The following is a 114,949-nucleotide window of genomic DNA, read 5'->3' as shown; positions in this document are numbered from 1 at the left end:
GACCTGGGTTTGATCCCTGGCATACTACATCCTACAAGCACCGCCAGGAGTAATTCCTGAATGCAGAACTAGGAGTAACCCCTGAGCATCGCTGGGTGTGGCCCAGAAAGCAAAAAAAAAAAAAGAAAAGAAAAGAAAAAAGTGACCCCTGGTGGTTCCTGGCAGGACCGCATGTGGTGCTGGGAATTTAAACCAGTTTGGGCCCTGCCTTACCCCTATCCAACCCAAGTCATTAAGACTTGCTTGGCATTGGATATTAATTCTAGTTTGGGGAAGTACAAAGATACAGGAGGAATAGCCTCTCTTTAGAATTATTTATTTATGGGTTTTGGGACCAGACCCAGCTTACTCCCGGCTCTGCACTCAGGGATCACTGCTAGTGGGCTCAGGGGACCATATGGGGCTTGTCAACTGCAAGCAAGGCAGGCGTCTTACCCACCCTACTCTCTGTCTGGTTCATAACTGTCATCTTTGGTTTTTGGGTCACACCGGGAGATGCTCAGGAGTTGATCCTGGAACTGTACTTAGGAATTGCTCCTGGCATTGCTCAGGGGACCATAGGGGATGCCGTGGATCAAACCTGGTTACAAGCAAGTGCTCTATCTGTGTTACTAGCTCTCCAGCCCCCACATTATAATTCTTAGGTAATGGGCCAGAGCAACAGTACAGCGAGGAAGGTTCTTGCCTTGCATGCAGCCCACCCAGTTCGATTCCCAGCACCTCAATAGAGTCCCACTAGGAGTGCTCCTGAGTGCAGAGCTGAGAGTAAGTCCCAGTGTGGTATAAAGTAAACAGACAAACAAACACAAAAACCAACTTATGTAATGGGAAAGAAAACAACTGTTGTACTGTATACTGTACTGTATTGGAATTCGAACAAAGTATCAGAGAGTCATTGAGATACAGGACCTAAATGCTTGGAGAAGTCAGGGGAAATAGAGTTGGAGGATGATAAGGAATTTGTCCAGGGAAAAGCTGTATCCAAGGAAGTAGCAAGAACAGGAAGTTTAAAAAGCTGTTTGCTTTCAGAAACCAGGTTTGGCTATGTGTATAAGGTAAGGCCTGGGTGTGGTAGGAGATACTGTTAGAGACATAGGCCCAGAGCAGGTTTCAGGAAGCTTCATTGTGGGGCCAGAGTGATAGTACAGCAGAGAGGGTACCTGCCTTGCACACTGCCGACCAGGGTTTGATCCCTGAGCACCGCCAGGAGTAATTCCTGAGTGCAGAGCCAGGGCTAAATCCTGAGCATTGCTCAGTGTGGCCCCAAAATCAAAACAAAACCCCCCAAAAAAGCTTTATTGTGCTGAGAAATTAACAGGGTCTTTTAGTAGGATGCCTGAGATAGGAAAGAAATCAACCGTGGGTTTTTATTTGTTATTTTTGCACTCAGGAGTTACTCCTGGAGGTGCTCGGGGGACCATATAGGATGCCAGGAATCAAACTCAGTGGGGTTCATGGAAGGCAAACACCCAACCCAGTGTTCTATTGCTCTGGCTCCAAGAGATTAACCATCGGAGGATAACACACAGAAGAGAGGCAAGGGAAATGGATGCCAGTAGTTAAGAGGAAGGCAGGAGAAGGAATTCTTTGGTGCCACACCCAGCCACCCTGGGGGGCCTCTCCCACCTGTGTTGTGACCAGGCTCTGCAGGTGATCTGAACCCAGGGCTCCTGTTTGCAAAGCATGTGCTCCAGCCCTCTGTGCTCCCTGTCCTATCCAGGAAGAACTGTTTAAAGATAAAAATCTGTAGGACTTGATCTTGATCTAAATACCAGCAGGACTTGGTACCAGAGAAGATGTGGCCAGGAAGGAATGTAGGAGAAATCCCAGATGTTCAGCTTGTGCACGAGTGAAAGAGAACATGTGAGCGGGTCTGTGGAGGAAGTATGTGATCTGGATGCAGGCCTGGGTGGACTCCCATCACAGCACTCCCAGAAGTCCCCTGAGTGCAAGGGACTAGCCCCTGAGCACTGCTGGGTGTGGCTCCCTGGACAGTACAAAACAAAACAAGCCTATGTGAGCAATCTGGCGGAAGACGATTGAGCGGGGACAGATGACAAAGTGTGTATGAAGTTCAGGGCACACCAAAGGTGAAGGGCCCGTGGGGTTGAGCCAAGATGTCTGTTAGATATACTCTCTTGTTTGGATGAGTTTGTCACAGCGGTTTCTGAGTCAGGAACTGGTGGGCATTTAGGCAATAATAGATTCTTGGTTGTTAATTTGCTTAACGACATGAGGCCAGAGTGACAGCAGGGCGGGAGGGATGGTCGCCCTGCACATGGCCTTCCTCGGTTTCATCCCTGGCTCCCTCGATGGTCCCTGAGAGCAGAGCCAGGAACAAGCCTCAGCACTGCTGGGTGTGGCCCCAAAACAAAACAAACAAACAAAAAACCAACAAACAAAATTTGGGAAGGGTAGAGAAAGTAGCTCTAAGTGATAGTCACAATATCTACTCTGCACTCTATCTTTCTCTGTGCGTATATGTGTGTGTGTTCTGTTTTTGAGCCATGCCTGGAGATACTCTGGCTCTGTATTCAGTAATTATTCCTGGTGGGCTCAGGAATAGGATGCTGAGGGTTGAACCTGGGTCATGTATGTCCAAGTCAAGCCCCCTACCCATTGTACATATCTCTCTGTGCCCCCTCATCTGCTCTCCATTTTTTTGCATTTATTGCAGTTCCTCATATACAGTGGGGATAATGCAATCTATTTGTAAGAAAAATTATATCAGAGTGTGTGTGTATATATATATATATATGTGAACAGATTAGGGGGAGGGAGAGAGAGAGAGAGAGAGAGAGAAGAAAAGAATAAAAGTGCCTGCCACAGAGGCGGGGTGGGAGGGAACTAGGGACATTACGGTAGGAAATGTACACTGGTAAAGGGGTGAGTGTTGGAACATTATATGACTGAAACCCAATCATGAACAACTTTATAACTGTGTATGTCACTACCATTCAATAAAAAAATTAATAAGTGGTATCATATAGGTTACATATGACCGGTTTATGGCTGCTGAGGATTTTTTTAAATTTTGGGGCCACATTGATGGATTCTCCAGCTCTGCGCTTAAGGGGTAGCTCTCTCTGCACTTTGGATCGCATCTAGGTCCCACATATGGAAGGCTGTTCCAGCTTTATGCCATCTCCCCAGCCTCTGAAAAATACTTGGTAGCTTGTGAGAGACATGTATGTACATACATGGAGTGAGGGGGGGCTGTAGGGAGAGAGGGCCTGAGTCTTTTCTAGATGACTTAGTTTTAATGAGCACTTTCGTGTATTAACTTCATCCTCACGTCTAACAGAAATGAGAATTTCTATCATTAATAGAGAAAATTTGGTTTTTACTCATAATGATAGAAATTGGAGCCAGACTTGGGGCCAGAGAGATCATACATCAGGTAAGGCGCTTGCCTTGTATCCGGTTGACGTTCCCAGCAACATATATGGTCCCTGAGCCCACCAGGAACAATCCCTGAGGAATAAGTCCTGAGCACCACTGGGTGTGACCTAAAAACAAAAAATGAAAACAAACAAAAAAGTTCAGGCTTGAGCTGGACTGGCTTCCGCTAGTTTCAAATCTTCATTTTCCTACAGGTAAACTAAGTAGGTAGTAGGTATACTATCAGGGAGTTGAGTACTGAGTTGAGTGACACACCCAGCAATGCTCAGGGCCTACACCTGGGTCTGTGCTCAGGAATTGCTTTAGGGACCATATGGGCGGCATGAGATCGGACTCCAGTTGGCTGCACGAAAGGCAAAATCTACCTGCTGTTGTATTGCTCTGGCCCCCAAACGCAGACTTTTTTGGTTTCTTTTGGGGGAAGGGACTACACCCGACAATGCTCAGGGGTTACTCCTGTTTCTAATCTCCGGGATCACTCCTGTGGACTCCGGGATCACATGAGATGCTGAGGATTGAACCCAGGTTGTATGAGTGCAAGGCAAGCGCCTTCCCACTGCACTATCACTCAGGCCCCAATGCACACGCTTGAACTTTTTGAAGATTTGGATCTGTCTCTAGGCCGTCTCTTCTGGTGTCAAGTCTTTTGGGAAGGCACGTAAAGATAATACAGGTAGGGCACCTGCCTTGCACGCCTTGCACGCAGCCAAGGCGGGAATGGAACATAATCCCAGTAAGCCCTGGGCAAGGACGACGGGTGTGTGGCATTAAAACAAACCACCACCACCACCAAATCAGCCTTGTGACCGCGGGCAGGGGTCTCTGGATTTCTTAGTTTTCGACTTTTCCCCCGGGGCCCCTAGGGGAAGCGTCTGTCTGATCTTTGCAAAACACAAATGCACTCCCCCGAATTTCCTGGTTAGAATGTATCCAACCCGTTCCCAGGGACGTCCACGTGAACGCGACTTTCAAAGGCCTCCTGCTCCGCACCCTCCTTCCCACAGGGCGCGCGCCGCCCGCCTCGGCGCACCCGAACGCGCTCTCCCGCGGCCTCCCCCGCCCCGGGCCCCTCCTCGCCGCTCGGCCCGGCCCGCGGGAGCCCCCAGGAACGCGGGGAGGCGCCGCAGAGGGGGTCGGGGCGCCAGGCGCAAAGTTCGGGAGGGGACACGGGGGCGGGCCGCTGCGATCACGTGACGGGGCGGGGCCCGGCCCATGTGCGCGGCGCCGGCGCCGGCTCCGCCCCCCGCGCCGGTCACGTGGGGGCGCCGGCTGCGCCTGCGGAGAAGCGGTGGCCGCCGAGCGGGATCCGTGCGGGGAGCCGGAAATGGTTGTGGACTACGTCTGTGCGGCTGCGTGGGGCTCGGCCGCGCGGACTGAAGGAGACTGAAGGTAAAGCCGCCATGTCCGGGCCCGACCCGGCCCGCCCGCCCCCTCCCCCCGCATCCGCCGCCATCCGCGCCGGCCGCGGCCCCCGCGCGCCCGCCGCCCCGGCGCCCCGGCGCCCCGGCCCCGCGCCCGGGCGGCGGCCCCGCCAGGCCGCGATCGGCGGGCCCACGTGTGCGCGGCGCGGCGCGGCCGGGTGGGGGCGGGGAGCGCGGCGCGGGCCCGGGGCCGCCCGCCCGGCCGCCGGGAAGTGACACGTCGTGCTTTGGCACTGGCCGGCGCCGCGCAGGGAGGGCGCGGGGAGGGCGCGGGCGGCGGCGGGCAGGGAGGAGCCCCCGCCCCGCCCGGCCCGGCCCGGCCTCGCCCCCGGGGACCCCCGCCGCCCGCCCGCCCCGCGCCCAGGGCCCCGGCCCCGAACCCGGTGTCCCCGGGCTGGGGGTGGGGACGCGCCGGGCCCGAAAAGCCGCTCCGGCTCCGTGTGTGTGTGAGTGCGTGTGTGTGATCCGGGAGCCTGGTGCCAGCGAGACCTGGAATTTCCGGTCTGGTTGGTCTTGGGCCCCGCGGAGCCGGGTTGATACCCCCTCACCTCCCCAACCCCAGGCCCTCGGATGCCCAGAACCTGTAGGCCGCGCCGTGGACTTATTCTTAACCGAGGGGGTGAGTGAGGGGGCTGTGGCGGTGGTTGGCGGTGCTGCGGGTTTTTTTTTTTCTTCTTTTTTTTTTTTTTGACAAACGCCGTGGGGGGGGGTGGGGGGGTGGGGGACGGAGACAGAAGCGACATCGCTTCCTGCTGCCTTCAGTACCCCCCCACCTCCCTGCGTGCTGCGCCTGCTCCTCCTCCTCCTCCTCTTCCTCCTCCTCCACCTCCTCCTCCGGGATCAGGGCGGGGGGCTGCTCTCGTGGGACCCGGCCCCTTGCTTCGCCCCAAGCCGTATGCCCGTAGGTCCCGTCCCCTTGCCGAGCCCCCACTCTTTCCCAACAGGTGCTGGGGGGACCCTGATGTGGCACCAAATGAAATGAACAAACCTCCACAGCCCACAGGCCCCCCACCCGCCCCGTCCCCTGGACTCCCACAGGTAATTAGGGGGAGGAATCAGGAGAGACTGGGGTGGGGGTGGGGGCCACCAGGCAGCCAGTCAGGAAACAGGCTCCAACCTCTGGATTTTTCCCACCCCCATCTGTGTCAGGGCAAAGTGCAGCTTCCTGCTGCCAAATTGAGACAGGGCCCCTGGGCTGTTCCCAGGGGCTGTCCCGGGGAGGGGGCATGTGGACAGCGGAGGCAGGACCTGGCCAGAGATCTACGCCCCCTGCCTCACCGGCTTGGGTTTCTGCCCCACCCTGGTTTCTCTTGCTGAACTCTGGTCTCCCCCCCCCCCTTCAGCCAGCGTTTCCCCCGGGGCAGACAGCACCGGTGGTGTTCAGTACGCCACAAGCGACACAAATGAACACGCCTTCTCAGCCCCGCCAGGTGAGGGGCTGCGGGGAGGGGAGTAGGGGGCCTGGGTGGGAGCCATGGAAAGCCGAGGCCGCTTTGGCCCTTAGGATGGAAACCGTGGAGGCCCTGGTACCTGGCCCCCCATTGCCTGCTGTGGGTTACTTACTTCTGATGGCCCCGTGGGGCAGAATGTCCTCGATGGGGGTGGCTTGACTAGGGGTCCTGATGCTTGGAGATTTGGGAGCAGTGTTTTGGGGTCCTGCCAGCTCCTACTTTCTCCCGTTTTCTCCAGGAGCTCGCCGTTGCTCCGTTTCCCTTGCCGTCTTTTTTTTCTCCGGAATGTGGCAAGATCAACGCTCTCTAGCTGGTTCTTGCTTTTCTCTGTTCCCTCCATTCTTCCTCACTGAGTGGGAGGTTTCTTGCCCTACTTCCGTGCGTGCGTGTGCGTGCACGTGTGTCTGTGCGTGTGCGCGCGCTCGCGTGTGTATGTGCGTGTGCCCGTGTGTGTGTGTGTGTGTGTGTGCGCGCGTGTGTGCGTGCGTGCACATGTGCGTGTGTGTGCATGCGTGTGCCTGTCTGCATGGGGCCCCTCATCACCTTGGGGATAATTCTTTTCTCTCCTGTCCCATGTGCTCTCAGGGAGGATTCAGGTCTCTGCAGGTAATGCTCCTTCGCTCATCCTGGACCTTGTCCTGGTCTCACCCTGACCTTCCACCCTTGTCAGGTGCTAGGCGCAGGGACTGGGGGACTTCAGGGTGGGGACTTGCTTGTTGGCCAGGTCCTCAGTCTGAGGGTGACCGATGCATGAGAGGGCCTCAGCCTTCAAAGCCCTGCATAGGGGCCCCGGGAGATGGTTGCATGTTAGCGGTGAGCGCCTCGGGTTTTGCGGGTAGAGCAGTGCATGCTGGGGTGTGCAGTGCCCAGACTGGCTCTCCTCAGGCACCGTGCACCTGGCTGCTAGGAGGGCTCCGCAGAAGGATAGCTGGCGGAGCCCACACGAGGGTGCATGGTGGTGAGGGCACCAGCGTGTATACTGAGTGCCGAGGCTAGACTCGAGGACTTGGCAGGGCCCATGTGAGTCCAGCAGCCACTTAACCCATCAGCTGGCCGAATGGGTCTCGGAAGGACTGTCCTCGTGCTCCCAAGCAGCGGTTCTCAGGGCAGGAGACCCTGCGGAGTGGCCATTTTGCTCTCAACTTCCTCCCCTGCCAAGCCAACCGCCTTCCTCCCTCCCTGACAGCACTTCTACACTAGCCGGGCCCAGCCCCCGAGCAGTGCAGCCTCCCGAGTGCAGAGTGCAGCCCCCGCCCGCCCTGGCCCAGCTGCCCATGTCTACCCTGCCGGATCCCAAGTAATGATGATCCCCTCCCAGATCTCCTACCCAGGCTCCCAGGGGGCCTACTACATCCCTGGACAGGTGAGGCTGGAAACCTGGGGGCTGGAAGCCGCAGAAACTTGTCTCCCGACCCTTTCCTCCCTGGCCCTCACCTCTGCTCCTGAGTCTTCTTCCCAGAGGTCGGCCTTCCTCCTGGACATTGCCCAGCATTGGCTTGTCCTGTCTTGCCCTACATTCTCTTGGTGTCTGATAAAGCGCCTCTTAGCTCCCTCAACTCCGTGTCTCCCTTCGTCCTCTTCCCCAGGGGCGATCTACTTATGTTGTCCCGACACAGCAGTATCCCGTGCAGCCAGGAGCCCCAAGCTTTTACCCGGGTGCAAGCCCTACCGAGTTTGGGACTTACGGTAAGGCGGGAGAGAGTCGGGGGAGCATCTAAACTCACCTGTGAATTCCTAAGACCTTTCCCAGGCTTGTGTCGGTTAAAAAATGATAGGGTTCGTCAGTAGTAGGGATCAGTTGGTACTTACCCCGTGTCTGGTGTTGGCCTGGGGATGGGGGGGAGGAGATGGCATCCTCCTTGGAGTTGGAGTCCTCCCGGGCTGAGGAATCCAGGCGCAGGCACCCCCAGGTCAGGGCCTGTCAGTCAGCATTCCCTGTGACCCGCACTCCCTGCTTGGGGGGAACTCGGGTCACGTGGGTTTGAGAAGTCTCTGTAGCTGTGTTTTCATTTATATTCTAGGAAAGGATTAGTCTGTTCTTTATGGCAGTGGTTTCCAAAATTTTTTGATCATCAGGAAAAATTTTGAGTATGTACCCCCAACACCTGTATGTTTTTGTTTGTTTATCCATATCCATAACTTAGACAAATAAACGTAAGTTGCTAGTCGATATGTGGAGATTGAAGAAGGCATCCCATTTTGGAGACCATTGCTTTAAAGGAATTCATTTTCCTTCATCCTGGGTCTGGTGATACATAATGTTGCATTTTGTTGCCTTGCCCCTTGGCAGAGGGCTGGAGTTGGGAACCGGACTCGGTTGAGAGGAGCAGGGTTGGCAAATCAGTTTTTCTCATTCCCAGCCAAAGCCCTGATTCCGTTTCAGGTTAAGAAGTAGTTGCTGCTCGCCGGGAGTCTGTGCGCGGTTTGCAGGGAGTGGGCTGCTTGCATGCTCGCTTAGGTCACGGGGTAGAGGAGGAGCAGCCTGAGTGCTGGTAGCCGGTACCCTGTGGCTAAGGAGGGCTTTGCCTACAAGGCGTGTGTCAGGAATCCTTGTAAACGCAGTTCAGACTGGTTTCCCAGCTTTGATAGACACCTCATTCCTTTGGGGAGGAGGGTGGAGCGGGGCAAGGGGCCGGCTGAGGGTGATGAGAGGTTCTGGGGGTGGGAGGTTTGCAAGTAGGCATTTGTGTATGGTTGGGCCCTGACGCTGCCACCATTCTTCCCTTTCCCTGTGTCCGTCCTCCCCCCCCCCGCCCCCCTCCAAGCTGGCGCCTACTATCCAGCCCAGGGTGTGCAGCAGTTTCCCACCGGAGTGGCCCCCGCTCCGGTTTTGATGAACCAGCCCCCCCATATTGCTCCCAAGAGGGAGCGGAAGACGGTGAGTAGCAGCCAGGGGCTCTGGGACGCCTGGAAAGGGATCATCAAGGTCAGGCGCATGTGGGTCAGGGAGCAGGAAGTTGAGGAAGCAGATCTAAGGCTGAGTGGGCAGAGAACAGGGACTTGGGCAGTTCCCGGGCTCTCTGTGAGGGCCCGAGGTTGCAGGGCAGGAGTCAGGCCGCTCCAGGGAGGAGGGAGGCCGCGGGTAAGAGTTCTGGTGACCTGGCCTGGGGGTCCCTCAGATCTGCATTCGGTTTTCCGTGTCTGGTGGCTTGCCTTGCCTTGGAAATGGTTTGTTTTCTGTGCCCCCACCCCCCGCCTCCCTCCCCAGTCCTGGAAGCTCTGAGGCCTCCGCCTCTGCTCAGTCCTCGAGCCCTGGGCGTGGTGCCCGGAATAGGTGCCAGGGCTGGGGAAGCCGCTGAGTCACCCTGGCTCCACCCACTGCATCTGGGCCCTGCCCCCCGAGACCAGGCAGACTAGCCACAAGTGAGCCGGCGGGAGCTGGCCGGGGGTCCTGGGCCTGCAGGCCGGCGGGGAGGTGGGGGGAGCATTGTGATGCCCGGGACTGCTCTGTGAGGTCAGGACTCCCCTCGGGTGGCGGCTGGCGCAGGGCTCAGCAGCACGGCCGGATGGACTGACAGTAGAACTCATGGGGTTCCTGGCACCCACCCACCTGCTTCCCGGTGGGGGGTGGGAGTTTGGCCTAGAGTCTTAGGAGTGGGGCAGGGTGGAGAGGGGGCTCCTCCTGCTGTCCACTCACCCCCCAGCTTTCTCTCCCCAGATCCGGATTCGAGATCCAAACCAAGGAGGGAAGGATATCACAGAGGAGATCATGTCTGGGGCCCGCACTGCCTCCACCCCCACCCCTCCCCAGGTACGTGGGTTCCGGGGGGCTCCGAGAGAGAAGGGCTGTGGGGCTCTCCCGGGCGAACTCTGTAACCCTTTGTGTTCTGCAGACGGGAGGCGGTCTGGAGCCTCAGGCTAATGGGGAGACTCCCCAGGTTGCTGTCGTTGTCCGGCCAGGTAAGGCAACAGGTGGGGCAGAGGAGGGTGGCACCTGAACACACTGAGGAGGTGGCTTGGCATGAGCTGCATGCCAGAGAGGAACGACTGGGATGTTAAAAGGACAGATTGGATTGGGGGGGGCGGAGAGGAAAGAACTTAGGTTTGGAGGGGGGTGTGTCTGGGGTGGGGGCGCTGTGTTCCGGGTACCTTAACTGGGAGGGGAGGTGTACCGGGACTGAAGACTTGCTTTCAGTTACTCTTCCTTTCCTGGGCTGCAGATGACCGGTCGCAGGCAGCCATCATTGGGGGCCGGCCCGGGCTGCCGGGCCCGGAGCACAGTCCTTCTGAATCCCAGCCTTCATCACCTTCTCCGACCCCGTCACCACCCCCGATCCTGGAGCCAGGGTCTGAGCCGAATCTCACCGTCCTCTCTCTTCCCGGGGACACGATGACCACGGGGATGATCCAGATGTCTGTCGAAGAGTCCAGCCCTGTGACGCATGAGGCCGGGGAGCCGTATTGCCTCTCTCCAGAGCCCCCTCCCCTCGCTGAACCGATACTGGAAGTGGAAGTGACACTGAGCAAACCGGTCCCAGAGTCAGAGTTCTCTTCCAGTCCCCTCCAGGTGCCCGCTCCCCTGGCACCTCACCCAGTGGAAATTCTGCCTGAGCCTAACGGCATTGACGCACCGGAGGACCGGGAGCCGGAGGTGGACTCCGCCGCCGAGCTTGCTCCGCTCTCTCCTCCAGCTGCCCCGCCAGAGGCGCCCCTGCCCGGGGCCGCCACCGCCCAGCCAGAGGAGCTGCTCAATGGAGCCCCCTCGCCACCAGCTGCGGACTTCAGCCCCGTCAGTGAGCCCAAGGAGCTGGCCCAGGAGGCCCCAGCACCAGCGGCTCCGCCCGCCACCGCCCCCTCCACCCCGCCCGAGGCTGCCCCTGCTCGGGAGGAGGAAATGGAGGAAGAGGAGGAAGAGGAAGAAGAAGGAGACGCGGGAGAAGCGGAGAGTGAGAAGGGAGGGGAGGAAGTGCTCCCCCCAGAGAGTGCCCCAGCCCCAGTGCACCCGTCCCAGAATTTGGAGGCGGCCGCAGCTACCCAAGGTAAGGCATGGGGGGTGGGGGAGCGGCCGGGCACACGGCTCTCTCTGGGGCGCCACTTTCCCACCTGTGCCCAGCGGTGAGGGGGCGTGTCGGTCGGGTAGTTGGGTCACGGACTCTGGTGGAACCTGCGAGCTGGAGTTGTCCTTAGGAAGGTGCGATGCAGAGAAAGCTGTGCACCGGGGGATGCTTTTTCTCTTCCCTGGGAGTTCTCGGGTTAATCCCACACCTTTTCTCTCCCCCTAAACAGTGGCAGTATCTGTGCCAAAGAGGAGACGGAAAATGAAGGATCTCAATAAGAAGGAAGCTGTTGGAGACCTCCTTGATGCCTTTAAGGAGGTAAGGATCAGACGGGAGCCGAGGGCGAAGGCGGTTTTGGAGGTGAAGCTCCAACCCCAGCACCATGTCCTCTGGTCACAGGCGAACCCTGGAGTGCCAGAGGTGGAGAACCAGCCGCCACCCGTGGGCAGCAATCCCGGCCCAGAGCCCGAGGGCAGCGGCGCCCCGGCTCGGTCGGAGGAGACGGAGGAGACGTGGGACTCCAAGGAGGACAAAATCCAGAATGCCGAGAACATCCAGCCCGGGGAGCAGAAGTATGAGTATAAGTCAGGTACGCTGCTGAGGGGCTGGCCGGGGGACAGGCCGAGGGCGCCCCTGGGGTCCCTGGTGGGCGCTGGCTGAACACTCCCTTTGCTCTTCCGTGCAGACCAGTGGAAGCCTCTAAACCTTGAGGAGAAGAAGCGCTATGACCGTGACTTCCTGCTTGGCTTCCAGTTCATCTTTGCCAGCATGCAGAAGCCAGAGGGCCTGCCCCACATCAGCGACGTGGTGCTGGACAAGGTGGGTTGGCTGGCGTGGGTGTAGCTGAGCCAGGTAGCCTGTCCGTCCTGGCCCTCCCTGCCCGCTGTGCCAACGCCTTGTTCTCTTCCCAGGCCAATAAAACACCACTGCGGCCGCTGGATCCCACTCGACTCTCAGGCATCAATTGTGGCCCAGACTTTACTCCGTCCTTTGCCAACCTTGGCCGACCAACTGTCAGCACCCGTGGGCCCCCGAGGGGTGGGCCAGGTGGGGAGCTGCCCCGCGGGCCGGTGAGTGGCTGAGGGCCAGGCGGGGTGGGGGTGGCTCTCTGGGCACGGGGAGCAGTCAGCCCTTGACAGGTGTGGGGGCACTGGGGCTCACGGGTTGCTCTGACTCTTTCTGTTGCTTCTCTTGTCTTTGCTCCTTGCTTAGGCTGGTCTGGGACCCCGGCGCTCCCAGCCGGGCCCCCGAAAGGAACCACGCAAGATCATTGCCACAGTGTTAATGACTGAGGATATAAAGCTGAACAAAGCGGAGAAGGCCTGGAAACCCAGCAGCAAGAGGACGGCGGCTGACAAGGACCGCGGGGAGGAAGATGCTGACGGCAGCAAGACCCAGGTACGGGCCTGAGCCCTCTGCCTAGGGCCCACCCTTCTGGCCACCTTTGCCCTCTAGGTTTCTGTGTGTCCCTACCGGCGTCTGCTTAAGTCCCTGCCGACCCCACCCGCCATGTGGCCCTGTTGTTCTGAGGTCCCGCGTCTTCTCTTCCCGCCAGGACCTGTTCCGCAGGGTGCGCTCCATCCTGAATAAGCTCACGCCCCAGATGTTCCAGCAGCTGATGAAGCAGGTGACACAGCTGGCCATCGACACGGAGGAGCGCCTCAAAGGGGTCATCGATCTCATCTTTGAGAAGGCCATCTCAGAGCCCAACTTCTCTGTGGCCTACGCCAACATGTGCCGCTGCCTCATGGCGGTGAGTGGCCCCCGTTTGCCTCAGTTGGGGTCTGGCTGGGAAGGCGCCTGCGTCCATCCTGCTGGCAGGCTGTGTTGGCGAGGGCAGTGTCTGGGTCCAGTAGTGGGACTCGGCTGGCCCCACCTTTCCCTGGCCTGAGTGGACGTTTCTCTCTGACACACAGCTGAAAGTGCCCACTACAGAAAAGCCAACAGTGACTGTGAATTTCCGAAAACTGTTGTTGAATCGATGTCAGAAGGAGTTTGAAAAAGACAAAGATGACGACGAGGTGTTTGAGAAGAAGCAGAAGGAGATGGACGAAGCCGCTACGGTGAGAGGAAACCCACCAGAGCCACTGCCTGTCCTCTGGGCACCCCGATGCTGCCCACCCACTGCAGAATGTGGCTGGACGGGGGAGTGGCGTTTCTCTGCCTTGGGGCGTGAGTGCTTCCTGCCTGTTTGCACGCAGCTTGGACTCAGAAATAGTACAGCGTTAGGGCGGCTGTACTTGGTGGCCCTGGCATCCCATATATTCCCCTAAAGCACTGCCAGGAGTGGGTGCCCTAGAGGGCATGGGAGTGCCCCACCTTGCCGCCCCCCCAAATGGAAAGGACCATTGCAGGGGATGGAGAGGTACATGAGTAAGGCACTTGTCTTGCATACAGCTAACCTGGGCTTGATCCCTGGCACTCCTTAAGGTCCCCCAAGCACTGCCAGGAGTGACCCCTGAGTGCAGCGCCAGGACAGGAGTTAGCCCTGAGCATCCCCAGGCCGTACAGTCGTCTCTGAGCACTGCTGGGTGTGGTCTCAACCTCCCAGTAGACTCCCCAAAATATGCAGGTTGTAGGAGAGTGAGGTTTCTGCTGGGTGTCATTTTGTTGTGCTCCTGTTTCCCGGCGGCAGGCAGAGGAACGGGGACGGCTGAAGGAAGAGCTGGAAGAGGCTCGAGACATAGCCCGCCGGCGCTCATTAGGGAATATCAAGTTTATTGGGGAGCTGTTCAAGCTGAAGATGCTGACGGAAGCCATCATGCACGACTGCGTGGTTAAGCTCCTTAAGAACCATGACGAGGAGTCCCTCGAATGCCTTTGCCGTCTGCTCACCACCATTGGCAAAGACCTGGACTTTGAAAAAGCAAAGGTAGGGGGCTGGAGAGATAGCACAGCGGGTAGGGCGTTTGCCTTGCACACGGCCGACCCGGGTTCAAATCCCAGCATCCCATATGGTCCCCTAAGCACGGCCAGGGGTAATTCCTGAGTGCAGAGCCAGGAGTAACCCCTGTGCATTGCCAGGTGTGACCCAAAAAGCAAAAAAAAAAAAAAAAGAAAGAAAGAAAAAGTGAAGGTAGGGGGGCGTGTGGGGCGGCACAGGCTTGCTCTGTCGAGCTTTCACCAGGGCCTGCTGTTGGGGGGCACGAATTAGACAGGGCTGCCCTGGACTGACCAGATGACACAAGGGCTCCAGCCCCAGGTTTGGCCCCTGACCTCACACGGTCCCCTGAGCGCTGGCCTAGGGATTGCCTTCAAGCGCTGCTGAGGGTGACTCCAAAAACATTTCTGAGGGGCCAGAGATGCAGTGACGGGTAGGGCACTTGCCTTATGTGTGCCTGACCCAGGCTCAATCTCCAGCACCGCATATGGTCCCCGAGCATCACCAGGAGTAAGCCCTGAGCACTGGGGGGTGGGGGGGTGGGATGGGGAAATACCAAAGAGAAATGAATGACCTCATCCTGTTGCGTCTAGCCCCGGATGGATCAGTATTTCCAGCAGATGGAAAAAATCATCAAAGAGAAGAAGACTTCTTCCCGAATCCGCTTCATGCTGCAGGACGTGCTGGACCTGCGGCGGGTATGGGCCCTGCTCCCTGCTGCTGGCTGTTGTCCGACCAGCCCCAGCCCCAGCCCTGCGGTGTGGCCTGGCCCACTCTGGCGGATGTTCGCTGACTGACTGCCTGTCCCCACAGAGCAACTGGGTGCCGCGCCGAGGAGACCAGGGTCCTAAGACCATTGACCAGATCCACAAGGAGGCTGAGATGGAGGAGCACCGGGAGCACATCAAAGTACAGCAGCTCATGGCCAAGGGTGGCGACAAGCGCCGGGGAGGCCCCCCGGGCCCGCCTATCAGTGAGTCAGAGGCTGGGCTGGAGGCGCCACCCGAGGGGATCTCCTTTCCACTGATGACTTCTGTGTTAGTGCCACGTGTCTGGGCCACTGAGACCTCCTGATGGAACTGAGGATCTGAGGAAGGGAGACGTGGGGCTGTGCAGGGGGCCAGGGCGGGCTGACGGGGGCTGACCCTCGCTCTGTGCTCTCCTTTCCACCCCAGGCCGCGGGCTGCCTCTTGTGGATGATGGTGGCTGGAACACAGTCCCCATCAGTAAGGGCAGCCGTCCCATTGACACATCGCGACTCACCAAGATCACAAAGGTGAGAGTGCGGGGGGTGGCACATGCAGAGAGGGATTGGGCCCAGGCCTGCGTCTCCTGCTCTTGGGGACATACTTCATTTGGGCCATGGTCAGCAGATGCCACGCCAAGTCTCGCCCATTCCCTCTGGCTAAGAGTTTCGGCTCGGAAGTGCAGCATGGTGAAGTGCAGGATGAGTGTCTGAGCACCTACTTGGGCATAACCACACATGCCTTCGCACCTCTAGTGGTTCCCTTGCTGCTGTAGCAGAGTCAGGTTAAACTACTTACTCAGCTGTCAGGTGTGGCTGACAGCTCAAAAAGCCACCTTGTGGAGCTGGAGTGATAGCACAGCGGGTAGGGCCTTGCACTCGGCCAATCCGGGTTCAATTCCCAGCATCCCATATGGTTCCCCAAGCACTGCCAGGAGTAATTCCGCGTCCATGAGCCAGGAGTGACCCCAGTGCATTGCCAGGTGTGACGCAAAAAAAAAAAAAAAAAAAGGCGACACCTTCAGGGATTGTAAAAAATAAGGGGCGCTGTCTGTGGTTTTCTGTCTATTGATTTGGGGACCAGTCTGTTTGGAGGACCGGAGGTGCTGGCGATCAAATTGGGGTTTCTGCATATAGAATATGCTCACTAACCTTTAGCCATCCACTTGTCCTTGGGTCGTATTTGTTGTTCCTGTCCATGGACATAGGCTGCACTGACCACTGTCATCTTGGTGTTTGGGGGCTGCTCTCACAGCTGTCCAGGGTGTGGAACCTGGGCCTCTAGGTGCAAAGCTTGCACACAGGCCCTTGGAGCTTTTCCCGGTCCTTTGTAGAAATGTTTGCTCCACCCCAGGGTAGGGTCATTCAGATCCCGTGTGGCTGTGCGTGGTGGTGGGCTGGGGAGGCGGTCCCCTGACGCTGCACCCCTTTCTTCTCAGCCTGGTTCCATCGACTCCAACAACCAGCTCTTTGCCCCTGGAGGTCGGATGAGCTGGGGCAAGGGCAGCAGCGGAGGCTCCACAGCTAAGCCCTCGGATGCAGGTAGGGTGTCCGCAAGGCGGGGCTGAGTACAGTGGCTAGGTGAGGCGGGACGGCTGAGTGCACTTGGATCATTGCATCCGGCTTCTGGGCTGCGTTAGTACCAGAATGAGGGCCAGGTGTTGTGTATTTATTGGCAGGTGATGGGCTGTAGGAAAGGAGAAAGATGGGGGGGAGGGGTGTTGGGTCTCACCAGCGATGTTCAGGGAGGACTCCGGCTCTGCATTCAGGAATTACTCCTGGCAGGAGTGGACGTCAGATGGGATGCCGGGGACAAAATCTGGGTCTGTTGGGTTGGGCAAACAGCGCCCTACTCTCCGGCCCTGAAAGTAGAAAGTTAGTGACGTGCTTTATCTCCCAGCGTCAGAAGCTGCTCGACCAGCTACCAGTACCCTGAATCGCTTCTCGGCCCTTCAGCAAGCAGTGCCCACAGAGAGCACAGACACCAGGAGGGTGGTGCAGAGGTGAGCTCCCTCTTAGGGGCTGGCGGGCTGGGCAGTCCCACGAGAGGACACCTGCTGAGGGGACACGCCTGTCCATCTTCCAGGAGTAGCTTGAGCCGGGAACGGGGTGAGAAAGCTGGGGACCGAGGAGACCGCCTGGAGCGGAGCGAGCGAGGAGGTGACCGGGGGGACCGCCTCGATCGCGCACGGACGCCGGCCACCAAGCGGAGCTTCAGCAAGGAAGTGGAGGAGCGGAGTCGAGAGCGGCCCTCCCAGCCCGAGGGCCTGCGCAAAGCGGCCAGTCTCACGGAGGACCGGGACCGCGGGCGGGATGCTGGTACGGGCCGGGCTGGGCCGGGAGGGCTGGACCAGCTGGGCCCGGGATGTGCTCCTCGGTGCACTGACCTGAGCTGGGACTCCGGCTCCGTCTTCCCCTCAGTGAAGCGAGAAGCCGCCCTGCCCCCGGCCAGTCCCCCAAAGGCGGCGCTCTCCGAGGAGGAGCTGGAGAAGAAGTCCAAGGCCATCATCGAGGAGTATCTCCATCTCAACGACATGAAGGTAGGCCAGCGGAGGGTGGGAGGAGCGTGTGAGCTGCGGCGGTGGGGAGGCCGCAGTGACCGTCCTGCCCTTCGCCCTGCAGGAGGCAGTGCAGTGTGTGCAGGAGCTGGCCTCGCCCTCGCTGCTCTTCATCTTCGTGCGACACGGCGTCGAGTCCACGCTGGAGCGCAGTTCCGTGGCGCGGGAACACATGGGGCGGCTGCTGCACCAGCTCATCTGTGCCGGCCACCTCTCCACCGCTCAGTACTACCGAGGGTACGCGGGGCTCTCGGGGCCTGCCGCCTGCACTCCCTGCTGACCCCCCAGCCAGCACCCTGGTTTGATCCCCGGCACTGCCGGAAGTGATCCCAGATACCACTGGGCGGGGCCCAGGGTATAAAGGGTGTAGGTTTCTAAACTGCCACGTTACTGTACCAGGAGAGGGGAAAGTGGCTTTGTGGGCTAGAGCCACAGCGCAGCAGGTAGGGCATTTGCCTTGCACACACTCACCTGGCTTTAGCCTGTGGTACCACGTTCGTCTGATACCGCCAGGAGTGATTCTGCTGGGTATGGCCCAAAACAAACCCAGAGGAATCAAAGCAAGCGGCCTGAGCGCGAGGGCTAGGGTGCAGCTCGGTGGTTGAGTACCCACCTTACATGTGTCAGGTCCTGGCTTTCGTCCCCAGCGGCCGCAGGGTAGAAGCAGCTGTCCCGAGCGTGCGCTGCTGGTCTCACTGAATCCCCCTGGCAGGTTGTACGAGATCCTAGAACTGGCTGAAGACATGGAGATTGACATCCCTCACGTGTGGCTCTACCTGGCGGAGCTAGTGACCCCCGTCCTGCAGGAGGGTGGGGTGCCTATGGGCGAGCTGTTCAGGTAAGCGGCCGGGGCAGGGGTGGGCAGTGTGCGGGGCCTTCCCGGGCGGGGGCTCTGGACGCTTCTGGACTTGGCTTTTGTAGGGAGATCACCAAGCCGCTGCGACCCCTGGGCAAAGCTGCCCCGCTGCTGCTGGAGGTGCTGGGGCTGCTGTGCAAGAGCTCGGTGAGTGGCGGCACTGCGGCCGCTGGCTCCTTGGCTGGGGGGGGGGTGGCACCCTGCTTCGACCAGAATCAGAGCCCCAGGCCCGTGTGGCCGGCACCGAGAGGCCAGCTCATTCCTTCTTCAAGCTAGCGTTCCTTCTCCTTGCACGGGAGGGTCTCTGGGACTGTGCCGCCTGGCACCCGTTCCCCCAGCCCTTCTCCCCTCTGGGCCGTCTCTAGCCTCTTGTCGATTTCATTGGGTGGGGGGCACACCCCGGGCTGCGTAGGGCGTGTGGCTCTGTGCTTGGGATTCTGGGGGCCCAACCCTGGTCAGCCTCATACAAGGCCCTACCCACTGTATGTCCTCGCACTCTGGCCCTGCTATCTCTTAGCATTAAAAAAAAGCAAAACAACCCATTTGCCCCTTACTAGACACTGGGAATAAAGCACAGGAAACAGGTGGGGGGTGGGGCGGTGATGACAGCTTAATAAAAACAAGTGTGAAGTAAAGCGTGAAATAGTTGAAGTTGAGCGAGCGCCGAGAGTCCTGTGAGGCTGCAGACGTGTCTGCTGGTAACGTTCCACACGGGAAGCTTTTCTGGGAGGACCCTGGAGCTGTCTTGGGACGGTGGCTTGGACACTAGCTGGTTCATGGTGGGAAGTTGGGGAAAGGGAAGTTTGGGTTGTGGTGCTTAATGGTAGTGAGAGGCCCCGGAGTGCAGCTGTCTGAGTGGGAAAGAATTGTTTTCAGTGACGTAGATTCTTTCAGTAGGCATACTGGCGTGGTTTCGTTTCAGAACGCATTGAGGTGGGGAGAGCTCTTAGCCGTGCATGCAGCCAGTCCAGGTACAGTCCCCAGCAGCCCATATGTTCCTCCAACTTGCCAGGAGCAGGAGTAAGCCGTGAGCACCACCAGATGTGGTCCTCAAACCAAAAAATAAAAAAAAATAGAAAAGCTTTGAGCTACTCATATTTTCCTGCACCTACCAATTCTTACTTGTAGCACATGTTTAGGCATTTATGAGACGTGAGATCATAGCGATTTTGTTTCATTTCTGTTCTTGAGCCATACCCAAGGATGTTCAGGGGTTACTCCTAGTTCTGTACTTGGAATCATTCCTGGCAGCGCAAAGGCTCCATGCAGGATGCAAGGGATCAAACCCGGGTTGGCTGGGTGCAAGACAAGTGCCTTAGCCGCCATACTATGTTTCTAGTGCCAGCAGTCATATTTTTTAAAAAGCTGTCTATCAGTTGTGATATAAGGTGAGTTTGGCGGGGGGCAGGGGGTTTTGGTTTTTGGTGTTTTTGTTTGTTTTTGGGTCACACTTGGCGATGCATAGTGGTTACTCCTGGCTCATGCACTCAGGAATTACTTCTGGCGCTGCTCAGGGGACCATATGGGTGTGGGTTTTTTTTTTTTTTTTTTTTTCTTTTTGGGTCACACCTGGCGATGCACAGGGGTTACTCCTGGCTCTGCACTCAGGAATTACTCCTGGCGCTGCTCAGGGGACCATATGGGATGCTGGGAATCGAACCTGGGTCGGCCGCATGCAAGGCAAACGCCCTATCTGCTTTGCTATCACTCCAGCCCCAAGTTGTGAGATAACTTTTTAAAAAATGAGTTGTTCTTCGGCTATACCTATCAATGCTCTGGGATTATTCCTGGTTTTGCATTCAGGGATCACTCCTGGTGTGCTCTGGGGACATTAGGTGATGCGGGGATACTTGAGTCTACTGTGCAAGGACAGAACCTTCCCTGCTGTACTGTACTATTGATCTAGTTCCCCCAACAATTTATATTTTAATTAATTTGTTAAAATGTAAAACAAAATGGGGCTTTTTAAAAAATTTTTTTTGGGGGGGTCACACTGGCGATGCACAGGGGTTACTCCTGGCTTTGCACTTTTCCACTCAGAAATTACTCCTGGCAGTGCTCAGGGGACCGTATGGGATGCTGGGAATCGAACCTGGGTCAGTCGCGTGCAAGGCAAACACCCTACCTGCTCTAGCCCCAAAATGGGCCTTTTTAAAATGCGTAAACGGTTACGAATCATCTTGTTGGGTTGGTGTCAGCAGTGGCTGTTAGGAAGTGAAGTTGCAGGTCTCCAAGTGCAGATTGCTGTTCGTGTGTGGATTGGGCTTGTCGGGTGTGGCACGTACCTGCAGCTGTTAGGCTGAGTGCTGACTGCAGCGTGTACGCCCAAAAATGCTTGTTCCTTGGCACAGTGAAATGGAAGGAGAGAGCTGCAGACCAGTGTGGAAGGCTAGGGTGAGGGGCTTGGAGTCGGTCTACCTTTGAGAAACCCTCTGTGAAGCCTAATAAACGTCTTCCCTGAGGCGCACCGGCCTCCAGTCTATCCCTTGCCGTCTGCCCAGCTCCACAGCTGTGTGTGTAGACGAGTTGTTTGTTGGGTGTTGCTGATCTCTTCTGTGTTGGAGGACTGATTTGCTTGGTGTGTCTGTATCCTTAGCTCCTATTTGGTGCATCTCTAGCGTCCTTAGCTAGTAGTAGGTAGTTTGAGGTGTTTTCTATCAATGTAGTTTTACTCTTTTGTTTGTTTTATTTTGTGGTTGGGGGCTATATCTGGTAGTGCTTGGGGCTTGCTCCTGGCTCTGCTCAGGCATGACTTCTGGCGGGGTCCCGGGGTGAACCTGGGTTGGCTATGTGCAAGGCAGATGCCTTCACCCTTGTGCTTTCTCCCCAACCCTTGTAAACTTTTGGGTTTTTTTTGGGGGGGGGGAGTGACTCTTGTGGCACTGTTAGATTGTTGTGGGGGTAATGCTTAGTGGTCCTTGTGTGTCTTTCAGGGTCCCAAGAAGGTAGGGACGCTGTGGCGAGAGGCTGGCCTCAGTTGGAAGGAATTCCTGCCTGAAGGCCAGGATGTCGGTGCCTTCGTTGCTGAACAGGTGGGCGTTTAGCATGGGGTTGGGTAGTGGGCGGGTGCTGGCGGTCCCCTTCCTCACCTGGGCACTGGACTCCCATCTGGGCCTTTGTCCTGCAGAAGGTGGAGTACACCCTGGGGGAGGAGCCCGAAGCCCCTGGCCAGCGGGTGCTCCCATCCGAGGAGCTGAGCAGGCAGCTGGAGAAGCTGCTGAAGGAGGGCAGCAGTAACCAGAGGGTGTTCGAGTGGATCGAGGTATGGGGGGACCCCCGCAGCGAGCCTGCCCCTCGGGCCGCAGCCGAGAACTTAGGTGCTGACTGTTTCCCCCGACCAGGCCAACCTGAGCGAGCAGCAGGCTACATCCAACACGTTAGTCCGAGCCCTCATGACGACGGTCTGCTACTCTGCGATCCTCTGTAAGGGGGCCTGGCGCACGCCAGGGCAGGGAGGGAGGGTCTGGGGAGCTCCATGCTGGCCGAGGATGCACCCGCTGACCCTGTCTTCCCTCCCACAGTTGAGACGCCCCTCAAAATAGATGTCTCGGTGCTGAAGATGCGAGCGAAACTACTACAGAAATACCTGTGTGACGAGCAGAAGGAGCTGCAGGCGCTCTATGCCCTCCAGGCCCTTGTAGTGACCTTAGAGCAGCCTGCCAGTAAGAACAGGGCCGGGGGAGGGGCGGAGTCGCCGGTAGCTGGGCGCAGTCGTGGAAGGTGCCACCCACGAAGGAGGGTGGTCCCTGGAGAAGCACAGTGCCCACGTGGCTTCAGTCCGGCTCCCTGTTAGATGACTGGCTGGCTCTTTGCTGCCGGGAGCGCAGGGGCCTTAGAAACTGACTCTGTCCAGGTGTGCCTGCCCTGCTCGGGCCCACACGCTCTCCTTGCCTGGTGTCCTGGAGCCCGTTTTTGTATTCCTGCGGGTATCTGCCGTTGCCCCTTTCCCGCAATGGGCACTGAGACGTGGCTTACCTACTCCTGAAGATGCGCCGTTAGGGCACTGCGATAGATTTGGGAAAATGTCAGGCACTGATCCCCTCTGAGCATGGCGCAGGGGTGAAGGGGGAACATGGGCGACCTGGTGGGTGCTTTCCAGAGGGTCACGCACGGCGGGAATCCCGTGGCAGTGGAGTGGGAGGGGGGCATTGGAAACACCCTGCATCCAGGAGGGCCTGTGGCCTCACAGCTGAGAGAGGTGGGCCTGGCAGCAGAGTGGCATTTCAAGCAAGGAATCAAAAAATCGTACGTTGGGCTGGAGCGATAGCACAGCGAGTAGGGCGTTTGCCTTATACGCAGCCAACCCGGGTTCGAGTCCCAGCATCCCATATGGTCCCACAAGCACCACTAGGAGTAATCCCTGAGCAAAAAAAAAAAATCGTGTGTTTAGTTCATCCTGGCCTTTGCATGCACCGCATCAAGCAGGCCCTGGGAGTGAAAGAGTAGGTCCAGCTCCCTCCTTGTGAAGGGGATGTGTAGTAGTTCCTAAGTAACCTTACGGGGGGTGGGGGGGTGGTTGTTGTGGGGTGTTTTTTTTTTTTTTTTTGCTTTTTGGGTCACACCCAGCGGTGCACAGGGGTTACTCCTGGCTTTGCACTCAGGAATTACCCCTGGCAGTGCCCAGGGGACCATATGGGATGCTGGGAATTGAACCCGGGTTGGCTGCGTGCAAGGCAAACGCCCTAACCACTGTGCTATCGCTCCAGCCCCAGGGGTTTTGTTCTCTTGGATTTTGAATGTGTAGTTTGGGGATGGGTGAATGGGAATATGCAGGATCGGCAGATGAAGGTGGGGGTCGGGAATGGGAGCAGCTCTGCGGCTGGCACTGAAGATGGGAGAGGAGGCGGCGGATCACAGACGCCGGCCTGGGGGTGGGGGGCTGGGGGAGCAGAAGCCGTGGGTGTCTGGGACTAGCGTGCAGCAGACCGGGTGGCTGTGCAGTGCCATCTCCGGGCGGAAGCACACTGCGTTAAGCTGCAACGTGGGCATTTTGTGTTCGAAGCCCCCAGGCGGAGGCGACAGGTAATGCCAGGTAGATGGCTGGGCGTCTAGGTTCACTTAGAGGTCAGGTTGGAGACTGGTCGGCCTTGCTGGCACAGGTAGCTCATCACTAGGGGACAATGGGATTGCCTCGGGGGCTCTGGAGGTAGGGACCAAACTGAAAGGTGGCTGAGTAACCTCAGCCCAGGGAGGTAGTCTCACGCAGGACTGCCCGAGAGGTCTTGGAGAACAGATGGAAGCGTTTCCAAGCATGGAGGTTGGGCTGGAGGACATGGTTGACATGCTTAAGGCCTGGGTTCAGTCTCCGGCACTGCATGGTCTGCAGCAGTGGTGGGTATGACCCAAAAAATGGAGGCACCCCTTCTCCTTCAACAGACCTAGTGTCTGGTGGGGCCCGGGGCAGAATCTGGATTGGAAAGGACTAAGTAGTAGTACTGAGACAGGAAGAAAGAAGAACAGTAAGTTTAGACAAAAATCTTTGAGTTCAATTAATCTCTTGTCGAAAGACAAAAATCTTTTGTTTGTCTATAAATAATAGTGGTTGTAATAAGGCCTTTTGTGTTTGGGTGAGAGAAACTCAAGCTTGAAAATAGAAGGCAGAGTGGATGATGGATTGTAGAGGGTCCCCAGAGCAGCCGTGGGCCTGGGATTTTGGTGTTAACGAGCACAAGCTTAGTGTAAGCCCCAGCAAGTTTGCTGTAAACCCCAACATGTGGGCTGGGGCTGAGAGACATCTTAAACGCAGCTGTGAATTTGAGGGCGTGCTCTGAGGAACATTGTGGCTAGTTACTACCCAGAGACAGCCCTGAGTGTCCCCCTGGCCTGGACTCCACATGACTCTGTTAGTGCGAGCCTTTGCTTTGGGGAAGACCAGCAGTGCAGTGGGGGCAGCCGGGTGGGCCTGGCTCAGAGCTAAGGGGACAAGTGCTTCCGAAGACCGACTGGCAGCACAGGGCAGAGTGGGGGGTGGCGTGAAGGGTGTTGCTGCCACTGGGTGAAGAACCTGGGACCCGAGCTCGTCAGGATGTGCAGGGCGGGTAGTGGGTGTGGCAGGTTGGACCACCTTGCGGTCCGATGGCAGCGCGTGCTGCCTGTCGCTGGACCCATCCAGTTCAGAACACCCTCATGCCGTCTGAAGCTGCTGAGGCGAGGCTTGGGGTGGGCGTGAGGCTTGGCCAGATGACTCACTCCTGCACACCAGTCTCCTGGATCATGAGATTGGCTTCCTGTTGGGGATCTGGGAACTGGAATGGTCAGGCGCTGGGATGCTGGCCTGGTGATTTCAGCAGAACCTGGGTGGGGGGGAGCCCCGGGGCGTGGGGCCCGCCTGGCCTCTTAACTGCTGTCCTTTGCAGACCTGCTTCGGATGTTCTTCGACGCACTATACGACGAGGATGTGGTGAAGGAGGACGCCTTCTACAGCTGGGAGAGCAGCAAGGACCCCGCTGAGCAGCAGGGCAAGGGCGTGGCCCTTAAATCTGTCACAGCCTTCTTCAAGTGGCTTCGTGAGGCAGATGAGGAGTCTGACCACAACTGAGGGCGGGTGGGGCCGGGGCTCGGCGCCCCATGGACACTCGATGGCCCGGCCAGCCGCCCGGACTGCAGGGGGTGGGGGTGGCAGCGGCGGCGGCGGCAGCAGTGGGTGCCTGTAGTGGAATGTGTCTGAGCTAATAAAGTGGCTGAAGAGGCAGGATGGCTTGGGCTGCCTGGGGCCCCCTCCAGGATGCTGCCAGGTGTCCCCCCTCCTCCCCCGGGGCACAGAGATATATTATATATAAAGTCTTGAAATTTGGTGTGTCTTGGGGGGCAGGGGGGCACCACCGCCTGCCCCTGGGGTCCTTTTTTATTTTCTGAAAATCACTCATGGGACTGCCGTCCTCGCTGCTGGGGGCATATGCCCCAGCCCCTGCACCACCCCTGCTGCCTGCGCAGGGGGAAGGGGGGGCACGGTGCCTGTAATTATTAAACATGAATTCAATTAAGCTCACTGCCTCTTGCTTCGTGGCGTGGTCCCTCTGGAGGAAGGGGTTTGGTAGGTGGGTGGGCGTCCTTACAGAGTCACAGGCCCCTGCAACCTGGGACCCAGTCTTGCTGTGATCGGACCACGATTTCCGAGGCCCAGGGAGTTCTCCCGGGAGGTTTGGCTCCTGGAAGTGGGTCAAAGGGGGTGACCTACAGGACTGCCCTGTGGGTTGGGAGGGGAGGAGGAGACTGGCTGTGGGGGTGCACTTGTTGGTAGCTGCCCCCACCAGGTGGCATGCTGGCCGGACCCCCGTTCTGGGTCTCAAGCTGGCTGTCTCCCGAGGAGCCCTGGACGGCCTGGCCTCGGGCCTCATGGGCAAGAGGCCATGTCACCCGCCCAGCCGGGCAGGCGCGGCGAGGGGAGCCTTTTCCGGGCCACCCCTGCATTCGGTGACGTGGCCGGCCCCGCCCGCCGCGGGTGGTGACGCGGTGGCCACGCCCCCGCGCTGACGTCACCGGCCCGGTTCCCTCTCCGGGGAGCGGAGGCGGACGCGGCGCTCACCCCCTCCCCTCCGGCGGGCTCTCCCCTCCCCGCTGGTGGCCGTGGCCCTACCCTCTGCAAGACGATGGCCCGGGCCTCGAGTGCGGGCTAGCGTCCCTGGCCATGGGCTGTATTGGCTCGCGGAGCCCGGCGGGTCAGGGTAAGAAGCGGAGGCCGGGCACGGGCTGGGCAGTCGGGCTGCGGGTGCCTGGTGCGCGGGCCGCTGCGGGGTGGGGGCCTTGAGGAAGGGGCCAGTGTCGAGAGGGAGGAGCCTGTGCCCGGGAGGCGGGCCAGGCCCGAGCAGGGAGCGGCAGGAGCGAGGAGGGGGCTAGACCCGCTCGGTTTCGCTCCAGGGCCTGCTTGCTGCTGGTGCATTCCGTGGGCTTTGCCGCCTGCATCGCCACCGCCGAGGGTGGCAGGAGATGCACAGTCCGGGAGGGGCCCTCACCCCTCTCCCGCCCACGGCCATTGGCCTTGCATGCCCCCCTACTCTCTCAACTCCCTCTTCCTACACCTTTGCCAGTCCTGGGAGTGGCCCTGCGCCTGGAACCTGCCAGCTCCTAGCTGTGTCTCAACCCCGTTGAAGGGGGGTAGCCTGCAGACAGGCTAAGCACCACCGCGGAGTTGTTGCCTAACACAACCTCTTCAGAGTCAGCTACCTGGTGGAGAGGCAGGCCACATTTTGGGCACCTGTGAGTCTGAGCTTCTTACCTCTTACAACTCTGAGTGTCCCTCTCCCAACCCCAACAAATCCCCCGACCCCCTGGAGACAGACCCCAGTGCAGAAGCCAGGGCATGGTGCCCAGGGGTGGTGGTGTCTGCTAGGGCCCGGCCTCGGGCCACGCATCTGAAGGCCACCAGCTGGTCCTCCCTTCATGTCAGGAAATTCTGCAAGCCTGAGCCGGGCCATGCAGGGGCTTGTGATGGCGAAGTGTGGGCTGGCAGTGTTTTCAGGACACGAGGTCAGCCACACAGGACTTAGTGCCATTAGTACTTGAGGTTCTTGGAGTGTAGAGTCTTAGCTGAGATCTGTACTTTTCCTGGGGCTCCCATGAGGAACTCTGGGATGTGTAATCTTAAATTAACCTCACGGTTTTTTTGTTTGTTTGTTTGTTCCACCCCACCCCCTTGGTTTTTGGGCCACACCTGGTGGAGCTCAGGCCTTACTCCTGGCTCTGCACTCGAGGATTACTCCTGATGGGGCTCAGGGCACTGGATGGGATTTCAGGGATTGAACCCAGGTCGGTCACGTGCACGTCAACTGCCCTCCCTGCTGTACTATTACTCCAGCCCCACCTCATTGGCTTTTTCTTTCTTTTTTGGGGTGGGGTCACAGCCAGCCAGCGATGCACAGGGGTTACTCCTGACTCTACACTCAAGAATTACCCCTGGCGGTGTTGGGGGACCATGTAGATGTTGGGGATCAAACCCAGGTCGCTGTGTGCCCTACCCGCTGTGCTATTGCTCCAGCCCCCTCATTTTTTTTTCTTTTGAAGCTTTTGAAGAGTCCCCGTGGGTGGTGCTGAGCCCTCTGGCCTTGCTCAAGCTTGGAGTTGTGGGAGTCATTCCCTCCTGTGGCCAGCAGAGAGTCAGGCTGACCTCAGGTCTGGCTTCAGGAGCCTCGATTAGGTGCTGGTCTGTAACCTCGTGTCTTCCTTCCGGTTGGTAGCATTTCTGGGGACCACCAACTGGCGGAGGCTCAGGGACAGAGACGGCTGCTGCAGCTAAAGGTCAGTTGTGTTGTACCTTCCCCGTCGGCGTGTCTAGCAGCCAGGGCCTCAGCTTCCTGAGCTGCAGAGAGCTGGCTGCGCCCCTGGCACTCCCACCTCCTCAAAGCCATGAGGCAAGAGTGTTCTCCTTCTGTGACTAGGCACGGGTTCCAAGTGGGGAGGGGACTGGCTCAGCATCCGGAGCCAAAATAGGAATAGAACTGGGAGCTGAGCCTGGAGCAGTGCTGGGCTTTTGCTTCTCCGCATCGACGCAGCCAGCATGCCTATGATTTCTGTGCTGGGCAAAATGTTTCTGTGGCAGCGCGAAGGGCCCGGAGGACGATGGACTTGTCAGACAAGTCGTCGAGGTGAGACCAGGCACCGTGGATGCTATCTGGGAGGTGTTGGGAAGCTGAGGGGGGAAGGATGTTCAGGGGGTCAAGAGGAAAAGTACTCGGCTTAGATCTCGGGCACCGGACTGGAACTGGACAGGACGCCCGAAATAAGCCCTAGGGGCTAGGGGCGGCTGGTGGTGGTGGAAGCAGGAAGAAGCGTGGGTTTGTGGGAAAAAGAAGAAGTGTGGGCTGGGAGCAGAGACCCCGGAGAAGACAGACAGCGATCCTGCCTGGGGGTGCTGAAGGCACAGTGCTCTCTGTGCCCGCAGAGCGGAAAGGGGAGACCCAGGCTCCGCAGGAGACCCGGAATTGCACCCACTCTGACATTTCATCCCTAGGGTTTTGTTGAGCAAATGTGTCCAGAGGGGGAACGGTGGCCCGTGGAGGATGCCACCAGTGACCCCCCAGGAGCCCGAAGGTCAGGGTTGGGGTCTGCAGGGACTTTGCCAGTTGGGGAGCACCAGGTGGGCACTCTTAGCATGGGCGGAGGGGCCCGTGATAGGGTCACACCATAAAAAATGGGGCCGCTGTCGAGTCAGGGGGCGCAGCTGAAACCACCTTTCCCCCCCACCCCTCAGTGGCCTCGGACCCCGCGTGGGCTGTGGAGTGGATCGAGCTTCCTCGGGGCATCTCCCTCTCCTCCTTGGGATCCGCTCGGACCCTGCGAGGCTGGAGCCGCTCCTCCCGCCCTTCCTCCGTGGACAGCCAAGACTTGCCAGAGGTGCGGGGCTCCGGGAGTCGGTAGGGGGTCGGGGGGTGGGGCGGGAAGCACTGGCAGCGGGAGGGGGTCCGCCGCCCCTACCCCCGCGCCTGTTCCTGCGGGAGCGGAGGCGCTATCCGGCCGCCGGGGCCCGCACCGGGCCGCCCCCGCGCCGGTCTGCTCCGCTCGGCGCCGCGCCAGCGGGCGGGCGGGCGGGCGGGCTCGCGCCTCGGGCGCTGACGTCAGCGCATCCCGGGCCGTATCCCGGGAGACCCTGTTGCATGGTGATGGGTTGCCAGGGAGACATACACCTTTTTCTCTGGGTCTGGGCCGCAGCTGCGCGGAGCAGCGCCCGCACGGATGGCGGCGGGGGGGAGTGCGGGCGAGGGAGCCTGGAAACACCCAGCAGGGGCTCCTCCCCCCAGGCCTGGCCGGAAGCTTCCCGCGCCACCCTGGGGGCCCCGTTAGCCAGGTACCGAGGGGAGGGACTGCGGGTGGGCTGGCTGGCGGAGGGTGAGGATGGGATGGATGCAGGCCAGCGGTGGAGCGGCCAGGCGGCGCTGGGCGCAGGGGGCCGGCCGGGGCACCCTCCCGCTTCATTCATTCCCGCAGAGAAGCGCAGCTCGGCCACCCCAGCAGGGGGGGTGAAGGGGCCCCCAGGTGAGGCCCACTCAGGCCTGCCCAGAAGCGAACACTCGGAGGGCCCCCGAGTCAGGCCCGAAGCGGCTGGGCGCGTTTGGTTGGGCTGAGATGGCCTGCTTAGCCCAGGGGGAATCGGGATGCCTTTGCTGGCCGGGAAGCACGGAGGAGAGGGGCTTGACTGGCAGTGGGGGCTGGCAGGGAGCGGGGTGTCCAGGCAGGCGGGAGAGAAGGCAGAGCTCTGCCGCCCCGCATCTCTCTGGAGAGCGAAGGAGCCCCTGGCCAGGTTTTCACCCGGGATGATGCGAGCAGCGGCCGCTGCACTCCAGGAAAATGATTTGTTTACATTCCGACCTTCACCTCCCTTGTGCAGCCCGTGTGCGTGGGGAGATTAGCGGGGATCCGCGCTGTACTCCACATTGGGGAGCAGCGGTGACAAAAAAAAAAAAAATTCTCCAAGAACTGAAAGCCTAGTAAGAGAAGGAAACACCACAGGCCTTCACCACACATGGGGGCCAGAGAGGGGGCACGGCAGCAGGGGATGGACGGCTGGGAGGGGGGCCAGAAAGCCTCCTTGGAGGGCCCAGACCCCCAAGATGACAAAGAGCCTGGGGGAGAGGAAAGGGCCCGGGGCCATTGGGCTGTGAGGAAGGGCAGGGCATGCAGAAAGAAAGCGGATTGGAGGCCTTCGGGTGGGATTATTGGGTCTTTTCGTTTACTTGGAAGGGGTGGGTGGAGGTTTGGGCCACACCTGGCACTGCTTAGGGGCCCTACTCCTGGCTCAGTGTTTGGGGGTCACTCCCAGTGGGGTTCAGGGGTGGCCCCAGGCCTCCTGCTGGTGGACCCTGCGCCCCATTCAGCCTGGTCTGAGCGGCTCTGGGCGAGCCAAGCTTTTCAGGGGAGCGGGTGGTGGTGTTGAAGTTCCGAGTTAGGCTCCCAGGAGGAGCCGCAGAGGAAGGACGAGGGAGGGAGGCGGCAGTGGTCTGGCTCTTGACGCCACTCGAGGGTGGCCATGAGCCCCAGAGGAGAGTGGCCACGGAGGCAGCCCCAAACCCTCCGTCACCCTGCCTTGCCCCCCCTCATCCTTCCTCCTTTCCTCCTCTGGCGCATGGTTCTTTGCCCTCCAACCGGTCCCTTTCCCTAGGAGAGGGGAGGTGGTAGGTCAGCATAGCCCGCACGGGGCTCCCTCCGATCGTCTGGATGGGGGGGCCACCCTGGCCACACACACCCCCGCCCTCGCAGTGCCGGGCGGGGTGGTCTGGGGCACTGAAGCCCTGCTGCCGTCGCCCAGGTGAATGTTGGAGACAGAGTCGCGATGCTGCCCAAGTCGCGGAGGGCCCTGACCATCCAGGAGATCGCTGCGCTGGCCAGATCCTCCCTGCACGGTACGGGCAGGCCCTGGTCTGCCCTTCTTTCCTTCTGTGGCTTTTGACGGCAGTTGTTCCGGGGCTCTGCTGGCCGGCTGGGTGGGGGCTGTCTCCTGGGCCGCGCGTGGCCGGGAAGGATGGCATCTAGCCTTCCTGCATGTGGATCCTGGGCTGGGCACTGAGCCGCCGTCCTGCCCTTGGCATTTCCCTTTCCTTGCTTTTCTCAGATGGCCCCCGGTGGGGTGGTCTCCTCCTGCCACCTTCCCTCGCTCCCAGGCCCACCGTGCTCTCACCTGGCTTCCTCCCTCTCCCCGACAGGTATTTCCCAGGTGGTGAAGGACCACGTGACCAAGCCCACCGCCATGGCGCAGGGCCGAGTGGCACATCTCATCGAGTGGAAGGGCTGGAGCAAGCCCAGCGACTCACCGGCTGCCCTGGAGTCGGCGTTTTCCTCCTACTCGGACCTGAGCGAGGGGGAGCAGGAAGCCCGCTTTGCGGCAGGTGGGTGGGGGCGGGGGGCTAATGCAGAAGCGGGCCTGGGACGGGGTCTGCGCGGTGCTGTCTCCAGGCCAGGCCCCTCCTGGCTAACGCGACCGGTGTCCTCTCTGACAGGGGTGGCGGAGCAGTTTGCCATCGCAGAAGCCAAGCTCAGGGCCTGGTCTTCGGTGGATGGTGAGGACTCCACCGACGAGTCCTACGATGAAGATTTCGCTGGAACTGACTCAGGTGAGGGGCCTTCTGGTGAGAGCCCAGCTTCTGGTGGGGGGGCCCCAGGCCAGCCTCAGGGGCCAGCAGGAGGATGAGTTTTCGAAATTAGATCTCCAGCACTCTGTTAAACACAAATGGGCTCTCGGGGCTGGAGCGGCAGCACAGTCTTGCACGTGGCCGGCCCAGGTTCCATCCCGGTCATCCCATATAGTCCGCCAAGCACCGCCAGGAGTAATCGCTGAGCATCGCTAGGGATGTGGCAAAAACAAATGGGCCAGAGAGATAGTCCAGGGGTTAAGGTACTTGTCTTATAGTCAGCTCACCCTGTTCCATCCTCAGCACCGCGCGTGGTCCTCTGAGCACCAACGGGGCTCACTCCTGAGCACAGAGCCAGGAGTAGCCCACGAGCACTACTCGGTGTGGCCCCCAAATACAAAACAAAGCAGAATGTCCTCAGCCTTTGGAAAGATAGGTGAGGGACCCAGTCTTTCCCAAGGTGGGGATGAGGGTTTGGCGAGCTCGTACTTCAGGGCATTTGCCTTGCACACAGCCGCCTCAGGTTCTGTCCTCATCCCATATGGTCCTCTGAGCCCTGCCAGGAGCGGACGCTGAACACAGAGCCAGGAGTCAGCCCTGAGCACTGCCTGTCATGACCCCCAAACAAAAGAAACCCTATTTTAGGAGCTGGAACGATAGCACAGCGGGTAGGGCGTTTGCCTTGCATGTTGCTGACCTGGGTTCAATTCCCAGCATCCCACATGGTCCCCTGAGCACTGCCAGGAGTTAACCCCTGTGCATTGTCGGGTTTGACCCAAAAAAGAAAAAAAAAAATTAAAGGAAAGGAAGAAGCAGGTAGGATGCTCGCCTTGCATGCAGCCAACCCAGGTTCCATCCCAGACATCCCGTATAGCCCCCAGAGCACCACCAGGAGTAATTCCTAAGCTACTCCAGTGTGGCCCAAAACAAAAACAAAAACAAAAAAGAAAAGAAAAGGAAGACACCCCTCAATGGATAATATGCCCCTGAGGGGCCACTGGAATGCTGGGGGGATAAGGTGTAGCCCCAACTGCCCTTGCAGGGTCCTTCGCTTGGAGAAGGTGGATTTTAGCCGGAGAGGCAGAGGGCTGGAGCGGAGCCTTTGCGTGTGGAGTCCTGGGTTTGCTCTGAGCAACGAGCCAGGAGGAGCGCCCAGGTACTTCAGGTGCTGAGTGATTTTCTTTTTCTTTTTCTGAAAAGGAGGTGGGAGAATAAGTTTGGGAGCCTGTGCTTCCCCCCACCCCCCGCTCCAAAAAAAAAAAAAAAAACCACCAAAAAACCCCCAAAAAAGGCCCAGCAGCCGCTCTTCGTGGCGCGCCCCGGTGGAGCTGGCCTGGCCTCCCCCTGCGGGGTAGGCGAGCCCGGCGCAGCGCTGCCCGGCTCCGTGCAGCTGTGTACGCAGCGCGGCGCGCCTGTGGCCCCCAGGTGCGCGGGCTCCAACCACGCAGCTTTGCGGCGCAGCCAAGACCCTCCTGTGGGCCGCCTGGGCCGAGCGCGCAGCTGTGCTCGGCGCCTTTCATCTCCCTTCCCGGGACCCCAGGCCTGACTTTCTCTGCAGGTTCCGGGCTCCGCCCCCGCAGGCTTTCATCCTTTCCGCCCTCCCCAACCTACATTTGATGACGGCTCTCGGGGGCCCTCCCACCCCTGCCCGCCCTTCCAGCCAGTTAACAAGTTCTCCAAGGTGGGCGATGCTTTCTCACAGGCAGATGGGAGACCAGCTATGGTCTAGAGGGGCCGGATTATTGGGGTGACAGAGCTCCGGATCGGAGGCTTTCTGTTTGATTGCGTTCCAGGCCAGCGCTGACCCCTGGACTAGTAACAACAGCTAACATTTCTCCCAAAGCCACCGCTAGTGGAACTCAGTGCCAGGGAAAGGCACCCCTTGCGAGGACAGGCGGCTGGGGGTGGTGGAGGGGGCGGCAGAGAGAGGGCTAAGGGGCACTGGTGCACCGCGTTGGACCACCTCTGCACTTGCTTCCTTTTTGGGAGGGAGGGGCCCACCCGCCTGTGCTCAGGGCTTACTCCTGGCTCTGTGCTCGGGAATCACTCCCGATAGGGCTCTGGGGACCAGTTGGGATGCCCGGGATTGAACCAGGTCAGCCACACGGAAGGCAAGCGCCCTGCCTGCTGTACTAGGTCTCTGGCCCAGCTTCCTTCTTCTTTTTTTTTTTTTTTTTTGGCTTTTTGGGTCACACCTGGCAATGCTCAGGGGTTACTCCTGGCTCTGCACTCAGGAATCACCCCTGGCGGTGCTCATGGGACCATATGGGAAGCTAGGAATCGAACCCGGGCCAGCCGCGTGCAAGGCAAACGCCCTACCCGCTATGCTATTGCTCCAGCCCCTCAGCTTCCTTCTTCTTTTGTTTTTGCCTTTTTATCCCACTTCCTGGCAGAGCTGAGGGCTTACTCCTGCCTCTGTGCGCGGTGATCACTCCTGGTGGTGCTCCAGGGCCCGTGTGGGGTTCCGGGGATCAAAGCCAGGCCCGCCCTACCTGCTGTACTATCCCTCCCGTCCCAGCTTTACTTCTTTTGTGACGGGAGGGGGAACTCCACGTGGTGCTCAGGGGGGGCCCCCGTGGCCTCGTGCATGCATGCTCGGCAGCCCTTGGCGCTCTTAGCCTCCCTCCCCACCCTTCAGTGACCCTTTCCAGGCTACCTGCATCAACTCGAGGTGCGGCACCCTCGAGGAAACAGACGGAACGCGGAGGCAGGGGCCTGGCTTCGGGCCGGCCCGCGGAGAAGGCGCTAAAGGCCCTCCCCTCTCCCCCACAGAGCTGGCTGGGCAGCTGCCCCTGGGCGCCCACCTCCAGGACCTCTTCAGTGGCCACCGGTTCTCTCGGCCTCTGCGCCAGGGCTCGGTGGAGCCCGAGAGCGACTGCTCGCAGACCGTGTCCCCGGACACCCTGTGCTCGAGCCTCTGCAGCCTGGAGGACGGGTCTCTGGGCTCCCCGGCCCGGCTGGCCGCCCAGCTGCTGGGCCCAGAGCTGCTCCTCGCCCAGCTGCCCCCAAGCCGGGAAAGTGCCTTCCGCCGCCTGGGTCCTCTGGAGGCCCAGGACTCGCTCTACGGTTCCCCGCCCATGGAGTCCTGCCTATCCCTGGCGGAGGAGGAGGGGGAGGCGGCCGCCCCCCCCTGCGAGGACTGCGGGCCATTGCGCCCGGCCCCGGCGGGCAGCTGGGAACGGCAGCGGCAAACCTCCGACGTGGCTTCTTCCGGGGTGGTGTCCTTGGATGAGGACGAGGCGGAGCCGGACCAACAGTGACCCTCGCCCCGCCCGGTGACGGCCTCGGCCCCTGCCGGGGGCAGAGCCTCCGTGGCCAGGGTGGCGGACGCGGGCATCGGGCCGCCAGCAGAGGTCCCAAGCCTGGAGGGCTCCCGGGAGCACTCACTCTTCTGTTGTGTGTCTTTGCATGATCGTGTCGGGGGAGGAGGCCGGGGGCCGGGCTGGGGGCGCATGTTCTGCCCCCAACTCCAGGGCTTTGCCGGAGCTTGCCCGGGGGGGCCCCGGAGCAGATGGCCCCAGCTGTGGCAGATGGCAGCGATGTTCATGTTCCTAAATCAAGAATCGCCACATACACGTTTCCTCCTCGGATGATGTGAATCCCGGAAGGGGCGGCTGTGACTGGGCCTGGGGCTGTGTGTGTGTGTGGGGAGGGGCAGGGGGGTTGGGGAGAGGGAACCTGACCCCCCCCCCGTGCCTGCCCCACGCCTCTCTCTTCTGCTGCTCTCCTCACCTCCCATCCGTCCGTGTGCAGTGACCAATCTCATCCCCGCCCCAGCCCCCAGCCCAGCCAGGCTTGTGCTGTGCATCCCCTCTCACCATCATCTCTAAATCTTTTCTTTTTCCTAAAGAAAGAGGGGTTGGGGTCTGTTCTTACAGTCTCATCTTCCCTGGCAGGCATCGGCATGACAGAAACCCGTGCCCTGCACCCTTCCCCTGGCCCTGCTGGAGGGAGGGGAGAGGGGTCGGGGCTGGGGGTTGGTGTGTGGGGGGGGCTGGGTCCTTCCCCAGCCCCTGGTCCTGTATCTCCAGGGCGGACTCAGTAATTGCTGCAGAGCTGGGGCTCGGGTGTGCTGCTCGAGACGGCCACTAGGGGGCCCTCCCGGGCCGCTGCTGCCCCCACGCGGGGCAGGAATGGTGCCAATGAGTGAGTCCAGAGGGAGGAACTCTCTTTGGGGAGGAAAGAGGTTAGTGCCTTTCTCGGCTGAACAAAAAGGCCAAAGCTACCGTCCTGGGGGGCCTCCGCCCCAGGCAGGGTGTTGGGTGATGAGTCGGTGGAGGCCTCCGCAGATTCTACGTTTTTCTGGAGCCCACGGGGCCCCGGAGTTCTAGGGCCGGGGGCCAGGGGGACGGGGGCAGGGGGTGGCCGTGAGGGCGGCTGCAGGATTCGGAGCCCTGTAGACTTTGGCAGGTAAGAACAAGAGCTGATGGGCACAGACATTCTATATATAAGTGGCTCATTAGGTGTTTATTTTGTTCTATTTAAGAATTTGTTTTATTAAATTAATATAAAAATCTTTGTAAATCTCTATATACATCTGGTCATTTGGAGGTTCCAGTATAAACCCATCCTAGTTCTCTCCCCGCCCCCCTCAAAGTGGAGGGCAGGGGGGTCCGGTAACCCCACCCCTCCCTGCCGGGACGCTTGATTTCCTGCCGCCGGGGAGCTGCAGTGGGGTCCGGGCAGAGTGAACCCTGGTCTGGGAGGGCGCGGTGGGTGGTGGGGCTCGGCCCCCGAGCGCTGCGTGCCCTTGGCAGAAGGGCCCATGGCGTGGCACGGCGGGGCTGCTCACTGGCACTTGTCGTCGCTGTCAGAGGGGCTGCCTTCCCGGGGGAGCCCGTGGCGGGAGCGGGGCCCCCAGAGCGCGTGCACCTCGGTGGTCTCCGTGTCGCTGCTGCTGGTGGCACTGTCCCGGAAGCTGGCCAGAGGTGGCCGGACCTTCACGCCCTGGGCTGTGACAGAGCCCTCGATGGCCTTCCGGAGCTGGGGAGCAGCAGGGGCAGAGGGTGAGAGATACCCTCCTGCCCCCTGAGCACCGCCCCCCCAGGGGCAGACCCTGCGTGCAAGTCGGGAAGGGGCCTGCAGGGTCCTCTCACCTCCTTGAGGGTGACGATGCCGATGAGTCGGCCGATGCTGGTGACGTAAGCGTGGTCCACTCCCAGCAGCGAGAAGATGGTGTGTGTCTGCGGGCGGGCAGGAGACACAGGGACTTAGAGCGGGGACCAGGCCCGGTCCTGGAGCCAGTGCCATGGGGCACGGGCCAGCCAGATTCTGCAGGCTGGCCTCCGAGTGGCTAGAGAGTCTGTCTGGTGCTTCCACTGATGGAGAAATAACTGGGCCAGTGAGCCCCGATGTCAGGGGCAAGGCCCGGATGAAGCCCTTCTGTGGGACCCTTCATTTCTGCCTGAGCCCAGGGCTGCCGCCCTGCATCCTGGGAACCACAGCAAGGGAGTCCAGTTCTGAGAAGGAAGGTGGGGAACCCCTTCTTCACATGCAGCCTGGCCTCGGCGGTGCCTCCTGGGGTCCCAGGACCCTTCTCGTCACAGCCTTGTGGGCCAGTGCTGACACCCATCAGCAGCGGCAGACTGAGGTGAGGAAGGTACCTCCCCATGCTGACCAGAATATTACACACACACACACACACACCACACCCCAGGGTGTTGACGTGAATCCCACACACAACCCCAGGATGTTGACCTCAATCTCTCTCTCTCTGTCTCTGTCTCTGTCTCTGTCTCTCTCACACACACACACACACACACACCCCAGGAAGTTGACTTGAATCTCTCTCTCACACACACACACACACACACACACACACACACACACACACACCCCAGGATGTTGACCAAAATCAATCTCTCACACGCGCGCACACACACGCACACACATGCATACACAAACCCCAGATGTCGACCCGAATCCTGGCCTCGGCCCACTTTGTGTTGACACAGGCTTCCCACCTGCTCCCACCGGCTGTCCACTTGGGTGACCCTTTCACCGTGCTCCACTCCCAGACCTTGGCCTGAAGCATCCTGCCTGTCTCGGAGCTCTCTTTGAGGGCTGCCAAACTGCTGGGACCAGTGTCTACCCCCAGTATCTCCTAAACTTTCTAATATAATCACCCAGATCTCAGAAACCGCCAGCCAGCTCCCCTTGCACACTGTATTTTTTTGGGGCCAGATGTCTTGAAAAACATGCTACTGACTCAGCAGTTCCTGGAATTTGGGGCCTATCATTTATCTCACTGTTTGGGGTTTACTTGTAAGCCTCTTGGCTTCATGTTCGAATCAAAATGGGCATTAATAACCCAGCTTCTTGAATTACTCAGACTTCATTGTAATTGTCTTAACACTTTAAAAATATTTTCTTATACAGTGGCTGAATTCTTTAGGAATTTCCAGAACTTTCCTAGCTTTTTCTAGCTAAGGCATGACAGGACTTATAAAAGGAGCTCGAAGTTCAGTTTCAGAGTAAGCTTCTCTAAAGCTGATTTTTTTGTTTGTTTATTTTGGGGCCTCCCCTGGGGTGCTGGGGGCCAGCAGGGTCACACCTGGTGATCTAGGGAGGTCATGTGGTGCCGGGGGGTGGGGGAGACAGCAGGAAGGGTGAGGAGGACCAAACCTAGGGCTCTGCTCTTGCCTGCTGTGGGCGCCACACCTCCAGGCTATACATCTCTCTGGGCCCTTGGAGTCAGCTTTTTTGTTTTGTTTTGTTTTGGGTGGTACTCCAAGGTTGCTCCTGGCTCTGCACACAGGAATCACTCCTGACAGTGCTCTGGGGACCATATGGAGTGCCAAGGATCAAACCCGTGTTGGCTTATGCAGGGACAGCATTGTACCTGCGGTACTATCTCTCCAGCACCTAGCTTTATCTTCTTACGGTTTATAATCCCTCTTATAAAGATTCTTGTAACAGTTCCACTGGGAATTTCCCCTTTGCAATCCTTATCAGAGGGAGCTTCTGACATGCTATATGCCTTTTAGTTCAATTTTTGGTTTTTTTTTTTTTGGTTTTTGAGCCAAACACAGAGTGCTTAGGGCTTACTCCTGGCTCTGCACTTAGATCACTCCTGGCAGGCTCAGGGGACTGTATGGGATACCAGGGATCGAATCTGGGTTGGCTGCATGCAAGATGAGTGCCCAACTCTCTGTCTATTGCTCCGACCCTAAAAGTTTTATTTAGTTCTTGAGCCACACCCAGCAGTGCTCAGAGTTACTCCTGACTGTTCTCAGACATGGCTCCTGGAGAGCCTGGGGGACCATATGGGGTTGCCAGGGACCGAGTCTGGGCCAGCTGTGCCCAAGGCCAGAGCCCTAGTATAGAGTATAGCCTACCCTATAGCCCTGCTTTTGCATACTGCTTATACCTGCCTGGTGGATGGGCTGTTACCCCCGATCCTAAACACATGGCACCCAACCCACTTTTTTCTGTCCTTTCTTTTTCTTTTTTTTTTTTTTTTTGCTTTTTTTGGGTCACACCCAGCGATGTTTAGGGGTTACTCCTGGCTTTGCAGTCAGGAATTACTCCCGGCGGTGCTCAGGGGACCATATGGGATGCCGGGGATTGAACCCAGGTTGGCCTCGTGCAAGGCAAACGCCCTACCCGCTGTGCTATCACTCCGGCCCCTGTCCTTTCGTTTCTTGCTTGGTTTTTTGGGGGCACACCAGACGGTGCTCAGGGGCTGTTCCTGGCTCTGCTTGGGCGTGAGCCCTGGCAGTGCAAGCACCTTATCCCCTGTACTCTCTCTCCAGCCCCAGCTCAGGGCTTGCTCCTGGCTCTGCACTGATATCACTCTTGGCAGTGCTCAAGGGAGCATCTGGGGAGCCGGAGCATGAAACCTGGGTAGGCTGCATGCCAGGCAAGAGACTTAACCCCTGTACTATCTCTCTGGCCCCTCAACCCACTTCTTGAACACCCTAATAGTGCAGTGGGGGGGGGGCTGGAGCGATAGCACAGTGGGTAGGGTGTTTGCCTTGCACGCGGCCGACCCAGGTTTGATTCCCAGCATCCCATATGGTCCCCCGAGCACTGGCAGGAGTAATTCCTGAGTGCAGAGCCAGGAGTAACCCCTGTGCATCGCCAGGTGTGACCCAAAAAGCAAAATATAAAAAATAAAAAAATAGTGCAGGGGCTGGAGTGATAGTTCAGTGGGTAGGGTGTTTGCCTTGCACGCGGCTGACCCGGGTTCGATTCCCAGCATCCCATATGGTCCCCTGAGCACCGCCACGGATGATTCCTGAGTGCAGAGCCAGGAGTAACCCCTGTGCATCGCCAGGTGTGACCCAAAAAGCCAAAAAAAAAAAAGTGCAGTGGGACCACTTGCCTCTAGCTCGGCCTTGTCATCTTCCTCTGACTTGACGCAGCCCAGACGGGCGCAGCAGCCTCTGCCAAGCCCGCCCAGTGACCTCCTCAGCTTTAGTAGGACCCCCGGCTCCCACCAGCCCCAGGCTGGCTGATCGCCCACCCGCTCCTGCTCACATCCTGGTCCTCACCCGCCAGCCCTGCCCTCATCCCCACACCGAGGCCTCTGGTGTTGGGTGGGCCTACGGAGCAGCGGGCAAGCTGCTGGCGGTGTGCCCAGTCTGAGCCCATCTCTCAACTTCCTTTCCTCTTCAGAAAACCCTCGGGGCTTCCCATGACCCCCTTTAACAGATAAACCAGAGGGTGACCTGGCTAGTGGCCTGCCAGGGACGGAGGTCTGGGCTCAGCCAGTGTGGCGTGGAGTCCGCGTAAGAGCAGGCTGGCCGCGCGGCGAGCAGCAGCAGCAAGGCTCCGAAGGGGTTCGTCTGCCCCCCAGAAGGTCCCCCTCTGCCGTGGAACGGGGCTACTACTATTGATTCTTCAGGCCCGCAAGGACATTTTGCATTCCTAATCTTTCATGCCTTATCGCCCGCAGTTCTTTGTACCTTTGTCCGTCGGTTCCTCAAAGACTTTTTTCTCTTCCTCTTATTTTTAACTTTGTAACAAACACCGACTTTGTTCTTTGGCGCCTTAATTTAATGAGACACCAGGGAGTCAGCTGGAAGGCCAGCCCTTCTCGGGCTTGGGAACAGAGAATTGACAAGGAGAGGGACAACATGGCCTTCTGAAAGAGCCCCGGTCCCCGGCCAGCGAGTCTGGGCTCGAGGTCTGACCCTGCTGCACTCACGAAGCCCAGTGACCTCCGTGCTGCCTCGGTTTCCCCGGCGTCATAAACTGGTCACAGTCACAGACTCGGTAGAGTCAGACCATCTTGGATTCCAGCCCAGGTTTTGCTGCTTACCAGCTGGGTGACCTTGGGCAACTTGCTTAACCTCTCTGAATCTACGTGTCCTCACGTAGAAAAACTCCCGTGCTGGTATGAGGACTAAATTAAGCACGTGAAGCGATTAGTCCAGCCCAGTGCCTGGCACCTAGCAGGCACCAAGAAAAAAAAATATGTCCCATCATCGCCATCATCATCATGGGATATGTGAAGACTAAGAAAGATGTCCCTTGCAGATCAGGCTTAGCAGAGTGTATATTATTATTGTTGTTGTTGTTGTAATTATTCTAGATTAATTATTCTGGATTATGCAAGGTATGAGCTTTACCACTGACCCACATGACTGTCCCTTGGCCCAGTGTCCTAGCAGGTCTCCTTTCTCCTTCCTGCCTCGTTGCTGGGGCCACACCTGGCAGTGATCAAGGGACCAAATGGGATGCCGGGGATCAAACCTGGGTCTGCTGTGTACAAGACATGTGCCCTCCCCGCTGTGCTGGCTGCTCCAGCCCCCTCCTGTGAGGGTCGTGCAGTGCTCAGGGGACCATACAGGGTGCCAGGGATTCCCCCATGAGACACTCCCGCACTTGCTTCCAGCCCTGCCCTTTACCCGAAGCCTCATACGTTCTGTTCTATTTTGGGGAATCTCACTGGGCAATGCTCAGGGGTCTCTCCTGCCAACATGCTTGGGGGCCTCTCTGGGTGGTGGTCCAGGAAACGTGTGGTACCAGGGACCCACCTCCTTCACGGAAAGGACCCAGTGAGCCTGTGCTCTCTCTCCAGCCCGTCTTCTGCTATTTTTGCTCCTTTGTCCCACTGGTCTGCTATTGTGTGGGGACCTAGACTGGCCCAGGGGCACAGCCTGAGCCGGGGAACCTGGGCCACATCCCCTGCTGCTCTTCTGCCCCCCGAAGTCTGCAGGCAACACTGTCCAAGACTGAACTAAAATGCCCCTTTGGGGACTGGAGCAATAGTACAGCGGGCAGGGTGCTTTCCTCGTGGGCGGCCGGCCTGGGCTTGATCCAGCATTCCATATGGTCCCCTCAGCACCGCCGGGGGTGACCCCTGAGCCTTGAGGGATATGGACCGCAAACCAAAAACCAAAAATAAGAAAATTAAAAAAAAAAAGTGACCTTGAGTATTGCCAGCTCTGGCCCCAAAACTAACCCCCCCCAAACAAACAAAACAAACAACAAACAAACAAAACTCAAAATCAAAACCAAAATAAAACGCCCTTCTGTTTCTTGCCTTTGCTCAGCCTTAGGTGCAGCCACTACTAGGACCTGAGACACCAGGACCTGAGTGTGTGCCCCCCCCAACACCCCTGCACCCCCCAACCCACCCTCCCTTTACCCCGCCCCTCCCAGCTTGTCTTTGGCCCACATTAAGTCAGACTTTCTGGGGGCGACATTCCAGACTCCCCACGGGGCGGCTCTCATCTCTGTTTATCTCTTCTCTGCAGGGTCCCCCCCCACAAGGATGGGGGGTTGGCCTGTTTATTAGATTTTCTTATCCTGCCTGCTTCTCACCCATTTCTTTCCGTGTGGGTGTATCGGCCTTGCTGGGTGCTGGCCGCCTCCCGCCTGTGCTGACCCGAGCGAGGCCTGCTGCTGGCGGCCGGCCAGCTCAGCCCTTTCTCCACTGCTGCCCTGGTCCAGAGTTCCCCGGGGGCCGGGCTGAGTGGAGGAAAGCCGATGCCTGGCTTGCACGGGGCGCAGGCGGAGGTGCAGCACCCCAGCTCCAAGCCTCCCAGGGCTGTGGGCTTGAGATCTCTGCCTGGGGCCCACGCGCTCCGTGATGGTGGCAGCTGGCCTTCCTTTTTTTTTTTTTTTTTTTGCTCTGTGCTCAGGGTTTGCTCTTGGCGGTGCCAGGGGGAACCACGCCCGGCTGGGGATCGATCCCGGGGTTCTGGCATCTTAAGCATGCTCCCAGCCCTCCGAGTGTCCCGTGGCCAGCTGACCCTACCTTGTGCAGAGAAGTGCGTTCCACCAGCTGGAAAGGCGCTGGGTCGATCTTGCAGTCGCTGAAGTTAACGGGCTCGTCCAACTGCTGCTCTTCCCACTCCAGAATCTGAGCGGAAGAGTGCCGGCTGGGTGAGCAGAGGAAAGGCACCCTCAGCTTCCCCTCCACCCCCTAGAACTGCCCTTTTGCCGGCCCCGGCTCCCTCCCATGGGGACGGCAGCCAGGAGGCCAAAAGAGCAGGTTCCGGAAGCGCGCGGGGCCAGAGTCCGGGCACACCCACCTCCTCCCGGCTCATCTCGCCTTCCAGGTCCGAGTCGCTCTACGAGAGAGGGAGGCAGGGTGGCAGCTAGGAGCCAGGGGAAAGGTGGGTGTATGCTGGGGGCTCCCCGCTGAGGGGGAGGACCCCCCACACCACACCCAGACCGCGGCAGGAAAGCAGTGGGGTACTTACAGCCAGGGAGATTCGGACTCGCTTCAGCTTGCGCCTTTCGCAGGGTTCCGACTTGGACTTTGTTAGGGTCAAGGCAGAGACAAGAGGAGCGGGTGTTATGGGGGTGGGTGGCGGTTAAGGGGTGGTGGGAGAAGCTTAGCAGGGTTGCGCTACTGGAGGCACGGTGCAGGGGCGAAACGGGGGTGGGAGAGCTGTCTCCGGCCAGAGCGCACGAGCCAGAAAGAACCAGAAGGAGCCTCGTGCTCTGCTCACCTCTGACGCTTCGGGGGGTGGGCTGCCGCAGAAGAGGCTCCGCAGGGCGATGCCAGCCTGCTCCACGTTACCTGGGTCCCCAAACACAGTGCGGGGCCAGGTCAGTGGGGTTGCCGGCGGCGGTGGGGGTGGAGGTGCAGGGGGCTGTGGGGAGGGGCTCGTGGGACACCAGCTCACCTACGGGGCTCTCCCCCAAGTTGCTGGACGCCCGCTTGAGAGCAGGTTTCAGAGGCTTGTGAGTGTCCCCCCGGGGTGCAGGGAAGCCTGACTCCTCCGTGTTCACCTGCTCGGGCGGGAAGGGGCCGGCGAGGCTGTGGTCATGGGCGCCCTCAGCCCTGGCCACATACACAGGCGCACACTGACACATGAACGCACGCACACACATACGCATACATGCACGCACGCACGCACGCGTGCACGCGCACACATATTGCGCACATGCGTGCGCGCCCTGGCATCTGGGGAGTAGCGTGACTCTCACCTGGAAGCGGACGCAAGTCTCGGGGCTGGGGGGACTCTCCTGATCGGACGCGGGGGAGGTCTGGGCCGCCCTCCGCTCCTGCAGGTACTGCCGCCGGCGCGCGGGGCTCAGCTGGGCCGCCAGCAGCGCCACCACCTGGGAGCGCTCGATGGAGCCCAGCAGGATCATGGACTCTGGGCAGGGCGAAGGGGGGGCACTCAGGATCTGCGGGGCAGACCCCCACTCCCTCCCAGGCCCGGCCTCCGCTCACCCGCACCCCAGGGCGCCACTCACGGGAAACCAGGGTGGCACGCAAAGGCTGTCTTTGGGTTTTGTGTTTGGGCCACCCCGTGGGAGAAGTCAGGGCTCACTCCTGGTAGGGGTCAGGGGCCCCTATGTGGTGCCGGGGATCGAACCGTGCTGGCTGTGTGCAAGGCAAGCGCCCTACCAGCTGTACTAAGGATTCAGCCCCTGGCTTTTGACTTCAGTTTTTGGGCCACACCTGGCAGTGCTCAGAGATGCCTGGTGGCTCTTCTGGCGGACGGGGCGCCAGGAACAGAATGGGGGTCGACCACATTTAAAGCAGTGCTTCATCTGCTTTTCCAGCTCTCGGGCCTTTGGCTGTTTGTGTTTTCTATTTGCGAGTCTGTCTTTGGAACCAGGATGGGTTCTGAACGCCCGTCCCCTCGTCCTTTCCACGATCCACCACCCGGGGAAATGCTCCTGGCCCCTGGCTGCCCTCTTGGCCTTACCAGAGGACTCCACGAGGGCCAGCATACGGCCCTTGGTCCTGTGCAGTGCCACCCGCAAGTCACGAAAGGTGCAGCTGAGCGCCACGTAGGGGACATCCCGCACCATGATATCCTCCACCCTGACACGGTACTGCCTGCGGGTGGGGAAGGGCGTTGGGTGTGTGGCCACCGGGGGCAGCCCAGGCACCCTCGCCCCGCACCCCCCCTTGGTGTGCCACCCCCCCCCCCTTACTGGTGGCGGCCCCAGCCCAGCTCCGGGAGGTACGGCAGCTTCTTGATGCGGATGATGCTGTCGTAGAGGGAGGGCTGCAGGCTCTGCGCCACCGCGTTGGCCAGGATGACGGCGATCATGACAGGCAGGATGTGGGCGATCTGGCCCGTCAGCTCGAACACGATCACGGCCGTGGACACTGTGTGTGTCACCGCTCCCGCCAGGGCGGCTGCCCCTGGGGATGGATGACCACCCTCAGCCTCCCCTCGTGCCCAGGCCCAACCCCACCTAGGGACAGCTCTGGGTTCTGGGGTCTTCTTTCATTTTTGGCTTGTGGGCCACACCTGGCTACACTCTGGGCTTGTTCCTGGCTGTGCTCTCAGGGATCACTCTTGGCAGGGCCCAGGGGACCATCTGGGATGCGGGGCAGCGAAGCCAGGTTGGCAAACGCCTCTGACACCGTCTTTGTATTTTAAGAGGGGTGTGTGTGTGTGTGTGTGTGTGTGTGTGTGTGAGAGAGAGAGAGAGAGAGAGAGAGAGAGAGAGAGAGAGAGAGAGAGAGAGAGAACGCTACACCTGGCAATGTTTAGGACTTACTCCTGGCTCTTTGCTCACGGTTCACTCCTGGTGGGGCATGGGGGGGACCATATGAGGTGCCAGATCAAACCTGGCTTGAGGGGCCGGAGCAATAGTACAGCAGGCAGGGCATTTGCCTTGCATGCAGCTGACCTGGGTTCAATCCCCGGCGTCCCATATGGTCCCCAAGCACTGCCAGGAGTGATTCCTGAGTGCAGGAGTAACCCCTGAGCATCGCTGGGTGTGACCCAAAAAAGCAAAAAAAAAAAAGAAAGAAAAAAAACAACAAAGAAAAAAGCCTGGCTTGGCCATGTGCGAGGCAAGCACCTTCACGGTGACACTGTCTCTCTGGCCCTTTGTTTCTGGGTACTGAGCCCTCCCTCCATCTCCACGGCCCAGCACGGGCTCAGGGAGGACCCTGATTTCTCTGAGCCTCGCTACCCCCACCCCCGCCCCTCCTGAGGGGCCCCGGGGCACTCACCCACCACCGCATAGCCCCCTGGCACGATCCGGTAGGTGCTGCTGTCCGTGTGGATGCCATCTGGGAACCAGGCCGCCATGCTCTCACCCACCAGCCGCCCAAATGCCGCTCCTTCGGGGAGGGGGTTGGGAAGAGAAAGAGGCAGTGGAGGGGGGGGGCGGGGGCACTAGGAAGAGAGAGGGTTGGAGGGTGGGGGAGGGGCCAGTGGGTCACTCAGGGCAGGGGCAGCCCTGTGGGGGTGGGGCTGGACCCCACCCAACCCGACCGGGACAGACAGAGGACAGCGGCTGAGAGGGCTCACCAATGACGAAGACGGGCATGAAGGCCCCGCAGGGGACTGGGATGGTGGTAGCCAGCGCGGACATCCAGAACTGCGGGCAGGAGGAGGTGCAGACCGCTGGCGCAAACCGGCCCCGAGCTCCACCCCAAAGAGCCCAGCTTGCTTATCAGTGGGCACAAATGTCCCAGAGATCCCAACTCCCCCGTGCCAGGTGCGAGGAAGGCTCCAGAGGCCAGGGGCGAGGTTCGAGGCCTCACCCTGTCATCTAGCCAGGCCACTGGGGTCCACCGTGTGCCACTTTGTGTCTGGACTTCCCGTCTGGTTTTGGTTTGGGGGCCACACCCGCCGGGGCTCAGGGCTTACTCCTGGCTCTGCACTCCTGGCAGTGCTCGGGGGACCATACAGAGTGCCAGGGATCAAACCCGGGTTGCTCATGTGCAAAAGAAATGCCCTCCCCTCTGTGGCTCAGGCCCCTGGACTCCGCCATCTTAAATGGCCAGTGCAGCAATTTGTGTGAATTCAGCCACCTCCCAGCATGCGCCTCAGGTGGTACACGCTGCATGAAACGTGTTCGAGCAGAAGGACTCTGCCACCTTTCGCAGCCTGATGCCAGGCGTGAAGGAGTTAACACGCGGCAAGTGCTGGGAACGCAGGAAACGGTGCCTGTGTCACACTGAGGGGCCCCACCTTCATGAGGATGAAGATGACCAGGGTGAGGAAGACATTGGCGCGCGGCGGGCTCCAGGCCTGGGAGGTTCCGGGAGGTTCCAGGTCCTCCACCAGGCCTTGGCGGACCCACGTCCGGTTGTCAAAGAGGGTGACCAGCGTCTCTTTCTGGGAAAGCTAGAAGTGGACAAAGGTGCGGATCTGAGGAGCCAACAGGAGGAGGAGAAGCAGCCCGTGGGCGGTGGGGGTGGGGCAGAGGCTCCCGCACTGAGCCTCCCCCTGTTTCCTCCCCCCTCCCCCCTGGGAAAGGGCACATTCCTCAGCTGCCCGAGGATACCTGCCCAGCCATGAACTGTCCGAAGCCAGGGGGGAAGGTCAGCGTGGAGATGAGCAGGGTCACCAGTGCTGGGAAGAGCAGGCGTCTGGAATGTGGATCCCACAGCATCAGGTGGCCGCCGGGCCCCTCCCGGGGCTGGGGGCAGAGCCAGGCTTGCGGAAGGTCCCCTCCCTGGGCCCAGCGGGGACTCGGCCAGGCGCTGCTGGGGGGATGCTCCAGGGGGGGTTCTGGGGCCTCCCTGAGGGGGCAGTGGAGGTGTGCCCGGTCCCCAGTCTGTCCACTGGCTGGCTCCGCCCCCTGCCCTCCGGAGCCCCGGCTGAAGGGCACATGATGAGCGGCTGTGAAGTTGCTGCTCATCCCTGTGTCTGCGGCTGCACCGAGTGAAGGTCAGCGTGGCGGGAGGCCAGGTCACTGCTGCGGCTGACCCAAGGTGCCACAGGAAGTGGGTTCAGTTGGCAGCTCTCTCCCCAGAGGGCGTCAGACTCAGCTCCCCAGGCTCAGGAGAGGAGCCTTCCCCCAGCCCCGGGCTGCACAGGCTGGCAGGGGGCAGCGCGGCCTGGGCCAGCCCGCCGGCGGAGGGAGCCTCAGTCCTGGACCCACACCTGTCTGCCTGAGCCAGTTCTCGGGGATTCAGCAGGGGCCGCAAGGTTCACTTAGCCTGGAAACCCGCACAGGTCGCTCTTGTCGAGAGTATCTGGTTTAGGTACTTCTTAAGGGGTTGGGGGCAAGTTCGAAGCCCAGCTGTGGTGCTGGGGGACCCTGCGGTGGCCGGGTTCAAACCTGGGGGCCCCAGCAGCGCCCACACCCTTTGAGCTGTCTCCCTGGATGGGGTGCGACACACAGGACCTGGTTTTTAAGTTTAGTTTGGGTTTGGGGCCGCGCCGCCTGGGTCACGGCTGGCGGTGCTTGAGGGACCACGGGGATGCCAGGGACGGAACCCAGGTCAGGGGTGCGAGGCAAGCGCCTTCCCCGCTGTCCTACCCTTCCGCCCATCACAGGGGCCACTGCCCACCCTCTCACCCCGGCCCTGGCCACACACTCACTTCTTCATGAGGAAACGGTTGATGGTTTTCTGCTTCCGCATCACCTGTACGATCTTGCGGTTCAGGTAGACGAAGAGGGCTCCCCCGAAGCCACTTGCAATCCTGCAGAGGGGAGCAGCGGGGTCAGAGACGCGGGGGCGAGGGGGGCGAGGGGGGACACGGTGTCTGTCCCTCTTTGCCCCTCCTCAGGACGTGCCCCACCTCCTCACCCGATGACTGCGAAGGCGGGCAGCTCCTGCAGGTCAAAGGGGAAGTCCAGGCGGAACCGGGTTTTGAAGAGAGCGGTGATGGTTTCTGGAGGGCAGGCAGAGGGCCGGAGGGAGTGGTCTAGCCTCCTGGGCCCCCCGGGGCGAGGAGGTGGCCCCCCCACCCTGGAACCCCCCCGCTCGCACCTTCATCGCGGTTCCAGACGGCCAGAACACGGAAGATGAAGGCGCTGAAGGTGGCGGCGAAGAAGCCACGCCAGTAGTTGCGGACGGCAAAGAAGGTGGACGTGACCTCGATGCTGAACAGGACGCCTGCAGGCAGCATGGGCACCGGGGACCAGCCCCTTGAGGCCTGGGCCTGGCCTGGGGCTCAGCCCCGGGGGGCGGGGGGCGGGGGGTGCCCACGTGCCCACCTCCGATGGGCGCGGCGAAGCAGCAGCCTACTCCCACAGCACAGGCGGCCGCCAGCATCTCCGTGTTCCGGGACTCATTCTGGCGGGAACGGGCAAAAGGGAGGGCAGCCTTGGGCTCCACAGCCTGGACGCGTCCCCCGACTCCCCGCCCCTGCAGCCCGCGCCCCGGCATCCCCCAGGGCCTGCCTTACCTCATAGATACCCCCAAAGAGAGAGAGGAACTTGCTGAGCAAGGCGGCACACATGCTGGCAATATGCACAAAGGGCCCCTGGGGGTGGGGGGCACAGGCAGGGGTGAGCGGGGGAGGGTCTCACCCTGACCTGGGCCCGTCCCCCCTTTCCAACCGGCAGTCACCTCCTTGCCGAGGGGCATCCCGCTGCCCAGGGCACAGGTCAGCCCGATGACCTTCGCCACGAAGGTCTTGAGCGTGAGGTATTCCTTGAGCACCACGCCCCGCAAGATGGTCTTCATCTCGGGGATGCCGGACCCTGGGGAGGCGGGGGCGGGCAGGGGGGATAGTTCCAGGGGAAGCTGTGGGCTGGGGCTGGCCTGATGGGGGGGGACGCACCCCTTCTCTCCCCTCATACCGACAGCCTGAGGAGCCAGGATCTGTGTGAATCCAGCTGAGAAGGTGATGAGCACCACGGGGTAGGTGACCCAGGCCAGGTACTGGAGCAGAAGGTTGGCGTTCAAGCCTTGGGACATCCACTGCTGAGCTGAGGGGCCGGGAGGCAGTGGTCAGCCAGTGGCCGCCTGGATGTCTCTTCCATCAGTTCCAGGGGACACAGCACCTCCAAGTGCCCTCCTTGACGGGTCTTAGGGAATGACGCTCCCTTTCACCGGGGTGGGGGTGAGCGGCCCCCAAAGGGTCCCGCTCACCACACAGAGGCCCCGTTGGAGAGGGCGGGCAGGAAGCTATGGCCTGGGGAGAGTGGCCGTGACTGTCCCGGGAGACAACAGGGCTGTCAGGCTGGCTGGGCAAGCGGTCAGTGGCCCGGTGGCCAAGCTCTTTGGCTGCGAGCGGAAGCAGGATGGTTCTTCCCAGTCCTCCCCCCATCGGCCCCTGCGCTCACCCTGCAGGCACGCCGCGATGGCATAGTCCATGGCCCAGCTGACCAGCGCCATGAGCAGGCCCAGCAGGACCAGAAAGATCCAGTCTTCACCCACCCGGGACACCAAGAACTTGTGGCAGCGCACGGAGCAGACTGGGCGAGAGAAGGGCAGGATGGGGCGGGGGGCACCTTAGCGCCCCCTGCGCTCTGCATAGCCCCCCTCCCCACCCGCAGCCCGCTCTCACTCCGGCATGGGGCACAGCGGCTCTTCCTGTATTCCAGGAGTTCCGGGGGCGTCCGGGGGGACGGCGGGCCTCTCCACGTTTCCGGCCCTCCCAGGCGGATCCGAGCTGCTTCTTCTTTGGCAAAGGCCCCGAGGTCTTGAGTATACCTTCCATACATCTGGGGGACAGGCCACGGGCGGGAGGCTCGCACTGGCCCCCTCTCCGGCCCGCTCGGGCGTGGGGTGTGGGAACAATGCACATTGCAGACTGTGGGGGCAGTCCTGGGGCAGAGTCTGGGCCCGGGCTGGGGGTCTCCCCCAAGGAGGAAGAGAGGAGGCTCCCCCTCCTCGGCAGGAGAGTGGGAAAACCTAGGACTAAGGAAGGAGGCTGCAGGCAGGAGGAGGGAAGGTCAGGGAGCAGGGATGGACAAGGGCATGTGGGTAACAATGAGGGCCTCATGGCGCTGGGGGCAGCTGCATGGAGCGGAGCGGGCAGGGCCCCAATCCTTATCACGCTCAGGGCTGGACTCAGCCCTACTCCTCCCTCCCGCCCACCTAATCCCCTTATCCCCATTCAGCCCCCCCTTCCTGCCCCCCAGCCGGCCTGCCCCACTGGGACTGGACTCTCCCTGGGTGGGTACAGAGTGCTCGGGAGCTGCTCCCCCTACTCCCTGGGGCGGGGTGGGGGTGGGGTGGGGGGAGCCGTGGGGTGGGGGGCAGCAGGGGCCCAAGCTGCTGTGGATGCTGGGGTGATGGGACCAGAGAGTGGCAGAGCCAGGGCTGGACCTGCCAAGCTGGGCGTGGATTGGGGGGGTGGGGAGGAATAGATTCCGGCTGCCACCCGCAGAGCTTGGGGACACAAAGGGCTCCTGTTGGGGCTGGGGTGGGGGGAGAGGGAGGGTAAGATAGACACAGAGAGAGAGAGAGAATGAGGAGGAGAGAGAAGCAGAGCCAGAAGGGGGAAGAAAGGCGAGAGGAAGGGGCCCAGAAAAGAAAAGGGAGATGAGGAGAGAGAAAGGGGAGGAGAAGGAGAGAAGGAAAGTAAAATACCCAGAGGGAAGGCAGCGTGGGAGGGGGAGGTGAGCGAGTGCGAGAGAGACAAAGGGATCGGAAGGCAAAGCGGGAGCGGCTGGAGGAGCGAGAGCCCGGCCGGGAGAGAGCGTGACCCTGGGAGCTCATTCCAGAGATAGAGGCCGGGCCAGGCAGCAGAGATGGTCCCCGGTGCAGAGGGGCCCGGGGCCGCGGGCCAGGTGCCAGCCGCCTGCGCTTCAACACTTGCTCCACCTCCTCTCTGGTCACCTAGCTTCATTCACTCGCTCCTGTCACTCGGGGTGCCTCCCAGCCTGGGTGACAGCCCAGGCCCCCTCCTCCCCGGCAGGCTCCCTCCCCGCCTCTCGCCTGGGCAAATTCCAGCCCAAGACACTAGGAAAAACATCCTGGGACGCGCTCCCTTCCCCAGAGACACAAGCAGGGCCTGAAGACTCGGGAAAGACAGAGGTCCCAGCGCCCGCCCCAGTCAGCCTGAGGCCCCGGACCGCCTCCTGCCCATGAAAAAATAAAGTCGGGGTCCTCCTCTGCACCCGTGTGGGGGATGGGGGTTGGATGCCCACTGCCTGGACCAAGGTCCCAATTCCCACACTCATTCCAGCTCAGCCCCTTTCCCTAACGGTCCTCCCCTAGAGCCCCAGCCTTTCAGGGCACTTTTTTTTTTTTCCCTCCACAAAATCGGCTGAAGGGAGCTGTCAATGTGGAGTGGAGAGCACATACGGATCTTATCTCCCTTTTAACACTGGATTCCGGACAGAGAAGGGTGTCCCCACCAGAGTGAAGGCAAGGGGATAATCACGCATGGTCTGAGCGGAGAGAAAGTTCAACGGTGTAAAGTGCTGGGAAGGGTGGTAAGGTGCAGGGACAGAGGCCCAGGTGGTGAGGGGGAGGAGCAAAGGATGGGGGGAGGGAGGGCAATTGGGGCAAGCACCTAATGTCCTTGTCCTCTGCAGGCCCCCCGCCTCAGCCAGCTCTCCAGCGCTCGGCGCTCCAGCCTCTCAGGCCCTGGAGCCTCAGTTTCCCCATCTCAGAAGGCAGGGCGAGGCTCCCCGTGCACCACCCGCCCTCGGTCCCGGCGCGGCGGCGGGAACCCGGAGCGGCCGCGGCGCGGGGGGCGCGCTGCGGGGGCGCGGGGCGGCACTTACCAGCGTCTGCTCGTACTGCAGCGCCCGCGGCTCCATCCCCTCCTCCGCCGCCGCGGCCGCAGTCGCCGCAGCCGCCATCTCCGCCGGCCGCCCTGGCGCCTCCCGCTGCGGCTCGGACCCCGGCCCCGACTCGGCTCCCCCGCGGCCCGCCGCGCCCGCGCGCGCGCCCCGTCCGGTCCCCGCAGCCCGCGCGGCCGAGTGCAGAGTGCGCCGGGCCCCGGGCGGGTGCCGCTGGCGCAGCCTCGCGCTCCGTCCCCTCCTCGGCGGGCGGGCCGAGGGCGGTGCCCCGAGCGCTGCTCCGCCCGCGCGCCCATCCACTCGGGCCGGCCCTGCCCGGCCGGGGTCCGCGCTCCGGCCGCCACCCGGGCTCGGGACAGGCGGCAGGGGGCGCTGGGCACGCGCGAGGCCGCGGCCCGCTCGGGGTCCACCGCCGGGGGCCCGGGCCGGCGCCCCCGGGCCGGGTCCCGGCGGGGGCGGGTCCGCTGGCACGTGGAGGGGGCCGGGCTCCCCGCGCCTGGCCCCGAGGGGCTGGAGATGCCCGGGCGCCCGGGACCTGGGCTGGCCCCGCCGAATCCAACCCTTTGGGGCTCAGTCTGCGTTCGGGAACCGCCCCCTCGCTGCATCCCCGGAGGGAAGCAGCGGCTCCGAAGAGCCCACCCAGGGTCGTCTCCGTCGGGGGTGAGGAGCTAAGCGGGGCGGGACTTGGGAAGGAAACATTAGGTCCAGAAGGCAGATTCGGGATAGTCGGAAGGGAAACCCTGGGTCTCACGCCCCCTCCTCTCTTATCGCCCCCTTTACGCGGCGCTCCCGGGGACGTGAGACCCGGCGCAGGCTGGCGCGCGAGGTGTGCCGGGGTGGAGGCGGGGAGGGGACGCGGATGGGGGAGGCGCGAGCGCAGGGAGGCCCAGGTGTCTGGGAGGCCGCTCTGGGGAGGCGGGCGTGGGGGGACAGAGGTCGCTTCTCCCTGGCAGGGCCCAAGGAGAAACTCGAGGAGCTGCTGACGTCTCGTGGCCTTGGGGGAGCCGCCTGCCGGCGCTCTGCGCTCTCTATCTGGCTTCGGAGCGGGGTAGAGCCGCAGGGTGGGGTGAGCGCAGGGTGCAGGGCCTGAGAGAGATAGCGTCGGTGCAGAAGCCCGTGCCCAGGACACAGGCAGCGTGCGGGACGGATGCAGAGCGGGTGCGGGGCGAGGGGCACTCCAGCGCGGTGCCTGGGGGAGCAGAGCGTGGCAGGATGAAGGGTGCGCGGAAGCGCACTGTCTCCGGGGAATGGGCTGTTCGAAGCCGCGGGGTGCCGGGACGGCTCAGGCTCGACCTCGCACTTCCCAGGCTAGCAGGGGGAGAGCAGCGTCAGGAAGAGAGCAGCGTCCAGAGGAACAGGGCAGTGGTGGGGGGAGGGTGTAGTACCCGGGGTGGGGACACTGCAGGTTTTCCTTTTTCCCGTAATGACATCATGGCAAATACCCAAACCAGACGAACCCAGCTCGGGTGACATCCAGCAGGGCCAAGCCGGTCCGGGCCGGCTTGGGGGACCTGGATGCCAGTTTAAGGGGCTGGGCACGGCGTCCTGCCGGGCCAGCGCGCTGGGGGAGGGGTTCTGCCTCGCCCGCCTGCGGAGCGGACTGTGCCCTAGGCGGGAACGGGGATCGGCTGGGTAGGGCTAGGACGGAGCTTCTCTGGGCCAAGGATCAAGGTCCCGGGCTGGGGTAAGCTCCGGTGCACCCTAATCCGAAGGGGGACCCGGAGTCTGAAGGGGGCGCCGCAGAGCTTCAGCAGAGCTGAATCCGCGCCACCTCGACTGCAGGCGGGGCCGATTATGTCCCCGCCCCCGGGGCGGAGCTATCCCGTCTCGGGACACTCCCTCAAGAGAGGAGTCTCTCGGAAGCCATCCTTCGGGGCGGAAGTCGCTCTGCCCCGAGCGCGGGACAGCGGAAACCGCCGCGCTCCTGTCTCTCTGTGCGCGTGCGCGATCCCGTGTCTTCACTGCCTTCTGGCGAGGGGGGTCGCGGCACGCCGGGCCGTGGGTGCGCGCTCGGCTTTCGTGCCCGTCTCACCATGGCGGGAATCCTGTTTGAGGATATTTTTGATGTGAAAGACATTGATCCGGAGGGCAAGAAGTTTGACCGAGGTAAGTTAAAGGGGCGGAGGGACGGCATGGAGGGGGTGGCCCTGACCTCCGCGGACACGCCTCCCCGGGTCCCCTGCCCACCCGGCTCACGTGGTCAGCCCCTACCCTCGGGTCCCGAGACCGGGATCCTTGTGGGTGAGACCGGGGGTGGCGGCTCCCCAGGGCTCCCACATGGGATGCGGGCGCCTGGGTGGCCTTTTCGGGTATCTCCGCAATAATTGTCCGCCGGGGCGGGCGGTCCACTGTGCTCCGCACCCGCAGCCGTCCTGGCCTTCCGAAGGTCTGCGGGTCTAGCTCCTGTTGCTCAGAGAAGTTAAGCAGTTCACCCAAGCCTGCACAGAAAATAATCCAGCTTCCCACTCCTCGTGTAGCCCTCCTTGTGAATACTTTTTTTTTCTTTCTTTCTAGTGAACTTTTTTTTTTTCTTTTTGGGTCACACCCGGCGATGCACAGGGGTTATTCCTGGCTCTGTACTCAGGAATTACCCCTGGTGGTGCTCAGGGGACCATATGGGATGCTGGGAATCGAACCTGTGCAAGGCAAACGCCCTACCCGCTGTACTATTGCTCAGCCCCCAGTGAACGGCTTTTTTGGAAAGTGAACATCTTGGGGAGTTAAAAGTTTAGTTTGGTTTTTTTTTTTAACAGTTGGTACTTTTTGTTTGTTTGTGTTTGTTTTGCCACACTGGCCCTTAGCTCAGGGATGGAACTAGGGTGGGTCTCTGGAACTAGGGTGGGTCTCTGATCCTAGGGGTGGGTCTCTGCTCTGCTGCTCGCAGGTGGCCTACCTGCTGTACTGTAGCCCCACCTGAATACCAGTTCTTACCTGGCCTGATGACGTACTTAGTGAATATCAGCATACTTAGTGAATATCAGCATACTTAGTGAATATCAGCATACTTAGTGAATATCAGCATACTTAGTGAATATCAGCATACTTAGTGAACATCAGCGTACTTAGTGAACATCAGGGCAGTCCTTGCCCGGCATAGGAAGATGAAACCTTTGGGTGAATGAGAAACTGGCCCCCAGTCAGATTGTTATCTAGTTTCCTTAGGCAGACCCCAAACCTGATGTCATTTGGTGTTTTTGCTTGTGTTTGGGGGCCACACCTGGCAATACTCAGGGGTTATTCCTGGCTCTGCATTCAGGAATTAGTCCTGGTGGTGCTGGGATGCCGAGGATCGGAACCCTGGGTCTCCCATGTGCAAGGCAAGTGCTGTCCTGCTGTACTATCACTCTGGTCCCAGCCTGGGTATTAGCTTACCTGAGGCCCTTTGATTCTTTTCTGGGGCTTCTGCTCACTTGCTCTAGTCCCGCACCCCTTTGCTCAGACATTTGGTTCTGATTGGGCCTGCCCTGCTCTGAGAGCAGGGGATAGACCAGTGCCTACGGACTGGGTTAGAGAGTGTTCGTAGTGCATGTCGCTCCCCTGAGTGGCGCTTTCACGCCCCCCCGCCCCACTGCCACGCTGGGTGACCTCCTCTCTTTCTCCTCCTCAGTGTCTCGCCTGCATTGTGAGAGCGAGTCTTTCAAGATGGATCTCATCTTAGACGTGAACATCCAGATCTACCCTGTAGATTTGGGTAAGTACGGAGCAGGCGGTGTCGGGGGACAGTATGCTGGTCCCGCCACCCTTCACCCTCACTGGCTGCTGCTCTTGGCTGTTCCCAGGTGACAAGTTTCGGTTGGTCATAGCCAGTACTTTGTATGAAGATGGTACCCTGGACGATGGTGAATACAACCCCACGGATGACCGGCCTTCCAGGTGAGAAGGGAGCACGTGAAGGAGGCCTGAAGACTCAGCAGCTGAGTGGTGGTATAGGAAGGCCCTTCCTTAGTTCTGGGAGTAGATGACCCTCAGCTCCATCTGAGAACCCTCAGGGGGAATTGTGAGACTTAGGAAGCAGACGAGCAGGCATTTGATTTTATGTGTATTAGGGTTTTGGAATCGTACCCAGTGGAGCTCAGGGAACCTAGAGGTGCCAGGGTGAGGGCGGTATTGAACCCAGGTGGGTTCCAGTCATTTGAGCCTTTTCCCTTCTTGAGCCGCAGCGTTTTATTTGGTTTTGTTTTGGGGCCACACCAGGCTGTGTCTGTGGTCAGGGCTGGCTCCTGGCTCTGGGCTCTGGGATCACTGTTGTTGGTACTTGGGGAAGCAAACCCAGGCAGACTACATCCAAGACAGGCACGTTAACCCCAGTACTATGTCTCTGGTCCTGAACTGCAGCTTTGGGGGGTGGGGGGAGGGTGAGAGGGTTCATACACCCAATAATGCTCCGGAGTTACTTCTGGTTTTTAGTCATGAATCACTCCTGTCAGTGCTTAGGGACCATATGGGATGATGGGGATCGAATCCGGGTCAGTTGTGTGCAAGGCAAGTGCCCTACCTGCTGTGCTCTGGCTCTGGCTGCTGAACAGCAGTTTTTTGATGGCTGAGGAAATGACCACTGAGTGATCCGGGTGGTGTGGGCCTGAAAGCGTGGGGTGGGGATACAGTGTCCCACAAAAAGACTTTGGAGTCACACAGGGTTGTTTTTTTTTTTTTAAGCCTTGCCATTTATTTGTCCATTAATTTAAATGTCTTTCAGCCTTAGATGAGAACATCCAGTGAAAAAAAAGAGTTCACAGGCTTGCTGAACACTTAATCCCATGTTTGGAAAAGTGCCTGTTCTGCTGACACTTGACCAGTGCCTTTTTTTTTTTTTTTTTCAATTTTTGGCTGATCTTTTATTTTTTTTATTTTTTATTTTTTTGGTTTTTGGGTCATACCTGGGGGCCGCATGGGGTGCCGGGGACCGAACCTGGGTTGACTGTGTGTAAGGCAAGCACCCTACCCGCTATACTATCGTCCTGGCCCCACCAATTGCCATTCTTAAGGAGGGTCTCTCTTTTGTTTGTTTTGGGGCCGTACCCAGGATGCTCAGTGATTAATCCTGGCTCTGTACTGAGGAATTACTCCCGGCAGGCAAATGTCTTACCTGTTATCGTTCTGGCCAGCCTTTGAGGGTCTCTTTTTATTAACTGCTTTTCAGCATAATTTTGCCATCCTTGTTTCACAGGGCTGACCAATTTGAATATGTGATGTATGGGAAAGTATACAGGATCGAGGGGGACGAAACCTCGACTGAAGCAGCAACACGCCTGTAAGTTCCATGGCCTTGTACGGGCCCTTTTCCCTCTCCTCTCCCTCCGCCCCCGCCCTGTACTGAGGATTTGGGCCAACCTTGGACAGCGAAGGCCCCGGCCATACCTCCTGACTGGGTCCCTCTCTCCAAGCCCTCAGAACTAGGTGGGAGCAGAGTGAACCTCTGCCAACAGTGTGTCCCGTCTGCAGTTTGCTCCTGTGGCCTTTGTCAGCCTCTCAGGCTCCAGCGGTACAAATGGTGGTTTTTTGCTGTGTGAAGGGTAAAGGGAGGGGGGTTCCTCAGGATCCCAATGCAGCATTAAGTGACTAATTGCTAGACTTTTTAGTTGAGAGAGAGAGAGAGAGAGAGTGTGTGTGTGTGTGTGTGTGTGTGTGTGTGTGTGTGTGTGTGTGTTAGCTACTCTGCAGCCCAATCCGTGCTTCTTTGGTTTCCCTGCCTCATTATTTTTTTTTCTCATCTTTTCTTCAAAATCTTATTAAAACAACATGTGTCCTTCTCACAAAATTTGAAAAGCAGAGAAGTCATGCAAAGAAGGGGAAAAAGTTACCTGTAATTCCATACCCAGAAGGAAACTTTTATATAAACATTTGGGGTATCCTAGGTATTTTTTTTTTCCTGCGTACATTTTCCCTTTGAGATCATGTTGTATATTCCGATCTTTTTTTCCTCTGCTCCTTTTGCCTAATGTTACATAAAATGCTTCTTCGTTTTATTCACTTAGGATAAGTTTAAAGCTTACCCTAAATGTTTTAATAGCTACATGGCATTCCAGTAAATGGGTATGTTTTCATTCACGCAGCCCATCCCCTTATTTGGACATGTAGTTTCTTTCACCTTTGCTAATGAACGGTCACTCCCTTGGGCCCAGGAGACAGCTCCAAGGGTTGTATGCATCAGGTCGAGGGTTCAGTTCCTGGCCCGGCATGGCCTTGCATGGTATGGCCTCCCCTCCCCGAGTGCCACTGCTGGGACTGAGCACTAAAGCGTCACCCTTCATAGCTGGTCTGAGTATTGCTGGGCGTCTCCGCCAAAATACACCAAAACCAGGGATCACCCAACCACAGCCAAGTCTTGGCATTCGTCTTTGTCTAAGTTTGAGTCTTTTTCTTTCTTTCTTTTTTTTTATTGTTTTGGGCCACACTCAGCTGTGCTCAAGGACTTTCTTGTGGCTCTGTGCCCAGGGATCAGTCCTGGTGGGGTGCAGGGATTGAGTCTGGGTTGGCCGTGTACAAGGCAAGGCAAGGCCCTCCCCGCTCACAGTCGCTCGGGCCCCTGAATCTGGCCCTTGAACCTAAAGGGTGACGGCTGTTTCTTTGGGGGGAAGGGGGGCAATACCCAGGGTGCTTGGGCTATTCCTGGCTCTGCTCAGGAGTGACCCTGAGTGGTTCCTGGGAGTGGGGGACCATGTGTGGTGCTGGGGATGTGAAATGGGGACTGGCTGCATACCAGGCCAGTGCCTCGCCCCCCTCCACTCTTACTCTCAGAGGGGCCGGCGAGTCCTGAGGAGTTCCTGAGCTCTGACTCAAGGGCCTGGGTCCTTCTGTTGCAGCTCTGCCTACGTGTCCTATGGCGGCCTGCTCATGAGGCTGCAGGGCGACGCCAACAACCTGCACGGGTTCGAGGTGGACTCCAGAGTGTACCTGCTGATGAAGAAGCTGGCCTTCTGAGCGCCTGCACCTCAGGCCTTCACTCAGACCCCCGGAGCCATCGCCGTTCCTCACGTGCTGAGAGGCGCCGAAGGTGCCCTGAGGGGCACTCCAGGGAGCCTGGACGCAGCGGGACACTGACCGTGCCATGGACTGACCTCTGAGCAGCGTGAAATGATCCCAAAATTGTTGGTTGCATATGGCTTCTAGTTTTTTTTTATTAAACAGTTTTGTTTTTATTTTTCAGACTCTTGTCTCCTTTTTGAAACACTTCCTCAAACATGATTCTTTCCCAGCCCACCCGCAATACATGATGTTCATGGCATAGTCAGAGCCGTCCTGTAACCGTAGGGTCTATTCTTGCTGTTTTTGGTGTCTGGGTTTGGGTGCCCACCCACCTTTTACCCTCCGGTATGGTTTTCCTCTCTGGAGAGAGACGGTGCGGTGCTTCTTGGTTCCCGAGGGCACCCACGCCTGGGAGATACCCCCCACCTGGCGTTGACTTTTGAGTTGGCAAAGAGCCCGGCTCGTGTCCTTCGAACACGTTCAAGTCCCTCAGGGAGTCAGATCACGTTGACTGGAATGAGTCACTCGGCTGGAAACATCCCTTCCGAGGCAGCTCCGGGTGGGCACGTTTAGTCCTAGGCGCGGAACGGGACTGCAGCGAACAGACTGAGCAGCCTGGGAGCAGGTAGGGCCCGAGGCCGGCTGTGCTTCTGGGGCTCCTGAGGGAGAGGGCGGTTGTCCCCGGCGACAGCAGAGCTGCCGCACTGACCCGTGGGGTGGACAGGGCAGCAATACCAATGAGGTTGGCAGTCCGGCAGCAGTGCCGGGGACAATGCAGCAGCTGACTGTGGTCACTCGCTCCAGAGTGGGGGGGGCAGGGGCGAGGAAGTGGTGATGCAGCCTAGCCTTCGCTCTGACCACGGGATCCTGGTATACCCCCTCCAGGAAATTCAGGGTCGTGCAGAAAAGTGGGAATGTGTATTAGGAGGTTGTCTCCTGGTGGGGGAGGAAGATCAGCAGGCGGAACACGTGCCTTTTACCCGGAAGGCCTCACTTCAAACCCTGGCGGTTGGGGCCAGAGCGATAGGACAGTGGGTCAAGTACTTGCCTTGCATGCAGCATCTCTGGATTCTTTGGCCCTACACTGCCTACGGCCCCTTGAGCCTGGCCAGGAGCATCCCTGAGCACAGAGCCAGGAATAAACCCTGAGCACTGCCGGGTGTGGTCCCCAAACCAAACAATCCCCCTGGCACCACAGGGTCACTGAATACCTCCAGGAGTGACTCTGAGCACAGGGCCTGGAGTGGCCCATGAACGCTGCCAGGTGTGGTGCCACCTGCTCCCCTCTAAGCCAACAGAAGTTCTCCAGAGACACAGCACAGCGGGTAAGTAAGGCACTAGCCTTGTGTGCAGTTGACCCCAGCGTGATCCCCAGTACCACATATGTCCCTTATGTCATATGTCATACTCCACAATGGAGTATGTCATACTCCACAATGTCATACATGTCATACTCCACAATGGAGTATGACCTCCCCTCCCCTCCCAAGCCATCCCCCGTCCCTCCCAGTAATGTCTCTTGGGGCTGGAGAGCTAGTAACGGGCTGAAGGCATGCTTGTGTATAGGAGGCCCAGGTTCATACTGTCCCCCAGGCACACTGGGGCAGGAGCAACCCCCAGGAACCACTCAGTGTAGCCCCAAAACAGGTCATTTGGGCCCCAGAGATGATGTAGAGGGCTGGCGTGAACAGCTGGCATCCTGGAGCCCGGGTCCGGTGCCCGTCTCTGCCTCCCTCCCTGTCAATAGTAATAAAATAGAAACCAGGGGCTGGAGGGAGAGTATAGGAGCCAGGGTGCTTGTTCCACACACTGCTGACCAGGGTTCAGTCTCTGGCACTGCATATGGTCTACTGAACACGGGAGGCAGGCTCCTTGAGCACAGGTGTGACCCAAACACCCCCCCCCCCTCCATCTCCCAAAACTGTTCTAAAAGAAGTCTCTTTTGATCTCTTGATTTCGCTCTGGGCCCTGGAGTCCTGCTGGGCTGCCTGGGGGCATTTCCTTCCCCATCATTTTCACGTCTTTACAAGGGGTGTTAGAAACAGTATTTGGGGAAATGGGTGGGAAATCAGTGGCCTCTGCAGGGGGCAGGGAGAGGTGTTTCTCTGGCCTCACTGTGGGGTGGGGGGAGATGAGGCAAATAGGAGGTGCAGTGGGGGTTGGGATGAAGTCCTATGGAATCTTAGAACATTTCCATGAAGTTATTCGGGAGTGGGGTTGGGAGTAACCATGTTTACTGGGAGTGAACGCACCTCGTTAGCAGCATTTATAGGGTTGCTTTCGGATGATTCTGGTTCTTGTGAGAAAGCAGCAGGTAGATCTGGCTAACAGCTATATGAAAATAAGAATTGGGGTTGTCACTTTTTTTTTCCTGAGGGGGAAGGGGCAGAATCACCAGACAAGGGTGTGAAGGGGCAGGTTGGCATGTACTGAGAAGCCTGTATTTACACTGGCTGCTCAGTAAGTCAAATGCCAATGCTGGGTGACCAGCATTTTCTGGCAACATACTTGCCGTTTGACCGTCCTTGTCTCTCATCTGACTATGCCCCAAATCCTTCCTGCGTGTCTCTAGTCCCCTTGGCATCTCTGGTCTCAGCTGCTGGCTTTTTTGTATGCCATAAGGTATTTCATTTGATCATTAGCTTTGACCTACTTTGGTAATTTAGTAAATCACAATTTCCACTCACCATCGCCTTGACTACTTGCTGGAATTTGTAGTGTGGATGAACTAATTCTCTCCCACGAAGACACTGACCCCCGGCGGAAGGCTGGAGAACACGTCTGAGCTTTGTGCATCTAGTGGCTTCCTCTTTCGTGGCCAGGGTCCGGTCCAGACTGGGAAAGAGGGGCCCCTGCAGGTGTCTAACTGGGTCGCCCCCACTAGGAGCTCGAGTGTTGATGTGTTGGCTCCCCTGTGACTTGGCAGTCTTTCCCAACATGTGGAATCACACAATGGACCATTGAACGAGGTGCCCCGACCGGGAGAACGTGTACTCCAGGCTACGCGAGGGGCTGGGGGGCACTCAGTGTTTTTGTGTTGAAAGCCGGGCTGCTAACATCTACCTTACGGTGTGAGCCCCAAAGAGCTCATCGACACGAGAGTCCCAGCAGAGCCCCGCCGTGCTGGCTCACTTGTTCTGGAAGCTTTCGGTGACCCTGGGTTTTTGTGGGGCTGTCTGGGACTCTGGGTTCCTGGTGCTGCTGCCTACATGGGTAGCCATCCCTCTGTTGGGGGGAGTAGGCGGTGGAGAGGAAAGAGCTTCCTGAGTTTTCCTTAGCTAGTGCTGATCTTTTTGTTCTGGGGGGGGGTGGGGGAGAAGCACACCCGGGATGCTGTGGATGGAACCCCGGCTCGCCACGTGCAAGGCTAGAGCCCTACCTGCTTACTGTCTTTACAGCCCTAGAGCTGATCTTTGCAGTGGGGTTTTGGGATGGGGACAATATAAGCCTCTTCCTGAGCATCATGGTGACTTTTAGTTGCCCAGATCCACCCCTAATTCCGACTGCTTGCCCACGGCTCTCTAGGAGGGCTGGTGGGGGTATCCCAGGCCACCTGAGAGACACTCTGAGCCTTTCACCCGCTGAGGGCTCCTCTCTCCTGCTGTTTGAGCCCCAGGAGACAGCGCCCGACGCTTCCTGCACTTCCCCTGCCCTCCACAGGAGGGAGGCAGGAACCCGCCGGCGGCAGCTTCCTGCCAAGCCCCTCAAGCGTTATTTGCTCAGCTGCCAGCTCTCGGGTCTGCATAGCCTTACCTGGGGTGCAAGGCGCTCCACGGTTTCCTGTTAGCCTTGTAAATTTTTTTTTCTTTTTTCAAGGAACAGGGAGACCTGTTCTTACCAACCCCTCCCCAAAGAAGAACATCATGCTTTTCAGGCATCTTTTTGGATGTTCTCATTTCTTTTTTTTCTCATTGTTTTTGTTTTTGTTTTGGGGGCCACACTGGCAATGCTCGGGTGTTATTCCTGGCTCTGCACTCAGAAATTACTCCTGGCAGTGCTCAGGGGACTGTACGGGATGCCTGGGATTGAACCCCGGTTGGCAGCGTGCAAGGCAAGTGCCCTGCTTGCAAGTGCCCTGCTCCCTGTACTATCTCTCCAGCCCCCTTTTCTTCCCTTTCTTTTTTGGTGATGCTGGGTTCGAACCCAGGAACTCCTACATGTGAGGCAAGTGCTCTGCTACTGAGCCATGTCCCTTGCCCTGTTGTGATTTTTTTTTTTTTCCGGAACACTCCTGGCTCTGTGCTTGGGGATCTAAGTTGGGTCAGCTGCATGCAAGGCCTTGCCCGCTGTACTGTTTCTCCAGTCCCCGCGACCCTGTGTTTGTTTGTCTGTTTGTTTTTGGACCACACACAGGCCTGTGCTTGGGAGCTGCTCGGGACAGTGGTCAGGGGACCTTGCCGTGCTGGGGGGTCCAGCTGCTCGGGAAAGCATGTGCTCTAGTCCTCTGAGCTCTCTCCCTGGCCCTGTTCTTTGTTTTTTGCTTGATTTGGGGCCACACTCAGCTACAGTCAGGGGTTACTCCTGGTCTGTGCTCCTGGTGGTGCTCAGGGGGACCACAGTGGGGTGCCTGGGATCGAACCCGGGTTGACTGCGTGCAAGGCCAATGCCCTACGTACTACAGTATCATTCCGGCCCTGGCTCTTCATGCCGGCTCAGCATTCAGCTGCTGTAAAGGATCAGCCAGCTTCTCTCTCAGTCCTCCAGAGTCAGGACTGCCTCAGACAAGGAGCATTCCCCTAAGAAGGGAAGGCTCGGGGCGAGAGGCGGACCTTTGTGCTGAGAAAAGAGCCACAGCTCTTTTTTTTTTTTTCCTTCTGCTGACATAAGATTCATCCTGGTCTCTGCCCAGAGGCCAGGCTGGGGCAGGCCTTTGCAGGGTCTCGGAGCAAGGGCCCTGCAGGGGATCGCTGAGCCGTGCATTTGCGCAGAAAACAGACAGAGAAAAACTAGCTGCTCTGGCGAATATTATTGATAGCTTAAAAAAATAGCTTCTGAAGTTTTCTTATGTAGAGTGAAAAAAAAAACACGAGCCCCTTTTCCTGTCCTGTGGCCCCCCCTTTTTCCAGGGCTGGGGGTGGGGGTCGGGTGAAGGCAGCAGGGAGTCTGGAATCATCCCTGTTTCTCAGGACCCCCCGGGCAGGCTAGGGACTTACACAGGAGGCGAGGCCAGGGGGCACGGGGCCGGCGGCCCTGGCCCTTCCTCTTCCTGAGACAGATTCTGGAAGTGGGGGGTGGCTGCCGTGAGGTGAGGCCCGGAGGAGGGTACGGGGGACAAAGGAGAGGAGAGTGTGGCCGGTCCGGGAGGGGCCTGGGTTGGGGAGGACCCAGGCTGCAGGCCGGGTGGCAGGGGGCCAGTGTCCGAAAGCCCTGGAGGCGTACCCGGGGCGCTGAGGACCCCGGGGGAGGGACCAGGGAAGAATCCATGAGTTCCATTCAGAAGTCCCTGTGTCCAGTTGGGCTGTCCAGACCCTCGGTCCTGATCCTGGAAGGTCTGGTTCTGCAGCCCAGGCACGGGGGCTACGAGCAGCTGCAGACTCGGCCCGAGTAGTCCAGAGCCCGCAGTTCTGGCCGAGACGCTGGCGTTGGTCTCCGGCATCCCAGAAGTCCGGCGCGGGAGCTGGCTCAGCTCGAGGGCGGTGGTGGTGGTGGTGGTGGGCAGGGCCCGTCTGGCACAGAGGGCAGGTCCCACGACCAGCAGCAGGAAACGCACCTTCCCTCGGAGCAGCTGCTGGAAACTCAGGAAGATGGCCCCCGGGTCCTGCTGGGCTGTGGTCCTGCCCTGTGGGGGAGGCTGAGGGCAGAGGGCGGGCCTGAGGCCAGAGGCCGGGGCCAGATCTGCCTCTTGGTCGACACAGGAAGGCCGGGGCCCCGCTGCGGGCCTTCAGGCTGGGGGTGGGGAGGACTCCTCGGCAGATGTCCCCCCCCAACGCCCCTCTCTCCCCTCCAGGCTTCCTAAGGGGGATGCGTCTGCTGAGGAGGGGGGCTTCCTCGGTCGGTGCCCCTGGCTGGGCATTTACCTGGGCTCCGAGCAGGCCCTGCAGGGCCCCGAGGAGGAGGCGGACCTGTCCCGCAAGCTGTCCCAGCAGGGCCGAGAGGCAGGTGGGTCCCAGCTGCGCCCGCGCTGCCACTGCTCCCTCCAGCAGCAAGGCCGCCGCTCCCAGCACGTCCTGTGCTCGGGCCTGCTCCTGGCAGAGGGGGAAGAGAGAAGCGGAGCTGCTTCAAAGGGCTCCTAGCGGGTGGGGAGCCTGCAGGAGTCGCCAGCAGGATGAATCATAGGCGCTGGGAACTGGACAGGACCACGGGCCCACCCAGCACAGGAATTCCTTCGGTTTCCCGACAACTGGCCCTCGGCCTCTGCTGGGCCAACTGTGGTGTCCCGGAACCCGGCCTGCCCCGACACTCGGTGGCAGCCCCCACGGCTCTTGTATTTCCCCCTGTCCTCGTGAGGCTGACGTCTGTCCTAGGGTGGACTTGGCCTCTGGAGTCTGGAGCTGGAAGGGCTACTCGTCGGGCTGTAAAACCTTAGGGTCAAATAATAATTATTTCAGAGCTGACTGTAGGGATGAGAAGAGGAGAACAGCCATAAAGACTGTTCCCGGGGGGCTGGAGCCATAGCACAGCGGGTAGGGCGTTTGCCTTGCACGTGGCCGACCCGGGTTCGATTCCCAGCATCCCATAGGGTCCCCTGAGCACCGCCAGGGGTGATTCCTGAGTGCAGAGCCAGGAGTGACCCCTGTGCAATGCCAGGTGTGACCCAAAGAGAAATTAAAAAAAAAAAAAGAAGACTGTTCCTGGGTCTCTAAGGGGTCCGACTTCCTACGTGGCAGGGGAGACAGGAAATTCTGGGGATATCTGGGGAGGGGGGTGGTGAGAACGGATTCTCCGAGGACGGCTTTCCTCATGGCTTCCGGCACCTCTCATCATCTTCCTGTAGGCCATGCTTCTCCAAGCAAATCAATTGCTTAGGCTTTGGTTTTGGATTTGGGGGTCGCATCCAGCTCTGCTCACGCTTACTTCTGGCTCTCTGTTCAGGGGTGACTCCTGGTGGTGCTCAAGGGGACCCTGTGTGACACGGAGGATTCGAACCAGGCTTGACCACGGGCATAACTAGAGCCTTAACTTCTGTGCTAGTGCTCTGGCCCAGTCGCCTAAGCTCTAAACAAGAAACCACTCCCCAAGTAACGTGTTGCCTTTGTTCGGTTGTTGCAGTGCTAGGGATCAATCCAGGGCCTCTCATATAGGAGGCACGAGCCCTACCATGGAGCCACATGCCTACCCTCTTCATGCAACTTATTTTCCAGCTTCTATCTGTCCAGCTTCTTCCTCCTTCTGAACTGAAGCTAGTTTGTTTGTTTGTTTGTTTATTGGACACACACAGCGATGTCCAGGAATTATTCCTGGATCTGTGCTCAGAAATTACTCCTGGTGGTGCTTAGGGGACCATATGGGATGTGGGGGTTGAGCCCAGGCTAACTGCTTGTAAGGCAAATGTCCTACCCGCTGTGCTGTGCAAGCTAGTTTATAGTATGGACCCTCTGAATAAATGGAAGTCAATTCAAATTCATGTATTTTTGTTTTGGGGGGCCACACCCAGTGAAGCTCAGGGGTGACTCCTGACTCTGTACTTAGGAATCTGTGCTCAGGAGACCATATGGGATGCTGGGGACCGAACCTGGGTCAGCTGCATGGCAGGTAAATACACTACCTGCTGTACTATCTCTTTAGTGCCCTGAGTTTATTTGTATTTAAAGGAGGTGATCTAACGCTGAACTCAGTACTCTTTTGGGTTGTTTTGGGGGTTGGGTCTCTCCCAGACCAAGTGATGCTGGGTATTGAACCCAGGGCCCCACAAATACAAGACACGTGCTCTACCATTGAGCTATATCCCCTGTCTCAGGCCTGTACTTTTTGTTGTTGTTGTTTTGTTTTGTTTTGTTTTTTGCTTTTTGGGTCACACCCAGCGATGCTCAGGGGTTATTCCTGGCTCTATACTCAGGAATCACTTCTGGCGGTGCTCGGGGGACCCTGTGGGATGCCAGGGATCGAACCCGGGTTGGTTGTGTGCAAGATAAATGCCCTCCCCACTGTGCTATCGCTTTGGCCCCATCAGGGCAGTACTTTTAAGTGCAGGCAACTTACAGTTGAGCCTTATGGGAATATTTCCACAATGAAGATGCCAAGCCTTTAAAGCTGCCTAAAATCACTAGCTTTTAAAAATAGCTGCTTCAGTAATGGGGTCAACTCAACCCTCCCAAATTTTCCTCATAGTAAGTTCTTGGGCTAGATCTTTGTGGCCGGGAAGCAGGGGCATCATGGCCTGAGCAGCAGCGGGACTTTCTTCAGTTGCTTTCCACATGGAGAATTTTACGTGCCTCTCTGTTAAATTTCACCTTGTGTTTGACCTCGCGTCTCCAAAATTTGCGTCTCGATTCTGCCACTTGTTCACTTAGCTGTGCTTTCTAGGGCTCTGTGTCGTGTGTGGAAAATAGCCCCCCTGAGAAGGCAACGTGGTTAGAGCTGAAGACACAGTAGAGCGGGTAAAGCCTTGCATGCAACCAACACTAGTTTGATCCTTGGCACTGCATGTGGCCTTCTGTGCGCTGCCAGGAGTGAATCCTGAGCACAGAGCCAGGAGAAAGAGCTGTGCACCGCTGGGTGTGGCTCCAAAACCAAAAATGGAAACAAAACAAAAACAAATTAAAAAAAAGGAGGCTGCATGGTTCTAGGTCAGAAGCAGGGCAACGAGAGAGAGATTTTCTGTCCAGACTTACGTAGTTTTTAGCAGCTTGAATCTATTTAACATACGGGGGGGCACGTTGTCCATAGGATAGCATCGTGTTAGAAGGGAGGCAGGGTTTGTTAGCTTAGCCATACTCAAGGTGGTACCCTTTCAGGGAACTCAGACCCTATGAAGAGGGCCAAAGAGAGAGGAGATGGGGGTGGTGGGTGATGGGGGTGGTGGTGAAGGCACTTGGCGAGCCTGCCTCTGACCCCACTTGGAACCAGGGAAATCATAGACGTTCCCCTTAGCACCACCAGGGGTCACTCCTGAGCAGGGATCCAGGAATAGCGCCTGAGCACTGCCGTGTATCCCCCCCACCCCCCAAAAAAATCCCAAATCCAAAACCAAACATTTGAAGAATTCAGGAGAAGTGTAGGGAACTGAGGAAAACAGGACTTAGGGAAAGCAGGCCAGGGGGCGGCTTCCTTACCGTCTGGGTTTTCCATTCTGCCAAGCTAAAGTCCACAGCGGGCAGCAGGACAGGTGAGGACAAAGGGTTAACTTCCGGGCACTGGCTCTGTGGGAAAGAGTAGTGTGTGTGTGTGGGGTGGCCGGGAGGAAGGGGCTGGAAGAAGGGAGTAGGGTGGCCCAAAGACCAGCCAATACAGAAGCATCCTTCGCCTAGAGGGGTATCGGGAAGCAGAGTTGGAACCGTGAGTGGCCGTAGGCCACGGAACCTGAGAGCTGATCCACAGAACTCACAGAACTGAGCTGAACTGGGGTGGGGGGGGTCCTTAGACATTGGTGGAAAGAAGCGGACACTGATGGGAAGCGTGTGGTATTAGAATGTGGTATGAAGGAAACTGCTGCTGACTATATTATTATTATTGATATATATACTTTTTTTTTCCTTTTTGGGTCACACTCGGCTATGCACAGGGGTTATTCCTGGCTCATGCATTCAGGAATTACTCCTGGCGGTGCTCGGGGGACCATATGGGATGCTGGGAATTGAACCCAGGTTGGCCACGTGCAAGGCAAATGCCCTACCCGCTGTGCTATTGCTCCAGCCCCATATATATATATATATATACATATATATATATAATCTATTTCTTTTTCTTTACTATTTGGGTCACACCCGGCGATGCACAGGGGTTACTCCTGGATCATGCACTCAGGAATTACTCCTGGCAGTGCTTGGGGGACCATATGGGATACTGGGAATCGAACCCAGGTTGGCCGTGTGCAAGGCAAACGCCCTACCTGCTGTGCTATTGCTTCAGCCCCAGTATATATATATATATATATCTTATACATATATACATATATATAATATACACAATTATTATTATTTTTGTCATATCATCTGTGTTCAGGGCTTACCCCCTCTCTGCACGCAGGGACCACTCTTGGCAGGGCTCAGGGGACCATACCGGGAATCGGGGATTAAACCCTGGACATCAGTGTGCAAGATGAGCCCTGCCCTCTGTACTCTCTCTCTGGCCCCTCGAGAACAGTATTGTAAGTCACGGTGAAGCAGAAATGAAAGGGAAAGGAAAAGCGAAGAGCAGCAGGGGCTCCGTGTCGTGTGTCCAGACTGGAGCTGTGTCAAGAGGGCTGAACGGAGGCTCCCGGTCCTCACCCGCACCAGGGTGGCGACCTCCTGCGAGGGGCGCGAGGGGCAAGGGGCTGCTCACCAGTCTGCTGTGAAGGAGCTGGGCGTCGCGAAGCAGCTTGTTGAGCAGCCGGGGGTCGCAGGCAGGAGGGGCGGGCAGGCCCAGAGTGAGTCTCGCCGTGAGGAGAAGCATGGCCCGGAGGAGCAGTTCTTAGTGGCAGAGCCGAGAGGTGGCAGGGGGTGCGAGAGGGAGAAATCATCCTCAGGTCGGGGCGGCTGCAGACCCCTGCTCCCACGCCGGGGGACTTCAGAGCCGGGAGCCTGGTTCTCCTGCCGGCCCCCCTCCACCCCAGCCCACCCCGCACTCAGCTCCCTTCTCTCTCCCGGGGTCCCTGCTGCCTGCTCTCACCAGTCAGCTCCATTCTGGCCCGGCTGTGTGCTCGGAGTGGCCCCCCTGCGTGGGGCCCCTCCCCGGAATCCTTCCTGAGGCCATGGAGGCGGCTGGGGCACTGGCACTCGGGGACAGAGTGGGCTGGGACACAGGTGGGCCGAGGAAGAGGGCCTAGAATCTACCCTGTGAAGGGACGGGAACAACGAACATTTGATCAAGTTTCCAGAGCCAGGTTCTGCCCACAGGAACAGACGCCGGGAAAGCGCCTGTCTAGACCTGCTATAGCACTGGCTGAACCCACCCCCGCTCCCCCGCGTCCCCTCCAGGCCAGGGGTCTTCTCAGTGCTGGCTCCCTGCTCCCCACCGCGGAGAGCCAAGCTGTGTGGGCTGGGGTTGGGGGACCGGATATGGAGGTGCATCTTGACGGGGCGCCCGAGGCTGGGCCACCTGTCTGACTGGGCCGGAGGAGGTCTGGGCCCCGGATAGAGGATGGAAGCATGATGGCCTAAGTCTGGGAGGACGAGTGGAACCCTGGGAGCGGGGCCTGGGAGAGGAGCTGGCAACTGTGCCCAGCGTGCTGAGGGGTGGCGTGGAAGGCAGGGCTGGAGCAGAGTCGGGCAAATGTGACCCTGGGTGACAGGGATTAAAAGCACGGAGAGAAGTGGGCACGGGAGAAGTGAGCCTCCCAGCCCTCCCCCACCCCCAGAGCTCCCCGAGGCTGCATCTTTGTCGCATTCCAAGTTCTGCGGTACCTGGTCTTCCACAGCCAGGAGATGGGCAGACAGTCCTGGCACTTCCTTCCTGAGGCCCGTGGCCCAGGATGGGCACCTGCTGGGTGACGTGACGTCCACCTTACATGGTCAGCCTCAACCAAGACACGCGGCATAGTTGTCCCGGAGCCGGCACCTTCCTCCCTTCCCCCTTCTGCTTCCTCCACAGGACCCCCTACATGGCCGCCTCCTCCTCCTCTCGCGAGTTGTGCAAAGAAGGCTGCACCTGATTCAATATTGGGATTTCCTGTTGGTCTGTCAACATGCCGGAGCCCTCCTCCCATCACCTGCTCCTCGGGCCGGGCGCGCTGGACCCCGTGCCCCTCAGCCAGGCAATCCAGACCAGGGCTAGGTAGGAGGAGGGCCGGCCGGGGCTGTGTCTAGCTCAGGGCCGGCTGCCCGAAGCCTTAAATGGACACCCTGTCTTCTCCCCGTGGGTCCATTTCTCCTTTGCTGAGGGCCAGCCAGGATCGTGCCCGTTTGCACGAAGTTCTGTGAACAGTCCCCGAAAACCCAGCACCCCACCCCCTCCCCCCTGGCTCCGTCCCGCTCCTCCCCTTCTGGGAAGGCTCCACTCTTCTCGACAAAGGTCAGTGCCTGGAGGTTCCAGTTGGCCGGCCCCTCCCCCAGTGCAGAGCCCAAGTCCTCTTTCCTGTCCTTCCCTACCGCCCCCTTCACCCCAGACCCTGCTGGTCACTTACCAGGGGGAGAAGGGCTCCCGGCCCCAGGTGTGGCACACGGGGCAGCAGATGGAGGAAGGCGTGTGTGGCGTTGGGGCCTTGCCCCTCCACGGCGGTGGGGTCATTCGCCTGCCCAGGCGGCCGCTGCCCAATCAGAGAGCAGGGAGCCAGCAGACACTGGCGAGGGCCCCCGGAAGTGACGCCTTCTCCTCCCACCCTCGCTGGACCAGGGTCCACCCGTGGGAGGCCCCCCCGGCCTCCACCCACACCACGGCCCGGAGGGTTCCACGGGGGGACGCAGCCACGCCAAGCCCATGGAGAGCCGGCCCCAGCTGCGGCGGGAGGCCGGGAAGGGGAGCGGAGGCTTCCTCCAGGAGGAGTCTGGCAGGACATTCCCGTCCCAGGGGAAGAGGCACGCAGGCCGGTGGCCGGGCTCGCGGCTCTAGAACGCTCTGCCCAGACACCACACCTGCTGCCTGGCCCTCCAGGGCCCTGGCTGGGCTGCCTGGGGTAGGGACACATGCCCAGGAGGACCCTGGGCATTGCCTGCCCCAGCCACCCCACCCCACGCAGGGGTCAGGGTGCTGGGGGAAGAGCGCGTGAGGATGTGGGGTCAGTGTTGGGCTGGGTGAGTGGTGGGCACGGGCTGGGGTCACTCAGGTGGCCCTCTGCTGGGCTCTGAGGTGGGGGCGTGCCCGCCTTTGCTTGCCCCCTCTCTCTCCCTCCTGCGTCTCTTCCCCGTCCACATGTGACAGGAGGAATAACCAGGCCCATGTGTCCCTGTCTCGGGAGAGACAGCTGCCGAGCCTCCCCCACGCATACCTCCGAGGGCCCCTCTTCCTGCGGTCCCCGCTCTGCTTCCTTGGCTTTCCCCGCAGCCTGTCTCCCCACAGTCTCTGTCCTTAGGGGCCTCCTGGCCTGACCTTGTTCCCATCAATGCCAACCCCACCCCCGCCCCCCACGGGCCCCCCGTTTCTCCTTCCTCAGGCTCCCTCCTGCTCCTCCTCCGAGGATGGGGCTGTCTGCTAAGGAGTATGGCCTCGATCCCGGAATTCTCCAGTTCAGCCAGACAAGATGCCTCCCGAGATTAGGAAGGAGGGTGCTGGGCCGGTGGGGAGGATGGGGGTGTGGGGGGGTGGGAGGGGACAGGAGGCCTTCATGACCAGCAGGCCGGGACAAAGGAGGTGGGCTGCCTGTGGGCGGAGGTGCTCCCCCATGGGGGGGAGGGAGAGAGCCAGCGTGGGGCTGGACGCTGGCTGAGTGGATGTGCCCGAGGACAGGTGAGACCAGGGAGGGCACGGCGGGTCACCAGACAGAAGGGGGACCCGCTGTGACTGAGTTGGTGTGTGTGTGTGTGCGCGCACGCACAGGCGCATGTGCGTGTGTTTGAGATGTACGGGGGCCCAGAGTCCAGGGGTGATCTGTCCTGGGGTCCTTCCCTGCAGGTTGTCACCCTTCTGGCAGGAACGCAGTCCTAGTCCCGTGGTTTGCTCAGGCCTCAAGCCCAGCTGCTGCCCTTCCCCTGGCCTGGGGCTCCTGACCTGGGCTGGACACGCATCTTGCGGACCAGGCACCCGGTGGTCCGCCAACAGCCAGGGGTGGGAGGTGGGGGTGGGTGGGGGGGTGCTCCGGACCAGTCTCTCCTCCCCTCTTCTCGCCCCCTGGTCCCTCCCCGCCCCTCCCCCTCCCTCCCCTCCCGCCTCCCCCGCCGGGTCCCAGCCCCTCCCTCCCCTCCCCCACTCGCGATCCGGGCCGCCGCCGCTTGGGCCGGACCCCCCGGGCTCAGCCCGGCCCCCCTCGCCGAGCCGCCGCCGCCGCCCCGTTTGCTGAGGAGGAGGCCCCCGGCCGGGGCGCGGGGTGCGGGGCATAAAACGGGCCGGAGCCGGCGCCCGGGGCACCAGAGCGGCGGACGGCCCCGGGTCAGCGGCCGCCCGCGCTCCCCGGCCGCCGCCGCGCCCGCCCCGCCCGGCCCGGCGCCGACTCCGCGGCCGCCCGACGAGCCCCCGGCCCCCGCCCGCGCCGCGCCCCGCCGGCCCGCGGCCCGCGCCTGCTCCGCCCGCCGCGCCGTCCCGTCCGCGTCATGCCGAGCCTCCCGGCCCCGCCGGCCCCGCTGCTGCTCCTGGGGCTGCTGCTGCTCGGCTCCCGGCCGGCCCGCGCCGCCAGCGCCGAGCCCCCCGCGCTGCCCATCCGGCCCGAGAAGGAGCCGCTGCCCATTCGGGGCGCGGCAGGTAGGTGGGCGCCGGGGGCGGGGGGCGGCGGCGCGGGCGGGGCGGGCCGGCCCCGAGGGGGCGCCGGGCGGGCGCAGGTGGCTTCGAGGCGGCGGGGGCGCGCGGGACCCCCGGGTGCCGCCAGCCGAGCCCGTCCCTGCGCCCCGTAGGCTGCTCGTTCGGCGGGAAGGTCTATGCCGTGGACGAGACGTGGCACCCGGACCTGGGGGAGCCCTTCGGGGTGATGCACTGCGTGTTGTGCGCGTGCGAGGCGGTGAGTGGCGAGCGCGGGGGTCTCGGGGCCGTCGCTGGGGGGCGCGGGGCTGCAGAGGACGGCAGTGAGTCTGCAGACAGTTTGGGACTTGGCTGTTTTCCCTTTGCCCGGCTGCCTGGGGGAAGGGGAGAAGCGCACCCCCTCCCCAACTCTGAGGCTCAGGTGTTAACTGGTGCCGCTCTCCCACCGCCTGTGCTCCCTCCGTGCCAGTCCCCTTTTCTCCCGGGTCGCTGTCGCTGGGTGCGGCGATCGTCATCCCACCCCAGAGAGAAAGAGACGTTGAGTGACTTGTCCAGGGTCACACAGCGTGTAAGAGGCGGAGTCTTGGGCTGGCTGCGTGGGACCCCCACCTCTCCGCTCTTGCGGCACCCTTGAATCACCCCCCCCCCTTCTCCGCGAGCAGCCTCAGTGGGGTCGCCGCGTGAGGGGCTCGGGTAAGGTCAGCTGCAAGAACATCAAGCCCGAGTGCCCTGCCCTGACCTGCGGGCAGCCGCGCCAGCTGCCCGGACACTGTTGCAAGACGTGCCCGCAGGGTAAGTCGGGCGCCGCTCGCGCGGCAGGCGGAGGGCGGCGGGGTGGATGCGCGGCCCCCAGCCCCGCCCCTCGGTGCCCAGGCTCAGGCCCGTGCCCCCCTCCTCCGCGCGGCAGAGCGCAGCAGCGGACCCGACAGGCCGCCCACAGGCCTGGCCTTCGAGTATCCGCGGGACCCCGAGCATCGCAGCTACAGCGACCGCGGGGAGCCGGGCGCGGAGGACCGCGGCCGCGCAGACGGCCACACGGGTAAGGTGTGCGGAACCCCGCGGGTGTGGACCTGTGTGCGTGCGTGTGTGCGCGTGTATGCGCGTGCGTGTATACGTGTGCAGGCGTGTGTGCGCGCGTGCGTGTGTGTGGTGTGTGTGCGCGTGCGTGTGCGTGTGTGCGTGCGTACGTGTGCGTGCGTTTGTGTGTGTGCATGTGTGTGCACGTCTGTGCGTGCGTGTGTGTGCTGTGGGCCAGCACACCGCCGCCGTCCCGGGTACCAGGACCTTGTGCTCCCTTGGCAGACTTCGTGGCACTGCTGACAGGGCCGAGGTCGCAGGCCGTGGCGCGGGCCCGGGTGTCGCTGCTGCGCTCTAGCCTGCGTGTCTCCATCTCCTACAGGCGGTGAGAAGGAAGGAAGGGGGCTGCACTGGGAGGGCCAGGGCGCGAGGACCGGCAGAGGTCGGAGCCGGAGGCTTCAGGCCCGGCCTCACCGCCCGCTTCATCCCAGGCTGGACCGACCCACCCGGATCCGCTTCTCAGACTCGGCAGGCAGCGTGCTGTTTGAACACCCCGCCACCCCGACCCAGGACGGCTTGGTGAGAGGATGCTGCTGACCGGTGCTTGTCCTGGCTGGGCGCCGACATAAGGAAGCCCATTGTACAGATGGAACCACCGCAGTTCAGGGGCAGCGTGTGATGTGCTCAAGAGATCCATCTAGTAAATGATGGAGCCTGGGTTTGCACTCACACACCTTGGCTCCAGGCCCTCTTCTTTTTGGGGGGGAGGGTCCCAAAAAGTGTTTAGAAGACCCTGGGGCCACTGGTCCCCACCAGCAATTCCCCGCCAATTAGGCTCAGTGTGAGGTGAGGGAACCCATTCACCCTGTATGCTGGAGGCTCTCAGGGCTATGCTCAGTGGTGCTTGGGGGACCCCATGTGGTGCTGGAGTTAGAACACAGTGTCTGTCCTAACCACCTGGGTACCACCTCTGGGCCCCCACAGGGTCACTCCTCTTCCTCCTCTTCCTCTTCTTTTCCTTCTCCTTCTCCTCTTCTCCATCTTCTCCTCCTCCCCCTCCTCCTCCTCCTCCCCTCTCCTCCTCCTCCTCCTCCTCCTCCTCCCTCCTCCTCCTCCTCCTCTTCTTCTTCTTCTTCTTCTTCTTCTTCTTCTTCTTCTTCTTCTTCTTCTTCTTCTTCTTCTTCTTCTTCTTCTTCTCTTCTTCTTCTTCTTCTCTTCTCTCTTCTTCTCCTCCTCCCCTCCTCCTCTCCCCCCTCCTCCTCCTCTCCCCTCCTCCTCCTCCTCCCCCTCCTTCTCCTCCTCCTCTTTCTCCCTCCCCCCTCCTCCTCCTTCTCCTCCTTCTCCTCCTCTTCCTCCCCCCTCTTCCTCCCACCTCCCCCTGCTCCCCCCTCCTCCTCCTCTCCCTCCTCCTCCTTCTTCTTCTTCTTCTTCTTCTTCTTCTTCTTCTTCTTCTTCTTCTTCTTCTTCTTCTTCTTCTTCTTCTTCCTTCTTCTCTCCTCCTCCTCCTCCTCCTCCTCCTTCTTTATCATCATCATCATCTTCTTCTTCTTTTTCTCCTCCTCCTCCTCCTCCTCCTCCTCCTCCTCCTCCTCCTCCTCCTCCTCCTTCTTCTTCTTCTTCTTCTTCTTCTTCTTCTTCTTCTTCTCTTCTTCTTCTTCTTCTTCTTCTTCTTCTTCTCCTCCTCCTCCTCCTCCCTCTTCCTCCTCCTGCTTCTCTTCCTCCTCCGTCCTCCTGCTTCTCCTCCTCCTCCTCCTCCTCCTCCTCCTTTTCCTTCTTTCTTCTTTTCTTTTTGGTCTCCACCCACACCCTGTTGATGGTCAGGGGTTACTGCTGGCTCTGCACTCAGAAATTTCTCCTGGCAGTGCTTGGGAGACTATATGGATGCCAGAATTCAAACCTAGGTCAGCTGCATGCAAGGCAAGTGCCCTCCCCACTGTACTATTGCTCTGGCTTCAGGACTCCTTCTTGAGTGTCCCAGGGGCCTGGGGGTCCTTTCCTAATCTTCCTTTGTGCTGAGTGGGGTGCTCTTGCCTTTCTGCTGCAGGTCTGCGGGGTGTGGCGGGCAGTGCCACGGCTGTCCCTGCGGCTCCTCAGGTCAGAGCAGCTGCACGTGGGGCTCGTGTCTCCCACGCACCCCTCAGGGGAGGTCTGGGGGCCGCTCTTGCGGCATAGAGCCCTGGCTGCAGGTGAGAGTGCCGGCGCCCCTGGACCTGGGCTTGGGAGGGCCATGTGGACAGAGGATGGGGCATTCTGATGGACCTTCCTGTCCTTCCTCTACCAGAGACCTTCAGTGCCATCCTGACTGTGGAAGGCGCCCCCCAGCTGGGCACAGGTGGCATTGCCCTCCTCGCGCTCAGCGACACGCAGGACTCCTTGCATTTTTTACTGCTCTTCCGCGGGCTGCTGGAGCCCCGGGGTGGGGGTAAGTGTGCTGCGGGTCGCGGTGGCAGGGCGCCTAGCTCCCCCGGGGGGCCCCACGTGCCGCTCTTGCAGGCCCCGCCCAGGTTCCCCTGCGGCTGCAGATTCTCCACCGAGGACAGCTGCTGCGGGAGATCCGGGCCAACACCTCGGTGCAGGTGAGTTGTGAGGTGCCGCCCCCCTGCCCCCCGCCCCCCTGTGCTGGCCTCTCTCTGGGCGGCTTGCCATGCATGGCCTCGTCCCCAGGAGCCGGGCTTCGCCGAGGTGCTGCCCAGCCTGACAGCTCAGGAGATGGACTGGCTGGCACTGGGGGAGCTGCAGATGACCCTGGAGAGGGCAGCTGGGTCTGGACCACGCATTACTGGACTCATTGCTGCCCGGCAGGCCTGTGACGGTGAGCCCGACTTGTGACTGGCACTAGGCCGGCGTAATAAGGAGGCCGCACAGGTGCCAGGGGAGGGGTCAGGGTGTACCTGGAAGGCACCTGTGGGAGATGGGTGGCCCAGGGCCAAGAGGGCCACCCTCTGTGTGTGTGTGTGTGTGTGTGTAGGGTTTGGGTCATTCTTGGTGGTGCTTACTCCTGGCTCTGCACGCAGGGATCACTCCTGGCAGGGCTCTGGGGACTCTATGTGGTGCTGGGGACGGAACCCGGGTCGGCGCGTGCAGGGCAAACCCTGACCTACTGTGCTGTGTTGCCCCCGCCCCCCCGCCCCCGCCTTACCCCTTGCAGTGCTGCAGAGTGTCCTGTGTGGGGCCGATGCCCTGCGTCCAGTTCAGACGGGTGCGGCGGGCGCGGCCAGCCTGACTCTGCTCGGCAACGGCTCCCTGATTTACCAGGTGAGAGTTGGGGCTGCAGGAACAGGTGTGGGATTTCAGGCCACCTGACGCCCCACGGTGCCCTTCCCCGCCCGCTCCATCCAGGTGCAGGTGGTCGGCACGAGCAGTGAGGTGGTGGCCGTCACACTGGAGACCAAGCCCCAGCGGAGGGACCAGCGCACGGTCCTGTGCCACATGACCGGGGGCCAGCCTGGAGGACACACAGTGAGTGTTGTGGGAAGGTCCTGGCACAGCTGTCCACGTGTGTACATGTATGTATGTGTGTGTATGTGTGTGTGAGGGGGTGTGGTTGTATGGGTGTGAGGGAGGTGTGGGTATATGGGTATATATATATGTGTACGTGTATGTGTGTGTATGTGTGGGTGTAGGAGGGGGTGTGGGTGTGTATGTGTTTGTGTGTGTGTATGTATCTGTGTGTGAGGGGTGTGCATGTGCGGGAGGTGTGGATGTATATGTGTGTGTATGTGTGTGTATGTGCGCACATATATGTGAAGGCTTTTGGGTGAGGTGTGGGTGTATGTATGTGCGTGCGAGCGTGTGTGTGTGCATGTGTGTGTGAGGGGCTGGGTGTGGTGTGTGTGCTCTGTGGGAAGTCAGGCTGGACAGGCAGGATCAGTGTCCCCTCCATGGACTCTCTCGTTGAACTGTGTGGCACCCTGTGTGGAGGGTCAGATGGGGGACCAGATCCTCTGCCAGTCCCCGAGACGGGCTCGCAGCTGACCCCCAGAAGAAGCTGCACGTGGTCCCTGGGCTTTCTCAGTGAGCGCCTCTTTCCGCTCTTGGGAAACAGTGCTCAGGGCCCTGGGCCCCTTTTGTCAGTCCTGGCCACTCAGGCTGGATAGTTTAGTGTCGGGACAGAGAATGTGGAGCTGCTCGGACCTTGCATGGTTGGGCATTAGGCACCCCCACACACGGTGCTGGGGGTCATTAGGGCCAGAGGGGAGGTGCTTGGGGAACCACATGGTGTTGGGATTCAATCTGGTGTCCTGGCACATGCCATGCTAGTGCCTCTGCCCACTGAGCCATCCTTCCAGCCAGGGCCCCTGACTTGTATTTCAGAGAGAATAAGTTATCTGCAAGGCTGTTACTTGGCTATGAAGTGGCAGAGAAGTAACTTGAATCTGGGCTTTCAAGGTTGTGTGTGAATGTGTGTATGTGTGTGAGTGTGAGTGTGTATGTATGAATGTATGCATGTATATGAGTGTGTGTATGTATATGAATGTGTGTGTATGTATATGTGTGAGTGTGTGTGTGTGTGTGTGTGGCCTTATTGGCACTCCTGGCTCAGTGCTCTGGGGTTGCTCCCCTTTTTTGTTGTTTGTTTGGGTCATACCTGTCAATGCTCAGGGGTAACTCCTGGTGTTGCACTCAAGAATTACTGCTGGCCTTGCTCAGAAGACCACGTGGGGTGCTGGGGATCGAACCTGGGCTGGCTGCATGCAAGGCAGGCGCCCTACCCACCATACTATTGCTCCGGCCCCCATGTGAGGTGGCACCCTGGTGGTGTTGGGGAACTGTGTGGCACCCAGATGGGACCCGGGCTCATGCATTTCAGGCATGTATGTCCACCCATCGGGCCATCTGCCCAGCCCCTGCAAGGCTCTTGTGTTCCTGGTGTATGAGTATGATTGTGTGTATGTGAGTGTGTGTATATGTGTGTGTATGTGTGAGTTTGTGCATGTGCCTGTGTATATGTGTGTAATATATGTGAGTGTGTGCATGTGCCTGTGTGTGCATATACCTGTGTGTATACATGTGTCTGTGCGAGTGTGTGCATGTACCTCTATGTGCAAGTGCCTGTGTTTGTGTGTATATGTGTGTGTATATGTGTGTGTGCATGTGCCTGTGTTTGTATGTTTGTGTATGTGTGAGTGTATACATGTGCCTGTGTGTATGTGTGTGAGTGTGTATATGTGTAAGTGTGTGCATGTGCTTGTGTGCGTGTGAGTGTATGCACATGCTTGTGTGTGTGTGTGTGTGTGTGTGTGTGTGCGTGTGTGTGGTATCCTGGGGTCATGAAACGGAAAAAGCTTTAGAATGTTGGGGTGTTCCTCAGGGATCTGGCAGGCTGCGGCTTGAGCTCCCCCTTCCCCGCCCCTGCAGGCTGTGGGTGTCTGCCCTGGGCTGGGTGCCCGAGGGGTTCACATGCTGCTGCAGAACGAGCTCTTCCTGAACGTGGGCACCAAGGACTTCCGGGATGGAGAGCTTCGGGGACACGTGGCCGCCCTTCCGTACAGCGGGCACCGTGCCCGCCATGACAGTGAGTGTACTGGGGTCCTCTGACCGCCCTGCAGTGAGGGGTGCAGCCAAGCACAGCGGGCACCTCGGGGCTCTGGGCTGGCATCTGGAGACGTGGGTGTGGGGGCTTCACCAGCCCTGGTTCTTCGTGGGCTCCGTGCTGGGGCAGCCGGGCCCAGGCCAGGACCGTGCAGCCCCGTCCGCTCCTGGTCACTTCTCTCACCTGTCCCCTTTTTTCTGTTGGACCCAGCGCATCCTATGGTGCTGGCGGGAGCCCTGGTGTCGCCGCCCGTGAGGAGTCCGGCCGCAGGGCATGCGTGGCTCTCGCTGGATGCCCACTGCCACCTGTACTACGAGGTGCTGCTGGCCGGGCTGGGCGGCTCCGAGCAGGGCACCGTCACTGCCCACCTCCTCGGGCCTCCCGGGACGCCCGGGCCCCGGCGGCTGCTGAAGGGCTTCTATGGCCCCGAGGTGAGGCCCCATGGGGAGGCGGCTGGGCAGTCGTGGCCAGTGAGCAGGGACAGGCCTGACTGTGGGTCTGACTCGGCCTTTGTGATCCCTTCTCCTTGCTGCCTCCTTCTCGGCGGGAGCCCTGGGACGCTAGGTAAAGGCTGGGGCCCTGGAGGGGCTGGCGCGGGGGGCTGTAGGCTGGAGCCCCCGCGTGCCCCCACCAGTCCGTGTGCTCCCAGGCGCAGGGTGTGGTCAAGGACCTGGAGCCGGAGCTGCTGCAGCACCTGGCGCGGGGCACGGCCTCGCTGCTCATCTGCACCAAGGGGAGCCCCCAGGGGGAGCTGGGCGGGCAGGTAGGCGGGCTGCAGGCTGGAAGGGGGCGTGCTCGCCTGGGGCAGCGGGGGCGGTGCCTCGGGCGCCGACGGGTGGCGCTTTCGGGCTGCTCTGTGTTGGGGTGCTGGGCCCGGGCCTCACTCCCCGCCCCCTCCCAGGTACACATCGCCAACCAGTGCCAGGTGGGCGGCCTGCGGCTGGCGGCGGGAGGGACCCCAGGGGTCCCAGCGGCCCCCGCCGCCGCCGCTGCCGTGGCCGCGCTGCCCGCCGTGCAGGGCCCGGACGCCCCGCTGCCTGCCAAGTCCAGCGGCCACGGGCGGCCCCGAGATCCCAACACTTGCTTTTTCGAGGGGCAACAGCGCCCCCATGGAGCTCGCTGGGCACCCAACTACGACCCCCTCTGCTCCCTCTGCACCTGCCAGGTAGAAGGAGCCTGGGACGGGTTGCAGGGGAGGGCTCCGTGTGTGTGTGTGTGTGTGTGTGTGTGTGTGTGTGTGTATGGGTGGGTGTGGGTGGGTGGGGTGGGGGGTGCCTTCCGCATCCCAGCGCACTCCCTCCCCTCTGTCTGCAGAGACGCACTGTGATTTGTGATCCCGTGGTGTGCCCCCCGCCGCCCTGCCCGAACCCCCTGCAGGCCCCAGACCAGTGCTGCCCCGTGTGCCCAGGTGAGTGGCCAGTGGGGGGGGTGGAAGGAGTAGGGAGAGTGGGGTGGGGGGTGCGGTGCTGGGGAAAGAAGGGGGGATCACCTTTTACCTTCACTAGACCTTTGGCTCCACAGAGAAACCAGATGTTAGAGACCCCCCAGGGCTGCCCAGGCTGCGGGACCCCGGAGAGGGTGAGCCGGAAGTGTGTGCGGGTGGGGCAAGGCATGGCGCTGCGGGGCGGGCCCAGGAGGGGTGCAGGAGAGGCCTGCGGGGAGGCTGAGGGGCACAGGTGCCAAGTGACCCCCGCCAGGCTTCCTGAGGTGCTGGCCCGCAGGCGGGCTTGGGTCTGACCAGGGCGGGGTTAGCCAGAGGTCAGTACTAACGGCAGCTGGGCACTGTCCCCCACCAGGCTGCTATTTTGATGGTGACCGGAGCTGGCGGGCAGCGGGCACCCGGTGGCACCCCGTCGTGCCCCCATTTGGCTTAATTAAGTGTGCGGTCTGCACCTGCAAGGTATGGCTGCCCATTCTCTTCTGGTGCCAGGGCCCAGCCCGGGCTGCAGAGAGCGGGAGGGCCTGCCCGTCTGAGGTCTGCCCAGGGCGCCAGGAGGCAGACAGTCCCGGACCAGGCCCTCGGGCTCCTAGACTTGGCTTCCTGTAGACGGGCGAGGGCTGAGCTGGGTGAGAACTCGGCCTCTGCCTGCTGACTATCAACCTGTGACCCCGGGCACACACTCTCTCTCCCCCGAAAAGCGGGGGTGCAGGGGTCTGAAGCGCCGGCCCAGGGGCTCGGAGCAGAGGACTGTGTGGCTACAGCTGAGGAGCGGGAGGAAGTGGCAGGCTGGGGCGCTCCCCTCCGTCCTGACACCCTTCGCTCAATGGATCCCTGCAGGGGGGCACTGGAGAGGTGCACTGTGAGAAGGTGCAGTGTCCCCGGCTGGCCTGTGCCCAGCCCGTCCGCGCCAACCCCACTGACTGCTGCAAACAGTGTCCAGGTGAGGGGTGCCCCTGGGGAAGCTAAGCTCCTCTCTGGGGGAGGAGATGCATGGTGCTGGGGAGCACTGGGAAGGGAGGAGGGGTGGAAGGGACTTCTCAGGTATTCAGCCCAGGCTCAAAACAGCAGAGAGAACATGCACGTACTAGTGGGCTGCAAGGGGTTCCAGTTTCTGCCCCATCCATCTTCATCATCTGTCCACCTGCCCACCTCTCTGTCCATCAACTCTGCTGTCCACTCCTCCATCCCCATCATTCATCCTGCATCCATCCATTCATACATCCATACACCCACCATCCATCCACCTACCCACCCACTCATCCATCTACCCACCCATCCTTCCGTCCATCCACACCCCCACCCCCACCCCCTCATCCATTCGTCCACCCATCTGTCCATCCATCCACCCACATATCCACCTATCATCCATCCATCCATCTGTCCATCCATCCATCCATCCATCCATCTGTCCATCCGTCCATCCATCCATCCATTATCCATCAGTCCCCATCCTCCACCATCCATTCATTTGTCCATACACTGATCCACTCCTTACTTATTATCTCCATCATTCGTTCATGTACCTATCCACTCATCCATTATCTATCCAGCTATCCGCCCATTCACCCACCTTTCACTCATCCATCCCCCTTTCATCTATCCTGCAGCAATCTACCATCTATTTACCCTTTAATAACCCATCATCCATTATCCAACATTCCTTCCTCCTTCCCTCCCTGCTTCCATCACCTACATTTCCATCCATCCATCCATCCATCCATCCATCCATCCATCCACCCACTGTTTTGTTCATTCATACCACTCATTCATACATGCATGTGTGTAGCCATGCATGTGTGCCTCCAACCAGATTCATTCCATACTAAGTTTATAATGGAAACTTCTAGGTACTGGAGGTTCAGTGAGAAGACCTGGAGGCTCTCAGAGAATTCACCTCTGCTGATGCTGCCTCCCTCCTTCTCTCCCTTCCGACAGCGGGGTCTGGAGCCCGTCCTCTGCTGGGGGGTCCCATGCAGGCTGATGGTCCCCGCGGCTGCCGGTTTGCAGGGCAGTGGTTCCCGGAGAGCCAGAGCTGGCACCCCTCAGTGCCTCCCTTTGGGGAGATGAGCTGCATCACCTGCAGATGTGGGGTAAGTCTGAGGTGAGGGGGGGAGTAGGAGACCTTGGTGGGTGAGGGGGTGGGGCAGACTCTTGGTGGGTGGGCTTCCACAAGGAGGCCGAGGGCTGCGGGTGCCTCCCGGAGCCTCAGGAGCTGCTTTCCGCCCCAGGCGGGGGTGCCCCACTGTGAGCGGGACGAGTGCTCCCCACCGCTGTCCTGCGGCCCCGGGAAGGACAGTCGCTGCTGTGCCCACTGCGCTCCCCGGCAGCGTGAGTGTGGGGTCCTGGGGGGGCTTCCAGGGGTGGGGGGCCAGGGCCAGAGCCGTCCCGCTTGCATCCTGCTGTGTACTTGTTGCCCCCACCCCCGCCTGCACTGAAGCCCCCCAAGGCGCCGGGTCACTGAGAAGATGCTGTTCCTTCCTAGTGCCCAGTCCCTCTGCTGTGCCCTCCCTGGGCCCTCAGGGCCCCCTCCCTGCCAAAGGCCTTCCCGCAGGCTGGAGAGATGGTGCAGTGGGTAGGGCATCTGCCTGGCACGCAGCAACTTGGGGGGGGCATCCGTGGCAGTGGATAGGGTCCCCCGAGTACCACCAGGAATGATGCCTTAATGCAGAGCCAGGAGCACGGGGTGTGTGGCACCCCGCTTCCCCCCGCCCCCCAAATGAACGAACCAAAGTCCTCTGCCTTCTTTCCACAGCGGCGCTTGAGACCAGGACAGTTCCAGAGCCACAGAAAGAAGCCCAGGGCTCCTAGGCAGCCGTCGTCGGGAGGCCTCAGGACCAAGAGGAGGGGCCTGGGCTGGAGAGGGAGTGGTGTGGGGGCCCCCCCGCGTTCTCGTCTGGGCCCCCCTGCCTCATGCTCCGTCTCCCTCCCCCACTACCTCTGGGCACCGCAGCTCCTCACGCAGGGGGCAGGAGGGCGGCTGGGGCCTGGCCTGCCCAGCTCCGGCCTGCTGGAGGCCCGACCTCCCCTCCCCTAGTGTACAGTGTCGCCGGCTTGTTGGGGTTTTAATTTATCCTCACTCAGCCTCACGGGCCCCCCAGTCCGCCTGCTGCCCGGAGCTGAGCAGAGTCACTATTGGAGATTTTTGTATTTATTAAACCAGTTTTTTTTTTTCAGTCTTTGGACTCTAGCTTGTCTCTCTGTGGGTGCTATAGGACAGCGGGGAGGGTGCGTGCCTTGTACACGGCTGACCCAGGTTTGACTCCCGGGTGTCCCATACGGTCCCCAAGCCTGCCAGGAGTCAGGAATAACTCCGCAGTGTTGCTGGGTGGACCCCCACCCCACCCAATCCCCTCAAACCCTAAGAACAATGAAAGCAGGAAAAATAAAATAAAATAAAAAACAACCTAGGGGCCTGAGAGAGCGCTCCGTGGGCTGAGCACTCACAGTGCACACAGGAGAGCCGGGTTTGATTCTGCGGGGCTTGGTCCCCAGCCCCCTGCACTGCCAGGAGCAAGCCCTGAGCACAGCCGGGTGTGGCTCCAGAGGGCAAAAGAGAGCCTTGGAAAGCCAACGCTGCCTCTGCACCCGGGTTTACTGTTGCTGGCCTCCCGGGGGCTGTGTTTTGCCAGTCCTCTGTGTGAAGTTCCAAAGAGAGAGACCCGTGGCTCCATCACCAGCCTCTCCCTTCTTTTGAGTCAGGCCAACACTCCTGCTGTTCTCCCGCTGTTGCCTCTTCCGGGGCCTGGAGGGAGGCGGAACCCAGCGCCACAGGCATGCGTGTCCGTTGCTCGCGTGCTGGTGCTCCCGCCCAGCCACCTCCCATTTGCCTGGAAGCTGCAGATCTGAGCTGTGTGTGTGTGTGTGTGTGTGTGTGTGCGCGTGCCAGCACTGTGAAAACAAAACAGAAGCAGGGGGTGTTGGAGAGATGGTCCAGGGGGCTGGCTTTGCATGGGGATGCTCTGGCACCCCCGAGGCTCCCCTGTGCCCCACCAGGAATGACCCCTGAGTGCAGAGCCAGCTGGGTGTGCCCCCCAAATTAAAACAAACAAAACAGGAACAAAAGCACATCAAGGCGAGATAGGACTGGGGTGTGAGGGTTTGGGAACAATGGCCAGCCAGCTCGTTGGAGCCCCGGTGTTGATGGGCCAGACAGGCCAGTCTGGAGAGGGTGGTTTATGCATAATGGGGAGGAGACTTAGGTAAAATTTGGGGGGTGGGGGCTTGGATCACACCCGACAGTGCTCAAGGGGTTGTATGTGGTACCCAGCGCCGGGCTGGGGCCAGCTGTGGGACCAGCCCCGACCTCACCTGTGTACCCAGTGCTGTGGGCACCCTCTAACCCTCTAACACGCTCCCCCACTTCTACCGGGCAGTCCCAGGAGGCTCACCCAGCCTGCTTTCAGTGCTCGCCTGGCCCCCTGCTTCACACAAACACCTCCCTCAGGGACCTGGACTGGACAGATGCCCTTCCTGCCTCAACCCTACTCCGGAGTTTCGAATCCTGCCTCTGTGCTCAGGAGTGACCCCTGGTGGTGCTAGGGGAAAACCATCAGGGTGCCAGGGACCCAACCCAGATCCACTAACAGGGTTGCTTGTATATGCAAGACAGATGCGGAGAACTCCTGCACTATTCCTCCACCCCTAGAACAGGGGGCTTTAAAAGGCTGGTTCGGGTATTAGATCAGGGGCCAGAGAATGGTACAGAAATTAAGGTTCTTGCCGCTCATGCGACCCACTCTAGATTGGTTCCTGGTATTGCATTTGATCCTTTGAGCACAGAGACAGGAGTAAGCCACAGGCAGAGCCAGGTGTCACCTAAACCAACCCACTGCTCCCACCTCTTGCCAAAGAAAATTCAGATCAGCTGCTAATGTAGAAACTAGACACTGTCAGTTAATCAATATGATGGATTATTATCAGTGATTCTGCTTTGGGGCATGAGGAAGTTGTTTTTTTTTTTCATTTTACTTGGTTTTGGGGACATACCCAGTGATGCTCAGGAATGATTCCTGGCTCTGCACTCCTGCTGGTGCTCAGGAACGGAATGGGAGACTGGGGATGGAATCCGGGTCGGCCACATTCAAGGCAAGTACCCTACCCGCTGTACTATCACTTCAGCCCCAAGCTGGAGGGAAGCTTATAAAAAAAGGTATGGACCAGGGACCAGACACACACACACACACACACACACACACACACACACACACACACACAGATCGTAGGCTCTGACTGACCTTTCACCCTGCCCACTGTGGTTCCTCTCACACCCTACATGGGGGCCTCCCCCCAAACATTGGCCAGGGCTAGCCCCTGAGCACGGCTAGGTATGTTTCAAATGTGCTCCCACCCCATTCTCCCCAAGGAAGGGCAGAGGGTGAGTGTGTGAAGGGTGAGAGGGGAGGCAGAACATTGTCCTGGGTGGGCACTTACCTTCCAGCTCTGACCCACATCTGTGCATGCTCCCAGCCTAGCGGGAACTCAGCCACTCCGACATGTGATTCACATCAACTGTGTTTTGTTTTGGTTTTTAAAAGCAAGGTTGACGTCACTGGGGAGAACCTCATAGGTTTCGGCCGAGGTGGCACTTATGTTCTGCTCGGAAATCATTAAGGCTGGCGGGACGGAGGGTCCAAAGCTAAAAACAAATCCAGAAACGACTTCCGCCCCCCACCCCTCTCGAAACATAGTCAAGTCTTGAGCTGTGAGCATCTTTCTGTGGGGTCTTTGTTCGGTCCAAGGCCTGACCCTGTTTGGCTGTATCTAAACTTGGGCAAGACACGTGACTTATCTGACCCTCAGAAATTGGACCCTGTGAGCAGCTTCACCAACGTGCAAGCAAAGCAGCGAAGTGTGTGTGCATTACACAACAGGAAACAATATCATATTCTCGCTGCTTGCCGCTATCACAATATAACCAACAAGGGAAAAAACTCGCTGTCTCACCAAAAGTGATACACAGGTTCAATGCAATTCTTTATCAAAATTCCAATGGTTTGGAGGCCAGGATGGAGCTTAATAGTTGAGCAGTTACTTATCTTACATATATGAGGGCCTGGGCACTCTGGCACTGTAAAACGGAACAAAATATACAATAAAAGCCACCCCCACAAATGTCAATGATTTCTTTTTTAAAGAAATAGGACAAAAGTAGGGGCTGGAGTGATAGCACAGCGGATAAGGCATTTGCCTTGCATGCGGCCGACCCAGGTTCGATTCCCAGCATCCCATATGGTCCCCTGAGCAGCGCCAGGAGTAATTCCTGAGTGCAGAGCCAGGAGTAACCCCTGTGCATCGCCAGGTGTGACTCAAAAAGAAAAAAAAAAAGAAATAGAACAAAAATACTAAAATTTGTATGGAACCACAAAAAACTCCAGAGAATGAAAGCAATCTTGAGAAAAATACAATAAAGACATTATGTTACTCAACTTCAAACTATATTATAGAGTAGTGTCTTATTAAAAGTTATTTAAACTATATGGTGTTAAAATAAAACTAGACATTTTTGATAGACAAAATAAAAAATAGAAAATTTTTTTTTTTTTTTTGCTTTTTGGGTCACACCCAGCGATGCACAGGGGTTACTCCTGGCTCTGCACTCAGGAATCACCCCTGGCGGTGCTCAGGGGACCCTATGGGATGCTGGGATTCGAACCCGGGTCGGCCGCGTGCAAGGCAAACGCCCTACCTGCTGTGCTATCGCTCCAGCCCCCAAAATAGAAAAAATTTAAAAAATTCATCCCTGATCAACAAAATGGAATGGAGAGTCTAATCAAACATATGTTGATGTTTGATCTCTGTTAAAGGATGATAAAAAAAAAGCCATGAATATATAGAGTAAGGAAAATCTCATCAACAGATGGTGCTGGAAAAACTGGGCTTTCATAAGCAAAGGAATGAAACCAGATCACTGCTTTTTTGGATTTGTTTGTTTTGGGGCTAAACCTGGTGGCACTCAGAAATTACTCCTGATTCTGTGCTCAGGGATTGCTCCTGGCAGTGGTCAGGGTACCCTATAAATTATACCCTGTCACCCGCATGCAAGGTGAGCACCTTACCTGCTGACAAGCTCTCCAGCCCCAGAAACTAGATCAGTCATTAATTCCACACACAAAATTAAATGCATGAAAGACTTGGATGTAAGACCTGAAGCCATATGTTACATCCAGGAAGTAATAATCAGTGATACATTCTGCTGTTAGTAGTGTCTTTGTGGACTCAACCTTTTGGCAAGAGAAATGGAAGCAAAAAGAAACAATTGAAACATTAATTAAAAAATAACTTTGGCAAACAGAGATAGGAGATCAGCAGAATGAATAACAGCCCCCTGAATGGGAGCAGATGCCATACGTTTTGACAAGGGGTTAGTATGTGAGGTGGATTAACTAGTTCTGTAACTGAATCAAAAGCAAACAGCTCAATTAGAAAATGGGTAGAAGGACTTGCTCTCCAAGCCCGTATTTTCCCCTGAACACATTTCCCTTCTCCATCTCTCTTTGCTTTTTATTTTACTGCAGAAGAACACAGAAGACTGTGTTCTCTCTCTCTCTCACTTTTTTTTCTCTTTTTTCAGTCACACCTGTCTATGCTCAGGGCGGTTACTGCTGGCTCTGCACTCAGGAATTACTCCTGGCAGTGCTTAGGGGACCATATGGGATGCTGGGAATTGAACCCGGGTCGGCCATATGCAAGGCGAATGCCCTCCCCACTGTGCTATTGCTCCAGCCCCCTGTGTTCTCCCTTGAACACACACTTCCTCGCTTTCTCTCCCCTCGTGTTTTTTCACGTAGAATTCAGTTTAATAAAAATTATCTTGCTTCGAGGGCTGGAGCGATAGCACAGCGGGTAGGGCGTTTGCCTTGCATGCGGCTGACCCGGGTTCGATTCCCAGCATCCCATATGGTCCCCCAAGCACCGCCAGGAGTAATTCCTGAGTGCAGAGCCAGGAGTAACCCCTGTGCATCACCGGGTGTGACCCAAAAAGCAAAAAAAAAAATGATCTTGCTTCACTATTTTGCCTCCTCCTGAAATTCTTTTCCATGAGGCTAAAGGCAACGAATGGGCCAGGAACGTCTGTGCCGAGGTCAGGACCGACTTCCCTAGCTTGCAAAGGGCAATTCCCCGCTCCAGCCTGAGTCTGCGGCCCCCCAAGAAGTAGGGGGTAGGGATCATTTCCCAGCCATGCAGAATAAACGGGGTTCAAGTGCCGCTTGCCCGTTGCTGTGGGGGCTGAGGGGATGTGGGCCTCCTCGTCGTGATTTGTCTTTACCGCCTTTTCCATAGGCGCCTTTCCTGAAGAGGGGGCTCCCCTTCCCGACACTCCGGTCACATCCCCCCGGAGCTGTGGCACATCTCCTGACGGGGCTCCAGAACTTCGGGGCTCAGAACCTCTCTTGAGACTGAGGGTCCAGTGCCTTGCTTGCCCGGGACCCTGAGCTACTTGCTTTGCACGCCTCTGACGCTGGTTCAGTCTTTGGCCCCCCATCTGGTCGCCCGAGCCAACCAGGAGTGATCTCGGAGTGCAGAGGCAGGGGGAAGCCCTGAGCACCTTAGCTGATTCCAGAGATTCGAGCCCGAGTTGCAGCCCCTGAAGCCGTGTGCAAGGCAAGTGCCCTCTTTCCATCGCTCCGATCCTGGTTGACTTGGCTCTGTTTATTTAAAAAGCAGTCTCCTTTCCTCTGTTGTGTTGGTGGTGTTTGCAGTTGTACTGGGGGTTGGACGCATTGGTTATGGAGTTTGTGCTCAGGTTGGTGATGGGGCTCACCAGCGGTCCAGCATGCACGCAGCTGGACTCCCAGCCAAGTGCTCTTTTCTGAAAGTTGAGGACCCAGATCTCCTCCACCCAGCCCCTGTTCTGGACTCTTTGGGGACTTGAATCCAGGACCTCACACATGCCTGCCTGGGACCCTGAAGTATGAGTGCTCTACTACGGAGGGCCCCCCGGCCAAGAGAAAGGTTTGGGCCACAGCTGGCTGTGCTCAGGGGTCACTCCTGGCAGATCTCAGGGACCACAGGCCGTGCTGGAATCAGCTGCGTGCGAGGCCGTGCCTCAACCCCTGAGCTGTCTCCGGGCCCTTCCTCTCCTCATTTGAAGCAGGATTTTGCTGCCTGTCTGGGGACAGCACGGTGGAGCCTCAGTCCCGGGGCCTTAGGTACTCAGTCCCAGCCCTGCTCTCTGGGACCCCCTGGATGTCTGAGCCCCAAATGCCTGAGTGAGGGGCTGAAGTGATAGAACAGCGATAGGGCGTTTGCCTTGCGCGTGGCCGACCCAGGTTCGATTCCCGGCATCCCATATGGTCCCCCAAGCACCACCAGGGGTAATTCCTGAGTGCAGGAGCTAGGAAGAACCCCTGAGCATCGCCGGGTGTGACCCAAAAAAGTAAAAAACAAAACCAAATGCCTGAGCGGGAACTTGGCCAGTGAGTGGAGCCCCACAGGAAGTGTGGCCGTGCGGGGGTGCCGGTGGGCCGAGGCCTCCCAGACAGAGGGGACCATTGTAGCCAGCCAGGTGCCTTCCAGCCCATTCCCAGGGCACAATGAGCTTAGTGATGGGCACATTTTTGTGTGGGCATCACTGGTACTGGTGCCATGGATAGCTCACCCAGGCAACGGGGCAGGGGGAGGGACCCCTCAGACCTCTCATGCTATCTCCTCTCTTTGCTCCCCTCCTGGTCCCTCCTCCCCATCCTCCTCTTTAATCAGGGTCCTCTCCAGCTGAGGCTTCACCTTTTGGGTTTTTATTTACTTCCTTGTCTCCTGGGGGTGGCCAGACAGTGGGGCTGCCTCTGTGTATGTGGCAACTCCGGGGTTTGAACCTGAGACCTCGTGAATGTTTCGAGCTTCTTTCTTTTCTGTTTTTTTGGTCTTGGGGCCACAGATGGCAGTACCCAGCGGTGTGGTGTGGTGCCAGGGGTCTATTCCCAGCGGTGCTCAGAGTGCTGGGAAGGGAATTCAAACCTTTTCCATGTAAAGCATGTGCGGAGGCCTTGGAGCGAGTGCCCCCTCCCCCTGGGTTCTTATCACTTACTAAGAGAGACTGGATGAGTCCATGAAGTGACTGTGTCAGCAAAAGGAGGGGGGGGATGAGATCACAAGTGGAGACAGACATACTGCTGTGGGGACAGTAGAGCAGACCTCATGGAACAGGGTATGTGGGCTGAGTGTGGGAAATTCTAATGGCCCCCTTCCAGAGATGTGCCCCAGGCTCTTGACCCCTCCCAGGTGGTGAGGGCGAGAGTCAAGTCCAAGCCCAGACGGGAGAAGCAGAGGGAGGGACTTTCGGCTCAGATTCACGGGTCTACAAGTTACCGGAAGCGGGTGTTCCCCCGGCTGGAAGTACTATTTGGAAGACAGTTTGCAGATAATGGTGCAGGCTTGGGGATGCGTCTAGAGCACTCAGGCTCAGCTCTGTTTTGTGCATGGCTGCATCCTACGCGCCTCTCAAAGGCACGGACTCAAGTTCTCAGAGAAACTCAGGCTTTGAGTAGTCTGGGCACAGGGCAGCTCCCCGCAGCTGCAATGCGCATCAGCAGATCAGCCCTCAGGTCTGGTCAGACTTCCTGCTGAGGACCCCCCAGCTTCAGATGTAGTAAGGGAAGGGGAGGGTCCAAGGCTCTGGAACAGGACAGGGGCGTATGGGGCCCAGTGGGCGGGGTGTGGCACACAGGGAGAAGGGTGAGATCAGTCGGGCTGCCCTGGGCAGTCTGGGAGGGCCTGAGCCTCATTCAGATTTGCACTGGAATAACCAAGGGCCAGCCCCAAAGGACTGGAACAGATGCTTGTGGGTACCACATGGTCCCCTGAGCACTGGTGGAAGAGATACCCAAGCAACAGATTGGAAGTAACCCAAGATCATTGTTGGTAGGTCCCAAAGTAGAAAGGAAGAAGGGAGGGAGGGAGAGAGGGAGGAAGAAAGGAAGGAGGAAAGGAAGAAAGGGAGGAAGGAAGCATGGAGTGCAAATATACAGCCCATGACTCATCAAGGAAATGTGTTCACTCACTATTTGATGCACCAGGAGCACCAACTGCAAAGACTCTTTCTCTGAGAACTGTGATGTGGGGCTGGAGCCATAGTTCAGCTGGAGGGGGCGGGGCGGCATTTGCCTTGCATGCTGCTGACCCTGGTTTGATCCCCAGCATCCCATGTGGTACCCTGAGCATGGCCAGGAGTAGTTTCTGAGTGCAGAGCCAGGAGTAACCCCTAAGCATCACCAGGTGTGACCCAAAAAGCAAAACAGAAATAAAACCACCCTCCCCCCCCCAAGAACTGTGATGTATAGCACAGGAAAGCTCATCAGTGATGCTCGTGGCCTAGAATCGTGGCTTTATTCTACACGGGGAGTAGCTCACAGCACCTGTGTACTGCCCCTGGGGGTGGTTTCTGAGAGGGAGGTTCTTTCAAACCTTGTTCAGCTTGAGGGAAGAAGCTAAATCATTTCTTTTCCTTTTTTTTTGTTCCTCCTCCTCCTCTTCCTCTTCTCCTCCTCCTCCTCCTCCTCCTCCTCCTCCTCCTCCTCCTCCTCCTCCTCCTCCTCCTCCTCCTCCTCCTTCTTCTTCTTCTTCTTCTTCTTCTTCTTCTTCTTCTTCTTCTTCTTCTTCTTCTTCTTCTTCTTCTTCTTCTTCTTCTTCTTCTTTTCTTCTTCTTCTCCTCCTTTTCCTCTTCCTCCTCCTCCTCCTCCTCCTCCTCCTCCTCCTCCTCCTCCTCCTCCTCCTTCTCCTTCTTTTGGGCCACACTCAGCAATACTCAGTGGTTACTCCTGCTCTGCACTCAGGAATTACCCCTAGCAATGCTTGGTGGACCATAGTGGGATGCTGGGGATCAAACCCAGGTTAGTTGCATGCAAGGCAAGTGCCCTAGCCACTGTACTATCTCTCTTTCCCCTCCAAAAACCTTTTCATTGTGGCTGATGTCAAACAGAAAGTCATAGTCAATGAAATAAGGCAATCATGAAGGATGTCAGTGTAATGCTTGCGTCATGAGTACTTGGACAATGAGGTTCCATGTAACAGCAACCTCTGGGGTTAATAGAATTGTGTGTGTTTAGTTTTAAATATAATAGAAATGCAATTCATGTGCGCCTCATTCTCATGATAAAGAAGTGAATCATCTTCTAATGATGCTCTGGAACCAAATGTGATGACTTTTTGGGGGTCTCAGTGGAAGAAGAATAAATCCCCTCCGGTACAGAGCTATGAAGCTGTTGCTTGTGTTTCTTTTTATTTTTGCAGGCAGGCCACACCCGGTCGTGCTCAGGGAACCATATGGGATGCGGGGGATTGAACCTGGGTTGGCTGCGTGCGAGGCAAACGCCCTCCCCGCTGTACTATCGCTCCGGTTCATGTTGCTTGTGTTTCTGACTCCCGGTTTGTGCGAGAAGACTTTTTCAGTCCTGCTGGTGATAAAACCCCCCCACGGAGGAAGTGGCTGGAAAGCAACTGTGCCGTCTGTCTCCTACACCCGCTGCAGCTCCCGAGAGGACTTGCTCTCCCAGAACAGCAGCGGCGGATTTCACACCGTTCTGTGAATCTCAATATTGCTTTCTTCAAAGTTCAAGATGTTTCTATTCTCAGCATGTTTGCTTACAGTTCCATTTCTGGTTAATTTGAACGGAAATCACCAGCAAATTCTCATGGCCTATCATATTTAGAACTGCACACACACAATTCTATCCCATAGAGTGTTTAAAATCACTGCCTCGGCCGTCTGTGAAATATCCTCTTGTTTTCACCAGTCCACAGGCATAAAAGGGGTGCAAACTGCGGGCCCTAGTGCCAGCTGTGAAGGGGCTGTAGCCTCACAGACTTGCTGTTTCAGGCGTATGCAGCCCCACGGGGGGCCGGGGAGATGGCGAGGAGAGCGGGGGTGCATGATGCACGCGTCGGAGGCCCGGGTTCAATTCTGGAGTGCAAGGTCTCCCCAAGAATCACAGAGACCAACATCCCCAACATCACCAGGAGAAGCTGGAACCAGAAGCTCCAGAGCACTAGAGGTGTGGCCCCAAATCCAAAAAGTAAGTCAGCGAGTAAGTATGTGCTGCCACTGCCACTGTCATCCCGTTGCGCATTGATTTGTTCGAGAGGGCACCAGTAACGTCTCCATTGTGAGACTTATTGTCACTGTTTTTGGCATATCCAATACGCACGGGTAGCTTGCCAGGCTCTGCCGTGCGGGCGCGATATTCTCGGTAGCTTGCCGGGCTCTCCGAGAGGGGCGGAGGAATCGAGCACGGGTCGGCCGCGTGAAAGGCGAACGCCCAACCGCTGTGCTATCGCTCCAGCCAAAGAACAACATTTCTGTAAGATGTAGAACAAGGGCCAGAGAGAGCACTTGCCTTTCGAGCAGCTGGCTTAGGTTCGATCCTAGCATCCCTTATGGCCCCCTGAGTGGTGCCAGGAGTGACCCCTGAGCACAGAGCTGGGAGGAAGCCTTGAGCACCTCTGGGTGTGGCCCCCAAACAAACAAAAAGGTAAAATGAAATCCTGAGTACAGTAAACATAATCCCAAAATAAAATCATAGTTCTTAAGTTTCTTCTTCTCCTTCTTCTCCTTCTCCTTCTCCTTCTCCTTCTCCTTCTCCTTCTCCTTCTTCTTCTTCTTCTTCTTCTTCTTCTTCTTCTTCTTCTTCTTCTTCTTCTTCTTCTTCTTCTTCTTCTTCTTCTTCTTCTTCTTCTATTTTTGCGTGGGCTGGAGAGACAGTACAGTGGACAGGGCTCTTGTCTTGCATGTGGCCATCCTGGTTTGATCCCTACTACCCCATATGAGCACTGAGTGAGATCTGAGCTCTCCAGGAGTGATCCCTGAGCGCAGAGCCAGGAGTAAGTCCTGAGCACCGCTGGCTGTGGCTCAAAGACAAAACAAAAAAATGAACAACAACAACAATGAAAATACCGCCCCCCCTTTTTTTTTTTTGCAGCTTCTGGATAAGAAGCCCACCTGAGAGCTTGTATCAAAGATGCACCCGTCTAGTCTCTGCATTCCAGAAGCCAGTGCTGTGGCCACATTGTGGACGTTCAGCTTCCTGAGCGAGGCTGGAGTGGACGGTGGTCTGGTCTGTGGCTTGAGCGCCACTTCCTCAGAGCCACCGCGAGTGGTCACGGCCAGAGAGCTACCAAGCTGGACCCTGAACACGATGGACTGTTCCAGCACTGATGGGAACAGCTGTGCCCCCACGCTGTGCCGCCCAGACATTGAGCCTCTTTGACCCCTCACTCTTGTTCACGTGCTCTCTGGGTTCTGCTGAGACTGGATAAAATCAAATCTCTTAGGTGGACCAGGGTCCACACGGAAAAGTCTTTGCCCCGGACCTGCATACCTTCGGGGTGATCCTGCCTGGGGGGCACCCAAGTGGCCGTGGGTTTCTGCCTCTCAGCCCTGTGGGCTGCTACATCCATCCTGGCCTTGAGGGGGTGGTCACTGCCTGCCGCTGGCCCCCGAGGCCTGGCGTTGCCTGCCTGTGCGTCTGCTTTGGCTCCTGCACCCAAGGGCCACGTGCTGTGCTGCAGAGTGGGGGAGATCCCGGCCACCGGTCAGGCGCACAAGAAGGACGAGAGGAGACAGCTGGGTCAGGCTCTTCCATGGGGGCAGGTGTCCGGACCTTGCAACCTGTGGGGGTTCCCAGGTCTGCGGAGTCACTGCCGCAGGCTGACCCTGCTCAGGCCTCTTCCCGCCGGTGTAGACTCAGACTCTCCAGATCCGCTTCTTGGGATGATCCCTTAGCGGATGGTCCCTGCGTGTGTCCAGATCCCAGCAGGATTAGAGAAATCTGACCGAGAGCCAGACACGGGCCCTTGGGGGATCAGGGGGAGGGCCCAGCCAAGTTCCACTGACGCATGTGCACTCTTGATCTGGCTAACTCCAAAACAAAGTTTTATTTAGTGTGTGTGTGTGTGTGTGTGTGTGTGTGTGTGTGTGTGTGTGTGTGTGTGTGTGTGTCACACCCAGCGATGCTCAGGGGCTCCTCCTGGCTCGGCACTCAGGAATTACTCCTGGCGGTGCTCTGGGAAGCTTATGAGATGCCGGGCATTGAACCAGTGTCACCCACAGGCAAAGCAAACGCCCTACCCACTGCACTATTGCTCTGGCCCCCACATGGGTTGAGTTCGGAATGTAGCTCACCCAGAGTCCGTCTAGCATACACGGTGAGTGCTAACAGACGTAACCCTTGGTCCAACCAGCGATGAATCCATTTGGCGTCAGGTTCCGTACTGACCGTTGCTAATTGTTCCTGTGACCCTGTTCCATTCCTTCTCAAACCACCTGCTCTGTCTGGCTCTCTGGTCGTAACTTTACGATTTATGTCCCAACCACCTCTGCCCAGCTGCTGGCATGGTTGCTCAGCATTCCTCCCTCTAGTTACCCACTTCTGCTCCTAGTGTTCCCACGACAGCGGGGGGTTAGAAACCTGGGCACCAGTGCTGCGAAGCAGAGTGGGAAGAGGCTGGGGAGGGGGCAGGGCTCACATGAAGGTGGCCCTTGTTTGTTTGTTAGTTTGGGGGCCGCCCCTGACAGTGCTCCAGGGTTGTCCCTGGCCTGTGCCCAGGAGGAATCTTTCACGGTGCTTTGGAGCCTATGGACAGTACCATGAGGTCCAAACCGGGGTTGGTCACATGCTGTTGGTCACCTTAAGTTCAAATTCTTTTCTATCTCTCTGGCCCCGCCACTCAGAGTTTCAGCCTGTTTCAGGTTTTAGGTCTGGGTCCTGCTCCTCTCTCTCTCTCTCTCTCTCTCTCTCTCTCTCTCTCTCTCTCTCTCTCTCTCTCTCTCTCTCTCTCTCTCTCTCTCTCCCCTCTCTGGAGTGCCAGTTTAGGTTTCTTTTTTCTTTTTTTGGGTCACACCTGGCGATGCACAGGGGTCACTCCTGGCTCTGCACTCAGGAATTACCCCTGGTGGTGCTCAGGGCACCATATGGCCATATGGGATGCTGGGAATCGAACCCGGGTCTGCCGCATGCAAGGCAAATGCTCCAGCCCCTGGAGTGCCGGTTTAGAGACCCTCTACTTCCCTCTTTAGAAAATAGACAGACTGGGAGGTGGTGCAAGGAAGGGCACCTGTCTGGCATGTTTGAAGCCCTGACTTCAACTGCTGGCACTGCAAACACCCACAAAATGACCAGAAAAAGAATAACTCCTGCCTGTCGAATGAGTGAAGTAATGGGGGTGATTAGCCCCCCTCTAAGCTCCGGTTTGAGGCTCCCCTTTCCCCAGCTTCTCTCCCAGCATCTCCACTTTAGGGTGGGTCTGGACCCCTCATTCCTGAGCCATCTGGCAGTTCTGGGGCATACAAAGATTTTTAAAATCTGGACCTGCCCCTAGTTTTCTTGGCTCTGTCTGCTCATTGCCATTTGTCTAGTTTCTCTCCAGCTCCCAAAACGTTGCCATTGATGTCTCACCTGTTTTTTCCCCTTGCAGACTTTTAATCTTAAAAGAAAAAAAAGTGATTTCTGGAAGAGGTGAGGTGGAGACGTGGGCTGACCCCCCCCCCCCCCCCCCGCGTCAAGCTCCCCGGTGCTCTGCTAACACTGAGCTCGGAGGAGGTCTTCCTTCTGTTCAAAATGCTTCTGTGATTAAAAAAACAAAACACTGCCAGATAAAAAATAGAAATCATGTATATGGTATTTTAAAGATTCTGCCCCAAGACAGAGCTTCCTCCTCTCCTGATCCAGACAATGACAATTCTTCTTTCTTCTTCTTCTTCTCCTTCTCCTTCTCCTTCTCCTTCCTCTTCCTCTTCTTCTTCTTCTTCTTCTTCTTCTTCTTCTTCTTCTTCTTCTTCTTCTTCTTCTTCTTCTTCTTCTTCTTCTTCTTCTTCTTCTCCTCCTCCTCCTCCTCCTCCTCCTCCTCCTCCTCCTCCTCCTCCCTCCTCCTCCTCTCCCTCCTCCTCCTCCTCCTCCTCCTCCTCCTCCTCCTCCTCCTCCTCTCCTCCTTCTTCTTCTTCTTCTTCTTCTTCTTCTTCTTCTCTTCTTCTTCTTCTTCTTCTCCTCCTCCTCCTCCTCCTCCTCCTCCTCCTCTCCTCCTCCTCCTTCATCTCCTCCTCCTCCTCTTCCTGTTCTCCTCCTCCTCCTCATCCTCGTCCTCCTCCTCCTCCTTCCTCTTTGTTTTTTGGGCCACATTGGCAGCTCAGGAGTTACTCCTGGCTCTGTACTCAGGGATCATTCCTGGTGTTGCTCAGGGAACTATATGGAATGTCAGGGGTTGAACCCAGGTTGGCTGTGTGCAAGGCAAGTGCCTTACTTGCTGTACTATCACTCCAGTCCCTCTCCATTTTGAGACAATAATTGTAGGTCACCTAGAGACAGTGCGAGTTTAAAGTTCACTTTTCTCTTTATTTCTTGGTGAGACCCTGCAGTGCTCAAGGCTTTCTCCTGGCTCTGTACTCAGTGATCACTCCTGGTGGGGCTTTGGGGACCACATAGGATGCTGGGGATGGAACCCTGGTTGGTCTTTTACGAGGCAAGCGCTCTAGCCCTGGACTAACTCTCCAGCCCCTTTGTTCTCTTCTAAGTGTCAATATGTATCCAGCACCTACCTGTCTCCCGCTTCTACTTCAGTCATTCTTCTCTGGAAGAAAATTGCTGAGTGGTCCTCAGTCTTGGGCTCCATGAGTGTGAGTGGTGTGTGCACCATGTATGTGTGTGTGCATGTGTGTGTGTGTGTGTGTGTGTGTGTGTGTGTGTGCGTGAAGGGGTGTGTTTGCACCTGTGGCCTCAGCCCTGGATGGTTAAGGGGAATTTCTGGTTATGTTGGCCAGCCATGAGAGGCAGACTCTTTTTCGGTCTTCTTTCTGGGACATAAATCGCAGCTGTGATAGAACGTGTTCAATATCCCTCACTACGAACTCACGTTGGACCACACAAAAGCTTGCCTTAGGGAATGTTGTCTGACTGCCCCGAAGGAAAAGGCGTTGCTCTCCGTGGTTTTGGGAGATGCCGAAATGCCGAAGCACAGGTGACCAGAATCACCCCAAAGACGGGGGGAGTGACATTTCTTTTCTCTTTCCCCTTCATGATCACATGAAGGGAGAGTCAGAGTTCTTTTGTGCGTGTGTGTGTGTGGGGGGGGCTTCCTTGAAAAGAGAATGCGGTGCTGTGCTCTCGCTTTGGTCTTTGTTTTTTGGGGGCCACATCCGGTGGTGCTCAGGACTTACTCCTGGCTCTGAGCTCAAGGATCACTCTTAGGGTGTCTCAAGGGACGCTTTGGGGACTGAAACCCACATCTGCGTGTGCAAGGCAAGCACCCTGCCTGCTGTACTATCTCTCCAGCCCCTTGTACTTACTTTTACGGGTTTGGGCCCCACCTGGCAGTGCTCAGGATGTTCTCCTGGCTCTTCGCTCAGGGATCACTCCTGGCTGTGTGTGGGGAATACAGGGAGGCCTGGGGCTTGAGCTGGGGTGGGGCTGCCTGCAAGATAAGAGCCTGGACCCTCGCCCTAGCTCCTGGGCCTCTGGATTCATTCTCTTACCCTTTACACATGCCATCACGGGGACCCCGAGGAGCGGGCCAGGACTTTAGCATGCCTGCCTCCTAAGCACAGGGCGGAGGCTCCAACCCCAGTGCCCTCACCGGCCGGCAGCTCTGCTCTCTGCTGTCCACCGACCTGCATTTCCGTCTGCGCCACGAAAGGGGTGGTGTGTGCGGCAAGACCTGGAACTGCGACCCCTAGTGGGCACCCGCGGAAGCGTTTGCAGCCCTCCGCGGGGAGCAGCGCGATGCTGGCTGCGCGCCGCAGCGGAGAGTGTGATCCCTGCAGAGCACGTGTGTCAGCAACCAAACGAGCATCGTCAGCACCGCCGACAGACGCGGGAGCACTGCGGCCTGATGGACGTCTGATGACCAATAGCCCCCCAGCCAGAGTGTGAGCGGCCTCCCACCGCCCCCTCATCATCACAGCAACAGAACTAAAAGCAACTAAGGGAGTGGGGGAGGCAATTAGAAAAAACTCTTTAAGGGGCAGGAGCCAGAGTATAGCGGGCAGGGTGTCTGCTTGCACGTGGCCAGCTTGGGTTCCATCCTTGGCACCCTATATGGTTTCCGGAGCACCACCAGGAGTGATCCCTGAGCGCAGAGCCAGGAGTATGCCCTGAGCCCCGTTTTGTTCTAAAACAAAGCAAAAAGAAAAAAAGAAAAAAGAAAAAGAAAAAAGAAAAGAAAAGAAATTTAAAAATCTTTTAATTAAAAAATCTTTTTCTTGCGATGTTTTGGGGGACCATATTGGATGCCAGCGATGGAACTCATGTCAGCTGCGTGCAAGGCAAATGCCCTACCCACTGTACTATTGCTTCATCCCAGAATAAACTTAAAAATAATTTAAATACCCTCATGAGTTGCTCCCACAGAACATTAGGAATCATGGTGATTGTGCTAAGTCTCTCTCTCTTTCTCTCTCTCCTTTTTCAGATTTTGGGGCACACCCGGTGGTGTTCAGGGTTTCCTCCTGGCTCTCTGCTCAGGGCTCACTCCTGAGGGTAAACGGGGGACCATAGAAGGGGCAGGGATTGAGACAGTCAGCCACGTGCCAGTCGAGCCCTTGAACCCCTATACCAGTCTCTCCAGACAGAAATTATTTTGAAAACTTTTTTCGAGTTATTTTCGTTTTGGTGGGGAGTGCGTGAGGCTGGGAGGTTAATCCTGGCTCTGTGTTCAGGGGTGACCCCTGGTGGTGCTCAGAGATGTGACAGCGAGGATGCGAAACAGGACTGTGACCCTGAGGCCTGCAGAAGCCAGCTAATGTCTCGTCTGCTGCACTCTCTAAGGATCTCTCTCCTAGGGCAGTATAAGCTTTTGCTCTGTGGCCCCTTGATACACGTCCTGCTCTCCCCCACCCCAATAAGCAATTCAATGTTCTAGTTGAGCCACCTAGAAGTAGCCAGAACCCCCCCAACCCCCACCCTTGCCCCAGCAGCAGCTTCTTTTTATTCCTGTAGGCTTTGCTGCCGGACACTTGCTTTGCATCTTCTCCTGCGTCCAGGTTGGAGACTTATTTTCCAAACAAGCCCACAGACTTTATGTGGATTCTCTCATGCCCCCGGAAGATTCTTCCCCCACATCTTCTCGGCCTGCCCCCCTCATTTCTCTCAGTCTTGGACAATCCCTGCCTCTGGCCTTCACCGCGGCCGGGGCTGTCTGCCCAGAGAGCCCCCACCCCCGACTCCCACCTGCAGGGTGTGAGGTGGGTTTATTGCCCATTGTGGCGGGGAGAAGCCCGGCAGGTTGGGGCTGCGGGACTCGGGCTTGTTTGTGTTAGCCCCGTGCTGGCCACAGAGTGGCCTTGTGTAATGTTGATGTTCTGTGAAATGTTTATATCCGACCGAAAACACCCCAGGGCCGCGCTGGGACGCCCGGCCAAGCCCTGGATGTCAAGGACGGCGGTTTTCCGTGTCATCACTGAAACCCTTCAAGCGCAGGGCAGAAAACTGGAGGAAAGGGCGGCAGGTGTGGGATAAAAAAGCATTGTGCAAACAGAGAGTCAGTCCCTGCCACATTCCTCCTCCCCACCCCAGCGTCCGGCCAGCAGGGCCTCTTCTGGGGAGCCGAGACAGCCCTCTCGGGCCATGGGGCCGTCAGGACTCAGACTCCCGGAGCTGGGCCTGCTGACCTGCTGCCCGGCCAGCTGACGCCCCCCAGGACTGGGTTGGGCTGGGTCCGGGGGCTCCTGCTCCCCGAGAGGACGGTCTGTGGGCCCCTGGGTGGAAAAGAGTTAACAGCGCCAGCAGTCAGAGGGGAAGTTCGTGAGTCTGACCCTCAGACACAGCTGTAGGATGGAGGACTTTGGCCCCGGGGAAGCCTCTGTGCTATAGGTCTGGCGCCTTCTAAAACAAAATATCCCAGCGCTCCTGCAAAGCCAACGCTCAGACAGAGCAAGCTGGTGTGGAGCCGTGGGCCCCAGGGTGGGCTGAAAGGGGCTCTGAGCCCAGGTGCACCCCAAAACAGGGCTGACATGTAGGAGAGGTGAGAGGTTTCTGGGCAGCTGGGGCTTCCTTGCAGGCACTCATTAAACTCCGTGCTGCAGTACCTGCTTTACAGATGACCCTACAGAGGAAGCACAGAGAGACTTCTGGCCCAGAGACACACAGCTTGTGACAGACGGGCAGAATTCAAACCCAGGTCTAGCTAATCTCCAAATCCATGCTCTGGATCTCTGGACCAGGCATGCACCCATGGGTGTGTGTGCATGTGTGTGCGTGTGTGTGTGTGTGTGTGTGTGTGTGTGTAGGAGTATCTGAACATTTGGCTTCATTAACAATTTTTTTTTTGGGGCTAGAGCGATAGCACAGCAGGTAGGGCATTTGCCTTGCACGCGGCCGACCCAGGTTTGAATCCCAGCATCCCATATGGTCTCTTGAGCACCGCCAGGGATAATTCCTGAGTGCATGAGCCAGGAATGACTCCTGTGCATTGCCAGGTGTGACCCAAAAAGCAAAAAAAAAAAAAATTTTTTTTCTCCTTTTTTGGGTCACACCTAGCCATGCACAGGGGTTACTCCTGGCTCTGCACTCAGGAATTCCTCCTGGTGGAGTATGGGATTCTGGGAATCGAACCTGGGTTGGCCGCATGCAAGGCAAATGCCCTACCCGCTGTGCTATTGCTCCAGCCCCATTTGGCTTTATTTTAATCAAGCATTTTTTTTTTTGGTTTGATTTTTAGGTTACACATGGAGACACTCAGGGGTTATTCCTGACTCTGCACTCAGGAATTACTCTCGCTGGGGCTCCAGGGACCATTTGAGCTGCAGGGGAATTAAACCTGGATCAAGTGCGTGCAGTGCAAGCACCTTAACCACTATACTATGGCTCTGGTTCATGGATGTCTGGCTTTAAAGGCCCAAAGAAGTCTTGGGACCGACGGCCCATTCAAGTTCTGATGCTCCGAAGGTAAGGCAGAAAGTAGCTATCTTTACAGATGTTTCTTTTTTTTTTTTTTGCTTTTTGGGTCACACCCAGCGATGCTCAGGGGTTACTCCTGGCTTTGCACTCAGGAATTACTCCTGGCGGTGCTTGGGGGACCATATGGGATGCCGGGGATCGAACCCGGGTCGGCCGCGTGCAAGGCAAACGCCCTACCCGCTGTGCTATCGCTCCGGCCCCAGATGTTTCATTATTTTATTTTATTTATTTTTATTGGGAGGAGGGTGACACCTGGTGATGCTCAGGGGCTAATCCCGGCTCCACACTCAGAAATTACTCCTGGCTGGCTCAGGGGACCATATGGGATGCCGAGGATCGAACCTCGGTCAGCCGCGTGCAAGACAAATGCCCCACCTATTGCACAGTTGCTTCGGCCTCAGGAGAAGCTACATTCTGTCCTGTCAGGAAGCCTAAGAGAGAATCCCACCTCGAACCCTGAGTGACTGAGGCCTCAGGCTGTCTGTGAGTCCTGCAGATCCCGCAGGCCTGGACCAGGTGTGTGGGAGACCCGTGACTGGCTAGTTCCCGGGCTGCGGGCCCAGCAGCTTCCCCTTGTGGCCACTCAGGGGATATGCACTTTGCCCCTTGCTGTTAGCCTCAGACCCAGCAGTCACGGGGGACAGAGGAGGGATGATTACATGGCTGAGGCCTTGATCCAGTGCCCTCCTGTTCCTTTCAAAAACCAATGGCAGGACCCGAGAATTAGGAAGGAGGTTACCTCAGTCGTAGCCCACTCCAGTTAGAGTTCCAGCACCACATCTTCTTGCGTACCACAGGACTGACCCCTGAGCACAGAGCCAAGGGCAAGCCCTGAGCACTGCTGGGTGTAGTCAAAGAACAATGACAGGATTGCTCTGTGTGTGTGTGTGTGTGTGTGTGTGTGTGTGTGTGGTGGACCTGTTTGGCTTGGGAATGCACACACTCTATTTCCTTATCCTAAGGAAGCAGGATAAGGGACACTTAGATGGTGCTCAGAGCACTGTAGCACTGTCATCCCATTCTTCATCGACTTGCTCAAGCGGGCACCAGTAACGTCTCCACTGGGAAACTTGTTGTTACTGTTTTTGGCATATCGAATACGCCACGGGTAGCATGCAAGGCTCTGCCGTGCGGGATACTCTCGGTAGCTTGCCGGGTTCTCTGAGAGGGATGGAGGAATCGAACCTGGGTCAGCTGCAAGGCAAATGCCCAACCCGCTGTGCTGGTGCTCTAGTCCTGGTGCTCAGAGCAAAGTCCATAAGAACCCGATGAATTTTAGCGTGCTGCTTTCTTCTCCTTTTCCTTTCGCGGACGGAAAGCTGTCCTCTTTGCAGGTGTGACTGCCACGCTGCAGTGCTCGGCAGGCAGCTAAGACGGTGGTTGCTCTAACCTCCTCCCTCTACGTTCCTTCCAAACACATCCCAACAATAAATAAAGTAGGAAAAAATGGCCAACAAGAGAGCATAGTTGCGCCCTCGGCCCAGATAAGATCCAGAGCTGCTGCTCTCGAAACAGACCCTCTGCTCCCAAAGACTATGATCCCAGAGGTCTTCTAACCCACTTGGGCACCCAGAGCGGCTTCTTACAGACGTGCATCTAGACTGTGAACTGAACTCAAATATCGGAAATCCAAAACCGCGTGGCCACTGTTGCGGCCACGCGAGCTCATAGAATCTTCATTCTCAGCAATGAAAATAAATTATTAAATGATGCCTTTTCAGCAGGCCTGATTGTTGGGGGAAAATTCCAAACAATAATAGTGAGTTCTCTATTGAAATATGGAATGTATTCAAAGTATAGAGAGAATAAAGTGAAGATCATTAGCTACTTAGGTGGGGGGAGGGAGTGAGGGGGGTATATTGGGGTTCTTGGTGGGGGAACATGTGCACTGGTGGAGGGATGGGGGTTCAATCATTGTATGACTGAGACTTAAACCTGAAAGCTTTGTATTTTTTTTCACGGTGATTCAATATAATAAAATAAAACTGAAAAAAAAAAAAAGAGCATAGTGGGGCGCCCCACCAGGATGCCTGCCTCTCTCAGCGTGCCGCAAGCAGATCAGCGCTGAGGAGGGAGTGTAAGCAGGGGAGGGGGGTCGGGGGGTGAGGGGGGCAGCAGAAGCTGCCAGAGGCTTCGCTCCTGGGGTGGGGCTAAGGGCTCTGCGCAAGGCTGGGGAGCACAGCCAGGCTCCGGGAAGTGAGGGGTGCGCTGAGGCGCCCCCTGCCTGTGAGAAGCCAGAAGTCCACACGCAGCTCGGGGCTTGAAATGTGGGAAGCTGAAGACCGGCTCCTGGCTCGGAGCTGGCCAAGCCACCCGCTGGCACCGCTCCTTGTGTCCGAGGCGTCTGGAGACGCCTACAAGACCTGGTTCTCCTCTGGTTCCCCGGCCCGACTCACAACGGTTAGAGATGGAGTTAAAAGCGGATGCAAAACAGTATGGAAAAGAAAACTCAGTCAGGGCTGGAGAGGTAGGCTAGAGGTGGAGGCGCTGGCCTCGCATGCAGTTGACCTTGGTCTGATCCCTGGGATCCCATAGTGTCCCCCAGTCACTGCCAGCCGTGATCCCCGAGCACAGCGCCAGGAGTAAGCCCTGAGGACAGCAGGGCGTGGTCCTCCGCCCACCTGTAGTCAAGGTCGCTGGGAAACCATAAACCAAAATATGGGGAAAATGACTTATTTGATACGAATAGTCAAGTTGATATCTGGAGTATGAATCAGTTATAGAGTAGTTTGTTAAATGTTTAATTAAAAATGTTTATAAAACTCGAAAAAGACAAATGAAGACATAGCACCCGCTGGAAATCAGTCGGCTATGAACCAGATAAAAAATGAAATTAGTGTGGCTGGAACGATAGCACAGTGGATAGGGTGTTTGCCTTGCATGCAGCCGACCCGGGTTCGATCCCCAGCATCCCATATGGTTCTCTGAGCACCGCTAGGAGTAAGTTCTGAGTGCAGAGCCAGGAGTAACCCCTGAGCACTGATGGGTGTGACCCAAAAAGCCAAAAAAAAAAATGAAATTAGTAGTTATAAAAACACTGGTTCAAAATATTGGAAGTGGAAACTTAAAAAAGTAGGCAGAATAAGCTGAATTAGGGCACAAAGAGAAATGAGTGAGTTGAAAGGCTACTTAGAAATCAATACAGTTACAAAGATTAAAAGATATAAATGTAGTTATGAGACATAAGGACAGTTTGAAGCTATGATGAGAAACATATGTATGATATGTATTCTGGAAAAAAAAAGTGAATGGAACCATAATGAAGCAAGCACTGTTGTACTGTAGCACTGTTGTCCTGTTGTTCATCGATTTGCTCGAGCGGGCACCAGTAACATCTCCATTGTGAGACTTGTTATTACTGTTTTTGGCATATTGAATATGCCACGGCTAGCTTGCGAGGCTCTGCTGTGTGGGTGGGATACTCTTGGTAGCTTGCCAGGCTCTCTGAGAGGGACAGAGGAATTGAACCCGGGTCGGCCATGTGTAAGGCAAACACTATACCTGCTGCTATCGTTCCAGTCCACAATGAAGCAAAAAATAAGAAATTTGTAGTAAAGAATTTCCTTGGGTAAATTTTTGGATATTAGAGGTAAAGAGTAAAAGACCTTACCATATACCTGAGAAAAAAGATAAATCACTTACAAAGGAGCTTCCAGCCTTAGCAAAACTTGAGGCCAGTGAACTCTTAGCTGAAATAGTGTGCGCGTGCATGTGTGTGTGTGTGCATGTGTGGTGTGTGCCTGTGTGTGAGTGTGCGCACATGTGTGTGAGTGTGCATGTGTGTGTGTAAGTGAAATCTCTCAAGTGGTGCCCAGTGGCCTGGGGCCACTCCCACAATACTTGGAAGCTGGTCTTTGGACTAAAGTTAGGCTTCTAGGATGTGGTGCTTTGGTGTTTTTGGTCGCTGGGTACCACTAAGGTCATACCCGAAGATGCCTACGAGACTCTGTGATCCCAGGAGATTGAACCTGGCTTGAGTGCACCCCTATTCTATCTCTGCAGCCCCTCAACTCCACTTTTATATCCAGCTAACACTTAACTGTATCACTGTCATCCCATTGCTCATCAGTTTACTTGAACAGGCACCAGTACCGTCTCCATTAGTCCCAGCCCTGAGATTTTAGCAGCCTCTCCTTACTCATTTTTCCCAATGATTAGAGGCTTCTTTCAGGGTCAGGGGAATGAGATCTGTTATTGTTACTGTTTTTGGCATATCTAATACACCACGGGGAGCTTGCCAGGCTCTGCCATGCGGGCGGGATACTCTCAGTAGCTTGCTAGGCTCTCTGAGAGGCAAATATATTTATATCCCTCTATGATGATGCGTGGCTGTGTGGTCCAGAAGTATGTTCACTTATGTGTGAGGGTTGGCCCAAGAGTATGGAAAGCAGCCTGGAGCATGGTGGCGGTTGGGTGGTGGAGGTCGGCTGCCGGGCTGGGTCCTGTGGGGAGGGGAGGGCTCTCACCCGCCCCCCTTGGGGTGCCCTGAGTGGAAACAGCCTGGTGCGGAGTCTGGTGATATGGTTATGGGGGCCTCATTTTAGGCTCCCTTCCGGGAGGAGCAGCCGTGAACTAACATATAGTCAAAATCAAAGGCAAAAGGGACATTTCCATACATACAAAGTACACATTCTCAGAGAAAGTATTATTCCTTTTGAAGGGTGTACTTCAAAAGAAAAATTAAAAAAAAAAAAGAGAAAAAAGAGCCCAGGAGTTAAAGAACTTGCCTTACATGCAGTCGACCAGGTTTGATCTCTGGCATTGCATCTAATAGGGTGGCCCCAAGCTCAGAGCCAGGAGTAGCCCTGAGAACAACTGGATGTCCCAAATATCCCCAACCCCCTTCCATAAAGAGAGAAAAATCAATCCAGAATGAAAGGGAAGAAGGCAAGAAGCAATGTCAAGCAGTGGAGTTGATTAAAGACCAGTTGACGAATATAAATGCACATTAACTATAAATAAAAATTTAAATTCTATTTTTTCTTTAAATTTCTTTGTTTCTGGACTGTACCCCGTGCTGCTGGTGAGTACTCCCTGTATAGTGCTAGGCAGGTGCTTCTGGTACTCCTAAGGAACCATGTGGTGCCAGGAATCAAATTTAGGGCTCTCACATGTCAAGCATGAAGCCCAGTCCATGAGCCATCTCTCCCTCGCCCACCCCTGAGACCCTATATTTCTTTTTTTTTTAGTTTTCAATTTTTTAATTTAATTTAATTTATTTTTTAATAATTATTTATTTATTTTGCTTTTTGGGTCACACCTGGTGATGCACAGGGTTTACTCCTGGCTCTGCACTCAGGAATGACTCCTGGCGGTGCTCAGGGGACCATGTGGGATGCTGGGAATCGAACCCGGATTGGCCACGAGCAAGGCAAACGCCCTACATGCTGTGCTATCTCTCCAGCCCCCTTAATTTATTTTTTAATTATTGAATCACCGTGAGAACAGTTACAAAGCTTTCAGGTTTAAGTCTCAGTCCTACAATGATCAAACACCCATCCCTTCACGACTGCACATGTTTTACCCCCAAGAACCCCAGTATACACCCCCGTCCCACCCTCCACCCTGCCTGTGTGGCTGATGATTTTCACTTTGCTCTCTCTTTACTTTGATTGCCTTCAATGTTTCAACAGGAAGCTCACTATTATTATTTGGAATTTCCCCCCAACAATCAGACCTGCCGAAAAGGCATCATTTGATAATCTGTTTTCCTTTGCTGATATTGATGAGCAGATGAGGTTGTGGCGTGCGGTTTTGGATTTCTGGTATTTTAGTAATTAAGTCCAGAGAAATTTCTGCCAGAAGCTGCTGGGTTCTGAAATTGGTTTGCATGCCTCCAGGATCATGGCTGTTCAGAAGCGGAGGGTCTGTTCCTGGGCGGCCGCCCGGGGTCTCGACTGGGTGGCGAGCAGTGCTGGTACCGCCCCCCCATCCCGAGATTTCCCGCGTGCCCCGTCACTGCAAGCTCGTACCTCTGTCCAATGGCTCTAAACGATGGCAGTTGCCATCTCTAAAAGATGCTGCCGCCGCCAAAAGGAAAGGCCAGAGTCTCTGTATTTCTTTAAACTTTAGATTTCTTATTTTTATTAAAGATGAAGCAATACATATATTTTTATAGGAGCTGCACGCAGTGGAGCTCAGGGGCCCCGGGAGCGAGTCTGCCAGCTCAGAGCTGAGCTTGATGCAGTGCTAGCTGGGCCCAGTGGTGCTTGGGAGACACACCTGGCACCATTTCCTGGCCACCAGAGCTGCCCACGGTGGTCCTCAGGGGGGCAAGCAAGTGCTGGAGAGCAAACTGAGGGAGCAAACCTTTCTTGTTAAAGAAGGACAGGGGCTGGAGCAATAGCACAGCAGGTGAGGCGTTTGCCTTGCACGCGGCCGACCCGGGTTCATTCCCAGCATCCCATTTGGTCCCCTGAGCACTGCCAGGAGTAATTCCTGAGTGCTCCAGTAATTCCAGTAGGTGCCACGCATATGCGTTCCCATTTGAGCTATCTCCCTGGCCCTCACACACACACACACACACACACACACACACACACACACACACACACACACATGCCTTTAGATGAATGAATTAAACCTAGGGGCAAAAAGCACTGACCTTGCAGGTGTGAGGCTAAGAGCCTAATGCTCGCTGCTGTCTCCACGCGCCAGGCTCAGCCTGTTTGGGGCCCCCAGCACGGGAACCAAGTGTGATACCTCAGGAGTGTGGGAATCCCACACGGGGTATGGGACCGCAACTAGCACAAGCCAAAGATGTGCACCGAGGCCGGGAGGGGCCCCTGTGCCCCTGGTGAGCACTGCAAGCCTAGAAGAGCTTTCGGCAAGCACCCCCAGGCAAGGGTGGTGAAGCCCACCCTTGTGAAGCCCAAGAGTGGGCACTGTCACCAAACACCAGAGTGTCGGCCAGTGAGCACCCCTGACACGCAGCTGTGGCTTGCAGTTACGGCAATGGCGGCAAAGGGCAGGGGTGGAGGAAGAACGGGCTCGTAACTCTCAGAAACTCCTGTGCTGGCTGTTTCCAGGAGGCTCCGCCCCACCTCATCCTCCTGGGAGTCACACCCTGTGACCTGTGAGTTGCATCTTCTGAGGAGGGCTGATCAGGGCAGCTGATAGGCTGATAGGATGGTGCAGAACCTAGTGGTATATGCCTGTCCTTCTTTTTTTTTTCTTTTTGGGTCACATCCAGCGATGCACAGGGGTTACCCCTGGCTCATGCACTCAGGAATTACTCCTGGCGGTGCTTGGGGGACCATATGGGATGCTGGGAATCTAACCCGGGTCTGCTGCGTGCAAGGCAAACACCTCACCTGCTGTGCTATTGTTCCAGCCCCTGTCCTTCCTTAAAAAAAGGTTTTTTTTTTGTTCTATTTTTAAATTGAATCACCATGAGATACAGAGTTACAAAATTGTTCAGGATTGGATTTCAGTTATACAATGTTCCAACAACGGTCCCTTCAGGAGTGAACATTTCCCACCACGAATGTCCCCAGTTTTCCTCCCCCCACCTGAGCCTGCCTCTATGTCAGGCACTACCCTCCCTCCCTCCCTCCCTCCCTTCATCCCTCCTTCCCTCCCTCCCTCCCTCCCCCTCCTTTGGGGTATTATGGTTTGCAATACAGGTACTGAAAGGTTATTACGTTTATTCCTTTAGCTCCATCCAGCACTCAGTTCTTGTCCAGAGTGATCACTGCCAAGTATCACCATCCTAGCTGACTTCACTATACGAACTTCCCTCCTCCCTTTACCGCTTGTAGTAAAACTTCCAACTGTGGACCAGTCCTCATGGCTCTCATTTCTACTGTCCTTCTAATAGTCTCATACTATGTTCTTTTTTCCACATCCCACAAATGAACGCAACCATTCTATAAGCTTAATTTTTAAATGTGACTTCATTTTTCCTGGTATGTGCCTGTCCTTCAGACCAACTTCACCCAACACCATACCCTCCAGATCAGCCAGATCAGCAAGTTGCATGATTTTGTCTTTCTTCATGGCTAAGTAGTATTCCACTGTGTATAAGTAGTATTCCACTGTGTATATGCGTCATAATTTCTTTATCCACTCCTCTGTTCTTGGGTGCTTGGGTTGTCTTCAAATTTTGGCTATTGCGAATAATGCCACCATGACCATCAGAGCCCAGCTGTCTCTTCTCAGTAGAGTTTTTGGGTCCCTGTGGGAGATGCCAAGAAGAGGAACTGTAAGGCCACCTAGAAACTCAAGTCTTAGTTTTCTGAGAAGTGTCCATGTCGCTTTCCTAAAAGGTTGAACATTCCCACTAGGAGTGGACGAGGGTCCCGTTTTTCCCATCTCCTCTGGGATGGAATGCCGCATGCACAAAACCCTCACAGGTGTTGCCAATCTTGGTGCCTCAAATAAATATATGTGATGGAGAAAACTGTTCTGTGACTTCTGAGGTCAGATAATGAAAGACATCATGGTTTGCACCTGGGTTTCTCTAGACTCGCTCACTGGGGGCAGGTAGATGTCGTGGGGGAAGCCTGGGCTCAGGGGCAGGCCCAGCGCCATCCCCGGCTGAGCTTTCTGTGACAGGTCCCTCTGCCTCAGTCAGGCGCTCAGATCCACACCGCCCTGACCGGAATTGTGCTGGGCCACTCCCAGGAGGTCCTGACCCAAAACCACCTCACGAAACCACTGTGGAATCTCTGAGTCACAGAAACTCAGAAATATCTGTGAGATAACGAGTGTCTTTTGTCAGTTTAAGTTGATTAGCTCTGGGTGAATTGTTGTACAAGAGGTGATTGGCAGAGCTTATAGTGAAAAATGACGGCCCAGTGCTGGCTCAGCCGGCTCCGTGCACCCCCCCGCCCTCCCAGCCCCCGGTGGGAGACACTTCCCACTCTCCTGCTAATCTTTCGTTGTCATTGTTGCTCTTTTGATTATTTGAGTGTCTCTTTCTATATACCTTGTTTATGTTTTACTTATTTTTGTTTTTAGATTTTGCAATTACATCTTGCTTTCCCACGAGGAGAGACGGTATTTTATTTTGTTATTTGAGGCTACACTTCATGATACTGGATGGGGGTCATCCCTGGTGGTGCTTGGTGAGCCCTGTGGGGCTCCTGTCGCCAAGGCCTGTGCCCTAGTCTCTCTCCAGCCCCAAGTGAGGTGGTTTGTAAAAATCTTTCTGGAATCCACCACCTCTTCCCTTCAAAATAGTGATATATTGTTCAGTCAATCAGAGATCATTTGATGATTATCGGCAGCTAGACTGTGTTCTCTCTCTCTCTCTCTCTCTCTCTCTCTCTCTCTCTCTCTCTCTCTCTCGCTTTTTGGGTCACACCTGGCGATGCACAGGAGTTACTCCTGTCTCTGCACTCAGGAATTACTCCTGGCGGTGCTCAGGGGACCATATGGAATGCTGGGAATTGAACCCAGTTCAGCCGCATGCAAAGCAAACGCCCAACTGCTGTGCTATCGCTCCAGCCCCCCGCCCCCTCTCTTTCTGTGCCAGAAATCCAACCAAGGGTCTCATGCCTGTTGGATAAATGTGCTCTACCACTGACTGAGCTATGTCCCCGGGCCATAACCTTTGTATAATAGTATGAATATATTTCCCTAGGGGTAGAATGTTTTTTCCCCCCAGGTGATAATAATGGTGTATCAGTTTGTTTATACAGATTTGTACATAATTTTACAAAATGGTATACAAATTACATATGCAATTTATAATTTATAGATATTATATAAGTGTTTATGCAGATTTCTAGTCCTATGAGTGGCTCCTTTCTTAAGGTGTCTGAGCACGCCGGGTCGTCTGTTTCATCCCTTTCTTAGTCTATCTCTGGCCTCCCCTCTCCTCCTCCTCCTCCTCCTGTCTGAGCCTGCCCTGCTCCAGGCCTGTTCCCCAGCCAGCTTCCTGGTGCAGTGGCCGTGTCTCCTTGCTATGCCCTCTCCCTATTTATCTTGTGTCTCCCATCTTCTCTTTCTCGGCTCAGCCCCTCCCTTTGACGGAATAGATTCTCCAGTGGTTCTTATTTTTGTTTTTGGTTTTCAGACTACATCCAGCACTGCTCAGGATTAACTTCTGGCTCTGTGCTCAGGGATCATTCTCAGCTGGACTCAGGGGACCAATTGGGATAGAGCATTTGGGATAGATCTTGATTTAACACTTATTATTATTTATTATTTTCAATCTTAGATGTTTTACTTGAGTTCCTTATTTGACACATTCTTCTATTATTATTATTATTATTATTATTTTGGCTTTGGTGCCACCCTAGCTCTGTTCAGGGCTTACTCTTGACTCTGTACTCAGGGAGCACTCCTGGCAGGCTTGGGGGGATCTTAGAGGATGCTGAAGATCAAACCCAGGTCAGCTGCATGCAAGGCAAATTCCCTACCTGCTATTCTCTCACACTGGTCCTTTTTTCCTCCATTTAATCTCCATAATTTCCTTCAATTTTGTTGTTTAAACTTCTGGATTGATTATTTTTTTTTTGTTTGTGTTTTTTTCTTTTTCTTTTTGGGTCACACCCGGTAATGCTCAGGGGTTATTCCTGGCTCTGCACTCAGGAATTACTCCTGGCGGTGCCAGGGGGACCATATGGGATGCTGGGAATCGAACCTGGGTCGGCCACTTGCAAGGCAAACGCCTTACCCGCTGTGCTATTGCTCCAGCCCCATGGATTGATTATTTGAAGCTCTCACTTTTCCTCTTATTTATTTTTCTTTTTGGGTCACACCCGACAATGCACAGGGGTTATTCCTGACTCTGCATTCAGGAATGACTCCTGGCAGTGCTCAGGGGACCATATGGGATGCTGGGAATCAAACCCAGGTTGGCTGTGTGCAAGGCAAACACCCTACCAGCTGTGCTATCATTCTAGCACTTTCCCTCTTATTTTTAATCCCTTCCCTGCTCTTTCTTATTTTCAGAGGTTCCTTGATTTGTTTTGCTTGTTTGTTTTGGGGTCACATCTGGCTGTGCTCAGGGCTTACTCCTGGCTTGTGCTCAGAGGTCATTCCTGACGGTGCTTAGAGGACTGTACGAGGTGCCAGGCTGGCTGTGTGCAAGGCCACCTTACTCACTGGAATATTTCTCTGGCCCCCCTTGACTTTTAAATTTACAAATCTCTTTCTAAGTTTTTCATTTCTACTCTCATATCTTGATGCCCTACATATCTCTGCCTATTTATTTGTGGCTATTAATGGTCAATTTCTTTCTTACTTTTATTTATTTATGTTTGATATGGGAGCCATGCTTGGCCATGCCAGGCTGCCTTATGCATATGCTCTGGCTCTTTGAGCCATCTCCTTGCTTTTAATTACAGAATTTTTCTTTTAATGCTGGGGATTGAACCCAGGGCCTCATTCACTCAAGGTATGCCCTTTACCACTGAGTTAGCAATATCCTGGGCTAATAACAGATTTGGGGACTATTTATATTTCTTTTCCTGTTCCCAATATCCTTCATTACTTCCAAATTCCCTTTCTTGATTGACTTTTTTTGACTGCTTTCATAGGAAACTCAAATATCTGGTGATCTCTGCTAGTAAATA

At 57.7% G+C, this 114,949-nt stretch overlaps 6 protein-coding genes, 1 long non-coding RNA gene and 1 other non-coding gene across 22 annotated transcripts; 6 read left to right on the top strand and 2 right to left on the bottom strand.

The window, feature by feature from the left end:
• The first annotated feature begins 4,653 nt into the window (after nt 1-4,653).
• EIF4G1 (eukaryotic translation initiation factor 4 gamma 1) lies at nt 4,654-25,295 on the top strand. Of its 3 annotated transcripts, XM_055125760.1 has the most exons (34): nt 4,654-4,791; nt 5,386-5,442; nt 5,768-5,861; nt 6,167-6,253; nt 6,860-6,880; nt 7,461-7,637; nt 7,861-7,960; nt 9,040-9,152; nt 9,933-10,025; nt 10,108-10,174; nt 10,435-11,253; nt 11,501-11,589; nt 11,671-11,860; nt 11,957-12,090; nt 12,183-12,341; nt 12,484-12,669; nt 12,827-13,024; nt 13,188-13,334; nt 13,907-14,143; nt 14,746-14,850; nt 14,966-15,125; nt 15,328-15,428; nt 16,337-16,439; nt 16,798-16,900; nt 16,984-17,216; nt 17,319-17,437; nt 17,520-17,692; nt 18,168-18,293; nt 18,377-18,458; nt 21,245-21,343; nt 21,439-21,573; nt 21,653-21,734; nt 21,833-21,973; nt 24,668-25,295. In XM_055125760.1, exons 3-34 carry the CDS (start codon nt 5,802-5,804, stop codon nt 24,847-24,849), a joined length of 4,821 nt encoding a protein of 1,606 aa, XP_054981735.1. In that variant the 5' UTR covers nt 4,654-4,791; nt 5,386-5,442; nt 5,768-5,801; the 3' UTR covers nt 24,850-25,295. The 3 variants fall into 3 exon arrangements, with proteins under 3 accessions (XP_054981735.1, XP_054981737.1, XP_054981736.1); XM_055125762.1 differs by lacking the exon at nt 6,860-6,880; XM_055125761.1 differs by lacking the exon at nt 4,654-4,791 and having other exon boundaries at nt 5,121-5,442.
• LOC129403092 (small nucleolar RNA SNORD66) lies at nt 15,171-15,247 on the top strand. The gene has a single exon (XR_008629070.1). It is a non-coding gene; the product is annotated as a small nucleolar RNA SNORD66 (small nucleolar RNA).
• Nucleotides 25,296-25,797: 502 nt separating the features above from the next.
• Nucleotides 25,798-35,899, top strand: FAM131A (family with sequence similarity 131 member A). 4 transcript variants are annotated; one of them, XM_055125087.1, is made up of 8 exons: nt 25,798-25,975; nt 26,339-26,507; nt 27,485-27,545; nt 28,498-28,640; nt 30,550-30,643; nt 30,944-31,126; nt 31,238-31,351; nt 34,142-35,899. In XM_055125087.1, the coding sequence occupies exons 5-8, from the start codon at nt 30,574-30,576 to the stop codon at nt 34,627-34,629; spliced, it is 855 nt and encodes a 284-aa protein (XP_054981062.1). In that variant the 5' UTR covers nt 25,798-25,975; nt 26,339-26,507; nt 27,485-27,545; nt 28,498-28,640; nt 30,550-30,573; the 3' UTR covers nt 34,630-35,899. The 4 variants fall into 4 exon arrangements, with proteins under 4 accessions (XP_054981062.1, XP_054981061.1, XP_004603103.2 ...); XM_055125086.1 differs by lacking the exon at nt 26,339-26,507; XM_004603046.2 differs by lacking the exons at nt 25,798-25,975; nt 26,339-26,507; nt 27,485-27,545 and adding an exon at nt 27,676-27,892.
• On the bottom strand, nt 35,015-52,360 carry CLCN2 (chloride voltage-gated channel 2). 3 transcript variants are annotated; one of them, XM_055125083.1, is made up of 24 exons: nt 52,172-52,358; nt 50,002-50,158; nt 49,778-49,909; nt 49,292-49,420; nt 49,059-49,192; nt 48,895-48,972; nt 48,704-48,782; nt 48,477-48,602; nt 48,294-48,378; nt 48,085-48,186; nt 47,042-47,126; nt 46,726-46,881; nt 46,060-46,129; nt 45,759-45,869; nt 44,723-44,936; nt 44,491-44,624; nt 43,760-43,932; nt 43,456-43,561; nt 43,279-43,349; nt 43,027-43,083; nt 42,856-42,894; nt 42,579-42,683; nt 36,466-36,552; nt 35,015-36,352 (listed from the first exon to the last, which is right to left on the bottom strand). In XM_055125083.1, the coding sequence occupies exons 1-24, from the start codon at nt 52,247-52,249 to the stop codon at nt 36,158-36,160; spliced, it is 2,703 nt and encodes a 900-aa protein (XP_054981058.1). In that variant the 5' UTR covers nt 52,250-52,358; the 3' UTR covers nt 35,015-36,157. The 3 variants fall into 3 exon arrangements, with proteins under 3 accessions (XP_054981058.1, XP_054981059.1, XP_054981060.1); XM_055125084.1 differs by lacking the exon at nt 43,027-43,083; XM_055125085.1 differs by lacking the exons at nt 35,015-36,352; nt 36,466-36,552 and having other exon boundaries at nt 42,616-42,683; nt 42,856-42,921; nt 52,172-52,360.
• A 229-nt stretch (nt 52,361-52,589) lies between these two features.
• On the top strand, nt 52,590-59,335 carry POLR2H (RNA polymerase II, I and III subunit H). Of its 3 annotated transcripts, none has more exons than XM_055125090.1 (5): nt 52,590-52,849; nt 55,797-55,880; nt 55,969-56,062; nt 57,357-57,440; nt 58,993-59,335. In XM_055125090.1, the coding sequence occupies exons 2-5, from the start codon at nt 55,832-55,834 to the stop codon at nt 59,108-59,110; spliced, it is 345 nt and encodes a 114-aa protein (XP_054981065.1). In that variant the 5' UTR covers nt 52,590-52,849; nt 55,797-55,831; the 3' UTR covers nt 59,111-59,335. The 3 variants fall into 3 exon arrangements, with proteins under 3 accessions (XP_054981065.1, XP_004603099.1, XP_054981064.1); XM_004603042.2 differs by lacking the exon at nt 52,590-52,849 and adding an exon at nt 53,575-54,295; XM_055125089.1 differs by lacking the exon at nt 52,590-52,849 and adding an exon at nt 55,091-55,506.
• Nucleotides 59,336-59,621: 286 nt separating this feature from the next.
• On the top strand, nt 59,622-71,364 carry LOC129402076 (uncharacterized). The gene is made up of 3 exons (XR_008628535.1): nt 59,622-59,780; nt 60,354-60,480; nt 70,826-71,364. It is a non-coding gene; the product is annotated as an uncharacterized LOC129402076 (long non-coding RNA).
• THPO (thrombopoietin) lies at nt 64,110-70,717 on the bottom strand. Of its 3 annotated transcripts, none has more exons than XM_055126808.1 (6): nt 70,639-70,717; nt 69,905-70,069; nt 69,578-69,705; nt 68,368-68,454; nt 65,173-65,340; nt 64,110-64,934 (listed from the first exon to the last, which is right to left on the bottom strand). In XM_055126808.1, exons 2-6 carry the CDS (start codon nt 69,915-69,917, stop codon nt 64,305-64,307), a joined length of 1,026 nt encoding a protein of 341 aa, XP_054982783.1. In that variant the 5' UTR covers nt 69,918-70,069; nt 70,639-70,717; the 3' UTR covers nt 64,110-64,304. The 3 variants fall into 3 exon arrangements, with proteins under 3 accessions (XP_054982783.1, XP_054982784.1, XP_004603326.1); XM_004603269.3 differs by having other exon boundaries at nt 64,116-64,946; XM_055126809.1 differs by lacking the exon at nt 68,368-68,454 and having other exon boundaries at nt 64,112-64,946.
• Nucleotides 71,365-73,368: 2,004 nt separating the features above from the next.
• Nucleotides 73,369-84,725, top strand: CHRD (chordin). Of its 4 annotated transcripts, XM_055129092.1 has the most exons (23): nt 73,373-73,564; nt 73,714-73,817; nt 74,221-74,350; nt 74,466-74,597; nt 74,861-74,960; nt 75,067-75,154; nt 76,620-76,761; nt 76,857-76,997; nt 77,069-77,151; nt 77,240-77,387; nt 77,724-77,830; nt 77,915-78,034; nt 79,934-80,090; nt 80,319-80,539; nt 80,758-80,871; nt 81,010-81,273; nt 81,423-81,516; nt 81,630-81,686; nt 81,905-82,008; nt 82,387-82,489; nt 83,485-83,639; nt 83,778-83,877; nt 84,302-84,725. In XM_055129092.1, exons 1-23 carry the CDS (start codon nt 73,417-73,419, stop codon nt 84,355-84,357), a joined length of 2,868 nt encoding a protein of 955 aa, XP_054985067.1. In that variant the 5' UTR covers nt 73,373-73,416; the 3' UTR covers nt 84,358-84,725. The 4 variants fall into 4 exon arrangements, 3 of the variants coding, with proteins under 3 accessions (XP_054985069.1, XP_054985068.1, XP_054985067.1); XR_008628664.1 differs by lacking the exons at nt 81,905-82,008; nt 83,778-83,877; nt 84,302-84,725 and having other exon boundaries at nt 73,370-73,564; nt 83,485-83,621; XM_055129094.1 differs by lacking the exons at nt 81,905-82,008; nt 83,485-83,639; nt 83,778-83,877; nt 84,302-84,725 and having other exon boundaries at nt 73,369-73,564; nt 81,614-81,686.
• The last annotated feature ends 30,224 nt before the right edge of the window (nt 84,726-114,949 follow it).

The sequence above is a fragment of the Sorex araneus genome, chromosome 2 (genome assembly GCF_027595985.1).
Source record: "Sorex araneus isolate mSorAra2 chromosome 2, mSorAra2.pri, whole genome shotgun sequence".
NCBI classification, from domain to species: Eukaryota; Metazoa; Chordata; class Mammalia; order Eulipotyphla; family Soricidae; genus Sorex; species Sorex araneus.
This window is presented reverse-complemented; position numbering and strand designations above follow the sequence as displayed.

Excerpts from the sequence above, each read along its gene's own strand:
- POLR2H (XM_055125089.1), top strand. The coding sequence starts at position 55,308 with ATGAGAAACTGGCCCCCAGTCAGATTGTTATCTAGTTTCCTTAGGCAG. Across the intron at positions 55,881-55,968 it reads GATCTACCCTGTAGATTTGG|GTGACAAGTTTCGGTTGGTC; the intron begins GTAAGTACGGAG and ends GGCTGTTCCCAG. Across the intron at positions 57,441-58,992 it reads ACTGAAGCAGCAACACGCCT|CTCTGCCTACGTGTCCTATG; the intron begins GTAAGTTCCATG and ends CTTCTGTTGCAG.
- THPO (XM_004603269.3), bottom strand. Across the intron at positions 68,455-69,577 it reads AGCTCCTTCACAGCAGACTG|AGCCAGTGCCCGGAAGTTAA; the intron begins GTGAGCAGCCCC and ends TCTTTCCCACAG. Across the intron at positions 64,947-65,172 it reads AGGGCCTGCTCGGAGCCCAG|CCTCCCCCACAGGGCAGGAC; the intron begins GTAAATGCCCAG and ends CTCTGCCCTCAG.
- CHRD (XM_055129092.1), top strand. The coding sequence starts at position 73,417 with ATGCCGAGCCTCCCGGCCCCGCCGGCCCCGCTGCTGCTCCTGGGGCTG. Across the intron at positions 74,598-74,860 it reads CCGCGCAGACGGCCACACGG|ACTTCGTGGCACTGCTGACA; the intron begins GTAAGGTGTGCG and ends CTCCCTTGGCAG. Across the intron at positions 82,009-82,386 it reads GTGCGGTCTGCACCTGCAAG|GGGGGCACTGGAGAGGTGCA; the intron begins GTATGGCTGCCC and ends GGATCCCTGCAG.
- CLCN2 (XM_055125083.1), bottom strand. The coding sequence starts at position 52,249 with ATGGCGGCTGCGGCGACTGCGGCCGCGGCGGCGGAGGAGGGGATGGAG. Across the intron at positions 47,127-48,084 it reads AACCGTTTCCTCATGAAGAA|ACGCCTGCTCTTCCCAGCAC; the intron begins GTGAGTGTGTGG and ends TCCACATTCCAG. Across the intron at positions 36,553-42,578 it reads AACGCACTTCTCTGCACAAG|ACACACACCATCTTCTCGCT; the intron begins GTAGGGTCAGCT and ends GCCCGCCCGCAG.
- FAM131A (XM_004603046.2), top strand. The coding sequence starts at position 27,805 with ATGCCTATGATTTCTGTGCTGGGCAAAATGTTTCTGTGGCAGCGCGAA. Across the intron at positions 27,893-28,497 it reads TTGTCAGACAAGTCGTCGAG|TGGCCTCGGACCCCGCGTGG; the intron begins GTGAGACCAGGC and ends CCCACCCCTCAG. Across the intron at positions 30,644-30,943 it reads GGCCAGATCCTCCCTGCACG|GTATTTCCCAGGTGGTGAAG; the intron begins GTACGGGCAGGC and ends TCTCCCCGACAG.
- EIF4G1 (XM_055125760.1), top strand. The coding sequence starts at position 5,802 with ATGAACAAACCTCCACAGCCCACAGGCCCCCCACCCGCCCCGTCCCCT. Across the intron at positions 21,344-21,438 it reads GTGCCTTCGTTGCTGAACAG|AAGGTGGAGTACACCCTGGG; the intron begins GTGGGCGTTTAG and ends TTTGTCCTGCAG. Across the intron at positions 21,974-24,667 it reads GACCTTAGAGCAGCCTGCCA|ACCTGCTTCGGATGTTCTTC; the intron begins GTAAGAACAGGG and ends TGTCCTTTGCAG.